Source organism: Chaetodon trifascialis, chromosome 7 (genome assembly GCF_039877785.1).
Source record: "Chaetodon trifascialis isolate fChaTrf1 chromosome 7, fChaTrf1.hap1, whole genome shotgun sequence".
Lineage (NCBI taxonomy): Eukaryota > Metazoa > Chordata > Actinopteri > Chaetodontiformes > Chaetodontidae > Chaetodon > Chaetodon trifascialis.
Genome location: NC_092062.1, coordinates 24,736,121 through 24,880,299, shown reverse-complemented (window position 1 = coordinate 24,880,299; position 144,179 = coordinate 24,736,121). Strand labels below are relative to the sequence as shown.

Genomic DNA, 144,179 nt, shown 5'->3' with positions numbered 1-144,179 from the left:
TGCAATACTTGTGGATGCAGCTCTGTCTACACGCCATCATTTATTTTTTAGCACACAACTGCCCGTGAGCTGCTTTAATCAAAACATGATTTACTCTGTCGTGACACCTGATTTGTGTTGAAAAGGAGATTGTACAGCAGAGGAAGTCGCTCTGTTGTTTGGGAAGCGTGTGAAACAACTGGGGAAATGTAGCCTCTTGTCATATAAAGATTGCTGCATCAAGTAATGAGATTTGGATGCTTTTTCAAATGCACAGCCCAACATGAAGCCTGTACATTCCTCAGCTTATTTCATTTGCTTTCACTTCACCCCTGTCCCATTCGCTCTTCCTATTAACTAACTTCCTCTGCCTCCCCTCTCCACCCTGCCACCTTCCCTCGCCTCCCCACACCCCCTTGTTCAATCTCTGCACTGTCAGTTTGTGGCTCTCGCTTCTCCTTCAGTCATTGATCACGGTGGCAATAGCGCAGTGTTTGCCGGTCTGGAAATGTGTGTCTCGGCGGGGAGGGAAAGGAGATCAAACACTTTAATTACCGCAGGCTTGTAGGTGGTGCCAGCTACAGGCAGCAGTCATGTAACAAGGACAGGTAGAAGAGAAACGCCCCGACAAACACGGATGCATCAAAGCAAAAACCTCCTTAATCCTGATGCACTCGCTCTTACACTTCCACACATACATGAAGCAATATCATAAATACCTCGCCGTACACACACTCATGCATCCCGCTGACATGGATGGGACCTGAATGTATATGACGGGTAGTAAAAAAACACAACTCTGCTGCACATACAATATTTATGGGAGAGCAAATCAGTCACTCTTGTGTGCAAACACCACAAATGCATTAGTATACATAAACAGTCAAACCCAGCATGTGCACAGTCCATGCATACATATAGTATATCTTCATAAATCATATTTCCCCTGCATATCAGAAAGTCAGGGCGCTCAGTCAATCTTTCACTAAAAATCGTGTGCGACCTAAAAAGGTACTGTCTCTCAGCCTTTATTGCTCCACTGATTCATTTGTGGGACCTGCACTGATCCTGCAGAGAACTACATGGAAAGGAGGAAAAGGCTGACACAGACTAGCTCTGTGATTGATGCCCTGTCTCACTTGTCCCTGTGCTGATTCAGTGCTTCGGGCATTGTGGGAACCAGCTCTCTACTTCGCTAGTTTTCATTTCTACCTGGTAGTGCCTTGTGGTCCATGAGGGTCCAACTGCAGCGCCTCAGACTCCCTCGTCAGACCTCCTTCCTCAGGCCCTTCTTGTGCAGGTATCATCACCCACCTTCGGTCTGGGGATGCACTGCAGTACTTCAGACCTCACTGCTTGGTTGCTTGTAGCTGTTTAAATCACAAACAGAGCACGTACCTGTCCCCCCCCAAAGCCTTTAATTTCACTTTAATCAATTTTAAAGGCATACTCATCTGTGTTTAATATCTATGGTAAACAATTACCTGAGTTAAATTGTGCTCAGCAGCATTCACCTGCCAAAACACTCTTATGATGTGGGAAACAAACCGTAGCCTCAAGGCTTTTATCAGTCAGTCTGAAAGTGATCCATATTGAGCTAGTTCACCTGTACAATATTGTAAAATTCCTCACAAGATGCTAGCTGCTCTGCTAACCCATACTGTTCCCTCCACAAGCAAGCGCATGCTCCTCTTTGGCGACACTGTTCACTTTAACTGTTTAATTCACACCATGTTAAGACCAGACAAATCTATGCTGAACATTCAATTCAAGGGCTCTGTTTTCACCAGCTGCTGTATGTGAGTAACCACCAGTTACCGCATTCAATGGATGCTTTCGACGAGAAGTCACCAGTTAACACAATCACAATTTAAACTTTAACGCCTGCTTTTCAGGATCACCGCTGCATTCAGAAAGGAGGGGCAAACTTTTAAATGAGGACTTTTATTTACATCGAATATGAGTGAATATCCCGAGGTGAAAAAAACATGCTTAAATTCTGCTTTTTGAAGAATGTACTAATTACACTTTGTGCTACTTTTGTAGCCTTCAAGTACACTTAAGTGCACTCAAGTAGTCATTTTGTTCCACTTGAATAATACTTGAGTATACTTGGAGTGTAAACAATTGCTAAATTGGCACAACTTTTTACACACTTTAAGTATAATTAAGTCCACCAGTGAAAATCAGGATTCATGAGCGTTCAAAACACGCTTGTAGTACAATTGTATTACATCACCAATGTGTTGGAAATGTCCTTAAAATTAAATGAAAGTACTCTTTGATTAAGCATGCTAATTATGTATTAGAAAAGGACTTGAAAAGAAGCATACTTTTCATAAGTACACTTAATTACCATCAAAAGTATTTGTAATTAGCAAACTACCTTTTGGGATGCAGGTCTGGATTACTTATTTCTTGCCTCAGATTTGATCAGAAACAGATTTCAGTGGCCTGCTGAGGTGAGACATGTGAAAGCAGGTGTAGCCTGCCTCATGCTTAAACCCCATTGGCTCACAAAACTAGGGGGCTCGGGAGGGGGGAGTTGGAGCCTTCTCTTCCTGTCACTCTGGACCACACAAGGGTCAAAGGGAGGTCAAGAGGAAGGCTTATGATGCTGCTAAAGATCGAGGAATTCATGTGGAATAGTTGTCAAAACTTGTGAATGTAGTAATTGTGAGGGAGAGGTGGGAAAATGAGAGATTTTCAGAGTATAACAGATAGGATCAAAGAACAGGTAAATCATAAAAAGGCAATTACTTTAACATTAACACAAAGAGAGCGAGATAAAGTATAAGCATTCTAATTACACCGGCGACACAATGCCTTTTGCTGGTGGGACTCTGTTATAATTGTTCAGGTCGCTTTGTTTGTGGGCTTCTGGCTTAATGAGCAAATTATCTCAATGCTGAATTTTGGTTTAGTTGGAGAGATGAAGTGTTTTCATTTTTCCTTGGGAAAAAAGAAGTGAGTGGCCAAATGTAATCAAGGAGACCAATTCTGTCTTATTGTTTGCAAGCGTAATTTATATTTTCATTGAGATCCTCCGCGAGGGGTGCCGTCCCTCAAAGGCTGCGATGAAATAGAAGAGATAATTAAAGAGATATGTGAAATAATACAGGTAAAGGGATGATTGCATTCTCCCAGTGTTTCATCATTTCTTACCCCGCACAGCGTTATTTTTTATCAGCTTAAATGTACTGTTTCTACCAGTCCCACAGGGACTGCCAAAAACATATCAGCTTTATGGGTGTTTGGCCTGTCTTGCACCACAGAAATGGATTTTGCTTTTCATTAAGAGGTGAGGTCTTTGATATGGTGGATCAATTTTTCAGAAGTGTTTTTCTTTGATAAACAAGGGCCTTTTCCTCGCCGGGTGAGCACAGGCAGAGGCTTGGACCGAACCCAGCGCAGGTTGGAACGGGAGCAGTCAAAGAAATTATGGAGAAAGCAGAGAGAGAGGAGGGAGATGGAGTGGGTGGGTGGGGGCTGGGTCCTGGAGAGGAACAGATGAAGATGGAGGCAGCAGCAATGAAGAGTAGAGAATAAATATTTATGTCCTGTAATGTTTCTGCATGACAGATTCTATATTATATTTGAATGTGGTGCTACACCTCGACCATGAGAAATGTGTTGGCAATGAATTGCACCCCGCACCAATAAAGCACATTGGGGGATTTGGGCAGAAAGAGGAAGGGTAAACCGAGGGAGGGCTTGTGCAGGAAAGAAAGGAGGAAGAGAGATGAGAGATGAGACAGGGAGGAACAGAGGGAAAGGGAAAGAAAGGAGCTGATATGAAAGGAGGAGCAGAGGGAGGAGATACAAACAAAGCACCGACACACAGAAATTGACATCACAGGTACGGCAAATGGGACAGCGTACATCAACCAGATCGAGATAGTGTACACAGGGAGAGACGGCGAAAGAATGAAAGAGAGAGATTTGTGGCCTGCGGAGTGAAGGGCATGAAATGAATAGAGCCAGGGGGCCCACTGGAGTGTGTCCTAGGGATATGTGCGACTGGGTCAGGGAGAGGAGTGGGCTGCGGGAACAAGGATGGTTGTGGGCAGGGTCTATAGAGCCAGCTGAAGGAAAAGAGGAGAGATGGATAAGGCCCATTAACTCAGCGATAGCAGCTAACCAGGATCACCCAGGGAGGGGCGACAATTCGGATCTACGCCGACGGATAGAGGAAGGAGGATGTTTAAGTCATAATCTGCAAAATCCTCAATTCTTCAGATTTATGTGCTGTCATTTTTGGTGATTAGCTGTACTGTACTTACATCAGTTTAAAGAGCTGATCTGTAATTTCTTTTCACTATAATTTATTTACATAGCTGAGGTTTGATCTATATATATAGATATAGATATAGATATAGATATAGATATAGATATATCGTCATTGAAAGGAGGTCTGTTTGAGTTTTGTGTTCCTTTATGCTTTGAGAAAATTCTCCAATGTCTCAAGCTGAATAAAGCCGCCTCTAAAAAACAATTGGCTGAGCAGAAATCCACCAAATTAAACGATCTTCACACCCTGACACCCCCGTCGGCAAGAGGGCAACGCTTGTCTGTGCCTTCCAGAACCGTTACAAGTCGCTGTTAAACAATAAATCTGTTTTATGATTTGCTTTGATTCAGAAACAAAAATGAACTGGCTGGGTTCAAAGAGTGCTCATAAGCACACGGGGACTGTGGTTTGTGTAAAAACAACTACTTTGTTAAGGTGAGGGGAGCTTCGTCGTCATAATTACACCAATGAACACATAGTTAAAGTTCAGGGACAGTCAGAATCGTGTCCTGTCATTTTGAAATATGGGAAACAGGCTTTCCCTACATAGACATTGCCTCTAAAATAACCCCATCTCACTTCCTCCTTTGCTAATTAGTACGGCCTTTGAGGGCTTTGTCGCTTTGACGCAAACATATGTTGCCTTAGGAAAAGGACCCATGCTGTCATCCTATTTGGGAGGAGAGTCTTAAAAAATGCATCACAAAGCCGAATGGAAGGCTGTTTATCTTAGCTCAGGAAAAAATTTGTGAGATGCGTGTTTTCACAGGACACAGACAAAATACTTCATGCAAAGAGCATCAGAAAACAAATCTCAATTTCAGCCGTAGAGGCTTGTTGTTTTTGCATTAAAGACCTGCTCCAATCTTGTGTTTTCCATTTTGCTAATGAGGTGTCCCTTTCCTTACGATCACAGATTGCTCTTTTAAACAGTGTGGCCATTGCTGGTTTTTAAACTGCAATTTCTTTTAATTAAGTCTGACTTTCTGCGTGGGCGCCTGTTTTATTTGCGTGTTCTTCTATTCATTCGATACAGCTCCAGCTGCTACAGCACATCACGTGAAAGCGTTCGTTGCCTGGTTATAGGTTGAATCACTGATGTGTGAGACAAATTGGCTGTAAAGAGTTGGTCAAAACATGTTCATTTGCAATAAAATCATCAGATTGTTATTTCAAATTCTTGACTAATTCCTAGCATTAATGTTTAAAGCACAGACAAAAAAGGAATAGTCATTCACTGCAGAGTACAGCAGTACAAAAACACAACAGATACAACTTACACATGTTCCAAACTGAGTTATTATTAGGATAAAGAACGCATAACGAGAGAAATTGAAATCTATAACAGGGACAGATCGAAAGAGGCAAAAAATCCTTTTCACATCGGACTAATTTTACTCCGGGTCACAAGTGATTTGTAATAATTGCGGCGCTCCATGGTGGTTTGAATCCGCAGGGAATCCGCTGCATTTACTGTGTCAGTCTTCCACATCTCATGAAAAACGGAGACGGCCAGCTGTGGAATCAATGGAGGAGGGCTTTGATCACCAGGGACTTCAGGTTTTGCTTCGCTGAATCAGGCTATAGCAAACAGCAAAATCCAGAAAATCCTAAAATATCCAAATCAGGAGGTATTCCAGTTAAAGGTCTGTCAGACTCTCTGTAATGTGAAACTGTATGTTTTAACACAACACTAACTACGCAGACAATCTGCAACATCTGCAGCCACTTCAGTCCCTTTCAGCTCACTGTTTTGGTTTGCTGCTCCACATTGTTGAGTCACTCCGGCCTCGCCGACCCCCGCATATTAAATCGTGGGCAGCCGCTCGCAGCTCTCATGCACACACAAGCTGACTGTCGGCTTCCTGCCCAGCGTGAAATGGTGGAGAGCCAGAGTATCTGAGTGGCTGGTGGACGCAGTCGAACATCCAGGAAGCCAGAGAGCCACATGTTTTTTCTCAAGAGCTGGCCGACAAAATTGTGGGGAAAGTGCCAGTGAATACTGGACTTCGTTCAACAGGTGGTGGGAAGAGAAAGAGAGCTCTAAGTGAATGTCTGTGTTGCTCTGTTTCTCCTTGACATGTAAGTAATGTTTGTTTGCTAACACATAAGCCCTGTGATAGACTTGTTGCTGTTGGAGATTCAGCTTCAATTGAACAAATCTGAACAAAACAGAGATTGGAAAATAGCTCACACATGTAGCCCATGAGCAAACCTTCCTTTCGAATGTTTCTCAGTCTATGTGTGATATAGGGCAAGTCTTATTTTGGTCCAAGTCTTTGCCGCTGATGTCCATATTGCAGCCCTGGACTATATGCACATGAGTGTGCCCATGCACTTTAATGCCATACAGCGCTGAGAGGAGGCACTGATGTGTGACAGAATTGCCTGACGGATGGCGATGTGCTAGCAGGCCGTATCAATGGAAGTGTCTTCCTTGCTTCCCCTAAATGCACTCAGACAGATACAAAGACGGAGGCTGCCGACTGAATCCCTGAAATGGACAGCCCTGGGACGCCGAGTGAAAGTCAAACAGGTTAGTGCAGAGTAGTTAGGGGCTGGAGCTCTTGTCTGCCCGGCCCGCTAATGGAGAGTCGAGCAGGTGAGTGCTGCAGTGGTGCAGAGACTGGCACACGCCAAGCTAGAGAGGTGAGACTGGCTCAGTAGACCCCCTGCCTTCGGTGTCATCTGTCACCATAGTGAAGTATGCACATGCTGGTGTATGCATGTTTGTGAGTGTCTATGTAAGTGCTCAGCGGGGTCAGGAGAGAGAGGAAGATGGGGGAGAAGGAAGCCAGCAGGGTAGAGGGCAGAAAACTGGCAGAGACTAAACAGGGAGACATGTTGCTCACAGTATTCAGGAACTGGAATAATTGATGCTTCCAAACAGGTGAGTAGAATTCAAGAAGAGTTTAAATTTCAAGTGAACAGTCATGTGAAAAGCTGCTGATCGATATCCAGCGTTTGCACGTAGATCATGCTTTTTGTCTGTCAGTGTGTCTTCAATTATTCATATCACGCTGCAGGAAAACATGCGAAGAAAACAGAGAATTAGGATTTAAATTTCCACTCTGCTGCCCACTGTGGCCCTGAACTGCCGTGTGACGTCAGAGTCCATCTTCCCCAACCCGCCCTCTCCTCCTTCACTCTCTAAGAAGCACTTTACAAAATTTGTAGTGATTGCAGAGAGTGGAATAAACATTAAAGCAGCTATAATCAATACTTTTCTAATAACAATGGATTAAATGACTGCGTGATGTGAAAGCGAGTGCTGGTATTGACAGAGCCACAATGAATTTTCCCTCAGCTCAGTGGAGCCTTACAATGTCTTTCAGCTCATTGTTTTGGTTTTTCAGACCATAATTTTACTCCTGTGGTTCGATCTGCCCGCTCAGGGTGTTGTTTCCAGGCTGCTGGTTCCAGTGAAAAAGCTCTAAAACCACTGCATGCTAGCTCTCCAGCAACAAACAGCAGACAGACAGAGTTTGCAACTACTTCTTTATCAATTAAAGAGCCAAATGTATCCCTCTGGACGTGGTGGAGACCAAAAACAGAGCCACAATTACAGTGAATTGGGCTTGAGTTCAGAATATCAACTCAAAAAATGCTGTTGTTGTGTTCCCATCTTGTTTCAGCTTCGCCCAAATGGCCAAATAAATCAGTTATTGTGGGTTTCAAAACTGGGTCAAGTTTGGGTTTTATGGTTGAACAATGTGTGTAGAGAGTGTGTAGACAGTGTTAAGTTAGCTCACACCTCACATGTCCAGTAAGGATATGCATTAGTAATTTGTTCTCACCCATTTGGCTGCAACACCTTCACCCACTCGATGTTCACAAGGTTACCAGTCTGACAAAGGCCAGCGCCACAAAATCTTCATTATTCTGTCATCAGCAAAAGCTTCCCTTTCAGGAGGTGAAATAAAGCCAGCGAGCATAAAGAAAAAGTGCATTCAGCAGAGCAGAAGCATCAAGGAATCACACACTCGAGCACAGAGGTACTAGCTTTTATCATTCAAGGAACGCAAGTGATTTTCCTTTTTATTTGTCCGTTCCCTTTTTGATGACAAGCTGCAAAGCTCGGTCCTTACATGACACAGTCTTTTTCAGCCCATAACACCTTATAACCCCCTCTTGAGTTTCAATTTATTATCCAATGGCAGAATGAATAGAAGTTGAGAGACTTACAACCTATCATGCTCCCTTTCTTCCTTTTGTAATCAAGGTAAAAAGGAGACAGCTCAGCAGTGAGGTACTGAAACCAATCCCAGCTCAAAGTCAGAGCAACATGCAATGGAGCATTAATATATTTATCATGGCATCTGTATTATGGCTGTATTTATACCAGAGCTTATATAGGTGGACTCCAGAGTGAAAAGCTTTTTCCACTAGAACCCACATTCTAATTAATTTAGCAACTTAATTTTCCCCTAATTCCCAATTAACCTCAAATGCATCAAAACAGAAAGTAACCATCTTTATTTTTGAGTTAAAAAATGTGTTCGGACTAATGAGTCACTTCTCAAACGCGTTATGTAACTGTTCTGGGAGTTTGGTCAATCAGAGATGCTGTTAAAACTCAGCTTTGTAAAGACCTTTCTTCACCTCCATCACTGCACTCTGAAACATTTTGTTCCAACTACAGAGTCTTCTGCGTCTGCCTATTTGTCTTTTTTCAGATAGCTCCTCTTTTGCCACAAGGCACATTGTGTCATCGCAGAGAGCAGGTATTGCAGACAGGGTGTGACGTTTAGGTGAGAATGCACAATGGCCTTGCAGGTCACTTTTATCCATTATCAAGCTGAGATCAAGGCGAAATATTCTGCACAGGTGTTAATATGTGTCACCTGCGTTGTCACTGTTGAGCTTTAGTCAAATCTCCCGAGCTTAAGATAAATCAGTCTGCCAATAGCCAGATGAGCTGATCGCTTATTCCAAAATTACTTGCTCTGCTTTCCACCTTCCCCTGAGCTCTCCTGTTGTGCTTTGAAATTATCTCTCTGGATTTGATATGCTGCTTTCAGAGATAATCTAACAACATAGCAAATTTAAATTGCTTTTGCTTGGGACTCGTGGCACTGGTCACTAATCATAAATCCACTTTCTGGGTAACTGAAAGTCAAACTGGAATTATTTCTCTATTAACACAATGACATTAAAATCGTCGCTAAGAAATCAGAATATTAATTGTTTTTGTTTTTGTTTGGTTTAGATAGACGGAGAGTTAACCAGCTGGAGGCTCAACGCTGTTACTCTGTGCTGTGATTCAAATCGGTGTGTAACATATGAAGACCTGAACATGCAGGACCACTTCCTGATGTGAGCTTTGACAGTCCGGTCATTTGCTGTCACCACATCTGGATAAATGAAAGAGGAACAACGCTAACTAAATACCCTCCTCTGCATTGGAGTGTGCAGGAGCTAATCTAGTGTCTAGTGGTAACCAGCGCTAACATGAGCAAGCTAAGCTAACTAGCCTCCACGTTGCAAGTGCAAACTAGTTTAGCTTGTGAGCCTCCATTTACCAAGTGGAATACAGACTGAGCAGCGTGACAGGTCCTCTGAAACGTTATGTTTTATAAAGGGACGGATGTCTTCAATGGTTAAATCACCAACATTATGTGGGCTTGTTGAAAAAGTGAATTAAAGAGATCAGTCTGTGGAGGCTAAACAGTCAGTAGCGCACCATGAAAGTTAACAGCGTGTCTCAAAACTGGCGTGACATATGATTTACAGCCAAATAAATATATATATAAAAATTGAACACTGGATCACCCACCATCTATCTCTGAGAGACTGAGGCTGCACACTCTGCATGAAAAGAAGAAATGCCAGGGAGCTGGGCTTAACAAAGAAATGCATCCCACTTGGATGGAAGACCAGCAGTGCATCTTGAAGCTAAGCTTTTGGAAGCAGCCGCCCAGAAGTGGCGCCTGAAGCTAGAATTATACGGCTCCACTCTGACAGTCAATCTTAACTGTGTTGAAATGGGCACTTGGCTTCCTTAAGCAGACTCTGCATCCGACACCTGCTGCAGTCTTGGGTTACAGGTGCATGTTGTCCCTTCAGGGTATTATTTAGCAGCTCAGACCATCTTCCAGGAGCAAGGGCCTGGGAGAGACAGGCATGAAGCAAATGGATGTCAGGAGTTATCAGATGGACTGTAGGCAGCGGAGGACACGGTACATGTCATTTGATATGCAGTACGGTTCTTGGGAGCTAATAATTAGATATTTCAAAAAACATTTTTCAATAACTCAACAGTGCTGCCACTCTTATTTTAATGATGAGCAATTCACTTCAGTGCATCCTGAAAGTGTATATAAGCATTTCAGCATTGAGATTTTTGTCACAATGCAATCAGCATAGCACTCTGATGAACTCAATACCTTCAAAAGAACACGTCTAACTGCAGAACCTTCAGCAAAATTCTTTCAAGGCAGCTTTTTCATTGCCTGCCATCACTTTGAGGAGCTTTTCACAGCAAGCGTTAAGTGCTTGGGACTGAACATGAGGGCCATCATTCACTGACGCCCTCTGCCAGAGCCACTTTTCACCGTACTCTTTAGGGTACCGTGTCAAATTCTAAGCAGTGTTTTTAGAGTGTCAAGGCCCTGCGTCGCGTTGCTTCAAAGACAAAGGCCCAGAGAAGTCCTGGAGAAGTCAGATTCTCCGCTATTATTCAGTCACTCAGAAGACAGTGCTGCGAAGCGTTTCTGCTGTGGCAGGAGTTTTCTGAAAGCACCAGGGGGGGAAAAAGAGGACACAGAACAAGATCAGTGAGCAGCCTCTACTTTCCCGGGGAGGAGTTTTCCAAAGGTCACAGTGCCCATTCACACACCAATTTACATTGATCAGCACTCTCCACACTTGTTTATGCACCAGGAGTTTTGCCCAGAAACTCCGCCATAAATCAACCACGGACTGAGTCCAACATCAAGAAAAATCTAAAAGCCCTTTTTCATATGAACGCAGCGCCAACAATAGCTGCGGCAGAAGCTTTTTCCTGACCTATCTCTTTGTGCTGTTTGGTTTTCCCTCCCCAAGTTTAGTTTGCATTTGATGTAGATCAAAGCGCAGCACATTTCACAAAGAATCAGGCTGTGAATCCCAGCGGTCACTTGAAAGCACTGACAAAATAAATAAATAAATAAAGAGGGAAGATAAATTCTACTTGACATGTATTCAGTCAGTCTGTTTCAATGTTGCGGAGCTATTTGTCTAATTAATATATCAATGTTCGCCAGTTTAGTTGGGGTAAAGTGAATAATTACTGTAATGACTCAATCAAGTTTCACCCTCTGTTCTGCTTGGGGAGGCACCTCTGTGTCTTTTTTTTTTTTTCTTTTCAACCTCTGCATACCCTCACTAGTTTTCTCCGGATGATGGATATTAGACTTTCATGTGTACCACAGTCAGCTGAATACATACATAGCACACAAGCCCATGAATATGGAAATTGTGCAAAGCAGGTGGTGAATGACAACAACAAAGTTAGACTTTTCCTGCTATATGTAGCAAAAAAACCGCAGGGAACTTAATGCCAGATACTATATTAAAAAACAGGCCTGACTATATTTTCTTATTGTCAGCACACCAATAAGCCACACTGTTGCACTGGGTGATGTGTTCATTACCACAGTAATTGCTGCTGCTGCTGCTGCTGCTGCTGCTCTAAACACGACTGAACTGAACATGTATTGTAGGTGAAGATAGTCCCCAACAGATGCACTTGTTTCAATGAGGTAACGTCTTCTAACAAGTATCTGCAGCCATGCTACACACTGTAATTAGTCACAATGGTGTTTGAGCTAAGTGCTATTATCAACATGCTAACATGCTCACAGTGACAATGTTAATTAACGCCGATGCTTAGCAGATATAATCCACCATCTTAGTTCAGCATTTGCTAATTAGCAGTGAACACAAAGTACAGCACAGACTGATGGGAATGTCTTTCATTTTTCAGGTATTTGGTCATAAACACATAGAAAAATCTTGACCTAATTATGCTGCTGGATGAAAAGTCAGTGTTTCACCACATTTATTAAATTCATTTTGTAGGAAAATGAATGGCTGTACTCGATTTCATGGCAATTAAATGACACTTGACTCCAAACCACATCATGGGGACATCAGAAGAAGCGAACCATCCATTCGTCATTCGTTTTTTTTTTAATTAAACTATATATTTGAGACCAATTTTTAGAGATTTACACATTCGTTAAAAATGAATGGGCTTTGGGCTGAGTGACACAGACAGGATAGGGAAGTTGGACCTTCATGAGATTTGTTGGCAATAAGAAAAATCTAATGATAACACCACCATAATCCTTTTTTTTCTTCTTTTTTTCAAAGATTTCATCACGAAAAACATTGTTTACAGAGAAGGTGGCCTTTTTCTCTGAACAGGCGGCACACTGCCGTGATCCTGATACCAAAAAGGATTATTCTTAAAGGTGATGCGAGATTGCAAATGCCTGATTCACACCAAGTTTCAAACCAGTTTGCCTCAAAAATGTCATTGAACTACGTTATAACAGCTGCCGTCAGAACTCAACATGAGGACGCATCCAGTCTCAGCATCCATATTTGCTCCAAACTGTGCCGCATCATTTGAGTAATGAGTCCACAACTTAAAAAGGACAATCTAAAACTTAGAAATCTGATTAAATATGATCAATGTGTATCGAGCAGAGAGATACCGAGGGAGGTCAAAACAGATGGAAGAAAAAGGCTGGAGGGACTGAGAGAAAGATGATATCAGCTGTGTGATTGAGATGCAGAGCAACAGGGACAGACAAGTTGAGAAGCTGGGTGATGTGTCATTGATTGGCACGCTGATAGAGCCAGGACAGATTCCACATCAGCACTGAGGACTTCGATTCAAAGCGTATTGACAAATGTTCCCTCGTGCTTGAGAAGGGGAGGATGTGTTTAATTAATGAGCAAAACAAGGGGTGTATGTTAAGAGGATTAAGCAGGGGCAGGGCAGAGGCGATGGGCAAAAATGTGACTCTTTTACACAAACTGTGGAGGAGCTTGGTGGTGTCTACAATCAATACATTAATTACGGAAGTGTGTGATTATCACACAGAGATGTTGATGACAGTCCAACATTGATTAATGATTTTACCGGGAATCAGTCCAAGCGTCAAGCAAATGCGCCAGAGCCGTGACGTTAACAGCGTAGCGTATCCGGTGTACGGCTCTTTAAACGTGTACTGATGGGCCATGTTAAACGGGTTGAGAGACAGCCAGCGCTGTGAATGGCAGCTCCATAAACAATCAGACATTTAATTGTACATTCCATTCCACTTAGCAACCCGGTTGTCTGAAAATAATCAATTATTAAAGACGGCGCGTCACGTCTCCGGAGTGCAGAATCTGTTTTTGGATAAATTTAATGCGCTGTAGACTTATCGCCATCATGTTGAACCCCTTAATACTTCAAGTGTGCACGAAAATGATTGCATTTCTGAAGCTCCCTCTCTGTATCTCACTTCGCCTCTCAATTCCATCTTTTATTTTCCCCTCTTCCTTTCTCTCCAGGCTTTACAAACACAGCAGAAACCTGAGAAAATACAACATGGCACAGATTGATTATAGGTCTCTGCTAATACATCGAAGAGCGCCGCAATGTAAGGATGTTGCTGAGCGTTGAGGGGAAATGGGTAAATCTGGCAGTATATGCTTGGCTGATTGCACTGCACAAACAGCTGACTGTAGCTTTTGTGAAAATCTGAATTAAATAATGAAACATTTTTTGAATTTACAAACTGATGGGAAGTTTATATGTGGCGATGTGTGGATGTGCTTTTCTGCATATGTCTGGCTGTCAGTCCAAATGGTGCTTATCAAGTCTCTTTCATTTTTCCATCAATCAGGCATCCAACGCTGCAGTGCTTCTTCAGGGGGGAAATGTTTCCAAGCAACCGCTGCAACAGCTTACTGGGAGACAACTATCAAAGAGACAGAATGAAATCACAACTCATTCATGTGCGGGGCCATTTAGTTGCTTCTAACAGAGTTTGAGGGTTAACTTGAAGGCATCGATAGCTGCCCTCCCTCGTGCTTGTATGGTTGTTTGTTATACAGTGAAGCAACACTGAATTTAACGGCACAAAACAAGTGAGTGCATGTTTAGTGTGCCTTTGTAGTGCTACAAGCCTGATTCATCATTCAGTGGAAGTTTTCAGATTGGAGCGTGCTCCAGTGGCAGAAACCACCTCTTTGGTTGGATTAAACCGAGCCAGGAGACATTTTGTTTAAATTTACTACTTTAATACTTCAGACAAGTATTTGCGGTCCGAAAGACGGAGATTTTCGGTAAGCCATGAACAGAAGTCAAAATGGTACTTGAGCAACTTGTCCTTCTCCTTTGAAACTGGCTGCATGTGCTGCTAAGAACTTGGCAGGGCGATAGATTCATCCTTTCTCTTCGCTCATGCATCTTTTATTCTGACATTCAAGGATTTTTTTTCCAATATTTTTGCAGCCCTGTTTACTGCATTTCATCTAAAACATTCGCTGCAACACATGTAGGGGCTCAGTCTCCTGATAGTCAGTCTAATCTGTACTTACACTTAAGATGTCCAGCTAACTTTCCATTATAGATAGCAATTAGATTAAGCTTTACTCCATTAGCTGAGTTAAATCTTTCATTTGGAGATAGCAATTCTAAAGTTTCTATTTTCGTTTTTACTCAGGCTGTTGATAGAGTTGATATTTCCTCTTACATATTCTGAGATTTGGCTGGATTGGTTCTGTAGTTCCAACCCTTTGACCAGACAAAGAACAAAGAAAGAAACACCAGATTACACCAGATCCAGTAATTGTTTTGTTTTTTTTCATCTCCAACGCCAACGTTGCCTTCTACAATACCTGCACGTGGCTATGATTAAGGTCAGAGAAAGATGGCACTCATGATAAATAAAATATGGTACAAGTTAGCAACTGAAATGTTTGGTTAAGGTTAAGGAAGAATCATGATTACGATTGATAAAAAGGTTACTTGCAGCTCTGTATTGCGACGCAAGCTCTTGTCTCCTGCATAGACAGCCGTGCACCACGTCAGTACACCACACCAACCTCCACACTTTTACTTTCCGCCTTGCTACATCACAGGATGTTAACTGTGAGATGTGTAATCACACAACATGGATGTAAGCACGAGGGACTCTGGGCTGGTTGAATGGTTTTAGAACCCAATATTAATTACTTTTCAGTCTCAATGGCCAAAATATATCTTGTCCTATATATCCATGAAAGATCGCAGCAGGAACAGGTGCAGGGACACACTCACACAAACACCCAGCTACATGCAACACAGGGGCAAACTGGACGCTGGTTAGAAATACGCATACAGGTTGCAGGTTGTGTTGTTTCAGCCACTATTTCACTCTAGCTGTAGAAAATTGAATGTGAAAGATTTGCTGGCTCTGTGATGTTCTGCTGTTATTGCTGCAAATGCGAGCTCAATTATATCCAGAATGATTCATTTCCAGCGTGGAAGTTATACGGAGGAAGCCAGTGTCACCAAATAATCAATTATACGACATGTCATGTTCTTTAATAAAAGTCAGGCTATTTGGATGTTTCTCAAAAAGAAAACAAAAAAACATGTTGCTCTAGGTGGCTTCTAAAAAGGTTGTTTTGGAACAAGTGGTCGAGGATATAGTCATCGTAGCTTCACAGCTGTTTCTTTTGTTTGTAACCGTTTTATGGGATGAAATGTCTTTGGGCCTCAGAGCATCACATGACTTGCGTGTGCACCTTGCGAATTCGCCCACTCTGCTGAAATGACCACAGTTCAGCTCTGCCCCCGGGGCTACACTTCTTTGGCTCTGCCCCCTCGACGAATGGGAATATTCTGCTGCCAGAGCAGCTCTGTCTCTGTTTGTATAGCTGAAATTACAATCTGCAGTATATGAGGGCCTTCTGTACACATGTTCATGAAGCGGTGAGAGCTAATAAACATTGCTGCTACCTTCTACAAACACATGTGGTTTAGAGATGTAATTACAGCACTGCGGGCGATAAAGTGCAGAGTATTCAAATATTTACCTTTATGATCGATGTGATTTCTGAACAATCTGTAGGTAAGAAATTGAAATGCTGGAGTGTATCAGCATATCTTGACACAACCATTCTGATTGATTGGTAATCTGCACAGTACTGTACATCGGCGCTGTGGTGATAATACGCTGCTTGCTGCCAACATAATATCTTATGCATGGCACCGATTCTGCAGCACAGAATGCTTAGCAATGCCAGCCACATCCAATCAAGACATTGTTCCACACCTCTGCGGAGGTTACCGAGTGAGAGGACAGAGCAAAGGAGGCCCATTTGTAATGAGTCACAGTGGGATGCAGAGCGGGATAGATAGAGACGGAGATAGAGGAGAAAAAGAGCAAGATAGGACTGGATGAGGTGGCGAGAGAGGATTTCAGGATTGTGTCAACGATAAGAGATGGCGAAATCAATCCGGGACGAAATGAGAAAGATTGATTTGGGAGTGAAACAAATAAAATTGTGACAAGGGCAGGTATAGGAGGAAGGAGGGAACGGGAAGGAGGGAAAAATGGAAAGATGACAGAGATATCACTTATAGGTGACTGGAAGTGACAGACTGTCAGATTTGTAAGAGAGCACTAAAGCTGCGCTGTATGTGCAGTCATTTAATGTGTCGGTCGGGGATATCACACTAAAGCTTTATCCAAAGTTTATTTTTCCTTCCTCTTATGATTTTTTCCCATTTAAGTTTAGCTGAAGTTGATTTTATCTGCTTTAGTCGAGCTCATATTTTGAAATCAGAAGCACTGCCATCACTTATTAAATCATTGTTTAATTATTTAGAAGTGTTTTATAAGTGTTTTTTCACTCATCTGTCTGTTTCCTTTCTTACTTACCAACTCATAGTAAGATTATCTGTCCCCAGTGGTCGTTCGGATGAATGAGAAAGTCCACAGAAGAAGCAGCCGCAGCATCCACTCGCCTCCTCTTGGCACAGCTGCTGGACTGTGTGGGCTGCTTCATTTTTGTATTCTTTGACATGGTGGGTCCTTGTTTGATTTTTAATTTCCCCAACTGTAGGAACCTTGGCTAGGCAATTAATAGAATCACTCAGAAGATCCCAGATGGCTAAGCAGTTTATATTTAGTAGTTAATATTGTATTATAATTGAATATATCTGGTGACTTATTAAATATTCTGAATATTAAAAAGGTATGCACATATATTTCTGTAAAACAAGTCCTGATTTATATTTAAGGTCCCACCACCACCACACTTTCTGATCTCAGTTGATCGTCGCACTCTCAGACATGAGTGCATTTGTGCATCAGCTAATTTCATTATTGCAAACGCTGGTACTGAGTGTCAGTGTGTCCGTCTGCCTCCCTGGCCCTTGCTCTCTCTCTCCTTCACTCATCTATTTGCTCTCTTTTTACACCTCAGGCAAAAAGCGAGGTTGCTATCCTCATTAACCTCCCTGCCTCTCCGCAGCTCACCTCAGGCCAGCCCCACCTTAAGCTGCACTCATTACTGCTGAATCAAGCTGGGGAGACGGAAATTGAAGCCGGGAAGCAGAGAGAGTAAGATGGGGATAGAGGAGCGGGCGGCTGTGGAGGGAAGACCGTCGTAATGGGTGACAGAGAGGGAAATAAAAAGAGGAGGGAGGCAGCAAATGGAAACAAAAAAAAAAAAAAATCAAAGGAAGGCAGAGAAAAGGAGTGGTTCACTTTAGTGTGGTTAAATGAAAAAAGGACAAAAGAGACAGACGACATGGGCAGAGAATCCATTAGGGAACATCGGGAGTGGCTAAGATGATGTGTGAGCCAGTCATAAGCAGACACGCTCAGAGCTTCAAACTATGGCACTTGGCATGGTTATCCGTGATAGATATCTACCTTCAGATACCAGTTATTCATCAATGCCACATTTCTGTTGGCTGTGAGACTACCAATTCAGGCTGCGTTTCACGGCCTCTCCCATCTTTTCTAAGGATTCTGACTGGACTGATCCCAATGAAACTGCTTTTGTGGACCCTTCTGCTGGTGCTGCCTCGTGGCTGAGTTCAATAATCCTTACAAATGTATCACTGATTAATGAGTTGCTGCTTAAAGTGCAACAGTTATGGATACAAATGGATGCAAAACTACTCTTGATGATAATGAAGCACACCATTTTTTTCTTTCTACCACTGAAAAGTTTTTTTTGCTGCCCATTTGTTGCAAGATCTGTGGGATATGTGGATGATTAATGGCATAAGGAATGCTCTTGAAGTACTATCATTAAGAATTTTTTAATTAGTAGGGGATGGTTTGCGGAGTGAGACGCAGCACTTATTCCCGGACTGAGGGAAAATGCCAGAGCTCAGCAGCAAAGGCCTCCTCACGGCCAGAAGGCAACCAGCGGACGCTAACTAAGGCACTGATGTGACATGAAACAAGGCCGACCGATCCGACATCGGTCTGCGCTAATAAAATAATTATACTGATGTTTTTTCCTGCGTGCGTCATTGTACTTTACCCGCCCATGTCAGCGACTTGCATCCAGAGAGCCAGAGTGCTGCAGTGAGGGAAACATTTGACGGAGTGGCGAATTAAAATGAACGGAAAATGGTCGTTGCATGCATTTTGAAAGCCATAAAACAGAGAGAGATGGGGAGAGGGAGAGTTAGGCAGCAGACATGATTAAATTCCATCATCTTTTACAGCTCGGCTCGTGGCTTTGATCTGGCTTCAAGGCCGCACTCTCTGACGCGCTCAGGCTCCATTCGCTTCTTAAAAGGTGACTCTCTCTGTGCTGTGTTTCATCATTCATTTACGATCCATCATTCTGCACCTATGGGGAAACACATCCTTGCGTGTATGCCCGCGTACTCCCACCTGCACTTACCCACGCACTCATCCTTTGGTTAAAGCAATTAGCAGCCTTGACCAAGATGGAGTACAGCGTCTACATTTTGACCCTCAAAGGGAAAGACCTTCAGCTTTGTTTTTATATTTTCACTTTTTCTTCTCTTCTCTTTTTTCCCTTTTCTTCCACTTCTCTTCATTTCTCCCATCTCTTGGCAGGCTCTCTTTGTCATCTCCTCTTCAGATTCAGATGCAGTTCTTCAATTTCAAGGTACTTTACAAGCGTGGCGTGTTGCAGCAGCAGCAATCAGCGGTGAAAACAATTGTGTGCTTAAAGTGGATGTAACAACATCAACTTGTGAGGCGATAACAGCAAGAGCGGTATCAGCGGTGGAAATGAGCCAAATTAATAGGTTATGGTTAATAAATCAATTTTCCTGAATTAGAAATGTGAGGCCTGTTCCTTTCCGACTTTCATTCTCTCAGTTTGGAAAGTTTACCGAGGATGAAAACCAATTAAATTACAACAAGTGGAGCTTTAATGTCAATTGGCCCCTTTCGTTTTCTTCTGACCTACCACTCCTTTCTTTTTCCTTCTCATCTTCTTCATGTCAATCAAACATCATAACCCCCATCCCCCTACCCCTTTTTCCCACTGATCCAACTCTCAATCTCCATCCATAATCCCCCTACATAAATCTCCCATCCAATTCTCCTCTCCTCCCATCTGTAGCTCCATTTCTCTGGGAGCAGGGGAGCTCATGTCACAGTTTCCTCTCCAGCTTCTCCTTTTATTTCTCTCCTTGTTCCATCTCTTCCTCTCTTGTGTATCCTTGCTTTTCTGCTTCCTTGTACCTCTTGGCGTACCGTAACTCAGAGGACTTTGCCTTCGAGACCAAAGGCTCCCGCCGTCCCTCTCCCCTTCAATCCTTCTCTGTGGGGTTCTCCGAGGGACAGTGATTACAACTGAGCGACTGCCGCCTCTGCCATGCCAATTAATGTGGGGGGCTTAAAAACAGAGCAAGGGGAAAGAGGGAAAAAGTGCTCGTGCCCGCATCTCCATACATTACCATACTAAACAGGCTGGTGGGGTGTCTCAGTCCAACTGGTAGCTTTACAGCAGACACTTCAGGGACAGGTTCCCCCAGCCAGACGCACTCCAAGTCAGACATGTTTGCATAAACGGCCCCGCTCTTCAAACAAGCTCGGCGAGGTGTCCTTCTATGTTTGTCCTTACAGTCAAGGTACCAGCATCTGACAGTATAGTACTAGTGTGCTTTATACTCTATTAATTGGGTGTGAAATTACTGTCATTTCAGCACAGGCACTCAAGGTGTCTCTGACTGCAGGTGATAAGTACATAGGCTCAGGCCCCCCGCTGCACATTAAGCATAAGCCTACACAGACGAACGTACGCTACAATGCATCTGGAGTTTTAAATAACTTGCTGTAAAGTATGGTTAATGTACAGTCCATCACACTAACCTCTCTGATGAGTGATGATGCACTCTGTGGCGCTGCGGTCAGTCAATCACACTCTAGCCTGCATCACGACCCCATCATACATCAGACAACCCTGATTTCACCTCAGGGAAGCCAAAGGGATTAAATAATCATTCTGTTTTGCTATAACTTCACCATGACAGCGTCGTAAAGGCCTGTTAGCTCAGTACGAGAAGGGCTGCGAGACAATGGTCACTCACTTCGCGAAGTCATGAATAAGACAGATAATGAGAGTTTAACATTTTCGTAGAAATTGTTGAATTGTAAGCCAAACGTTCCAATAACTGGTTGCTGCATCGGTAAGAAGGGAGGAAATTAAAGACTGAAGGGTAAAAACTGAAAATCTACAAAAGGTCAGAGCTCTGAGATGACTACTCTAATTAGTGTTGCCTCCGAAGAAGATGAGGTCCTTCCTCTTCACAAAAAAAGGCTCCTGCTCTTCTGTGAGTATAGGGCCTGGGAGAAGCTGTGAAAAAGCTCTGAGCTGAGTTTTCTCTGGCTCATCATGCAATATATTATTGTACTATTTTCTTTAAAGAGACTTAAAAAGCTGTCCTGTCCGTTGCATAACATCCTCTTTCAACATTTCCCCCTGCACAAAGCCACGCTGGCATTACTTTGCCTTCAGCTAACATTTGAAATTACTGAACAAGCATACACACACTAATTTCTAACCTTAAACGTGTTTCCTGTGGATTCACCTTTACTTCCTATCTTTGCCTTTTTTCCTTCTTTTTAAGTGCTTTTTCCTCTCTTTCTCTGTTTGCCCATTCCACTCTTCCTCCTGCCTGAAATGAGGGTCCACTATCAGTCTCCGTAAGTCGTCTTTTAGAGAGTCTCTGCGGGCCGTCCAACGCTCCGGGAGCTCTCAAGTCCAGCTCATCGCTCATATTAATGCTGCACATTGATGCAGGACTAATATGATCATTCATGTTCTTGGCAGCACTGCCCTCAGGGACGAAATCAGACACTGAGACAATAATGCTTTTAGATTAAAAAAAATAATAAAAATGTAATTAATACATGAAATCGATGAAAATTTGAAAACATTGCACCGGACCTAACAGCCAAGATGACTCTACGCTGAGCTGTCAGACGATATGAAGAGATAATAACTGGCTCTAGTCCATGCCTGCTTATTTGGCTTCACTTTGACATATGAGAAAGTGGTGACCTGTTATCTTCATAAACCTTGCTTTTGCTATCCACCCATCAGCACGGTTTAAGCACAGAAATGAAAGTGTTTTCAGCAGACGCTCAGAGTAACTAGAAGAGTGCATTCAGTTGAGTGCAGATCTCCGCCAGATGTGTGGTGATACGTGGGTGAAGCAGCTGCTGATCACTTATGACCACTGATGGCCGGTTAAGAGTTGCGAGGGGTCAGCAGTCAATGGCAGAATAAAACAGAGCAGTCAATAAAATATAAAATCAGAAACGTTCGTCCGGCAGTGTGTGAGATTAGCTGTAGACAGATACACACACACATACAGGGACACACACATAACCAAATGCATGATCCCCTCCAGGTTTACGCCTGGTGGAGAGAGCAGTGTGTGCGTACACGTGAGCATATCTACAGTTAAAACTGTCTAAATGAGTTTTTTGCCTTCGATCACAGTGCGAAACGCAGCGGTATCTCCTTTCGCTGATGCATGCCAGTCTTTTTCCAAAATGAAGAATGATTCAAGAAGAATTTATGTCACCATTTTGGCAGGTGTTTCTACTTACATTGAATAACTTGGAACAAGAGAGAACAAGCAAAGTGCAACTTGTGACAGGTCTATAAATAATATCTATGTGTGCGCAGAAATCCAGCTGAATGACTGATTGCAATCATGAAAACATTAATGAAGCTGCATATACAGTATGCCTTGTTTGGATCAGAGTTTTTAGTGTCACGCAGAGGAAATGTTTCTATGCTAATGCCGAGGCTGTACAATAACAATCCTGCAGCATTTCAGTGCAACTACTGTATGTCCAAACGAAGAGGAGGAGGAGGAGGACATGCTGATTAGAGGAACAGCGTACCATACTGTGCAAGGCTTAATTGTTTTGTACAAACAACAGCATATATTTAAGGGTGTATAAGCCATGTTGAATTGGGATTTCCCTCAGGCCAAAGACTTGAGCTATATTCAATTAATTGTACATTGTCGTTCTCGCTGTTTGTGCAGGCAACTTGGCTGATCTATCTATCTCTGTCACATCATCTGCAGTATCCATAAATCATAAATCATTAATTTTGCATCAGTTAGCTAAAAATCAGAAAGTAGCATTCACAAATAACGGCCTAATGAGCCTGTGGTTAACATTATAAACAAGACTGGCTCCTGATTCATTCCACTGTGTCAAATTTAATTAATGGTGAATAATAAGTATTTACAAACAAATCACACACTGTAAGTAACTAATGCTGGGCTTTGATTAGCTGACTCATAAATCAGTTCTGGGTTTTCTTAGTGCTTGCCCATTCATCTTTCTCCATCTTTCATCTGAGACAGACATGCAGTCAGTTAATCCCCAACTGTACTTATTGTAATTCAGTCCGAAAACCATAAATCAGCATGCAGCACTTTGTTACTTATGCACTCAGCAGTAATAAAGCATTAATTGGTTATTCAGGGAATAAAGAAACGAGAGTATCAGTCAAAAATGGAACAATACGTCAGCTAATATGGAAATAATAATCTCCGGCCTACAGTAAACAGTGTGAAAAATAAACAAATAAATAAAATACACAGTCAATGGGCACTGCGTGAGCTGTATGTTGTTTCTGACCAAGGAGGTCCGCTGATATGATGCAATATGAGTGTAATGAACTGTCAAATGTTCAGGAAGCATGCATCAAGTTTGGTTTTCGGGGAGTTTCACAGCTTCCTGTCTTGTAGCCGGCGTCTCAGACACTTAGCTCTCATGCAAGATGATTAGCTCACCGTGTGAATGGCCTTTTAAAGAAGATGAGATCTTCACTAAAGGCAACTTCCTCTCGCACTTTTAGCACCAGGCTCTGCACAGAGACTAACGTGTTTATAAATGGCTCATTAGTACTTGTGCATAAATATAAAATGTCTTATGTCGCCTGCCAACATGTCAGCAGCGTGAGTCAGATGGCGTTCTTCCTGCAGTGCTGTTACAATCTGCACCCAGTCCACCCAGACCACCCTCAGCCAACTTATATGCATGTATGCATGCATGCTTCTCCTCATCTGGCCTGACAATACGCGTTTTCAGCAATTGAGTAACATCTGCTCATCAGCAACACAATGTTCTCTTTACTCCAAAAACCCCGCGCGCCGGAGTCCATATGGCTCCACCTGCCCGTCACTCGCCCCCTCCCACCTCTGTCCCTGTAGTTATCATGCCTGCCTGTCCCCCTGTGGACTGTTTTCTCTGAGTACTGCAGCAACACCGTCCTGGCTATAAATCACATTGCATTATCGCCGCGCCGCGCTTCGCCTAGCGCTCTGCCCGCCCAGTGCGCGCCTGCGATTGGCCGGTGAGGCTCCTTGGCCGGCCTCTCCGAGCGGGACATCGGTGCAATCGTAAATCCCGCCTCCTTCCTTGGGGCCGGTGATTGGGAAAGGGGCTCTCCTTGAACTGTCAATCATGCTCTTTCTTGTGCGCCTCGCATTCAGTGCTGCTCCCTGCGACGCGCTGAGTGCGGAGCGAAGAGACGCGCTGCATACCAACAGAGGCATACGGGACCAGGCTAATTAAGGCTCAAGTGGCGACTTGCAACTGGTCAGGACGCACAGACTCCATCCTGTTCTCTGGCAGAAAAACATTTATGTCAAGTCATTGGACAGTTTGAATTTTACCTTTTCTTCCCATGCATTTCCTAAAACATCTTCTCTTTCCTTGAAGGCATTGAGAGCCAAACTAAGTGTCTGGGATATTTGTTTTTTTTTTTTTGTTTTTTTTTCCTCTGCTCTGATATTTTTCGGGTTGATTCTTTTACACGGGAGAAGACAAACAGCCCTCTCCGTCTCTCTCTACGACATCAAAAGGAAAAGTCAAGTGGACAAGACTGATGTTTTCGTCCAGTCACATGTAGAAGCGTCGGACTATTTCTGCTGATATTCATCTCTGGGCCGTTTTTTACACACACAGGTTCCCCGCAACGGTACCTTACTGGAGGAATACGGAGGCATTTTGGCTACAAAAACAAGCAGAAATCAATCAGAACTCCATCATGGGCTGCCCCCTCTTGTGGAACGCGTTCGCTGGGTTGATCCTGGTTCTGCTGTCGAAAGGTAAGTTCTTACGAGCTACTTTGGCGGTGTGCTGACGGTTCCGTGCTGCTGCGCCTCTACGTTTCTTCGCCTTTCATTTTCTGAAAACGGCTGTGGAGGTGAATACTAATGACGGGGGGGTGGGGGTGGTGGTGGTGGTGGTGGGGGGTGTACCTGCCTGCGAATCACGCGTGTCTGCCGTGCCACTGCGCTCCGGCTCTTCCATTTGCTCACGCAGAGATGTATTTAAATGTAGAGAGAGACATGCTGTGTGTGTGTGTGTGTGTGTGTGTGTGCGTGCGCGTCGACGTGCGTGGGCGCGTGCGTGTGAGCGCAGCGCCAGGTTCATCTCCAAGCCAACCTCGTGGTTCAGTGTAAGCAACGAGTGGTGCATGTTAAGATGCTTACTATGAAAAAAGCAAACACCCATCCCAGTTTTCTGTGAACATTCCTTTACGTGACATGAATGGCCTGGTATCCCACGCACATGACGCACCACCAGTGCGGGGGGAGGGGGTGGCTGTGCTGGTGGTGGTGGTGGTGGTGGTGGTGGTGGGGGGGGGTGTAACATAAGTGGTAAAGCAATGCAGAGAGACTCCGGAGAGAAAGACAGTGTTTTGTTCTCTGTCTTCAAACCCAAGGTCGAGAGAGACAAAGAGAAATAAATGGTGAAGGATGGACAATCGGGGCAGCTGAGGGGGTCAAACGTGCAGTGGGTAGTCGAGCATATATTTCTTCTTTTATCACAGGCTTGAAACATCTTCTCCATGGCTCAACAGACCAGCACACTTCATTCATCTGCTCTGCACATCCTGCAGTTAAAATCTTTCACAGGGCTTAGATAACTCGCGCTACCAGAGGATTCAGGTGCCACATTACCCTGCTTCATTATGAATAACACAAACAGTGCTGTTATGTTGTTGCTGTCCGCGGGGAACGCTAACCAGGGGATACTTAAAATCCTCTTTCATTTTTCAACATCCGTTAATATTCTCCCCATGCTATGGGATGTCCCATCATATATTAGTTGTGCAAGGCATTCTCACCATGTACTCTAATCTCCCCCTGCCCGTCGAACATGAACACACACACACACAAATACACACACCTGGCTCAATTAGTCCTGCCTTCATCCTGTGGGAAATCAGTATATAAATAAATTACTCCGGCCCTTAATAACAATAATTGATGTGTCAGTGCAATAAGATGTGAGGTTAACAACCTGCAGATGCAGACGGGCTATAGCCTCCTGCTCCTGAGCTCCTTGTGGGCAGGAGAGCCCAGCTGGTCATGGTTGGCTTGCCACAGCAAGCCCCTTCTCCACACCAGGCAGAGAGCAGACGGACAGCCCTGCAGGACGCACACAGCACACAAACACAACGGGCTCAGCACCACACAAACCAACCCTACAGCCACACTGAGTCTCATCTCACCTTTCAGCCCTGTGAATTTGTGACCTGTGGGGTTTTTGGGGATGTGAAGGTGTGGCCAATCATGTCAGAGGAATGATTGGATATTGATGTGAGCTGTGCACATTGCAGCACATGTGAAGCAGACTCATCTCGGAGAGGGATCCCGCCTGCTGCTCTGAGTTGCTGTAGGTCCACAACACGTCCGTCTTTTAGGGTAGAAAGCATGCATTATAAAGGAAGAACATGACTGTTAAAGAGGCACTGTCCGCTGCGTGATAAATCATGCAGCAGTGGAATAATCCTTTTTATCTGTGCCCCTTAGAGTCGGGCCAGTGTGGATGCTTAAATGCTTCACCACCACTGTAAAGCAGATTGTGTGTGAGTTATTATTGCTAGGTTAATGATGTATAAGACAAATTCCTGAATGACTGTTCATAATTTTATTCATCTGAAGATATTTCTTGCTCCTGACAGAAATTATCACTCATTTAGCCAGCTCACATTATGCACGACAAATATTTATTAGGAGAGAGTGCTATTTTATCTTTCCTACCCTCAGAAACAGATAGTAAAATGTGTTTCAGACCTGTACAATGGCCTGCCAACCAGGTTGAAAAGGGCCTTTTTCTATGCTGCAAAACACAATTAGGCGATTCAAAGCTTTCCTACTGGCTTGGCATGTGAATGCACAAGCCACTCCATGGGTGTGATGGCCAGCTCCTGGCATGCCATCATGCTGTTCCTTACCTCAGTTATTCTCCCTTTTCTTCACTTAAAATGTCTGAGAACCATAACTCTAGAAAGGTGGATGGCCAAGCGCCCACTCATACATACAGTAAAATATCAGCATATTTCTGGCACACAAGCAGTCTGCAATTAATCAAAACCTGTTTCATCTATGAGACCAGACACTGTGAGGCTTTGCTGATTTCCCGATGATGAAACATTAAGCCTGCGAATGTATCCACACACACACACACACACACACGCACACGCGCACACCTCCACACGAAATTAAACAATTTACCCTCCGCTCAAAGGATTTCTGTTATGACAGAAACCTGCAAGATCTGATAATGAGAATAATGCCGTCATTGATTCAGTGAAAAGCGAAGATGACAAGAGAAATTGCCTCTGCTTACGGTGGTACATTAGGTCACAGCAGAGGACGTTAAGGTTATATATCAAAGGATATTATTTTAATTTTATATTCAGATGTTTAAGAAACAGATCTCAGCCTCGCTGGTATTCATTAATGCAATTATTGCAGGAAATCTCACTTTCACAGGGTGCACTCTGTACTGTATGCCTTACATATATGTCAGCAGTGCTCAAAGAGCCAAACAGATGGGTCTTCCCTCCAATGTGCACTGCTGTGATGGAGGTTCTGGTAAGAGGAAGTGCACAGGGCAGAAACACAGGTGAAAACAGGCAGGGTTGCTTTGTAGTCCACCCTCCTTCTTGTCTCAGCAACATATGGGGGCCAAGTGGGGTCAATGCACATTGCACATGTTAGCACGTAGCCACCCTTCATCCCTGCCCCCTCACACACACACACACACACACACACACACACACACACACACACACACACACACACACACACACACACACACACACACATGCACGCACACGCACACGCTTGACTGGATCGCCAGTCTTGGCTTGGACATGAAGAGAAGGGAGATGCCAGCATCAACAGATGCCTTGCGCTCCTATTCTGGAGGGGCCTCTGCTTTTTCTCCCTCCCTTTGAAATCCATGGTGTCTGTGTGCTGTTGTTCTCCATGTTTGGCTTAGAAATGCTCTGCCATTTTGGCAGGTTTTATTTATCTGCAAGTGTTGGAGTGAGAGGTCCTGGATTTGGTCTCAAGAGCCTCAGGGACATGGGTTGGAGGTTTAACCAGCCTGGAGTGGGTCTGAGGTCTGAATGTTTCCCCCTTAGGTTTCGCTTCGCTATCTCTCTCACTGCTCTGTGGTGGCCTGTGATGCTGTGAATCCAGCATCTTCCGCTGAATCTATTCCTCACACCTAGTGCAGTCAAGAAAGTGCTTTAAGAACCATCTTGTCTCCAGCTGTGTTTTGACCTAGGACTGGCAGTGACAGGCACTGTGATGGAAAACACATAGGTGAGTTTGATGTTGTATAGAAACTTGATTCATCTTAATGGTTAAGAGTTGATATTCAAGTCTGATAAAGCCAGAACGTTTGGAGAATAAAGTACGGTGGACTGGAGAATGTTTGTGAGATGTGTTTTATTCAGGGTTCAAGTCCAGGAGGTGCACAACCCTTCTGTGTTTTTGCTGGTTGATTCTACTACTACTACTAATACTAATACAAATAATAATAATAATAATAATAATAATATTTTCCACAGCGGTTCAAATTGCTGTGAGCTGGAAAGACCCAGAAACACGAAATTAAAAAAATAAATGGAAATGATGTCCAAGTTCCTCCAAAGATGAGCCCAATCAGCCAGATGGTGGCGCAGTAATTAAGGCCCAAAAATTCACTTTTGGAAAGGCCACTCCCCTCAACCCACCTCACAAATTCAGCTCAATGTGCTCCACAAAAAACCTCTAGGACCATAAATGTCCACCATGTTGAATTTTTTTAAAGTCACTGATATGAGTAGAACTTGTTGGCTTTTTGCTGTATCAACATTAAATTGTGTATACAGCATCAGGGGGTCGAGATAGGCATTTCTACTATAAATGAGGAAGATCGGTTGAACGGCATCAAACAAAAAAGTTTGCGAGGAGCGGCGCTTATCAGGAAAATGAACCCAGTCATCGTAAATATTGGTACGTATCTTCAGGCTGAGATTGGAAATGGGCCTACTGAAGCATTTAGAGCCCGACCCATAGGGGGCGCCACACAAAACAAAAGTGCGTGCCTCAAAACCCAGGGGACAGAATTTCACCAATGTAATTGGACATGCTCTCGGGTCAGTGTTAGTCAAAATCTGAAGTCACATTGATGACTGTAACTAGGCGCGGACTATCCAAATTTGCTCTCAACTCAAGGTGCCTTTAAGCAATCCTGATTACACTCACCGGAGATGTCGCACGCTAGCTCCCGAACATGCCCACTGAGTTTCATTCAAATCCAATGAAGGGGGGGGGGGCAAATCTGAGTGTGCACTTATTGAAACGCTGCAGGCTTTGTGGCGATGAAACAAGTGTGTTATGTTGGTCCCGCTCCGCGATTAAACAAAATGAAACTAGCCGACGTGACGTTGCTCGTCTTTGTGAGCCTGAAAGCCGCTCGTCGCTCGCAGCTGTAATTTTGGCCCAGTGAACTGTTTCCTGCTGTTGAGCGTCAAAGGGCCTGAACTCAGAATTGACGCTTGCGGCCATATTTCTAATTGATTTTGATATATTCCACTGTTGATGTGCGTTAGGAAGTGCTGTTACGGTAAAGGCATCAGAAAGTGAGAATCATCATTTTTAATCTTAAAGCAGCAGAAGCAATATTGAAAAAAGTCAAATACCTCCCACTGATGATTTAGGATAATAACTTTTGTAATGAAACAGCTTTTGTACCAAGACTTTATCCCTCTGAATACACTGCAAAGAATCATGTCTTACCCAGCAACCACTGACAGCATTTTTATTGGATTTCAAGGTGTTAAGGATCCACATCAAGGACTGTAAAATACATCCGGTTCAGTCCAGTTTTATTGTCTCACATGGGAAATTTGGCTTTGCAGAATGGCAAAAGCACACACACCAAAGCAGACTCATTCATCAGCATAATATGATTTTTAAGGATGAACACATAATACCCATAAAAACTGTCAGAAAACAGTCAGTCAAAATAAAATTGTAAACATAAATGAGAACAAGCAAGAGCAGAAGAAATTAAAAAAAAAAAAGGAAAACAAGAAGACAGGAGGACAATAAAACAGCGACTCTCTTTGGCAGCTGCAATGCTTGTGAATTAAGCGATCTTATTGCACACACTAAAATGAAATGTTCGAATCTATAGCACATGGCTCTGGGGAGTCCTTACCTCCGCCCTGAAGAAGGCAACTCAAATGCTGTATTTAAGGGGTGGCAGGTATCAGTGACCAGAACAGAACAGAGAGGAATGTTGAGTCGTAGTCATTATCAGGTTTTGCAGCATTTCCAATTACAGGCCAGACAGAGATGAATAACCCCTGAGCTGGTGACCCCGCGACCTGCCAGGCTGAAGCTGAACTCTGCATCTCGTAGTGTTGGCTGCAATCTGGCCAGAGCGCTGACTGAGAGGTCACTGGTTCAATCCCAGTGAGGATGGTTAGTCACAGTGTTGCTGTGGACGATCGGCAGATACAGCACCACCTCGCTGCCCTTGAGATTTTTCCTGTCGGTTTTGATAAACACTTCATTGGGCCTCACATATTGGTTCGGGGGGTTGGCAATTACACATAGTGTCAGTGTCATAAATAATGATTACAGCGAGGCTTGTTTGCAATTATAATTACAGTTATAATATATGGAGTTCAGTGTAATGGAAAGGAACCAGGACCGCTCTCAGCTCGGGACAGGTAGTTATACAGTGTTTAATTACTGTAGTAATTCGCTTCGTTACAACCTCCCCTCGTCCTCCCCGTGTCCCAGTCCCAGCTTAAAGACCTGCGTCGGTCCGGGTGTGAATATGAATATTAGCTGTGGGTTCTCACTGTAACAAATGAAAGAGGGCTATGTTTTATTTAGTGCAGTGGAAGGATCATTCAAGAGGGAGCAGAGTGGCTGTAGAAGCAGGAATAAGTGGTGGCTCGTGTATGCACATCAACCACTGCCCACGCACGCACACACACACACACACTCTCACAGAGAAATAAACGTATGCATGCATACACTGTGGAATAGCTCCTTTGCTTGGGCCACTGGGAAGATGAATTTCAACAATTCCCCCGCTAAAGGTGTGAACGGTAAATCAATAGAAAGCCAATGGAGCCCAGCCCATTAGGGAGACCAGGGCAGGGGACATCTTATATTTTGTATATATGTATGTGTGTGTGTGTGTGTGTGTGTGTGTGTGTGTGTGTGTGTGTGTGTGTGTGTGTGTGTGTGTGTGTGTGGTCATGTATTACTCATGTTGTGGGGACATAAATCTCCTCTTGTGGAGACAAACCACAAGTTCCCGTGATGTAAATCATTACATTACATAGACTGGGGTTAAGGTTAGGGTAAGGCAAGTAGTGCTTGTGGTTATGGTCTCCAAGAAATGAGTCTAGGTCTAAGTCTATGCAATGTCTCCACATCTCCGTGATGAAATACTAACATGCGCGCGTGTGCGTGTAGATATAGATACATGCATATACATCAGCGTGGGTATTAATAACTCTCATTGATCTCTGTTCAGTAGCGTTCATATGGAGAAAATCGAATAAGTCTCAGCGCAGTGCACATTTCTTCTCTTTGGTTTTCAAGGCTTCAGTCCACGCTGCAGATTGAGCTGTCTGCAGGGAGAAAGAGGGAGCGAGAAAAAGAGATGTTTTCTTGTTTGGTGATGTGCAGATGTTACACATTTAAGAGGAATGAATACTGTTAGAGGGGGAGGGAGAGCACTGTGTGATTTTCTTCTCTCTATTCCTCTTCCTTCTAGTCTTTTTTGTGCCAGGGAGTTAGCATCATTGGAAACACAATTCAGATTAGTGCGGGCGGATTGTCCTAGGGGAGCCGGGAGGGACGAGGGTCCCGCTTCTCTCCCTGTCCTCATTACCAAAAGACAAGGAGCTCGCCGGCAAATCAATGGAAAAGGCTTAGGCACTAATGCAGGCCATGCCTGGTGATGGGACTTAGCTTTGTGTGTGTGATTTTTTGTGTCTCAGTGTGTTCATGTGTTTATGTGTTTGATCCTTCCTTTGTGTGTGTGTGTGTGTGTGTGTGTGTGTGTGTTTGTGTGTGTGTGTGTGTGTGTGTGTGTGTGTGTGTGTGTGTGTGTTTAATCATTTTGTGCTGCAACAGAATGCCGGAGAAAAACATTAGTTTCAAACGACTGCTGAATCGCTCGCCGTCGGAGTAACCTCAAAACTCCCGGTTAACTGCGCTGGTATTTACCACGGGGACATACGATAGCGTGGAAGCCTTTTAATTATGCTGAGATAACGTCAGATTCATCAGTGAATCCATTTTGTCCAACGCTAACACTGTTACCATTGTAATTATAATTGCTCGGGGCATTGTTGCCATGACTACTACTACTTCAATAGCCTGCAGTTGTGTACAACTTCCTTTACTCTGACAAAAAAAAAAAGAAAAAGATGAACAGCACCTTGGTGTCTCCTGTCAACAACCCCCTGCAGCGGATGCTGCCATCAAAATATGCCGAACAATCCACCTGTCTCACGGCTCAATCTGTGCCGCGTCTGTCCTTGCTGGAGCTGATGCCGCTGTTGCTCTCACATTTGCCTTCATCCCGCACTCACGCCTTTTGTTTTGTTTACACAGGTAAAACTACCAGGTGCAACAAATGCTAAATAATGGTTTCATGTTGTGGATTTTCAGCCCCTCTGCCGCCTCTGACATCTCAAGGTGCTGGAGGTGTTTCTGGGTCTGTGCAGAGGGGAAGGGAGGGCAAGAGGGAAGAGAGGGAAATAAATAAAACTGAGGAAAACAGATCAATAAATATTTCAGCAGCTGCTCCCTTCACAGACTTCTCCCGAAGCCATAAGAGGTGGAGAGAGAGCTGGAGAGAGGGAGGGATGGATAAAGTGCAGGAAAGAGAGAGAGGACAGGGGTAATTGTGTTCCAGACTCTCATTCACAGTGAGCGAGAGAGATGGAGGGTGAAAGAGAGAGACAGAGAATGGGGATAATTGTGTCCCAGACTTTAATAGACAGAGAGAGAGAAGGCGTGAGCGAGAGGTGGAGGAGCGACACAGGGTGCGCTAATGAGCACCACATACCAACATTGTCTCCTACGGGAACAAAAAAAGGCATACGAGAGTCTGGGTCCCCGGACTTTGGCACTACATAATAGCAACTGTAAGAATCTCTCTCGTCCTGACTTTCACATAATTCTAATTCCTGTCAGGAGTTAGAGACAGACCGTGTGGGTGTGTAGTTTGTGCAGAGAGCAGTTCTAAATGATAATGAGCTGGTCAGCAGCTGAGACGGCTAACGTGTTGCCGTGAATCAAGTCCGGCCGGTGTCGATGCCACCCCTCTCCAGTCATTAGCGGGTGTGTTCGCACGTTGGCATGAAATTTGCACCCACAGAAAACACCCTACATGCAGCGTGTGTGGTGCGGTAGCATGTATATTTAAAGCAGAGAGTGAGAAGCGGCGTGGGGTTGGGGGTGGGGGGAGACGGAGGGGAGCCTATGAGGGTGGACAGGCTGGAGAGATGGAGGAGTTATGAAAAAATGATTGAAGGAGTGCTGCTGGGAGGAAGCAAGGGAAGAGAGACAGATGGTACGAGGGAAGAGGGGGAGGAGGTATTCAAAGACCCGCAACAGGCAGTGATCGAGATGGATTGATTTCGCAGGCAGATGATTAGGTGGAATAAAAAACATGGCAGGTTTATCCTGCCAATGAAGACTGTGTTTGGGTGATATTGCTATGAGTGGGAGTAGTAAAATTGTTTCAGGGTCACTTGTTTTCTGATACTGCAGCATTAAGGAGCTGGTGCTAATGTGATCTGCCACTGGTTAGGGAGTTATTCCAGTGAGGCAGCACACCTCTAATAAGACGCTCATGCAGTGTGCCCACATCATAATAAGTGGTTTGGAGCTTGTCAAGAATCAACAGGTCATATAAAATATTATACTTAGACACTCTTTTAAATTGCCAGTATAAACAGCAATCAGATACTAACGTTACATGTTTCGGTTGCTGTTTGAAAAGCTGCATAATTAGGAAAACAAACCACGCCAATGCCTGGTGGTAGTCAGTGCTTGACGTCGTCGCTGCCCTGCACTCAGAGCTTATGCTGTGATTTAGAGATACGCCGCAACTCTCCTGTGGTTTCAGGCTGCCACGTGGCTCCAGCTCCAGCTGTGAAGGCACCGGCGGGATTTTCTTGTAATAAAGTGTCCATATTAGCACGACATCTTGACAGTAAGACTCAGTTAAGGAGAATTTCACTCCGGATTTGTCTGTGACAGCCCGTAGATGGACTCCAGTGTCTTGAGACATTTGGATTCTGCACGTGCTCTGGGTGTTGGACAATTAAAAACTGCCTCGCACATTTTGAGGCGTAAGATCACAGGAATATTTTTTTGAACAAAATATCATATTTGTGGTGCTCTTGTGGTAATTGGGATGTTAGGTGAGATTTCATCAAACATTTGTACCGCAATAGACCATTAATTGGGTTTGGGAGAAGACGCTGCCGTGTTATTGTATTATGATATTTCACTAATTAGATGTGTGGTTGGATAACGCTAAAAGCCTGTGCTGCTCTTCCCAGTGTTGTAAAGCCGTGAGTGAAATTCCATTAGTGCTTGGACCTGCATGAAGGCGGTTGTGCGCTCAGTATACGACTCACACATTATTTAAGACATTTCCAGGGAAAGGGCTTACATTGTGCTTCAACCACATTTCAGTCCGTTCTTCGCTGAGGGATGTGGGTGAATGTCTAATCTGTTGTGTAATCTCATTCCTGGGGTGCCAGAGTGATTTTCAAATGCTGATCAAATATATATATATTTTTTGTACTCATTTCAAGGCTTTAAAGACACATGTCAATTAATTTTTTCTTTCCTCGTGTGTTAGAGCGGCGCTGAACATGAAGGAATATGGCCAAATTGTACTCATTAAAATGCATGTAATTCCTGAGATACAAGTCAAATTTCCAATTAAAATTCCTCTTCACTCTGTCCTCGTTGAGCTGCTGTTTACTCCCAGATGCCGCAGTTGTGCACCACTAAAGCAAATGTATCAATAAAAATGATTGCCAGAGCCCAATAATCCATGGGCGTTCTGCGTTAATGCCATGTTTGATATACTGATCAAATATGAAGAGTTCATTTGCAAAAGCAGATAAAAGCCATTCTTAAAACGAATAAACCGAAACCACTCTGACTGATATTCCCTTGAGTGCACAAAAAAAATAAAAGATGATTTTTAGGGGAATGAATCAAAACGGAGATACCTGTTTTTTGCAAATGAACTCTTCATATAGTGCTGGAAGCGTCAGAAAGGTTTAGCACATAAAAACACAAACATCTGAGCAAATCTCTTCTGTAGAAATGGCTCTGCGAGACCGTTTTGTCACAGCGGCAAACATCACACTCTCTCCCCATCACGGGAGTACCGACTGTATCGATGTGACCTTTCTCTGGCCAGCAGACCTCCAGTTCCATTAAGAAATAATGAAGGTGTCAGAAAAGGGCAATTAGCTGCTTAATGTTGGGCAACAGTACTCTAATACAACATATTTTTGCTGACAAGTCAATATCTATACCTGACAACAACTGCTGTGCTTGGAGACAGGGGAAGAGTTATTGGAACGGTTGACATTATAGAAATGAATGTGTTGATTTGGGTTCCACTCAGCCTGTTTCACCTCCCCCCTTTATGCATTTCGGCTGCATGCAAAAAAAAAAAAAAAATCTGCCTTCACTATAAAATGAAAAATCGAGTCATAGACTGAGCGATGATGTGATGAGAGGCCACCAATACAAAATGAAATGGGGGAAGGTTCAAGATAAAAATGTTGGAGTTCTGCAAAACAGCAAAAGCAGAATCCGTATCAGGGTGACGCCAGAGCAGGACCCACAATATCCAAGATTTAGATCAGATCATATCTGAACCACAGAAGAGAAACTACCCAATTCAACACTTGTTATTAAGCTTCATGTTGCCCTATTTATCATGAATATCTGCTTTATCAAACCTGCAGTTACCTTTGTCTGTTATTTCGGGTTTGACAGCTGTAATCAGAATTGATCTGTATACTGCGGGGAGGCAGCTAAATCAGACATGACGAATGTGGGGCAGACAGTGCAGGTGTTTTCTCAATCAGACCGACGTGATTGATCCTCTCTTGAATCCATCATGATCAAGCCTTATTGACATTGGGCTTCTATTAAGATTTTTTTCGTTTTCGGGGAGAGAGGAGAGAAAGATAGCAGCTGGTCGACTAGAGTGCGGAAAGTTGCAGCAACAGAAAAAAAAAAAGCATTTCAGTTCAGCCCTACAGAGCATTTATGAATCCAAATGATGGAAGGAATTCTGCTGGTGCTATTGATTTTCCTTTAATTAGATTTTTTACCAGACTGGTTTTGCGTGGTGAATTAATGTGAAGAGTTTTGATGGCTGGAGAAGACCTCGCTCAAGGTTCAGACAGTTACAGCAGTGATGTCATACGTGTAATGGATTGCACTTGATTAAAACATGTTTTTGTCTCCGAAAATTGGACAGAGGAGCTGAGTATGACGCGCTTTAGCAAATATGGTTGATATCATGCACTGAATAAGAAACTTTTCAGCCAAAGCTTGCCATTTAATGCCTCATTTCTGCTCCCTTCATCACAGCGAGGCTTTTATTCTCAAGTATATAGATGTCCATTGTCAGCATTTTGACAGTGCAGTTTGATGTAGCGCACTGATTTTTTTCCTTAAAGCAGGCACTTCTAAATGAGCAAAGATTCTCTTTTATACAAGTATGCTGCACAGGCTGAAAGGAAAGATGGCACAACACAACTTGTCAAGCCATATAGACTGAATGGCTTTGAAATACTGTGTCTTTGAAACGGCAACATTTCAATTCAGAGGACAGCAATTACACAGTCAAAAATGGAAGTGGATGGAATTGCATTACAGTAGCGCTGCATTATTATAATGTAAAACGCAGCCAGTTTGTGTTCCATAAGTTATGCTTTGGTGCTCAGCCCTGGGGACCCCTGGCCCTCCGACTGTGCCCACTCACCCGTTGCTACTTCCTGCTCTCGGCTCACACTTAAAGACACAAGCGCACAACCTAAGGCCATCTGTCTGCTTTTTCTGGGGCAACTTGGTGCCTACAGGGTTATGGATATAATGTGATAAAAAAGTAGCATCAGAGTTGTCAACCTTCTGTGCCTGCCCTGATTAAGTGGGGAACTCCACAACTTGTAATAAAAGCTGTGCCTCCCCTGCTGTGGTGCCCCCGTAATACACTCCCTTTGCAGCAAGTTTAATGGGAAAGTGTGGAGATGTTAATAACTTGCTTTGTGCCGTACTTCTGCAAGGATGACAATATCCAACAGCCTATTGAAATGGTATATCACAGCAGATGCTGGCGAATATGCTCTCCATGATGATCATGAGAAATGTGGCTGTTAGTATCACAAGAATGTTAAATATGTATATATATATGTCCAATATGGGCTGCACGGTGGCGCAGCAGGTAGTGCGCGTGCCTCACAGCAAGAAGGTTGCCGGTTCGATCCCCGGGTCAGGCGGGGCCTTTCTGTGTGAAGTTTGCATGTTACTAACATGTGTGGGTTCTCTCCGGGTACTCCGGCTTCCTCCCACAGACCAAAAACATGCTCATTAGGTTAATTGATGACTCTAAATTGTCCGTAGGTGTGAGTGTGAGTGTGAGTGTGAATGTTTGTTTGTCATTACATGTGGCCCTGCAATCGGCTGGCGACCGGCCCAGGGTGTACCCCGCCTCTCGCCCATTGTAGCTGGGATAGGCTCCAGCCCCCCGCAACCCCGAAAGGGATAGGTGGTATAGATAATGGATGGATGGATGGATATATCCAATATCTATATATGTCTTAATAAGGAAAATGCATGTGATACAATGAAGCTGAATGTGTTTCAGAGGAGATGCATTGTCCGCAGGACCAAAAAGGAAGTTAAAAGTGCGGACGATAGAAAAAGAACAGATTGTATTACAAAAAATATCTGTCATTTCACATTAGTAAAGCAGTGCAGAATATTCTCTCCGACGACTGTAACCCTGGACCATGCATTACAAACCGCTGACGTCAGGGTGACACTGAATGGATCCTGGTGAACTGATGAATCCTCTTTGAAAGAAGGTCAAGAGGAGGCAGCGCAGTAATGGCTCCTGCATGTAAGGAAGGGGTAGGTGAGGAGAATGCTGCATTTCAGGAGTTAATTGGCTGGCCTGGAAAGGGTAAGGCCACTCCTGGGATGGGCCGTGCTCTGCACAAAGGATGGATGAGCCAGATAGAGTTGGTGTGCAAGACAGAAGCACACCATATGGAGGGCTGTGTCTCGCTGTGGTTGGTTGTTTTATTTATTAGCTCTGCCAGGTTGGTTGCCACATTCATTTCATGCCTGTGTTACTCCACCTGCATCTTCAGTTGAAGCTGCTGATTTTAAGTAGCTCCATAATCGGGGGACACTCGCTTCCCTCCAAGCTGCAGAAAAAAAAAAATAACGCAATAGCAATGTGGTGTGCATTGTAATAACATGTGATTAATGATATGTTACATTTTTCCGCACCAGCGTTAAACTTTTGATCTTGTGCACCCACTTGCCTTTTGATCTCTGATATATTCCCTTTTAGATCCTGCGTTGTATCATTGAATACAGATGCACTTTGATATAGCCATAAAATCGTGATTTGAGCAGCAGAGGATGTCACAACATAACTAAACATGACAAATCAGCTCAGCAGTGCTGCACTGACTAATATTACATCATGTTCCCTGGCATGTTAGCTTTATTGCCATTACTCACCAGTGTTCCTTGCAGTTACTCATCGTAATGTCTATCACCTCTGAGTCACTGATGGATCGAAGGAGAATTTGTGAGAGTGAAGATAAAAATATTTTAGCACTAAATATATTGAGTATGACAGCGCTCCATTTCCAAGATAAAACAAAGAAAACATCCAGGTGTTGAATTAGAGCTGAATACAAATCAGACTCACATCTGGTGTAACACATTCTCAGAAAACTGGGTCAATGCAAACTCCCTGGCCAGAAAGGCGACTTGTTTGTTAACTGCTAGCGACAAAAAACGAAATAAAAGTGAAAGGTGGCGTGCAGTCTAGTGGCTCGATATAGTCGTGGAGTAAAGCGAGGAGTCTGACCTCTCGGCCAATCAGTGGGGTTTCAGTTCGGAGGCGAGAGGAGGCTCTCAGCTGCAAGCTTCTGCTCTCGTATTGAAAACAAACCCTGAACAAAGAAATAAACCCGACGGCAAGCATCCATAAAATAAGTCATGGCGTAAGATTTGAGACAGACATTAAATCTGGATCCAAACTCTGTTGTTTCTCCATTGCAGGTTCCCATAAATAAGGAAAACTACAACAAGTGTGTCTGAGAACTGAATCCCCTCTTGGCTTCTTTCTGTGTCTGGAACAGGATGACCTACCTGTCCAAAAGATTGTCTGAGTCCATGATCCAGGTGCTCAACCCCAGTCTCGTCTCATGGTCCGTCAAAACCCACTAGGGAAACGGCTCCCCCCTCTCCTTTTTCCTCTTATTCCTTCTCCCATATCAAACAGACAGCCACTACTAAAAGATTCATGCGTGTGGACTTTGGGTCATTAAAGAATGATCCACAGTAAAGCTGTTTTTCACCCTCATAATGAAATCCAATATTCATGAAATGGATTTTCCTCTCTGCTCTCCCACTCACTCCGGCCACAGATGTGTGTTTGCTGGTGTATTTAGCCTGTGTTTGCTCAGCCTTGTTAGGCTAGCACGGGTTAATGGTATCCTAAAGGCGCATTTACAGGCCACCCAGTTAATTACACAGGGTTGACGGATGACCTTGCCATACATTACCTGTGTAAAGCAACCCATAGTTAGAGCATATCTGGGTTTTTCTAAGATTGGGGTCAGAGTAAAGACCAGTTAATCAAAGCTTTGTTTACGTAAGTGCAGGGCTCACTATACCGAGCTTCCACTTAGAAGCAGCAAGACAACATAATCAGATTGGTACATGTGTATCCTACACTATGCAAATTTTGACATTAAATAACACAAAAGAATTTTCAGACCTCATCAGTCTGTTTCTGATCCTGCTTATCCATGTGCACATTTTCAATTTTGTGCTGCTGCAAACATTGTGGATGTGGTGGTTAATAATTAATAATAGTAATACAACTTTTTCACGCAGCATAGTTAATACAAAAAGAGAAAAAGTACAGATTTGAAAAGTCAGTGCATGACAAAACAACCTCAGACTGCGGGTGAGGTAAACTATAACAAATAAAAGTTGTGGGCGAAGTGCGCATGTGGGCGCTCTGATGGTTTATTACTTGCCATTTTGAAATCAGTATATCGTGTAGGAAAGATAATTGTTTATTAAACAGGTGAAATGTGAAATTAATCAGAAGTCTTTGGAGCTACAGGCAGTTTTTTTTAGTAGTAAAGTAGTAGTGGTGGAGGTGTCTGCCCTGAGCAGCAGCCAGATAAAACCTCCCGTGGAGCCCCGACACCAGCGACGGTGGTGGTGGCTGATGAATTGATGAAGCTGATGAATCTGCGAAGACTGGGCGGTGATTGGGAGGTGGAGGGGCGTGCATAAGAGCAGCATGAATGTGCTAAAGCAGAGAGAGAGATTCATATTTAAAAAGACAATGAAGGCATGCTATTGGATAGAAGTGACCAGCTGATGAGAACAGCTGATAACGGACAGCAAGGAAATTATGAGGAGTGAATGCTACACTGCAGGCCGAAGCTTGCAAAGGAATAGTCTTCCTCACTGGACTTTCCCTGGAGCTGCATTTCTTCACGTCCTGTTGTTTTGCCTGTTTTGTTTCGGCACCCTGAGCTGTCACATGATTACCTGCAGGTCCTATTTGAAAACTCAATTATTTCACAAGTTAACTTCTGAAATGTGTTTCTATCCAAACAAACCTTATCTTAATACAACACCACTTTCATTCCCACCCAGTTCATTCCCACAGTATCAGATATCGCTGCTTTGTCATCCCAGCAGATGCACAAAACCTTCCTGCCTTGCTAGCTCACCGTTAATGTTGTAAAATGCTTGTCTGGTTAGGTGTAGCAGCAAAACTACAACTACAAAGGGAGAAAGTCGTGTTTGTTCGACCCGTCTATCAAGCCCACCTTCCTCCATTTGTGGACTTTCTTGCTCTTTATGCGACGTCACCTCGCTCTGAGCATCTAATATTTAGTTTGTTGAGTTAGTTGAAAGCGTGGCGTGCCTCACACAGACGCTGAAGGATACCTTGTGCGTCTGCAGTTGACGCCCTGGGAATGAAACCAGACCGTATATACATTATAATTTGATTTCACACATGTATGCAGATCATTAATCATACAGTACGACTCAAATGTTAACAGACACAAGTTCCTCCCGACTCACAACACTTGATATCCTCAGTGGAGACAACACAATTCAATAATAACCCTCCTGGATTTAACCACTAGATGGCATTAAGTTAAAATTTCTTTTTCTTTTTTTTTGTTTCTTGTGCTCAGCATATGCAGAAAGAACTGTTTAATAAATGTGAAATTATTTATCTCTATTGATTTCCATTTTCCTGTTCTTTCACACGTGTGCCGGCCTTTGTGGATGCTGGTTGCCTCAGCCTCCGGCTAGATGGTGGACAGCTCATCAGTATGGATGACAGGAGCTGAGGTGGGACCCTTACCGACTGAGGGGAAAGAGGGTGGACAAGCTTAAAAGCTTGAAGTTAATTAAATTAAAGATAATTCGCTTCTGTAGGTATAAAATGGCCATGTAGCTCTGATTTAATTTTTAGGGCTAGCAGTCATACTAGATTTAAAATAAAAGCAAGTGAGTGACACCAGTGTTGATACCCCAGGGCAGTATTGGTGGTTGAATATTCATGAAGTCATATGGGGGGGATTGTGTTCAAAAATGCAAAAAACCAAAGGGAATTACGTGATGCAAAACAGCCTTCCTGCTTTACTGAATGACGGCGGAATATCTGGAATCTCTGTGATTAAAATTGTGCCAACAAAATACCACTATCATCACTGGCATCAGTAGCAATTTTAATCAAGTCATCTTTTTTTTGTCATATCATCAAGACATTATGCCACGTTTGATCCTCACCACCTTCATTATGATAACCACCAACACTGTTATCATCAACACTGATAATCAGCCGAATCTTTCCTCCCCATCTTCTCACTGTTATCTCCATCTTTATCGCTGCTGCTAATTCCCAGCGTCGCACTCGGCTCTCTGTGGCACAATTGTGTTTTGTTGTCACAGCGAGTCACTGTGTGTGTGTGTGTGTGTGTGTGTGTGTGTGCGTGTGTGTGTGTGTGTGTGTGTGTGTGTGTTTTTAACGACAATTACATACTCCGCTGAAGCAAAGGAGGTAATCCTTTCTCTCACTGTCTTTGATTATATTTCATTCCATTCATTCTTCAACCCACCACCCACCAGCCCAACCTGGCATCTCCCCTCCACCCACCCACCCTCCTCTGAAATACGCATCCACCTCCAAATGTGGACATCTGTCCCGACCCCTTTTTGCTCGTTTCTCGGTTTCTCTTGTGAAGTCTGTTTCGCTCTGCCTTTAGGTGTCCCTCTCTCAACCCATCTGCTCCCCATTTCTTTTTCATTCACTTTGCACCATCTTTTCATTGTCATGTGCTGGACCTCTGTTGCACTTCCCCTCTCGCTGTGTCGTAAACTGTGAGATTGCTGTGCAGCACCAGGCGTAGCGCTCTGCATGGAGCAGTTTGGGGTGTGTGTGTGACAGCGGAACGAGCGCTCACACTGGAGGGGATAGGGTTTGTATGCGCGTGCACGTGATTGCACACGTTTGTATGTGCGTGTATGCAGCCGCCATGCACATGTGTAGATGCGCAGGTTTTGTTAACCAGGTCTGTTCTCAGTCTGAATCAAAGTGAACCCAGAATGCTTCAAGAAGGACTGATATCAGGAGAGCTGTGGCTGTGCTTTCATGTATGTGTGTGTGTGCAGCATGCGTTCGTAGCTGCACCGGCACGTGTGTGCGTGTGTGTTTTTGAGTCAAGAGAAGTGCGGATCCCGTCTGTGATGCCGGAGGCTTTGAGCGCAGAAGGAGGCAGGGTTAAAAGGTCGACACAGGGTAAGCGCTGCTCCCCCTATAAAGCATGAGTCACCACAGGAAGTGGAAGCCAGCGGAGGGTCCAGTTCTGTGTGCACCCCACACCCCCTGAGGGGACCTCCACCCACAGGGACAAACACCTCGTTATCTCCTTCATCGTTATCTCTGTTACTGTTGTCCACACCTCCGTTGCTGTCACTGCAAGGGAGAATAAAGTCATCACACCCACACACACACACACACACTCACACACTCACGGTAGCGGGAAGGGGAGCGCTTGCTCCATTAACAAGCGCTTTCTAATTGGCTCTGAGCACTGACAGACAGCTGAACAAGAACAAGAGCTTTCTATAAATACAGTCTAACAGGCTTGCTTCGCCCCAACGTGAAGTGTACTGTGAGGAACACACACCTGTCTTCACACACATGCACACACACAAAGCACAAGTTAGACAAACAAGTGAATAAATCAGAGCCTGAATGAATCGAGAGATCTGGATATGTATCCCCCCCCCCTTTTCTTTTGCCTCATCCACTGCTGCCTTCTGCTTGATCTTCCAGCCTGAAAAGGAAAAGAGAAATTGAATTAAAAAGTACTTTTGATATCTCTTCCTTGCTGCAGATAAATAAAATGATCAGACTCTGTCAACAGGATGACTTCCGCCCCTGTTTCACCCTCCTCCTTCCATCTCGTTGCCCCCTCCTCCTTTCCCACCCCTCTCCTCTGATTGGAATCTGGAAACCCATTTGCTGTCTTGCTCTCAGACCCAACTCAGGCCGTGTCAGGTAGTCTGCGCACGTCCCCCTTGGTGCTTCTCCCCTCGTCCTCCCCCCTCTCGCCTCCCTTCCCTTTTTTCTCTCTTATTGCTCTCTCCTTTCGTCTTTATCCCCCCACCGTCTGCTGCAGGCTCTGTGGAGAATTTGCCCAAATTACCTGTCATACTGGCAGCTACGTGTAAATAAGCCCGGAAAGTGTGTCGCTTTCTCAGTGTCCCCCGTCCCTCCTTCCCCTCCTCTCTCTCCCCCTTCCTCCCCCCACCTTGACGCTATCTCATCTCACTTCAAACCGCCCTTCCCTTTCTTTTCATTCCATCGCATCTCTCCCCCATTTTTTCTTCTCGCCCTCAACCTCAATCTCCCCTCGCTGTTTATACCTACTTCTCTCTTTCTCCGTCTCCGCTCTCTCAGTTTGCCAACAAAGTCTTTGTGATTCTTTCTAGTGAGGAAAATGAGTTTGTTACTGACTCCGTGGGAGATGTAGCATGCAGAGAAACAGGACATTGACTACCGTCATTTAGCCTCGGGGCTTAGTGAATTAGAAATTACAGCCTTTGGTCCACTGTCCTGCTAGCTCCAAACAGCTTTGGGTGGTGGAGGTTGGGGGGCAGGGTGGAGGTGGAACATGCAACACATGTTCTCCTCAAACAGCAGGCACATGCATCGACACAATACTTCATGTATATGTACTTCATGCAGCAAATCCTAATCGTCCTATTGACTCTGCTTTGATATTCTGGAGGTGTAATGTTTAATGGTTGCTGTTTAGGCATTTCTGCAGGTTGTTAGTCAAGGTGGGTGGAGGTGGTGGTGGTGTGCGAGTGAGGTCGGGGCCAAGCTTTCAGTTCAATTTCTGCTTCAGAAGGTGTAATCATCTCTCACCCAGGGGTTACAGGTGCAAAGACTGTGATTTGGAGGGAGGGGAGTGGAGGAAAAACCTGGAAGAGGATGTTGTAGCGAAGTGGAAAGAGTGATAAGGAGGACATGGAGAGAGGGAGCTCTTAAACCTTGTCCAGGTGACAGAGCCAGACTCTCAATCAAGAGCCACCTTGTAAGATTTATCTAACACCCCCCCCCCCCGCCCCAATTTCCAAGCCACCAAGCCAATAGAGACATGTCATCCTGGTAAATGAAGAGTGTTCTGGGTTACCTCTGGGCTTTTTAAGGAGCCTGTCCGGAGCAAACACTCCCACTACCTGTCCGAAATCACGGACAGCTGCTTTGAAAAGCTGGGCTCCTTCATTCATCAAAATGCAGTGTCAATTTCACGTCTTCAAACCGATTCAGTCCAGGCCAACAGAGCTGGAAATCACCAGGGTTTGCCTACACAAATCCAGGGAACCACCTCCTCCTCTGAAATTCAGCACTTTTTCTTTTGTTCTTATCCGAAAGTCCAAAAGTCCACTTTCAATTATCATTCGGTCTGGAAGTTCATGCTGTGCCTCTCTTTGTGATCAGATAATTTATACATTTGTTCTACTTTTAAACCTTTTGTGGGGACTATGAGTGTGAGGCACAGGCAAAGGTTTGCAGAGATGATAGCACCTGTTAGCTAAAGAGGGCTCAATCATGAGCAGTCACGCATCGCGTCACCGTGATCACACAAAGTGGAAAAGAGGGCAAGATATGCACACTGGGCCCAAGCTGCACTGGTGGAGCACTGTAGCTCTCCTAATTGGAGATGGCCTGCAGCCCTGGTAAAATATACAGTATACAGAGAAGAAGCGGGGAGATAAAAACATGGGCAGGTAGATCAAGACCTCAGAGCATCTTCTTCATGCATATGTTTCTCTGAGGGGATGCAACACAGAGCTTCTGCACAAACATACAGATGCAAAAGCACATACACATACATATCCTTCCACAAACCCATGCTAATCCATGAGCAGTAATGTAATATATGCATAGCAGTCCCCTGCGGTGTGGCACATCCATGAGGAAAGAAAGCTAAGAGAGAAATTCCTCCTTCCAGTGAATCTTATTAGCATACCTGTTGGAACAGCGCACCCCAGGGCCTTTTTTCACGTGTGCAGTTTTCTCAGACATAGAGGAGGAAGGAGATAGAGGTGGGTGAGCATGTGCGGAGGTACACTGAAAGAAAACAACAGGTGCCGTTCCCCCGCCGGACCATCTCTTAGTTGTGCAGCTTTCTCTCTGAACTTAAAAGTCAACAGTGGATCTGAAAGGCAACACGGGGTTGCGGGGATGTGGATTCCAGCCCGCTGCACCTCCAGATTCACACACACACTGATTGCATATAATAGTGTGTTGCAGGCAGTGTCTTCAGATTTTTCCTTTGGGGCTATCCTCTGTTCACATTAGTCCAGTAACTCTGCCAGTCAGTCAGCCAGGCAGGCAGGCAGGCTGGGCGGAGAAGCAGCGGAGAGGACGTTAGAAACTGCGACAACAAACTGAGCTAGACGCCTTTGATCAGGGCAGCTTTGTGACTCCACACAGCCCTATTTACTCCAGTCTCACTGACGCACAGCTGCCCTATTGTCACAAAGCACGGAGAGGCCTCAGGACTCTCTTCCTCACCTCCTCTATGGCCCACTGTTAGTTTGACAAGCTGAAGCCAGGCTTGATTTCTCCCACGGCTAGCGTGCCAAAGAATATCTACAAAACAAAAGCCCAAATAAACATTCACAATTAAAAAGCGTTCATGAAAACGTAGGAGCCAGAGAGAGAAAAATATTCTATCAGCATATTGTGCACCATTACGGTGCACAAATAAGGAAACATGCTTTTGCTAATGAGCTCAGGATAAAATTCCCCACCATGCCATGTTGGCTTTTCATGGCTTGATTTCACATCCATTTATCCGCCCCCTCACAGCAAATGGGCTTGAGAATTTATGCTTTTCTACAACAGTGGTGCTATCAAAGCGGAAAGCTGCCTTTGGATGGGAGAAGAGATAATAAAAGGGGTGTACGACGGGATCAATACCACAGCACTCGCTTGTGTTCAGCCAACAGCATAAAGGTGTAACAGAGATTGAAACGCTTGAGCCAGATGGCAAGAAGACGTGCTCTTGGAAAAAAAAAAAGTTTTGCGGGTTTAATTTTGTTTCCATTTCCTGAAAGAGTAATTCAGGAGCACACAGCCAGGACATCCTTGGCTTTTTTGAAATGACGCTGCATTATGTCTACGCTCTGCTGCCGTTTGGTTGAATATCTCCTCTCTTTTTTTCCTCTTTTGATCTTTTTGTTTGTTTGTTTGTTGGTTTTCTTTTCACTCCTGTACGCAGGACACAGACACCAAGGCGGAGCTGGATCACATACAGCTTTGGCTCTCCAAAGCTGATTGAATTCCTAAGCCCATTTCCCTTCAGAAAGGGAATAAGAGGAAGCAAAAATGATGCATCTCCCCGGCGCTCCAAGACTATCTTCTGCCTTTTCATTCTCCTCCCAGTCTAACTGTGTAACAAAATCCCAAACTGAGATTGAATGATATGACCTTCTTATTCAGTTAAGATAAGCAGGAGTCTTTTTTTTTTCAGCTGTGAGAGTAAAAACAAAACTTTCACTTGATTTCTTCTGAAAAGCTAATTTTCTTTTCAAAAAGGACGAGCTGAGAGAGGGCAGGGTTTTTGAGTTATTGATTTCTGCATGTTTCCTTGAAGCGAAAGCTTTGCTGCTGTACAAATGAGCAGATAATGGTATCCCCGTGATGCATTTTGATTGGATTACTCCAGTATGCAGGAAGATGCCTGCACAATGTTTTGGCAGTGAGAACAGAGTAAGTGGGCATGCTCAGACCGGGATTGATTTGGCAGCCCGCGTCACTGGAGCGCTGGTTGCTCACCAGTGTTTCCCTGGCCGCCAAATTATCCTGAAAACCCAAGCAAATTAAGAGCTCGACTGAGTGTTTGTGCAGCACTGTCCAACAAATGTGTCATCTATGGCGACTTGTGGTGGAATTCGCGGAGAAATCGTAGCTGCAGTCGGGTACAACATTTAATGATGGAGAATCTGTTGCTGGAAGTACATCTGGAAGGGCTGTTAGTCATGCTTCTGTTTTTTCTCTTCATACAAATGACACATAAGGGCAGTTCTATTTGATGTGATCCCCCAGGCGGATTAGCGCTGCAGCTCAGTGGCAGACCGAAGCCTGTCCACTGTTCCTTTGCTGCTAAGAGGGGTCGTGGACATGCCACAGAGAACGGCCGGGCATGTCGACTCCCCGACATTTTATTATGAACAAAACTTAGTGGGTGAAAAAATAAAGAGAATGGAGAATGGGACGAAAGAAAGAAAGACAGAGGGAGAATAATAGGAGCGTTTGTTGCAATGGAGACGAGAAGTCACGGCAGTGTCAAGGGAGAACTCTTTGCTGATGATGGAAACACTGAAGAGTATTGTTAGCCTTGGTGGAGAGTCGTGCAAATGAGAGTAAGGGGGGAAAGGAGGATTGGGGGATAATGATGTGGTCAGGGTTGAAAAGACAGCCTCACGCTGTACAGTGAGGATGAGAAAAAATCAGAGAGGGAGACGGAGAAAAGGTGAGATACAGATACAGAAGCAGGCTCGGCTCATGTATTATTGCTGACCATATTGATTGAGCTGGGGAGGCAGAAAAAAGAAAGCTACTGACTGTCTTGAAACCAAGTACTGATGGATGGAAGGATGACAACCGTGTTATACAGATGAATGAAGCGTTCATTCTCCTCTGCGAACAGCATCCGAGAGCCGAGTGAGCGTCGGGAGCAGCGTATATAGTTAATCCTAACTTTGTAAATGACGCCCCTTCATAGGTTTACATAAGGGAGTCGTTGTTATCCCTCTAGGTTAGATTCAGATGATCTACTAACAAAATGATTGTCATCAACGCTCCCAGGGAAGGCAAACTGCATGTTTACCATCGCTGATTGTTTTTTGAATGACTAATACAGGCAAATACAAAATGGTTGTTGTTGTCTGTACCACTTTCTGCCCACAGGCTACAACCTCTCACAGAGGCAATTAGAAATCAAGTGTAGACGTAGACATGCGAACAGAGGGAGTTGCACGTCTGGCTCCTTCTCCCCTCCCGGGGGGGAACCGCTGTCTGTGACCTTGAGCAAGGTACGCAATTTTCAGTCAGTGAGCATGTGACAAGTGCAGCAATTGCGTTGAACAGAGAGTCTTATTAACGCGGGAGTCATCTCATCAAGCTGACATGCAGATAATAATATGGCTGAAATGGGAGAAAGACAAAATGTTTGGGAAGGAAAGCTTTCGGCTCAGCACGTCTGTCTGCGGACGAGCTCTCGCCCTTGGCCCCGGCCGCGGTTCAGCGCCTGCTTGTGTGGATTCCCTGTGATTGTGTGCGTGCTGGCAACGCGCCCGCCGATCGCTCGTGTTTGTGCGCGCGCCTGCGTGAGTCTGCGCGTGAGTGATCTGTGGCTAGAGCCATCCCTCAGGTGTCTGATATCTGATCGCCTGGATTGATCGGCCCAAGGAGAGCGTGACATTCAGCTCGTACTATCATGCCGCAAGCTCACCCAATAAGGCTGTGGAGCAACGGCGGTAGAGCCCTTTGTTACAGAAAGTTAATTAGGCCTGCTCGAACCACACAAGTGAAAAAAAAAGAGAGAGAGAGAAAAGACGGGGTAGATACTTTCAGTCGCGTTGATTTCCCAGCAGTGGGTGACTGTACGATGGAGCTTCCACAGCTATGATGGTGGGTGGGGGTGGGAGGGCGGGTTTCCCTCTTTCTGCTGTAAGGCGAGTCCCGGGGGATGCCAGCTCCATCTTCAGATGAGACGCAGAGGCTTTTAGTGGGGCTCCAGGCAGCACAGGTGCTGCCCCTGCATGCATTGATCTCTCCGTGCTTTCACTATAGGGAATGTCAACCGTGACAATGGAATACACCCAGGCATGGCCATAAGACATGGTGCATTGTAGCCACATACAAACGTGGAGGCTGCGCATTGAACATAGGCTACAGCACTGCTGTCGATACATCTTCACGTCAAATGAATACTGGCTGAAACGCTGACTTTACGAATGGAATTTAATAATCAAAGATAATGCACAGAACTCCTTTACCCTCCTGAATGCATCACAGCTCTTCCCAGGTCTCTGTACTGGGATTTTAGGGTGAGATTTTGCTTTACATTTTTATGGTTTTGGAGTAAAATGCATCCTTTTCACTGGCTTCACTATATAATACGTCTAACAAGGTTCAGACAGTTAATGTTCTCCTCTGCCCCTGTTTGCATTAAGCACTCTTAAGCAGACCAATATCCATCTTACATCCTGAACGGCTTTCTCTTAATTTATCTGTTTCCATTGTTTTAATTAATTTGTTTCCATCATTTGATTTTTATATACAGCTTTTACTTTATGTTGTATTTCAGCACAAGAAGAGCTCCAGACTGACTTTCCATGAGCAGCACTGGTGCACCCCTTAAATTAACATGCAATGCAATACATTCATATATTTTTTTCATCTTAACTGTATTACTGATAAATGCTTTGGTAATAAATTTACAGGAAAAACAATGTGCTGTTCCATTTTAAAGGGAAAATGTCACAATGCACTACTTTAAGAGAAAGTCAATATCCATGACTTTTTGATAGCAGGTACGAGTTGGGTCATAAAAAACATCAATTAATAAGTTTAAATTGTATTTAAATGCTGTTAAAACATATTTTGTCTCACTATGTATGTATTAGTCCATTATTAGTCCTTCACATGATGTTTATTTCTGCTGCAAAGTTGGGCATTTTATTATGGGGGTCTCTGGGGATTGACTCGCTTTTGAAGGCAGCCTCAAGTGGTCATTCAAGGGACTGCAGTTTTTGGTGCTTGGCTTCATTTTTCAGCTCTGGAGATTACTGCTTGGGTGACACTTGTGGGCCATTCGTACAGCAGGATGTGTCATTTGGTTATAAAACAGATCTGGCAAATAGAGCTTGCTCCAATAATGGAGATATGTCAGAGTATTCATTTAATAACGTTGAAATGTGCTGTTGCATTCTGGAGCCCCATTGAGCCATGTGCTGACTGTATGTGTTGCATTTGATATGTACTCATCCCGTCCTTACAAGGCAGCTCTGGTTCTGTGTCGTGACATGATGTGATTTCTTCCTTTATGTGAAGATGGATCATGCCCAAGCCCCTGATTCAGTGAATGGTCTTTTCTTATGTGGTCCGCAGGGCTGCTTTCTCACAACAGAGCGCGGGAACACCATGGCAGCTATCTCCCATTCAGTCAAACTGTTTTATTCTTCCTCTATAAGATCCCTCTGACAAAGGTCTCTTAGTAACTGCCAAATGGGAAAAGCTCCCCCTCTGTATCACCAAGAGGACCTATGCTCACATAACTTGACATGATAGATAATCGTCCTATGGAAAGGTTTTTTATCAAGAGTTTAATTCTATTAAAGGGGAATTAATAGTATGAGTTATCGTCAGCTCCAGAGTGGTGCCAGAAGTCGCAGTGGATCCCCCTGGATCTAGATCAAGAGCCCTTCTATTGGAGGATCCCACAAGACATCATTAACATTATCTTGGCTAACTGGCTGGAGGGACATAGTCTCTCTCTAATTCCTCCGCAACATCCTGAGTAATCCCCAGTCACGAAACCCTCTTTAAAATGTGCAACCAAAGAGCGGTCATTACCGACTAAATGAGGGAACTCAAGGTTAGTAAAGGCAGACAAAGGATTTCATAGATAATTGATGACACATTATTCGGTTTTTGTTTCTGCATGGATCCAATGTGTTCTCATGGTGCCAGAAACATTAATATTTTTCTCACTGGCGTTGCCTTGATCCGGCCCATCTCTGCTGACATCGTAGTCCACATTGTGCATTTGGTCTGGCCAGCAGCCACGGTCATCAGTGGCGGTTATGCCCGTCTTTGATCATCAGCTGGGCGGGCAGAGCCTCACACTTCACAGCACCTGGTTGCCTCACGCCCCCGCATACTGTACACCTACCTGTCTTTCCCTGCAGTCTGCTGTGTCCTTCCAAACTCCTTTAGCTGCTGCTGCACCCCAGATGTCCACCACGGCAAACAGGACAGAGGAGGGGAGTGGTTTTTGAAAAAAAAAAAAACTTTTGTCTAGTCATAGAGGCGCATGCTGCAAGACTTGATCAGATTCAACACGACAGCCCCTTGTGCCTCATTAAAATTATTTCAACATACAAGAAAGTCTGCTTCCTGTTAAAATAACGTCAGAAGTATGCACAATCGGCATTCTGTGTAATTCTGATTAGTGGCTCTAAGAATGAACCACAGAAGCAGCAGGTTGAGAATGAGCTGAATAACTTTGCGGTGAGGCAGACTGTCTGTGACACTATTGAACATGTGGCCTCAGAGGCTGCCCAGCTGATGTAATTGCATATGCTTTAGTCACTACTTGTTTAGCTCCCAAAGATCAAAGGCCATAACCGGAATTTTCTTAATGTGTATGTATTTTCTGAGGTCAGGGTGTCCTCTTCTCGCCAGTTGTTTCATGCAGGGCACCTACTAAACCTTTCATAATTTGCTAATGTAGCGCTTTGGTTCTGAGGTCAGCTGTAATAACACATTTCTCTGAACATTTAGCCGTATCCGAGGTTTTTCTCAGACAGCACTTTTAATGTTCCATTCCAATTTGTTATTGGTAAACACTGTGAAATTGCATGAGTCAACAGCTTCACTGTGGACCTGATTTGCATGAGTTTGCCTTTTGAAACAACATCCTCCCTCTTAAAGTATGTTTTAGTCTGCACCATCTGGTCCTTAGTTCAGCGCTGCATCGAGCACTGAATAGTCATTCTCCCACCAAGAAAGGAAGGTTTCAATTTTCTTCTCACTTTGGGCGTCTGTAGCATTGAGTGTCAAAAACCAGAGTAAATTACATGATGCAGGACTGTATATCATCTGCTGTGCTGAATAAATGCTAATGACTACTTTGTGGATGGACTAACATCTGTCTTCCCTGTAGATCTCTGATTCGTCTCTTTCAGTCATTGCTGTGAAGAGTGTTTATTTTTCTCATCCTAAAATGCCAAACTTTACAGGCCATAAAATTCAAAAAAGCAGTGGCAGTGAACGTATCTAATGTGTATTTTTATCACGCCTTTGAAAATGGGTGGCTGCCAAGTGGAGGGATAATAAGATGTGGAACGTGCGGGTGAATTTTAAAACAATTCCAATTTTGCCCTCCGTTTCCATTATCATAATCTTCAAAGATGCTTGTCTTGTTCATTTTGCTCATGACCCTGGCAAGTAAGTCATTGAATTTCCTGAAATAACTGCAAATAAGAGAGCCATCATTAAGATCCCCAGTGTGTAGGAGTGATAGGACAGCAGAGACTTAGGATATGAAAGGACATCCAGTTGATGGCTTTGCAAATGATCTGAACTCCACTCATGACATGAATGCAAATCTGTCAAGTTTTCCTCTTCCTTCTGCAGTGCTGACTGACCCCCATAATTAGATGAGTGCTGAGAGATGTTCTCTCAGCTTGTGAAAGTGTGAAGAGAGTGGAGTGTTTTTAGACACGGTTTAAAGGTTGTAATACACAGGGCAACTGATAGGTAACGTTGTAGCTGAGTCGACTCAGCACAGGTGTTCTGATCTCATTGGAATACTTTCAGAGGAAATATTTTACTTCTATTTTTGTATATTTTTTGGCCTGGTTTTTACTCTTTGATGCTTCTTGCCAGAGCTGTTTTGCCTGAAAAATGGGCTTGGGTAGGAATGGCTTAATGTTTGAAATTTTTCTATGTCAGTGCCAACAGTACCTGAGTTTTAGTGCCAACACTGAAACAACACTTTCAATGCCTTAAACTGAGGTTTTACTCCAAAGTCCTTTTGTTGAACAGTATATGGCAACCTTTACAAAGCATCAGCGTTTGACATCATCATTGGCGCAGGAGACCACAGGAGAACTTTTTTGACAGAGTTTTTGGCATGTCAGCTTTCATTTGATCAAAGAAATGAGTAAGAAAGGCTAAGAATTGATCCTAACTTTCAATACTTGATAGTTTTCAAATCTCTGAAACCTCTGAGCTTTGGTACAGAGTCCTAGACGACCACAGTCTTTTTGTGAAGGGTAAGAGTTCTGGTAGGGGCAGAGCTGAATCACAAGCAAAGCTCAGAAACAAAGCAGGTAGAGGTTAGAATGAGGTATGCTGGGTCAGTGTTCAGAAAACAGGTCAGCAACGGGCAGACAGTCAGCGAGGTTCAAGCAAATCCCGAAAGAGATGCAGGCAAACAAGCAAAGGCAACTGTGGCATAACTGGAAAACCAGCAGAGGACTGGTGTTTGTGGGCAGGTATATGCACAGAGTGAGGTTGATGAGAGACAGGTGTGGCTCTTGACGATGGAATGAGAAGCAGGTGTGCAGGTGGGAGTGGAGATCACATGACTGGGAAAGGCTGAGAGTGTATGGTGGACAGGTGGGGAATAGCAAGGACTAGAGGTGTACACAGAAGTCATGGTTTGGTTCACGTCCCATTTATGGAGTCCCATTCAATACAGTGAGGAACAAATGCATCAGGACAGTATCACCAACGACCTCTTGCTGGGAACTGAGGTTGCATTTTTCCCACTTTGATATATAATTTTAATTAAAAAAAGGGGAACATTTGAATCATTCCTATTATTAACAATGATATGATAATAATAAAGCCTATTTGTATAGCAGTAATCAAAACCAGTGTTACAGAGTGCTTTACAAGACCACATAAACACAGCAATAAAATGTACAGTAATGTATGGATGAACAGGCCAGCAACAGGAGGAATAAAACGTAAACCATGAATAAAACACCAAGGATAAAATGCAGAAAAGATGGCATTAAAATAGAGAAGTAAGGACTTAAGTGCAAGGTAAGAATAGAGCACAGTGTAACTCAAAAGATTAAACAGAAATCCTTCTTCCAAAGTAATTTAAAAGAAGATACTGATGTAGAAAGCTGGAGTTCCTCCGGCAGGTTGTACTACAACCGAGGAGCCCCGACAGCGAACGATCGGCCCCTTTCAGTCTTTAAGCTTGAGCTGTGTGAACACTTTCCCTTACGTGAAACGGTCACAATGGGCTGTAAAACTGAAAAGCAACTCATGCTATTGAATTGAAAATACAAAATGAATATGAGTGTTTCATTTACTTCCACCTTCACTACATTTGAGCATTAGAAGCATCCAGACATTGACAGGATGTGTTGCACATCCACAACTTCCCCCATACCTCACCAGGAACCTGAATTATTCCCTAATTATTCCCCAACAACGCAGCCTCTGCCTTTCCTGTGCCTTTTCCCATGTGCTCACCATACTGTGACAGACTGACACTGCAATCAGCTTGTTGTTCTAACCTCAGCACATGTTGCTAACAGCGTACAGTTAAATGTAAACTCGTGCTCGTGAACTTTGGTTCCACATTACATGCATCTATCTACATACTGTGTTGTCTGTGTGCAGCTGTGTGTACCAGACAGTGAGCCCATACCGTGACAGTTTCGCACAAATACACAAACCGTTGCAGCTAGCAGGAACTGAAAAGTTCTATTAATAAAGGAGCCTGAAAGAAGTGTGGAGGTCCGAAGCTTAAGGGAGGGACAGAGAGACAGGCTGAATCCAAATGTCCACCCTCCGGACTGAGCCCTCGCAGGCTTTGGTCACACATACCGTGACAAATTCACCGTCATCACATCAAGTCTGTGAGGGTGCTGAACCACAGGGGGATAAAATGTGCCACGAGACGGGATGCAAGACCTCATGATGAATTGAAATTCCTAACCCTGTGACTCATTTCAAAGCATCTCTCTCCACAACTTATGCATTTGCAGGGTCTCCTGCTGCATACAGTAGCTATGACAGAAATGCTCTGAATGCACAGCGAAATGCTCCCTTTGCTAAACTCTGCTAATAATATATTCACGTTAAACTGAGGATCTTCACACCACAGATGGTTGAAAACCAAACTTTGCATGTCTAATTTTTCTGATTAGGATACAACAAACAAATCCAAATTATTCAGCGTCTGCATATTCTTGGTGTGCATCATCAAACCTCTCATCAGTGAACTTACAACATAATAAAAAAAGAAGAAGATGTTTCTAAAAATAAAATGGCATGTCTACATATTATTATTATTATTCTTCATTTTATTTTTACTTTGTCACACTCATATTTCTGTGCATTATGGGTAACTTTCTGGGCGAAGTTGGGTAAACTCTGCAACCCAAGCGCTCCACAGAAAGTCCACTTTAGGCCTCTTATGGACTTAAAGAATTGTGGATTTGGACAGCCCTCAGCACTTGCGGACTTCCCGGGAACGCACCAGTTAAGTCTGCGAGTGCAGTTAAGTCAGGACGTTTGGATTCAGTCAACAGACATCTTGTCCTCATGACAATAGACCATGTGAATTTCCTCTCCTGCGAAGTCGGCATGAGTCTAAACTTTTTTAAAATGCCAGAGTTCAGCGTCGAGCTAGTGGCAACACAGAGTACAGAACACAATATCTAACTAGTTTTGCCTTTCAGATCATTATGAGGGGATCATTTGGAAAGGATCATTTCAGAGCATCAGATCATCAAGGGGAACTGGCCAATGAAGCAAACCAAAGCCGCTCCACTCGGAAACAAATTAACGATAATACTCGATTCTGTTTCATTGTGCTCTGTCTAACTTGCTGATTGTGTTGTCATATTCCAGAGGCAGGACCTTAGATGAATGGGATGGTGTGCAACTTTTTGTCTTAATGTTGACTCATTAGATTCAATTATTTTCAATAATATATTTAGAGAATGTTATCAGTAAAGTAAATATTGAGATAAAGCAAGATAATATCAACCTCTGCAGCAGCTCTCCAGTGGGAATTCGATTATGGTAATTGCATTGTTCACTTTTAGCTACATTATTCAATAGTTTATTCAGAATTCAACATGTCTGTCCGCATTTTTGCACAGTATACATACTGTACATTTGCAGGCTATCACTCATTATCCCTCTACCTTGCTATTTACATGTTGCATAAGCATCAAGACTGCAGAACTGTGTTTCTGTTTTTGAAGATAGGGGATCTTTGGCAGGCCTGGGGCCTTCAATGCACAGTTTTACGAGCTTCCACCGAACACACAGAGCCCCAAGGTGAGTGGGAGCATCCGTACTTGACCTACTTAGCTGAACTTTCCTTGTTCTCTGCTGCGCTTGCCAACATTTCTCTTCCCTTCACAGCATATCATCAGAATTTATTCCAATGTATTCTTTACATCATTATGTCTGAATGTTTCTGGTGTTTTAAAGATGTGGTAATATGCTTTAATGTAATGCAGCACAAAATGACTGTGTGTGTAGCTCTTCAGTCTCATAATTAATTGACAACAAACACTGAAATATTGCCAGATTTCATTGTCCTATGAATAAATAAGCGGCTGTAAAACACGTTAGACTATGGCGGCAAAAAGCTTAATTCTTGAGCCAAACAAACGAGATGGAGATCAGTGATCTATCATCTGTTGGGTAAATTATACTTTTGGGTCTCTGCTCTAATTAGCTAACGCACTAGTCTCTATTTTGAGAATCAGCTTTATTACTTTTTGTCAGTTGTAGGCCACCAAACGCTGTGACAGAAACGTGTTTATTTATATTTTTACAACATTTCCAGATGCATTAAACAGAATATATATATATATATATGAAATATGCATTTGTAGATATTGTTGTGGAGTTGAATTAGTTGTCTTTCATTAGCGAAAATGGGTGCACACATTACGTAACAGCGTGATACACACAAATCCTCTGTTTATTTCTTTGATCTTACTTAAAACTTTCTCATGCTACATCGCACTAATGAAGTCTCAATGTATGCCATCTGCAGCTGAAACAATGTCACGTATTTATGCATAGTGGAGTTTGTCCTGTAGTTTCCCCCCGCCACTGTTCATGTCCTTGTTCTGTAGAACATGCAGAGAGACAAAGAGCTGGTGAGGAGATGAATCACTGACACACATGAGCAGTATTATTAAATAATGTGTCCTTACATCAGTGTCACCGTGACAAACTCCAGCCCAGCTTTGAAAGAGTGCGTAAAAAATGATACTATTTCTAATTATTAATCTGATAGAAGTACTTGCTGTTGCTGTAACCCTGAGGTGAGGGCTACAGGGGCGATGAGGGCCGTATAAAAAAGCTCAACTGTGCTGGGAATCAAATCCTGCGCTTACCCTCAAGGTTCTTTGCGGTAAGACTTGGTGCATAGCAGTTTGGGATTAAGGGACACAGCTGGGGACAAAGAAAACTGAGTTGGCTTTGATTTGCTGTGTTATATACATACCAAGCACAGTTCTACCTGGCACTGCAGAAAACTAAAAGCGGTGGGAAGAAAAATGCAATGCAGCACTTTGATCCATTTTCAGGTGTGTCGCGGCCACATGGCGCTCCTGTGATATAAATTGCTGTAGAGGTACAGTAAATAAATAAAAAAACAAAGTTGCTAGACCACATTTGAGGTTATAGGATTGTAATTTAACTCAATATTCACACAGAGGACAAGGTAACAAGCATAAAATCCCCTACACCTGGCTGTGGCGCGTGTCCAACTGGCTGTCGGCGGCGTGCAGCCGACAGCAGCAGGCCAGGGGACTAAAGCGACATGCCACATGCTTTTTTTTCCCTGCTGGTGCTGCTCCCATTGAAACTTATTGTTTTATTCTGTCACTTATCCGCTTCATGGCTGCCTTAATCTAATGCAATTTAAGCCACTTACATTTTTCATACAGTGCACATTAGCAAGTTAGTACTGCCTGAGTGGGTCAGGTTAAGGACCTTCCTGAAGGGCATTGTCACTGTTACACACTCCCTCATCTCTGGACTTATCCGCTGTCTTATACACTTTGTTTTAGTCTCTCCTAACCCCCTCCCCCCGAGTGTGGAGTGGATGCAAGGACTACTTCATGCTGGGGATCCTCAATAGGTGGCTCAAAACCCATTTGCAGGCTTGAATGGCCTGATTCTCGTCCAAAATACTGCCTTTTGTTTTCATGTCTTTTTTTTCCTCCTTTATTGACCGGACAGTATATCACACTGCATGAGAGGAAAGGCCCAGAGTGAGGTGGTACTGGAAATAAAAACAAACATAAATCTCTCAGTGGCTACCTAAGCCGGAGCATAATGCTATCTAGTAAATGACAGAGCCGGGCTTAACATTAACATCACATATACAGTAGCCGGCCGGACGGAGATAATGAATTGTGAGGTGCCTTTATTTGTGTGTGTTTATGAGCGTGTTCAGCCCTGATGAGCACGTTCAACCTTGTACAGAGACCCTCCCCTTACTCCTTCATGCAGCTTGTTAACTTACAGGGTGGCAGTCCAAGACCAGACCTTGCTTTAGTGTTCACGACTGCATGATAGTTATGTTTGACTTATGGAGCTGTGCGTGTGGAGTAAGCAGCCCAGGTGAGATAAATCTATAAGGGGCAGGGCGTGGAATCAAAAACAGATGTTAGCTGGCCTTTTAAACATCATCAAATGAATATTATAGTGTGTCTATTCATCCTGGTCGGGTTTTATGGTGTAGCACTTCATCACTCTTTTGCTCTCCCATCCTCCTCCTCCTCCATCCCATTGGTCTATCACACCATCACGGGGGTTGTCAGAGATGGAGGAGAGTATTCTGGCTATAGAAACTCACATCGATCCGCTCGCCCGCAGTCTACACCCAAACCTGCTGACTCCTGGCAGAAAATAGCGGGAGACCAAAAAAAAAAAGTCAACCCTCAGCTCTTTTTGTCCCTCTCCACCCCTCCGTGATCACAGCCATCAACAATCCAGGTCACTCCTTCACTCTTTGGTCCCTCTTCTTTCCTCGCCATCATACCTGTTGTTTTCCAGCTCACCCTTTTCTCTCCGGACGACACTTCCCTTATATCAGATGTGACTTTCGCCTGTGTTTGCTCCCCTGTTCAGCTTTTTTTTTATTTATCCCAGGATCCAATTTTCCAATTCCCCTCCCCATCTCTCATATTTCTACCTCCCTCCCCATCTATCTTTCACCCTCTCCTCTTTGCATCTGCTCCTTTCTGCACGTCTATTGCTTCTTGTACACACACAAACACACATACATCCACCCCCCCACCCCACCCACCCCCGCTGTTTGCAGCCCATATTGGAGGCTCAGTCATAGGGGATTAGCCACAGACTTGATCAGAGTCTCTGTGGTTGCCAAGGTTGAATCTGTGGCATTAAGATTTACACAAGACACTTAATAACACACATGTTGGGGTCTTGAGCCTGATGTCTGTATTTCATCTTTATGGGGCAGGCTGGACTGCTCATTGTGTGCCTGTCTTCAAATGAGTCTGTCCTTTTTTTCCTGCAATGCGAGGCCTGCACATCACACGCCATTTCTGCAACACCAATGAAATATTTCAACCTGAATAAGTCTCGTCATGTGCCAATTACCTGATCCCATCTTCTTTCATTACCCGATGCCCTCCAGGTGTCACATCATTCAAGTCAGTCGGCACAAGTTACAAAAATACTCAAGTTCATAAAATCAGTTAATATGCTCACTACAAAAGAGACATCTGTCATTAGGGGGAAAAAAAAGACCTCCCCTTATATATTTGTTAAAACAAATCAAGGGCTTTTTGAAGACACCTTAACACATTGTGCCCTTTATATTTAGGAGATATTTAATAATAGGTTTCAGATAATTATTTGCTCATTCAAAATGGATAACACTTTGGAATAGGACTCTTCAAATATTAACCGATTAAGGATTTCAAAGGGAAAGCGCAAAATTTCCTTTTCATGAAAGATACAGAGGGAGCCAACCTACTGCTGTGCACACTGTGTGCACATGTGCCCTCTGCATAGCTAACATATTATTAGGAAAGGTGTGGTATATGCATTTCTGAAAGGATTTACTAATTTGGCTGATTAATGGCAATATACTTCATTTTTCAGGAATCAGTAATTGTATTGGATTTTGTAACAGGATTCTCAGTGACCCTGATGATGGCTGCCCTTGCCTTTTTTGAGCATTAATATAGAGGCCCTTTGATTTGATCTACTGCATATTCAGTGTCCACTAAACAAGGCGGGAGCACATTATACATTCAGTTTTCCATCATGAAGTCCTAATTTATAGAGCCTTTTCATCAAAGCCTGTGCCAAGCTGCAAGATTAATGGGTGTCGTGTCTTCTGATGTAGATTGATACTGGACGACAGGAGAATCAGTAACAATTCAGCTCGCGTCTGTTTACAGTTTGGTATGCAGCCACGCTATTACGATGCAGCGGCTGCCAATGAGTTGACAGTCAGAAGGCTAAGAGCTTCCCTTCTCCCTACTGTGATAAGACAGATCTGATCCGCTCCTTTGCTTGGCTGATGTCAGCAGTATCATTAGAATAAATGAATCACCATATTGCACTGTCTCTGCTTCTTCGCTTCATGCATACAAGAGGAGGCGTCTATTGGCAGAAACCTGTGTACACTGTCTGTTATTTTGTTTTTCATTTACTGACCTCTGCGCAAGAACACATGCATTTGAGCTCTCCAAATGAAGTAAAAAAAAATCCCTGTTTATTTACACAAATGAGTGTCCGTGTTCCTCGTTAGGCCTCCAAACGAGGTCTTAATTAGTTAATTGGCTTATTACGCCCATTGCTCCCAGGGCAGCCGGTGTGGGTTGGCTGTCATTCACTGGAGGCCTCCACAAACATTAAAAGAGGGGGAGTTGTCCGGACCAATGACAGACACGGAGGGGAGGGAACAGGCAGAAGCGCCGTGAGAAAAATGTGGCGATCGCTGGTTGATTTAATAAAGTGTGGCAGTTCAGTGGCTCGCCATTCCAGAGTGGGACAATCGCAATCTCTCAGCCTGCCCTCGATCTCGCAGCAGAACAGTGGGTGAGGGGTGACTTTCAATTAGCAGAATGAGCCTAATTAATCAGTGAGGAGGTGATCTGTAATGGGAACCAGCAGCATCGCCCCCTCATCACCGAGACGGGGTGAGAGGTTTTGCTGCTTCTGTCGCCGTGTCGCGGTGACCTTCACTGCTGCAGATGGGGACCCGCAGAGTGTACACATGACAGCCCAGAATCACCATCACCCTCATTACCCAGCAATATGCTAGAAATTTCTTTCGTTGTCCTACATACTGTATTGCAAGTGACCTGCGCATGATGGTGTTGTCAACTACACAGTTTGGAGCATGGAGGAACATTTCCGTTGCATCCTCTGCGTTTGAATAGATTCATCAAATTTGTGCATTACATTTATCACAGTGTAACCCCTCTCCCCTGAAAAATTCACATACTCCTGAGAGAGAAAACATAATTTTAATCGGTGCAAGCTGTGGAATATTTTCCTTGTTGCTGCACTTGCTCATATAACTGGCCCAGCGGAGAGCTGCAAACATTTCTGATTGAAGGAGATTTACGTTGATTGACGGAGACTCCTGGAGCGGTGACTGGGAAGGACTCAAGAAGACTCTCAGAGCAGGAGAGTTTATTAAAAAATCTTAGAGGTTATATTTCAGGTTAAGCCCAACATTTTTTTTTTTTTATAATCCAAAGAAGCTGACTTAAAAATGATGAAGGCCAAAGGATCGCCAGGCATGTTTGGCTCGGCAGACCTGTCAGGGTGTCAAGATTGCCCTCGTCAGAAAAACAACTGGTCGTTTATTAAAATAGCTACATGTCTTCTCCTAACCTTAACCCAGCAGTGCAGTGGTTAGATTTAACACTAATAATCCCAATTGGGGTTATACATAACCGCAGCTCAATAACGTGGCTGGCACTTCACAGAATTCACATACGGCATGAGAAGCTTTTGCAAAATGTCATGAGGTTTTTTAATTCAACTTATTTTGTTGTGGGTATGAGCATATGTCAAATATGAGGGAAGAACTCACTGAAAAGTTTTATTCCAAAATCGACCATCGATTCTCAAACATAGTCTGATGCAAGGTTTGTCTGCTTTTTGATGATGTAATGGGCCTCAGTGGTAAAAAATGATTTATTTATCCATTATTCCATCATTTATTTTTCCTTCTAGGCCCTGCGCTGCAAGCTGTGACGTAATAGACTAATTACCCCGATGAGTGTATTCGCATGTTTGCGTGTTCGTACAGTGCAGAGGCATGTTGGAATGAACATGACAGCGTAGAAGAGTTTGCACATGAGTAAATGTATGTGGTCGGCTTGTTTGGTGTGCGTGTTTGCTCATATGCATGAGGTGTGTACTTGAGTTAGTGGAAATGGCGTGGGTGTTGATGGTGCATTCATATTGGCAGTGGACTCCCTCTTAAGGCTAAAATGTTTGCACTTGACTAAAAGCAGAACACCCACACACGCCCAGGCTTTTCATAACTAGCTGGCTGTTATACAAGTTGAATGCTGATGCTAGCAGCACCATGGGATCTGTCCTTTTCTTTCTCTTTCTGCTTCTCTCTCTCTCCGTGGTGATAACAGCATCATAGTAGGTCTCTTCAGAAGCAAAGTTTCACAAATGGTGTTACAAGGGCACAAATTATCGTCAAATCCATTTGCTTTCTATTCATCACCGTAGCATTGTGTTTTGTTTAATTGACTGTGAACCTGCTGGTGTGCATCCAGCTCATGTTCGGCAGACGCCAGGCCTTACAAATGAGTCTGGGGGGAAAAAAGAACCGACAACAAATTAGCCAATTCGCATGCATGTCAGGGTGCTGCATTTAGGGTGACGGTGGAATGATGGACAGCAGAAAAAGAACAACAGAAAAACATCCACTACTGCGAGATGATCTAATGGCAGCAGCATTTCTTCCTCACCGTCACCCAGGATCATTGCGGGGTGCGTCTGCTCCTCTTCCCCACGTTCTGCTCAGCAGCTCTCGCGCTCATTTCTGCCCAGACTTCTAATTACGGAGGTACATGCTCATAAAAATGGGCTTCTCTCTTTTTTTTTTTTTTGTCCTGCTGCATTTTAAATTATGTTCTTGCGCTAAAAGAGGTGAACACTTGTGACATTGAAATTCATTTGCAAGACTATGAGGGGAAGCTGAAGAGACAATGAGTGGGAAAGCTAGTGGAAAAGAACACATCGTATGAGCCTCTGCAGATATTTATGATTTCTTCACTTGACTTGACTGTAGCCCCCAGTGAAAGTCGGGGAACCCAAGAGTCTCTGTCTATCTCTGAAAAGGCAACCAGTGACGTGGAGTGGCAAGGAGGTCACAGATCACTGGGTTTAATTGTCCCTGATGGGCGGCACCCGGGGAAACACTGGGACTGCTTTACTTGACTTGGACAATATGTGCTTTGTGGTGTGTGTCAGTGTGTTTGTGCGCATGTGTGTGTGTGTGTGAGGAGGACAGTAAGATAGAGAGAGAGGAGGAAAAAAAAGCGCGGAAAGTGAGTGGCGTTTTCCTCCTACTTGCTTTCTGTTTTAACTCTCATCCCATCAAGTGTCCCATCACGTTAACATCACTTTGTCACTCCCTCTGCAACACAACTCCAGGGCCTGTTTCATTAGCTGCTATTTTCAGCTGCAGCCCTTGTTGTCTTCCTTAAATTATACTTAGTTATGAGTTATGAGCCCGCCGACTTCAAGAATCCTGTCAGGATTTCAGTCTCATTTGACCCTTTCCCCAGAAGGTGGTTTGTGGAGCGCAATCGTGCGTCGGCTCAGGCTTGCCGGCTGTCGCTCATGTTGACAGTTTTTTTTTTTTATATATATCCTCACACTGAGCGGCAGGCCACCGTGCATTTTTATGCCTCAATCAAATGGAAATGAGAGTTGATATACCCATCTGAATGACATTAAAAAGTTTACAAGTGTGACTTGACCCGGCACTAAAAGCCAGCTCAGGACCTCTTTTGACAGTGACGAACACAACCTCGGCACTCATGTTTTCAGGAAGCGGTATAAGTGGCCCTGGCTGTTCAGATAATTAGCAAATCAAGTGGTTTCTCTATATAAGTCACTAAGCCCAACACGCTCGCCTCATAGCAATCTGATACTGACAGGCATGCATTTAATAACTATAATTAGCAATATCCCCTTTTTCCTCATTCTGACAAGAGTTCATATTTACACAGAAAGGATTGTTGTGGAAAGATTTATGTCCAAGCTAATGTATTTCTTTGCAGCACAGGAAATCCCCATTATCCATACAACTACGGCGGAGCTTATCAGAGCAACGCTGTGTTGTTCGTTTTCTTACAAATTGGCTAATAATTACACACAAGTGGTAATTATCCACTGCAATAGTCACCAATATCATAGTATCAATAACTTTGATTCATGTTCACTGACTTAATGAAACACATGTCTGTGCTCGGCTCTTTTACTGTAAAAAATTAATCCAATGAAACGATTTCTCACAATGCGCGTCCTCGGAAAATGTGTTGTTGCTAATTTGTTGATTAATTTGTAAACTTTTTACAATCCAGCTTAAATGAGGTTATGAATTATTTTGATACGGTTCCCAAGTTGAACCAAAAAACACCTTTGCCTGTTATTTCATAAGGAAGGATACTACTCAAATGTTCGTTACATTTTGTACACAATCTTATATTTGAGCCATTTTGCAGGCTAGATTAATTAAAACTCTAAAATAGACAGTAAGTCATTAAATTTCATTTGTTGATACAGCTGGATAGGATTCTACTGAGGACAACTATATCCAAGTATTTTTTTCCGCAGAGCAATTCACCACCTGGCATCAAAGTCTCCTCCAATATCAGCGCCTCCCGCATCAGCCCAGGCTGTGCCAAAAACTCATTAGAACTTCCACCGAGCAGAAATGAGTGTCGCGGGACAAAGGGAATGGGGAGTAAGCGATACAATTGACTTTCAAAGATTTGAGCAAGTAGAGCCCACACATCGATACAGAACCAGAATTTTTATCACATGTGGAATTGGATCAGTCACTTTGGATTGGAGAAGCAATTCACAAGGGCAGAGCGTTTGGATGGTGGTGGGGGTTTAGCGGACCGATCGGCCGGGAAACAGGTAGCCTCAGAGGCAGGGAGCATCACCAAACTCCAGCTTTGATGGATGAGCCTTAGACCCAGGCTAATGCTAACTTCTGGCAACAGGGCATCGCCTGTCCCCAGCCATATTTAACTGCAAGGAGAAAACAAGGGTACAAAAAGCGTTAAAGAAAGGAATCACGATGAAACACACCAGCATGCTTACATATCTAAATCCGAGCCTGCAGTTCATCGGTGTTGCCTGTCCGGTGCATGTGTGATAAGTCAGCTCTGCCCTGCATGGCTTTGGTAACACGCTTGAATGGACTAATTAAAGGGATCACTATAAATCATCTCTGTGGATGCCTGGCGGATCAGCCCCATCCAACATTCTGACCTTTGGCCTTTGCCAGCCAACTCTACTCACTACACCGGCCCGCTGACTGGTCCTCTACATTCAGGCTAACAAGCTATTAGACCATCCAGATGGTTACGGTGGCTGGGGGAACAGGCTTAAAACAAGGCTGGTCCATTGTCTGCTGCAACTCTGTGTGTGGCAAAAAGTCTGAAGCCATTTTGTCTCCCCGGAAGCCGTCTCAAGCTCATGGTTGCGGGCTGATATGAAATGAAAAAAGACAATTCCATGTGATTTTCCTTGAAGTCATTTCACAAGCACTTATAATCTCTTTAGAGAGAAGAAGAAGAAAGCTACTGCTGCTGCTCCTTTTGTTTCCCCTCTTCTCCATCAGAAGCATTCTGGAAAGGAAGCAAACTGGAACAAAGAGACAACAGGGACCAACACAGAAAAATAAATCTGCTGATTTAATCAGGTTGCTATGCCTGTCTCTCACCAAGTGGGCTTTATCCCTGCCTCCAAGACAGGAGGGAGCTCCGACAGCGACAACCAGCATCTCACTGATCTTGTGTAACGAAGAGAAGAGATAATGTCACTTCTCTGGGGAGCATGCAAGTTCAGGTACTGTTTAATTATCGGCTCATTAGGACATGTCTTCAGTTCTTAAAAAACTGAATGAAACAGCCAGTGTGAGTTATTATCCAAATGACCAGTTGAATTTGGTAATTAAGGCGGAGGTGGAGAGGAAATAAGCAAGCTAGTTTCACTCTCAGGAGGCAGTCCGACCACACCTGGTGCTGTCTAACCTTCTCCTATGAGATGCTGGAGCCCACGGAGCCTCAACATGCTCCCGCAGCTGCAGGCCCAGTAGGAGATCCCGGCACTAGAGGACCAATTTAGAGCCAAGTTGGACGATTGAATGATGGAAATAAGACTGGCTGAGCATATGAAACACATAATTTCTCGCCAGTCCTACTCACTGATCTCATCATGAAATCCTGCAGGAGAGAAACTGGGTCTCAATGTGCTATGCAAGCATTCCAACAGTGCCTTGATGTAAATACGTGTTGGGTAACAAGGAGGAGGAACACAACAGAGCCAAACAGGAGGCAGGTTTTTCAGCCTCCGGGGAAATCACAGCTCCAAGCATCGTCCACCCTCCGACAGAGAGAGGCCCTCAGATTCATAAACAAGGCCGGGGTATTTAGGCGGAAAAGGAAAGCAGGGGGCTTTGATTTAATCTTCGTCAATGTCAGACACTTTGTGACAGCTGATGGGGAGATATACAGTGGACTGTGTACCATTTAACCCACATGACACACTCCCTGATTCACAGTAGCTGTCTGACAGACACGCTGCCTCAACCGGTTGAGCTGACTGACATAGTGACTCACAGCAACACAAAGTCTCATTACAGGTAGGGGAGGAGAGGAGACCCCTGAGGCTTTTCCTGGAGCCTCCCACCCTTCTTGCACTTCTGGAGGCGTAGGCCATGATGCTAAGGGGCCAACAGAGGAGGTTGTGTGTAAAGATCGCTCTTCTCTGGTCGAGAGGCGAATGGATCACAATGAAAGAGTGAGTGAACGGCGACATCATCAATGGAGGCAACAAGCGGCAGTCTCTCCAGACATGAGGGGGTGTGTTTGTCTTTTTCAGATCAATAGCCCCTACAATGATGCCCTGAAAGACAATTTATGAGGCATAAAGGACAGGCACATTGGTTCAGCTCCAAGTGCCCACCCCGAACCCATGAGATTCCTCTGTCTGATTCTCTTTTATTCTGTTTTTTACCCTTTCCCACACTTTCACCTCCAGTTTCCCCTCATTATCATTTGGCTTGCACTCTCTTTGCTTATCTACTGATTTGGCAGTCATATTGTCTAACCACTCCTCTGTCTTCTACTGCTGTTTTTATGTTTTTTGTTGTCTTCATCTGTTGCTCTTTATCTTCCTCTCTCCATCCTTTGTCTCTCCACATCTCTGTCACCATCCTTCCCTCTTTTATTAACTCCTCCTCTCTTTCAGCTTTGTCTCTGTCCCCCTCTCTCTCTCTCTCTCTCTCTCTCTCTCTCTCTCTCTCTGTGCCACTGTGCCAGCTGTGTGATGAGCCAGGGGCTGATAAGCGGTGGTCAGCCTCTCTCCAGATGGCAGCCTGAGCAGCAGCTGCCTGGGGGGTGGGAGGGTGGGTGGTGATGAGTGGGGGAAGACGAGAGAGGGGTTGTCGAGGAGGAAGATGGGGAGCGCGGGGATGATTACAGTTCTCTTGCATTTCCAGGTGAAAATGGGCACACACTAAAGAAAATCAATTGTCGGCAGCATGCTATGGTCCGCCTGCTGAGCCGCTCTGCGACATACACACACACAGGCAGTCTCTGCTGTGTGGTTTCCGCTCTGTCGCCGGAGGTGCTGTGTCGATGGTTCAGCTTTGTGGAGTCGTCGCTGGAGAACACCGCCTCTGGTTCTGGAAGTGGCATGCATGCCTTCCCATGTGACATCCCTCTGCCATGGCAGCCTGGAGAAAGGAGCCTCAATGGGGGATCGCCTCCATATGGGGATGAGGCAGTGATCTAAGTGTGAGCAACGCCATTTGTTCAGGTTAAGCGGACTTGTTATGCAACCGCATGAATTTGTCGAAGGATGTCTGGAACAAAAAACATATCCTCCCACAACATTTGCTTCGATGTGAGTCACTGATGTGCCATCATACCCTGGTACGTGATGTAACCCTAATTCCTTTCATCTGCAAAGCTGGATATAAAATCAGTGGCCTTTTGTTCTAGCCAATGTGCTCGGTCACGGTCCTGGCTTGTTTCTATGGGAATTCACAGTGTGGGTCTGAGTCAGGGGCCGTTGCACAGGAAGAACACTTAAAACAGTCAATAGTTTTAGTAGTTCCAGCCAAGCCAAAGTGGAATTCCTCACATGACCAACTTCTGCAATCGACATTCTCATAAATCTTTCAAATAAAAGTGAAATTCAATACAAACTCTGGTGTATGCTGTGTCTCTTTCGGCCACCACATGGAAAACAGACACACACACTGTACATCTGACACATACCGACTGACGTGCATGTTCACCTCACTTTCTGTGTTGATCTCAGAATGTTTAAACCATTTCCTCCTATTCCTCCCCTCTCCTGAGCCCCCCCACCCCCTTAAATTTGGAACCAAACCGGGGCTAAACTCTCTCAGCAGCGCCTCCGTCCACTTCAAACAAGGCCTGTTTTCTTAGAGCTGTCGGTGGGAAAAGCCAGCGCCAATAGAGGGTCTCCAAGGGACTTGTATGAGAGGCATACAAGAGGAAAAAGGGATGGGATAGTCAGATTCGAAAGAGGAGGATTGGGAGAGAAAGGAGTGAGGAGAGACACCCCCTGTGCATTACAATGAGGAGACCATTCAATTAGCATCGCTTTATGGCCCCTGATGTTGATTACCTCAGACAGGCCAGCAAGTCCCATCCTTTTACTGATTAAAACCAAGAGGAGCACAGCAACCAGACACTTGGAGGGATTGGTCAGACAGTGGAGGCTTTCTAATTTCTCTTCCATAAGCAAGGAGAAACAAGGTCAATGAATTCCTGGAAACAAAGCCCACTTGTGTGTGTGTCATTTTCACCACCAGGTAATTGGATGTAAATGGGACACAAGCTGGAAAAAGCAGTCACAAGGTGTCTTTTTTGAAATGGTCTTTTTAGGTATGTTTCACATGATTCACGTCCGACAAGGAAAGTGGCGGTTGACACGCGATTAATTACACTCAGAAATGTCATTACCTCCTACGGGGGCTAATGACGGCCGGCTTCCAGAGGGGATCTGTGCTGATTGCTGAATGTGTCAACAGTGACAGTCTTTGAAGATGGTCTGGGTCCACATGCGTCATGGCAGATGATTCTCACACAGCTTGTTGCTCCGTGACTCCAGTTCATCAAAGCAACAGTCATCTCATTTACCCTTTAAATGGACCATCTTCCTGTTAATGCTGTCACCACTACCCAGTCTCCCAAACCACAGCAGGTATTTGTCACTGTACTGCCATTCCCCCTGTGTATAAACAGCGACATGATAATTGATCCCGTTGTACTTTTTTCTGCAGGAAAAACACTGTCAGAGCCAATAAGAGCTGTAGATATGTGAGCGTTAGAAAAGCTAGATCCCTGTTGTCTAGTTCAGAGTTTTGCGCCATCAGTTAGGAGGCATCCAGCGCCAGCAGGTAAATCAGGAAGACATGCAATGCGGCCAAATGTCCTCTGCGTACCTAAAAATATTCAGCATTTGTTTGAGTTCTCACCTGCTTTCATGTTTGTCCCACCATGTTTTCATGGCATCACTCAAGGTGACAGTGTCATCAAATGTCGAGGAGCGTAATTGTGGGCACCAGAAAATAAACGCTGACAATACTGCCGCAAAGGCCACTTGCAGCAAAGTCTGTGTCTTGTCTGCCTGCTAAAAAGAAGCGTGACAGACAGTTTTGACATCCAATATGGGGGATGAGGTGAGAAGAAGTGGGTGGGAGAGAAGGCGAGGAGCGGAGTGAGGAGGCAGAACAAGCATGTGGTGTTTTTAATCACAGTTTTGCCAGTGCCACCGCCTGCATGTCAGTGATGTTGGTGCTTATTTAATAATTCATCCCAAAGCCATTGACCCACTCAATTAAAATCCCCCACGATTCAGTCTTACATTTTCCCTTTTCTCCAAGAAAGTAAGTAGAGAAGACAAATAAATATTGCAATTTCAATATTCAAACAGTTGCGGGGAGGGATAAACAAGTGGAGGGAATTGGTAAATATGATTGCCTCGGTAATTAAAGAAAGAAGGCGAGAAAGGAGTGGAAGAAAGGGAAAGGGGAATGGACGGGAGGATGTGTTAGTCATATCTGAAACGCTTTTGCGACAAGATTACATAAAGAAAAATAGAAGCGGATTACAGAGGAGCGAGAGGGGGGAGGAGGAGAAACGGGAGAAGTAGGAGGAGGCAGGAATTGGATGAGGTCTCGGAGGCCCCGAGGTGTAGATTTAGGCCGCCATGACCTCACCGCTGAAGCCCAGCAGATGAGGTGTGTTTGTGTGTATGTGCAGATATTTTTGTGCACAGATTTGTGTGGGTGTAGTGAAGAGTGTGTGGATGCGTGTGGAACAAAGAGCGAATAAGGGTGAAATATAAGGCAAATATACATAGAATGCTTAAGCTGGTGGTTCTGTCTGATGTACGGTATAAATACACAGTAGGCAAGAGCTGCTGTATGTGTGTAAGTGTGTGTGTGTACATGTGTGTGTTTCTGTGTGCAAAGGTTTGATTGAGTGTGTTTTTTTTTTCCAGAATGAGGATACCCATCAACCTCTCCATTGAGTCCCTCATGGCCTTTGCTGCCACAGCTTTGATGGGGGGCATATGCCTGCGCTTGTGTGTGCACCTCTGTGTGTGTTTGCATGTGCATTTTGTGTGTGTTTATAAGCATTGTGTGTGTGTGTGTGTGTGTGTGTGTGTGTGTGTGTGTGTGCCTGCGGGTGCTCTATGGTTCACTGCTCCTCTGAGCCCGATTCAGTCAAAAGCATGGGCAGCGATGGAAAGTGAACAGCGTGTGGACGTTCGCTAAGGTGGAGGGAGGGTGAAGAGGTGTGTTTCGCGGGGCGTCCGAGGGTGGAGAGTGTCTGTTTGTATGTGGTGTGGCGGCTGGCAGCTGGAGGTGACGCTGGCAGCAGTGCAATGATGGCGGAACGGGGAGGAGGGGACGGGGAGCCGGCGAGCAAGCGATGAACTAGATCAATGACACGGCAGGCGCGGCTAGAACAAAGTGCTCCAGCCCTGTGTGTTGATGTGATGGAAATTGCATCTTCAAGGAAACGTGCTTGATGAGATTGTGGGATCAATAGAGGACGGGGGCTGCCAGGCTCCTGAGCGGCTGGAGAGGCGAGGGAGGCCGAGGCTGGGCCTGAATGAGAATGGGGGCGCAGACCAAGACTCCATAACCTTCCTCTGATGGTCTAATACAATATGTCACCTCAGTCACCAGAGGGGCTGAGCCAGAGAAGTGGGGGGAAGGGGCTTGCCAACAGTAAAGGCTGTTAAGGTCTTTGTAATCCAGAAGAAAATTGAACAGATTCAGTTCCACCACAGCAATCTTGGGATTGGCTGAGAGACTTTAAACGGACTGCATAATGAGACTGCCATGCATGCAGCAAATGTAAGTGATGTCACCAATCAAGCATCCTGTCTCATTTACATTAATGATATACATTAATGGGCCGGAAATTGGATCAGTAGCACACATTCGCATGTCCATAAATGTGCATGACCACGCAGACATGCAGAGCATGCAAAGAAGGATGATGGACAGTTAAGGTTTGACTTTCGAGTGTACATTGAAACATAATTAAAAAGCGCAAACTGTTTCTCTTCCCCTCCGTCTTTCTCTTTCTCTCTCTCTCTCAAACACACACACAAACACAACATTCAGCATCCTTTCTCGGCAAGTGCCTGATTACTCACTCATTCATAAGGTCTCTATCAGACAAACACACACATGGACACACTCACGCACACATACAAAACACTCATCCAAGTCGAGCAATGCGGCAGAGATCCCCCCCCGTCCTCCCCTCCTATACAAGGCTGTTTCTATGGCAACAGGCTCCAGTTTCTGGCACTGAAAAGTGGAAACTTACAGGAAGTATGAGCGGCCTCTGGGGGGCGGGCAGGGGGATGGTTGTAGGACTGGCTTGGCGGTCATGGAAGGGAGGGGTGTTAAAGAGTTGGGGTTCAAGAGGGAAGGGGGGAAGGGGGAAGTTTCGGGAATGGAGATGCCTGCGAGTTCAATGTACAGCCTCAACAGTGGCCAATTATTCTCATTTCCTTTCCTTCAAGCCTTAAATTCTATCTCTCTTGTGTTGTCTGCTTAGCTGGATTGCTGGCTGGCGCCCCTCATTCAGCTTAACCAGTTTGTTTAAATTCATCAAGGGGACCTGATTGACATTAGAGGGTCTGCTGCCAAAATTTATTGCCATGCAAATGGGATGAAGGCTTTGTGGCTCAGCCTCAAGGCCCTGACATGTAGGTCAAGGGTGCTTGGATACAGACGGCTTGTTGCTCATTTCTTCCAGTGTTTTCTGTCCTTCAGTCCCATTGAAATTCCTCAACAAGTCCTTTTCCCTCCTGCCTCTGGGTTTATAGAATTATTCTGCTCGCTTTTGAGCTGGTTTCATGGAAGATTTATCGATGTCTCACCTATAATCCTGACAGTGGAGTGACCAAGGCTATGTAAGTGCTCGAGAATCCTTCAGTCTGGAATTATAACCCTAAGCATGGAAAAACATATTACAAATGCAGCACCATGCAACTGCAGCTTGATTATCTGCCGCAAGAAAAGTTTTTTTTTCTTTCCCTGAATATGAGTGTCTGTTTGTGTTGTGGAGAATTTGCCCGAAGGGGACAGGCTGATAGCTTGGCAGTAGTACCGGCGAACAAACTGGAGGCCATTCTCACACCTAACTTAGTGCAATATTAATGCCTCTCTTCATCGCCATCCACTCCTCTCCCTTCACCTCACTTCCTCTCTGTGGAGATTCGCAATGTGACTGCGACAAACATCTAAGCTTTTCCATGTCTGTGATTTCATTGCTCTTGGTTGCTTTGCCTTACGTTCACAGTGTCTCTTTCTTTCACCTTCCTGTCTTTTTGTTCCTTTTCCCGCCCATTTTCATCTTACCCTTACTTCTATTGTGGTGTCGTTCTTTCTCCGGCTCTCTTTCAGCCCACACGTCAAGATGGCTGTGATTGACGTATCCAAGTGCAATCCCATGGCAGACACATGACTTTCAAAAATGCAGTTTTTACATTAAAGCAAGACGCACACATATGTTAAAAGACTTTTCATTCACAGAATTTCCCTCCCACTTGATCCCGATGGGCTTACAGGGTTGCACACTTATCATTCAGTTCGCAAGGGGAAGTGTGGAGTGCGTAGGTGTGAAGTGACGATATTTATGAAGGTTGAACTCAAACATTGCGCTTGCAACAAAGGTAGACATTTGGGATACTTGACAGTGCTTCTCACAGACAGTTTATGTAAGCATTGCAGATTGAGCAAGGACTGCTGAGACATGTGGCCAGGGTTAGGAGGGAGGAATGTTTTTTTCATCATGGACTTACACTTCAATCTTCATCACACAGTAAGCTCTGCTACAGCACTCCAATTCCTCAGCCCTTCTGGGAGAAGGAAAGAGATCTCGACAACCTTCCTGCCTTTCCCGTGGAAAACTATCAAAGCAGTCCTGCGCTATTTAGAGTTATCATTCGGACAGGAAAGATTGGAGTGAATTGTACTTGGACATACAATTTTTGCAACTGCATCAGGCGCCCCCGTTGTCTGAGCCCCCCTGAATGGAAAGAGATGTCTTGCTCTCAGTGGACCGGTATTTGGAGTGAGTTAGCTGGAATCTGACTGACTAACTTGAAATTCTGTGATCGACTCCAAAACTTTGAAGATGCCTCTGACCGGCTTGTGTAAATGAGTTTTTCTTATTTTTCCTCCACTGCATTCAGTTCCTAATCCTCCCATGAGTCAGTGTTTTGCTTTCCCTCTATGTTCCTTTGGCTTGTTTCCCTCCCTATGTTTCATCTCCACACTCCCTCTTACACTTTTTCTTTCTCTCCAGCTCCATGTCTCCCTTGTTTACCTTTGTTCTCCCTTGATTGGACTTACACAAGCCCAATTCTTCTGACCCCTGGTACCCTGCCCTGCCTCCAGCCTTTCCACAGGAATGAACAAATCTGATGATCAATTCTCTCTCTCCTTTGCAGCACACTGACACACTCACACATGCGCCAAACTGCCACAGAGCGCAGAAATCGGCTCAGCGTCGCTGCCTGCCAACCAATTACCACACCACATCACCAACCCTGCCACCTGTCCCCACACCCCACCTGAGTGCCTCAGCGCCTCAATCTATTCACGTCCACTTCCTTCTTCCATTATGTTCCACACAAGAGGGACGACGAGTCTGCTTTTATCACCTTTAATTACTCATTGTACCAAAGTTCTCCCCCCTACAGGGCTAGTACCCTATATTGTCTCACACCTCCACCTACTCCATCATTCCTCCAACAACAGTTTACCCTTCTCCAACCGATTGGCAGTAATCACCTGAGTTTCTCTGTTTCCCACCAAGTTGTTTGCTGATGTTTTTCATTTCTTTCCTCCACTCCCGAGCCTGTCTAACCCAAGTCCCTGATGAGCAAGGTTCCTCGTCCTATAGCTGTTTTACACTCAGCTCTAATTAAAGGCTCTCTGATATGAACACCCATTTTCTACTATTCTGAATCCTCTTCCCTGAGTGTGCATCAGCCATGTAGTGTGATCTCATTAAATACGTGTTACATAATGAATGCCTACCGCTTGCTAATGGGTATCTCTGTCATTTAGTCATGTCTTCTTAATGTTGTACTACACAAGACCAATATTTCCCACATTCGTGAAAAGACTTGAGTTGCATTTTTTATTTTTTTTTTCAGCTCAGCTGTTTGCACACTGAGCCGAACTTATTTTTCTTCTTTGTACGTATGGCTTAAAAAGCTGGGAGGTTTGGTGAACTGATTTGTAGACTGTGGTAGCTCTTTTCCACAGGTTTGTCTAGACAGACCCAATCAATCCTGAGCTTTCCTACAAATAGTCTTCCCCTCCATTTCAGCACTTCATCACATAAGAGATATTTTAGTATGGGGACCCAGCTGCTTTTCGAGCTTCTCCACCGCGGTGTGGGCGTGGTAGCAATGGAAAATTGAATGCCCAACTGAAGCTGTTGTGGCTGGAGCTTTCAGCTGGGTGCCTCCAGTCCTTTGCCTTGTTTATTGCCTAATTTGTTTGGCCTAGTGTAGTTGGTTTAGACATGCCACTCTGCTAACAGGCACTGTGAGCCACAAGGTCAGTGGTTAACAGCTCCTGTGCACTATCCTGCTGCCTCCTGAAATACACATTTTTCAATTGAAAGGTATATTAAAAGCTTGAGGAGACCCATGGGCTTGGAGGTTAAAGGCTGTGTCAGCCAGTTAGAGTTGTTTACATTTGAGCTAGCCTTGAGGAGAGCAGGCAGGTTTCACGCTGTTCTACGGGAGGATTGCACCAACTCCAATCAGAGCTCCAAGAAAAAGACAGAAGACGCATAACAAGTGCTGTGTTTGGAGTTATTATACTCCTGTCCAAACAGCCTGCTGACAAGCCTCAGACCCATTTGACAAGCCTTTGTCCAGACTGTAGTCAAAAGCAGCCATGTTGAACAAGGCTTAGCCTCTCTGTACAGGTGTCAGCTTGTGTTAACAGCAGAACACTTATTTGTCCCATTCATCTCTGGTGTTTTTGACCTCTTATCCTCTTTCTGAGCAGCCAGCATCCTCCCTCTGACTCTTCACCTCAATTTGCTGCTTCACATCCACAAGGCCCAGGCTTCAAAGTTCTTGCAACTGGTGTCTCTGTCTCCCCCCCCTGTTTCAGAAGTTGCTTTTGAAGTAAAAGTTCAGTCTGGAACATTTCACGACCAACTTATTTTCCAGCGGTTTCCTTGATTTTCTATTGATTCCCATCTGCCTTGGTCGGGTGGAAAAGGAGAAGAAAAAGCGAGAAAGAAGAAAGACAGGGAGGATGGTGGTGGATCGATGTTAGCTTGACCTCCCATGGGGGGATGGGTCGGATGCATTTCGGATGAAAGTCGTTAACCATTTCTTGTTTTCCAGCCTGAGCTAAAGGAACAAAATAACGATAATGATTTGGTTTCCATTTAATTCGGAAAGCTACCTCAACATTCAGATTTCCATGTAATCTTCAGCAGTCTTCCCTTATTTTCAACTTGCAAATGCTGTGACCATGAGATGGTGGTTTTTATTGGAAATCGTTAAAGGACATCAATTTGTGAGCTCAAGGCCAACTTCGGAAATGATAAAGGCAAATATCTGTATCCAAAGTAAGCATTGAAGATGTACTGCACTGCATTACTAAATCTTCCCCTGCAGCTATTTCTCTACTTTTATTGTCTCTCTGAGCCTGGTGTCATATGCTTGACACACACTGAGCAGAAATAGTAAGCGTTCCCATTGTTTTTCTATATGATGCCAATGTGGGAAAAGGGTGATGTGGAGACCTAGAGCTGTACAAATCAAAATCCCACATGCTTTCCCTTAAAAACACAATCAAATTGACATGCTGTTCATGCCCATGTAATCAGGCAAGCCAGTCATTAATTATGGTAGTGTAGTAGACCTCAAAACCTCAATCCACAAATGGCACAGCTGCATGCAGCAGTCTCCTCTGTGTACCCTGTATCTCCATGCTGTATTCCTAAAGCGACTCCATACAGCACTCCCTCACCAGTCATCCTCCATGGCTTTGGCCAAGCGTGCAAATGGCAAATGGACAGCGGGCGCCCCGGCAGCCCTCTCAGCCCATGTCTTATTCATGAGCAGGGGTCGGCGCGATGCCCCTCGTCACACACCATGTCAGAAACACACTCTGCCCTCTGCACCAGAGCCTCTTACCACATTCCCCCTTCCAAACCTCTTCCTACCCATTAAAACCCCCATGACATTTTCACTTCATGTGCCGCTGTGCTCCGACCTGCCTAGCAAGGAAAGTGATAATAGTAATAGCCAGCTGTAATGGCAAGAAACACTCATCTGAAATGTAATCCAATGCAACATCCAGCGTGCAGCTCGTCACCGCTCCTCTATAAGTCTCACAGATGCGGCGTGAATATCATAATGTGATTACTGGTGGTGTTTTCTTATATTGCAGTGCATCACTGAGGAGAATGCGATGTTGTGGTCAGGCTTGGGGCCAGAATGCAGGCTGCCCATCCCACCAAGCATCTCATAAAGAGCAGAGAGTGGAGCAAAGCGAGGGGGAGTTGAGGGGTTTAGATGATTACATGGCTCTATGGTTTTGTGAAGATGGGTCTAGCTTCCTGGGTAACTATGACATCAGCAGTCTGACATTCAGAATGAAATGTCTACTGTGCAGCACCAGCTCTGCGAAGCCATTCCAGTCAATAACGTAATAAAGTTGTATTGAGCACCAGGCGTTGCTTAAAGGTCGGGTCATCTTTGGTGGCCAAGCAAAGGTGTTGGCTGTAAAGAGGCTGGTAGCATTACCAACAATAATGTCTGTGTTACAGGGGACTACAGCACTAATTGTATTCATTTTCAGAGTCCAAGAAGATTTGCAAAGATCTGACTCACTTTGACCTGATGTTAAAGCAACAATATTGACAACAGGTTTCCCCCTTGAGACTTTCTTCTCTTAGACACCAGGCTGAGATGAGCAGGGACAAGCCCAGTTGAAGAATTTCACCTTTATAGCGGCTTCATCTTTTTTAGGATCTGGCAGCTTCATTGAGACTCCACTGATCGATTAAATTTTAACAAGATGCCAGTGATGGGCTCTCCGCAGGGTTTAAACAGCCAATCCATCATGGCCATGGCGCTCCTCCTTTCACCTTCTACTCAGCTCTATCCCTTCCGCCTAACTGGTTTTGTGAAGCGAAAATTATCTCTTGATTAAAATTTAATTAAAAGCCATTTAACTTTTTTCCCTCCTCCTTCATTGCTCTTAACAGAAACAACTTTCCCCTCCGGGTGGGGAGCATCTCACTTTGGTGGCCGAGAAACCACTCAACACTCCCTGGGATGCCGATTATTTCTCAGCTTCTTTTATTGCACCTATAGATCAGTGCAATTAACGTCCAAAAAGGGGATCATAAAAATGTTTTTTCCCTCGCAATGGTAAACAAAACCTCTCTGGGGGTCTAAATGGAGATCTATTGCCACACCAACTATTTACGATTATTTATCCTGTTGCTAACCCACCTCAGGATCAAAGTTAAGTCCATGGAAGCAGAATCAACTCTAATCCACTTATCTCATTGATTCATCCAGCTCTGACCCCTCTCGCTCTGACTCTGTCCTGCCTGGAGATCATATCTTGGGCTCTCTCCAATGCTTGGCCTTAGTAACATGCAGTGACAAGGGTCAGGATACAGAGCAAAACTGGGGTTGCGGCAAGGATCCCATCCTCTCAATTAGCCTCCTCCTGAGTCTGCCGGGCCCTTGGGGGCTCTGGATTTAATTAAGTAATTGAATAGATCATTCCCACTTGGCTTGCTCATGCCACGCTAGCTCCCCCTGTGGAAGGTAGTGGTATTAGCATGTTTGTGTTTGCATGTATGTGTGTCCTGTGTGCTACATCTATCTTTCAGTCCCCTTTAACCACCTTGGTGCCACACAAACACGACATTTTGTGTTTTTGTGCTTATGTGTCAGTGTGCCTTTGTGTGCTTGTGTGTGTGTATGTGTGTCTCCGTGTGTGTGTGTGTGTGTGTGTGGTCATCCTCCGGCTGTGCTGCTGCTCCTTAATGACCCGTGCAGTGCCTGGGAGCTGAGGGTGTCACAGCGTCGTGACTAACAGTCTGGGCAGATTGGCTTTTGCCAAAACCACGGCCCCAGCCAAGCCCCCATCCTCGTAACACTCCCAGCACACACACACACACACACACACACACACACACATTGCTGTGTCTTGTGCTGCTTATGGATTCCTCTAAATGTGTTTATGTTGCTATGGATGGCTGCCTTAAGACGTTATGAATTTATGTGTCTGCAGGGTAGAGATGTGTGTGAGTGCAGCAAACCTGTGTGTGTTGACTGCATCTATACGGAAAGATTGATTGTGCAGTTCTGAAATACTGCAACAGGAATGAACATGTATGTGTATGGCATCGCAAAAAGCTAAACCAGGGTTACATTAACCTGCAAGGGGCCCCGGGGGACACATGTGCTACTGAGCCCCCCATTATGTCCTCCCATTTAATATGCATCCCATTGCCTTTAAGTACCTGAGTGTAGTACAAAAACAAAAACATACAAATTTATTCATGTTTACAAGCAGTCGCAGAAGAACTACTCAGATCTAGTACTTCAAATAAAAGTAGAAACTCTAATTATGCAGTATGGCCTATTTCAGATTGATACATTGTTTTTTATTCTTCTAACTACTGATGTAACAATGTGTGCATCACTCAAACGCTGGAGCTGCTACGCTTTGAGGTCATTTTAATTCTTTTATATACCGCTGGACAATTTGCAGATTTCCCCAGGGATCAATATCTTATCTTAATCTTTAATAATGAATCATAGTTTATTTGTTGATTATATGTTGTATTATTGATCTGAATCTGCAAACTTCATAGTAATTAAAGTTTTAAAGTTAAATTTCTGGATTTAAAAATAATAAAAGACTGAAATGTAGGAGCTCCCTTATGGCCGTTTTATTTCAATTGCGCATATTCACAATTAAATTTATATGCAGGTTATACACAGAGTAACTGCCTCACGGTGAACTGGAGGTCTTCAGGGCCGTTGAGGTCTTCTGGACTCCAGCCCAGTTGGCCACTTTGCCTGGTTGGTAATCCAGACTTACATCTGTAAGTGGCAACATTTGTATACAAGAACGGGCCGGCCAGCCTGGAGTGATAGCGTATGTGTGTGTGCATGTGTGTGTATGTGTGTGTGTGTGTGTGTGTGTGTGCATATTACATCTCTCTGTGTGTAGGTGCATGTGCATGTTTTTTCTGACTACATGCTTTTGTGTCGGTGTGTATGTCTGTGCATACGCATACTGGGCAGGTGAGTGATGAGCACTGCAGCGCTCTGGTGCAAGAGCTTGTGGTTAGAAATCACAGGAGGACCGAAATGACTTGATTTGCCCTGTGCCTCATATAGATGCACCCCCCCTTCACAACACACACACACACACACACACACACACACACACACACACACACACACACACACACACACACATCTCTTGCAGATATAAAGAAAGAGCGAGAAAGAGAGAGAGAGAGAGGTGAAGGAAAGAGAGAACCCTCACATCCTTTTAACTGGGTCTCATAAATCACAGACAGCAGCATGGCAGGATTATGTTGTCAAGTAAAAAATGAGTGTGTGCGTGTGTGTGCGCATGTGGGTGTGTGTGCATGTGTGTGCGTCCCCGTATGTATCTAATGTGGTGCTGCCTACAGTCGGACAGGTGGCGAGGCATTGACACAGCATTGTTCAGTCGTTGTTTGTTGGAGAAGGGATACGTAAAGCCACCTCACACGGCAGAGACAGCTGAGCAACCTGAAAAGGCTCATCTGAAAAACTGAACAGGTGGATGAGAAGCTGAAACAGAGATGTAAAGGTTTCACAGCGAGGCAGAGGAGGGCACAGAGTGTGTTTGCGTATGTATGAGAGAGACTGAGAGTGTGAGAAAAGAATTAGGATGGTTCAGTAGATTCATCAAGAGAGAGAATGAAGAAAAATGCTAGAAAAATGCATTTTGATAGCATGGGGGAAGCGAGGTGGGAGTATATTTAGAGATGGAGGAGAAAAGATGGAACGAATGAGAGAGAGAGAGACGGAGGGGAGAGAGTCCATCATAGATCTGTAGTTGCAGGCTTCAATCAATTATTAACGCCATGCAGATTAGCAGCCGTGCCGACAAACGATGCAATGATGGCTGTCAGTTTCCCCCGCACCGCCGCCTACCTCAGGGAATGATGGAGAATGAGAAAACGACAGAGGGAGAGACAGAGAAGGGAAGAGCAGTGAGATGAATTGAAGAAAAAAAGTTGGAGAAAACTTGTCTTGTGGTTTGTTTATTCCTCTGGGAGAGGGATTGACGAAAGGACAAGGACTGTATGAGCAAGTGAGGAGTGTGATGCTTTAATCAGAGCAGGAGAACAAAAGAAAAATCATCTGCTTTCATGATCGGATAAAGAAGAGTTTCGTTAAGGGTTGAACAAAGATTTCCTGAGGCCATAGAGGCTGGTCAACTGGTTAGAAACCATTTTTTTAAATAGAGGTCGTTACATCTTTAATGTCAGTGTTTGTTTTCCATTTGGAGCAATGTTGCAAATGAGTGAGTACCACTGCCTTTTGTGCAGTTGCAACTTGGATAATTGATTAATTGTTGAACTCATTTATCAGGAAAATCTCTGCTTTCAGCCTCTCTAGTGTGAGGGTTTGCTGCTCTGCTTTGTCTGAAAATTACTTTAAAGTGAATGTTGGTTGGGCCAAACAAGCATGTTGAAGACCTTGGGCTGTGGAAAAGTGTGATTTTCATCTATTTTCTGACATTTTACAGACTAAATTATTATTCTTTTGATTAAAAATGACAGATTGATCAATAATGAAAATAGTCTTTTTAAATTAGAATTAGGTTAAATTAGAAATGATTTCTTTGTCATTTAATTGACGAGATTAGCCAAAAAGACACGTTTGTCTTGTAAATCTCAGAAGTCAAATCAGTGCACAACTAAAACCATTTTAAAGCCCATTTGTTTTCTTTGAGCTGCTCTTTCATGCTTTCATTTCGTTGGTTATGCACTCCTTGCTCTTATTTTATTGTCTTCTGTCTCTTATCTCCTTCTCCTTTCACATGATGTATCACCATCATGATATGAAATGACATATAATTTGATAGAAGATTGTGTCCACGTCGCCCACTGCTTACTTTCTTTGAAATGGTGATTAAAAGGAGCAGCACAATAAATGCTCTGTTTTCCTAAAAGGTGTGCAAAAACATGCCAGACTGTTGTTTATAAAATAAATTAAATCCATTATTATATAAGGTTTTTGTTCGTGTTTCAGCATGAAACCCAGCCATTACACCTCCAAAAAAGGTGTGATTTTAAATGGAGTGCAACAGCCACACAGAAAATCGTGTAACACCAGGGAGAACAGATATAACTTCAAGTCAACATCAATAGTCTGTGTTGTTTCTCTGAACATCCAGAAAACCCCTGAGTCCAGCATTTTCCCCCTCCCTTTTTCATCACAAGTACTTTGTCTAAAATGTCAAGAGTAGAAAAACACAGCAAGGTGATGTTGCCTACGTTCCCAAAAAGTTTGGGAGTAGACAGAGGACTTGAACTCCTGACCTCTGCGTGGGAGAACAGCTTTCACCTGGGGCACTGAAAGCAGCCATTGTCAAGGGAGATGATGATGATGATGACGAGGCAGTTTGTTTGCAGAGGGGATAGAGACATGAGAAAGGGGGAGAAACGGGAGGAGGAAAGGTTTGGGGCGGTTTGGGGTTGCTTGGCCTTAAATGTATAATGGTACATCTCTCATAGGCACCACGGCTGGGGCGAGTTAGCACAATTTGCCAATACACCCAATGGTACTATGCATAGCTCCCTATAGAGGTTAGCATAGAATAATGTAGAGGAGTACCATTTGAGCTTGTTAAATGTCCCAGAATTCATAAATCATTCAGTGTTACCTCAGGATGTGCTAACCATATATGGGCGACCACACAAGATACACCAGAGTATGCACTGTCCTCTCTCTGATGTCCCTGTATTTACAGTATTGTCTGTGTTTACAATAAGATGTTAGATCTGACGGCTGGGCAAAGGTAACCAAACTGCTCACGTGGTGATTTCACCTGAGCTCAGAACAGCAGCTGGGACTGTGTCATCTAGCATTTTTTTGGTTTATTAGGAATCACTCTTGCAGCTTTGGCCCGTTTTCCTACCAGAAATAATAACATTGTACGCAGGTTAAGTTACCTGCATACACTCACTTCACTTTTACCTCCAAATAATGTGGTAAGATTGGCAACTCCCATCTCTTTTAATGTTCTTTTCCCTGTGTGGAGTTTGCATGTTCTCCCCGTGTTCACCTGGGGTATCCTCCATAAAATGTACCCCCACTAAAAACATGCAAGAAGATCACCACCTGACCAGTGGTGACGAAGGAGAACTGGGTCCCCGGGCGCCGTTGTCGGCTGGCAGCCCACCGCTCCTGGTCTGTCGGAGGAACGACATTCCAGGATGAGATAAATGCAGAGAAATAATTTCACTTGCATGCCGTGTACAGTTCCCTCCCTGTAACTCTGTGTGCTGTGATAAATAAAGTTGACTTCTTCTTCTTCTTCTTCTTCTTAAAATGTGGCAATGTCTACTTGCAGACCCTCGCAACATGACCTGAGTTAACACCAAAGATTTTTCCTTCTCAGTCTAATTTATCTGTACGAATTTTTAGTGCCCTAAAAAGGTGAAATCATCCAGTATTGAAACACAAGACAACAACAAATACATAATTTTGTCCATCGAAAATATGTTTTTTATCCAGTAAATCATCATGTGACTCCCCAGGTTAATCCTGTGACCCCTTGGAGTGGTACGACCCGTATGTTGACAGCCTCTGGCTAACCTTGGCTGATAGATTAAACCTTCATGTCTTGCCCCTTCTAACTTAGTTACATGTTCCCAGTTGTTACAGTACAGTACATGTACAATACTATCATGGATGACGGAGATTAAACCAGAGACAAAACCACAGTAATAAAAATGAATTCCAAAAAACCTTGGATGTTTTTTCACTGAATAAATAATTGTTCCAAATATTTCCTCCTCTGCCACCTTATGCACACCTCCATTAGTGGTGTCTACTCCCGCTTTTAGATGCCTTTTTAGGCTTTCCAAGATACCAAGGGCAGAATTAATTAAGCATTGAATCATGCAAGGTGTGAGAATTGGAAAAAATAGATAAGGGTGGGGTGCTGGCTGAGAAGATGGGGGGAAAAAACACAACTCTGATGCTGTTTTCCTTGCCTGAAGGCAAGGTTTCGAGCTTGCCAGAAAGAAACAAGGATTTGCAATTAACCAGAGTCACAGAGGGAAAAAAGAGAAAGAGAAGAGAATGGGTGGTGACAGAGTGGTGGAGAAAAGAGCAACATGGGGAAATACATTAAAGAAAGCAGATGTGTTCAGTGGCTGAAGTGTGTGTGTGTGTGTCAGTGTCTCCATGCAACATGTGAGGGAGTGAGGTTTAGGTGAGGGTTTCTACTGTACACTCCCTTTAAAAGAGGTGATGGCAGACGGTCTATCACTGCAGCACTGGCTTCCTTTCTCCCTCTCTTTGTTAAGCCACCAGCGGCTGCCTGCTGCACCATCTGTGGCTGCAAAGTGCCCAAAATTCATTAGTGGAAGAGAGGCAAGGGAGATGAGGAGCAGGAATCCACCAGGAGAGAGACACACAGGGAGAGAAAGAGTGAGGGAGTCAGGGAGGGAAGAGCGACGACCGAGAGGGCCGGAGTAGACGGAGCAGCAGACGCTGACTTTTGAAGCTTTTTAATGAAACATCTCTCTCAAAAGCATGCGGAAGAGTAGTAACCAGAGAGAAAGAGCATGAGGAAAGAGACGGACCGAGAGCGTGAAAATTGAGTCAAGAAGGCTGAGAAAACGAGAAAAGGGAAAGATGATGCAGAGCAAAAGAGAAAAACGGGAAAGAACAGAGTGGAGCAAATGGAGAAAGGAGGCAGAGGGGAAGTGACTACACAGAGAGACAAGCACGGAGAGAGGGGAGATGATGAGGAAGAGGAGGAGGAGGAGGACTAACGGGGGGCCTCTGTGTGGCAGCAAGATGTTCTTTGTGCCTGTCAGAGTCTGACTAAAGATCAGGATTTGTGTGACACATCTGTACTAAATCTCTACGACAATCTGTCTGTCGCTGTCTTTATCTGGGAGCTGTGTCTCTCACTCTCTTTCCTCACTTTATCCTTAAAAAATATATATATATATCTATTATCTAGCTCCGGTTTGTTTCTGACTTCTGTTTTAAATTACTTCACGGCATCTCTGCTTTATTTGACATAATCTGCAGTGATAGGTGACAGGAAGCGTAGGAGAGCAGATTAAACGCAGCAAAGGTCCTGAACCCCAAAACTCAATGGGCAGATGGATTCATCCTGCCCATCTAACAGGATATCTTTTGCTTCCCTCTTACAGCCATTATTGCATTAGTGACCCCTCAGATTTCTATTATCTTTGCCCTCTTTCCTGCACTTCATTGCATTTCCTTCTCTCCTCCTCTCTCACTTTCTCAGCATTCCCCGATGGCACTTCCTCCCGCTCCACCTCCCCCTCTGTCACCTCCTCAACCTCCCGCCTTCCTTCATCCCCCCCAACCAGCTCTTACACTGTCATCTATCTGCAGCACTGACTCATGATTCCCACGAGGGCTGCAAGGTGACAGGGATCATACAGCTTTGTGGAACTTGTATGCTCAGATAAGCTGCCGAATTAGAAGGTGGAGAAGATCAGCTGTGGCGTTGCAGGGGAGAGGAGATGAGCTGGGAGGTGAGAAGATAAGAAAGTGGCGAGGTGTGGAGAGGAGAGGGGGAAAGGGTGATGAAAGTAGGTGGCAAAAGGAGAGAAAAAAGGAGACAGGGTAGATTGGAGAAGGGAGGATGAGAGAATTTGGGAGAAAGGAGCTGGCCCCTCATTTCAGAGGATGTAGACAAAAGCCGGCTCTTCATTGCTACCCAGCAATCCTTGATTCTGTGGGTCGAAATCTGAAGTCACGCACAGGAGGAGCTAGCTGGCTAATTAGGCTAACTGTGAATTCTACCCATCACCTCACTGGTTCCAAGACATCTGGCCAGAGGACTGCAGCTGTAAATTAGCCAGCTGGCTAACAATGGCACATTTATAGAAATGTTGATTGATGTGCATTGTCCTTACAAATCAATCAGTCAATCAAATGAAACATATAATAGCTCAATGAATTGATAGAATACACAGTCAGCAGCAGACCTTTCACGAATGATTTGTTAAAAACAAGAATCTGTTTAAAGAAGTCTACACCTGATGAACATATCTGTGTTGCCATGCTAAAAGACAGAGGCTAAGCTACATGCATAAAGTCAGCATCCTGAAGAAACAGCAGTGTTTTTGTACCACAGTGCAGAAATAGTCTGAGCATCATAAATGCGATAAGTAAAAATGAATCAGACAAAAGCCTCTTTGGCTGCTTAGCTTACTCACTTCTTCATATTTCCAAACGGTGTGGTTTCACTTTTAATGTGACAGGAGAAAGACTTTTAGTATGAGGACTGATGCGTTTGGCCAATGTAAAGCTATCTTGGGTAACACTGACATGGAGATTTGTTGATTTTTAACAGGGGGGTGGCCCAATGGGAGGGTTAGGATTACCCAGACTCCCATGCGTCTGGGGGTGTTTTTGCAACACAGACGCTACTGAACGATCATAGAAATATTATATAATAAATATTACAGGAACACTACAGTCAGCAGTTCCAAACATGAGCTGTGTACTCTATAGAAAACAGCGTAGACTGTCACGCACACAAAGACTGAAAGAACCAACCGAATAATTATAGAGACCTACATAGAGAGAAAAGGGAGAAAACAGAGTAGAAAAAGCATCCAAATTAATTTCTATTCTGACAATGTGTCCAGCTCAGTGCATTAAGGGCTTAAACTGAGAAAAACTCTGCCTGATAAAAGTACAGAGGAGAACTGCTGCAGGAGGTAAAGCATTAAACTGGAGGTGTGAGGTCAGGAACAAGCCACTGCTTTGACTCTTCTCCCTTTTTTCATTCCGTTTTCCCATCAGCTTCTTTTCTTATCGTGCTGTTTTTTCACTCGCTCAGATAATGAGCCTAATGTAGGCGATGTGACATCACGCAAGTTGGTAAAAATCATTTTGGCTTCACTGCAACATTTTTTGTGGCGAATATTCAGCGTTAGGGTTAGGGACTAGCCTAAGATACCAATGTTTCTCACTGACGGTAGCCTCGACAGAACAAAATGCAAAGCAGGTTTATGAACTGTTCTGTTTCAAGGACACAAGTAATATTTTCTCAATCCGACGTCTCACTGTCTTGCTCTAACAGCGCAGTTCTAGGAACCGCCAGCTCTAATAAAAGTAGATGAGGAAGATTGCGACAAAGTGGGTACACCAAAAAAAAAAAGAAAAACGTCAGCGCCACAAAATAACTTCTGGAACATATTGAACCTCACGGATTGATGATAAGTTATATAACAGTATAAAAGAATCCGAGGGTGGATTTTTCCTTGAAACTATTCAACTAATCATCGCCATCATCTTTGTCTTTGCTCGAAAAGTTTTCTCACAATCAGGCTCTGAATGTACTGAGTCAGGCACATCTTGCTGGAGGTTAACTTACATCTCAGGGGGTTGATTTTAATCCTTTACTCCAGACTGTTGTGGAAATGTAGGGAATAAACATCTGGATAATGCTTTGTCGGGTCATTTGCAGATGGAGTCGGTGCAGATGCAGTACGGAGCGAGTAAAGATAATGAGACAGCTTTTAAAGAGGTTAGAAAGGATGTGTTAAAAAGCGATCTCGCTGTGACACATTCACTTGTTCACTTGCTGAATAGTAATAATGATTGACATGTAAATTAAAGAAGCTGTCTGATAGTCTTTAGTGTGTTTTAGGCTAAACTGAGACTATAAAAAAATGGTTTTGCTACATTAGCATGCAGCTTAAAAGGAGGATACTTCCATTTCCACTGCATAAAGTTTTAGATCTGTAGTATTTTTGGAGGAAATATTCCTTTCAACGTAGAATAAGCGTTCACTTGAGCAAGATTCATTGCCCTGCACACACATTTTTACTCAGTCTTTGACATTTGTAGTACATCCTGTGCATGTTTTATTATTAATATTTCAATTAATGTCTCAGGAAGAGGCTACGTTTTGATGACCCTTTGTTCCGTAGTGTATTGCATGCAGTGTAAGAAATTAGAAAAATAGATTATTCTGCAGGGTTTTTTTTATTGCTGTGCTCATCCACGGTTATGACCGGTGACAAACCAAGTGAGAATACGTGTGTATAGGTATATGTAATACCTGCTATTCTATTTAGAGGTGGGTGTATTCATATGCATAAGGGATGTCTGCAGTCTTTGCATGCTTGTGTGTGCTTGTGGCACAGTAGTAAAATTGTTTTTGCAGCTCATGCACACATGAGGGAGAGGGGAGCCAGAGATCATTTTCAGTGCTCCACATGAAGGAGCATTAATCCAATTCAAACAGCTCCAAGGAGACGGCCCTCTAATAACTTATGGTGACTTAGGAATTTGTTTATGTTCGTAACAGTGCACTGAAAGATTAATAACCTCCACAGTCGGAGTTATACAAGAAAATGCAAGAAAACACAATAAGAAAACACACAGGAAACGGATGTGCAGAGATAAATGAAAGGAAAATTAGCCAGTGGCATTGTATTTAATTATATATTACTCTGTCACAGCTTTAGTTACGCCCCTGAGTTCCTCATATTCTTCGATAGCCTCCGGCGTTGGTAAAACAGCTTCATCTATACCATGAGCCAGCAGATTCATCAGTGGCTCAGTCCACTAGGGCTGACATAAACGCACAGTTTAGCTTTGCCTCAAGTAACTGGTTGCATGCTTGTTTCCTCCTCAAACAGACTATGACACATTAATTCACCTTCACCTCTCTTCTCATCTCTCTTTTCTTGAATCTCTGTATTTTTTTCAGTGTGTCATACACGAGACTCCTCTCAGCTCTGCTCAGTTGCAAAGATTAAATAGGCTCTCTATCGATTGCTCTTTTCTAATGCACCGGCCTCTCCAAAGAAATACCAAAAGCATGTCATCACCCAGGCTGAAAGAAGGGGCAGGAGGATGAAAAAGAAAGGAGACTTGGGTCCAAAGATGGGTATATTTTTAACTTAATCTTTGCTCCAAAAACTGAAGAGAGCAACCAGGGAGCATGTGAGCAAGACTATCAGGCTGTTGAGGGAATGGGTCGGGGCTTTATTGCAATCGAGCAGCGGCAGCACGCCGGTGGCGCCAAAAGCTACCCAGGATGTCATCCGGCTTCCATCTGGTGAGATACAGGGATGCAGAGAGAAAAGAGAGAGGGGCTCCAAGATTTGTTGAAGGACAGTACAACCTAGCCTCAAGAAGCAGGTAGCTCACAAAGGAAAGTGACGTCAACCAAACCTTCTCCAACAGGGCCCGAGCTTGTGGTGGCGGTTTGACTGTCTGCCACAAGCTCTCCGGCACAGCTGTAGCCAAACACAACTGGCACGGCGGCTATGTGCGCAGGAGCTAGCGATGCCGAGTCACAGCAGTGGAGCAACAATGGCAAGAGCTGCTGCGATTCAGAATGCAAATGAAGCCCATCCACAGCTGTAAGGATGGCTGTGGGCACAGCCAGGCAGAATCCAACTGCACACAAACAGACGGAAGTATGCAAACACATGCGCGAAAACACACTTAACACACACACACACACACACACAGAAACACACAAACACGCACGCAGCAAACGGATTTACACAAGCTTGCGAATACACATACGCACATTCATTCTCTCACACACACACCGACACACACTCTCAGATGCTTACTTCATTTCTGTACTTGCCAGCATCTTAGTGCACTGCACCATGCCTCACTCCTCCCCCCCACCCCTTCTCCCTTTCCATCCCTCAGGAGCTCCCTCCTAAGCAGGTGTTAGCTGGTTTCTGTTCCCTCAGGTAGTTCTGTTTTGTTCTTCGCAGCAAGTACTGGTGCCGTGAATTATCCTGACAGCACCTTACTCCTGGGCTCTGGCCCTCACCTTCTCCCTCCTCCTGCCTGCGATTCCTCTCCCTCCCTGCCTGGATCTCCTCCTTTCATCCTCTCTCTTTTACCACCCCCTGTGGTGCGAGTAGCAAGACCCCCGGACAAGCAGCCTAGTGGTTTCTTTACAACAGCCCGCTCACATATAAACAAACACGCATGCATGTGGGCCAGTCCATTGCACTCTTTTAATAATGTTCACTCGAACACACACTCCAGGATGTAAACACGCGTGAATTCATTGACACACGCATGCTTAGATGTAACCCAGGTGCGCTTGAAAGCACCACATTCCAGCAGTCCTTTCATTTATTTGTGCATTCATTTAGATTGAGTGTGTTGATGTGAAAATGCTGCTGTTCGCCTGTAGCCAAAATGTTGTTCCCCCTTGTTTTGCTGTTTACAAAAGGCACAGACAAAGAATGACTTATTTTAGATTGCTCATTACTATGGCGGCTTCAGACAGCGGCTAATTGCCCTCCATTCAGTCATCACAATTAGCTGGTCTTATTACTCTGTTTGAGTATATTACATGTTTTGCATTTTTCCAGAGAAACATGTCATTATCAGTATGAAATGAATGGTGGTGGTGGGGGGGGGGATTAATAAGCTAAGTCAGTGATGGTGCCGTAAAGGCTTATGCATGCAAAAAAAATTGAAACAAAAGGAGAATAAGATCTTTTATTCAGCTCCACATCGACTTGAGATTTTGTTAGGAATTCACTGAATGGAAGTTGCATGATTTCAGCTCTTTCGGAATAAGTTAATGTTCAGATTAACGACGCTGCAAGTAATTCTCAAGCCCTCGTCAAACTCATGAAAAACTCATTAATCCTACTTTTCAAGTGTGTCATAAATGACCATTGGCAGCTCGTATTGCCTGGTCATCCATTTCACACACACATACTGCCCAACACTGTGACTTTTTGACGCCTCATTCTTTTTGACTCCACTTTACAGCCAATGGTCCTATCGAAAATAACTGCTCCCATGCTATTACACTCCTTTGTCTCCTGTCACTATCGCCTGGTAATTGCTGTTTTTATTGTAGCCTCTTAGAGGCTCAAGTGTAAACTATAGGGTAAGCTTCACCACTGTGCTGAAAGCTTAACCGCATGGCTGGAAATATTCAGTCTCACAGCATCTGACAGAGCCCCAAACAGTAAAAATATGAAACACAGTAACATATTCATGGTTTTATTACATAGCTGTATAATATATACATATAAGGATGTGTAAGAATTCAATATCATGATTTACAGACCTCAAGTTGAATGACCTCTTAGTGATATGATCGTGTTGTATATCATTTTACATGACTGTGTTGTCCAAATCAATGATGCCAAGCAAATCCTCATTAAGTGTTTTTACATATGCGTCTGATGTAATGCGAAACACTGGAACACAGTGAATTGTATTTCACATTAATGTGTGATTTTGTGAGAGAGTCCTCCCATGAAAAATGACAGCATTAGCTCAATAAATGCCTAAAACAAGCGTCCGTTCCAATAACACTGCCCTCTAGTGGCCGTAGAAATGATGACTCTTGTCCGTCAGGTGCAAAGAGGGTCAGGTGACGCTGTGGAGTTTGCTGTTTACTCCCAGTGATTTTGTTTGCAGAGCTGTCAGATGAGAGAACTGCTTCATTTGTATAACAGTGATTTGTAAAAGCTTTTAAAGGTACTGACAAATGATGGTGTCCAGCATCCATCCATTACAAATGCTGTAACTTTTCATTTAATTTGCAGGATCTTGCATTAGCCATATGTTATTACATATATTGATAACAAAAATACGGTACCCTATGGAGGTTTTCCACCACTGCTGACAATATGGAGCAGTGTTTTGAAGAGCAGGTCCCTGTTGTGTTTATCTTGTGGTTTTCTATATGCACACATGGACCCAATGCACATTCCTGCAAATGGTTTGACACTATTCAACAGCCAGTGACTAAGGCAGCAACAGGAGTACAGCAGATGACACGTACACACGTAAACAATTCAGGCTTCGAAACATAAAAAGTCTTTGCAAATGTTCTCTGAGGAAGAAAATTAAATCAGTGAATTTGTTAGACCTCAAGGATACACACGACACATTACACTGCGTGTAAACATAATTTTGCATGTAAACATTTTTGTTTTTCAAGAGAACTTACTTACGGAGGGCCTTTAATATGATGCAGATTTTTAGCATAATGTCCAGTTTCTCAGAGGAAATATTTGCACGTCCAGCTATCTCAGGTGTGTGTGCAGGTGCGTTGCAAAGTGTCACTTCAGTCTTGAGAAAAGAGCATCCTCTGCACACTGCCCTTGCTCATCATTACAATGTATTGATCATATTAACATTTGTTCATCAGGAGCTCCAGCGGGACTGAAGCGTGAGTTTGATCAATAAATTGTGATGCTGAGCAAGAGCAGAATTCAGGATCTTGTTTTTTCACTAATATTTTGTTAATATTTCAGCTTATCCATTTTTGTACCTTTACTATAAGCTTTTACTGTGATAAAATACTACAATGTGGATTCACAACTCCGATTTGCTCAGTGCCAGTGAAGGCACCATACTGCTGGTAGATGACATATTCACTTCCTTTTTGTTGCTTATGAAGTGTGTTATTGTGAGGGCATAGAGCTACTTGGGGTGAATCAGTATTTAAAGCTTCACTTTTAAAGCAGTGACAGCACTTGCCCGCAAGTCTGTCAAATTACCAGTGCACAGGGTGTATTTAGGGGAGTCTACAGGGCCTTGTGTAAGGCGGGCGTGTGTGTGTACTCACTGGGAGAGGAAGTAACAGTTTAACTACTGTATTGATTTCAACAGTGCTAAGGGGTTTAGGCGCTGGTCCAAGGAAAATGGGGGGTAAAAGAAAGCAGAGTGGGGCTCGTCCCTGGTTTTAGCACGCTCGGCTTTTCTCCTGCTCGCAATTCAATGGTAAAGGTCTGTGGCTGCCCATTGAAGTTGTACAACTGCTGCATTGAGTACTGTATGGCTCTGTGCACTCTGCAGTGCTCTATTGATTGATGTGTGAAGAGGGATTAGTGAGTGGGAGGGTGGGAAGGAGGGAGAGGAAGAGATGCTGGAGGGGAGGGAGGGATGGGCAGAGCGACCAGAGGCAGAACTGTGGATGCAGCATGTGTACAATAAAAGGGGGCAGATGTCACATCTCTGGTAGACACCCGAGGGTGATGCCCTGCTTTTCTGTAAATGTTGATGGTTTTGGCATGCCTCTGAGATCAAGCCGTGTTATATGTGTGTCAGAATAGTTGTAATAAGGGGTAAGACCGGCTAAATATATGACCTTGAATGACGAGCAGCTACGAGCGATCCAACCAATCCTCTTGATGCCTCCGAACGAGCTCACCAGAGCAGCTAATGTCGATATAAGCTGCCGTCATGTAAACACTCATTTCAGTCATTCCACCACATTCCTCAACAGGAAAAAAAAAAACATCTTTGGTCTGAGAGAGGGGGAAAACGACATTACCAGACAGACTCAAAACAATTCATCCACCGTGACTTCTCTGACATTTCTTAGATTTCCTGTCAAGTGGAATCCCGCTGACATCCATTTTGCTTCACCAGCAATTGTGAGAAGCAGGCGACCTGCGTATCCATCTTGTTGTGCTGTACGAGCGAGGCGTCCAGGTGGTTTCTGGCTCCTTGTCCAATCTCTCACCCTGCTCTCCTGTTGCTCTGTCCCTGACAGGTGGTGCTGAGGGTGGGAGGAGGTCGGGAGGAGTTGGGGATTTCATCGATAGGAAGGGCTGAGTGAGTAGTGGAGGGAAGGAGAGGAGGGGAAGGGGGAGCAGGGCAGGAAGATGGGGCTTCAGCGAGGTGGACATGAGGTTGGATTTGGGCCGTTCAGAGTAAATGGGATCAGACGAGGAAGAGAAAGGGATATCTGTGCCGGTTAATGTTTAATCCCCCACCCCCAACCCCTTGTCTCCTGCCTGAGGCACCCCGCATCTGATAATCCTCCGGCTGCCTCTCTTCATCATCAAGGTGTCGGAGGGAAGTGCCTCTGTAAATATTTAATTGGCTGCAGCATGCCGGTGTTAATTATGCGGGTGTGTCTTTCCTCTGCTTTGCTCTCTGCCCCAGCATAACTGACTGTGTCCTCACACTATTCTCTCCTCTTCATATTGACGCCACTCCATCGCTCCTTCTTTTACTCCTGCTATTAGCGCCAGTGCTGTTGTTATAATCACCAAATACGACTGCTAGTATTTTGCCGCTGCCCCTGCACAACATCCTGTAATTACATATTGCAGAACAACTTTTCTGCCTTCTCAATGACTTTTCTCTCCAGGACCTCACCTAACCCTGGCTATCTATCTTCCCCTCCCCCTTCCAACCTTGTGCTATGCCTCTCTCCTTCTCCTTTCAATTTCCAAACCACGGCAGCCTCCGTTAAAACGGATTATTGTTATGGCTTTCATTATAGCCTCTGCTGTTATCCGTCCTCACGCCAATCACGCTTTCAGAAGTAGCTTTCCCTCCTCTCTGTGTTTATTTGATCGTCAAGGGCAATGTGAAATAGATGAACAGTACAAAGACAGCCTTGCAAGGAATACGCAGGCTAAAGTTGTACAGCTCAATAGAGCTCTAGTCACAAGTGTCTGCCAGTAGCAAGTGCAATTACAAACAGGCGCATGTAAAAGTCAAGAGAATACAAATCACATAATAGATGTCTCGTGAGTACTGAGCAAGCAGCCTCGCAACGCTTTTACAGACAAAAGACACAATGCACAAGAGCACAGAGACAAAAGCACTGGACCGCGAGTGGAGGGACTTATATGAATGTCTACCTATGGGCCAGCAATAGATAAACTGTTATCCGCAGATGAGCTAAACAGATTTGTGATTTCGCACGGTGTATTACAGCTGAAAAGACCCGCTCTTTCAGTGAATTGATGGTCTACAAGCCCTGTGCTTTCCTGTCTGTAATCCTGCAGGCATGTCCATAAATTTTTATTCTCCTAAAAATGTCATTGACCTGAGGCTCAATGCTGCGCACAGACAAAGGCTCCTGTGGAGGAGGGGGGGGTTATTTGGACAGCATGCAAGTGTGTGGGTGTGAATGCATGCATGGTATGGAGATGGGGGTTCCGTTTTCATGCCAAAACAGCAGGTCAGAGCAAGGTCGACAGATACCAGTAGCCAGGACAGACTGTATCTGCTGCAGACAATAGCGAGCAGGGTAATTCAATATGCTGGTGTCCACTCCACCAGGGGCCTCTGCAGTGTTCACCACCAGCAGAGCTCTACATGATTATTTATCATTTCTCTATTCATGCTCAGCTCAGTCGTGTTTTATATAGACTCAGGGTTTGTCTCTCTCATCAACATATTCATTTTAGTAATGCACTGAAGCAGGCCAGACAAAAGCTCTCTGTTTGGGACTCGCATTGCTCGTGTGTGTCTGCATTTAGAGTCTGATGGGTAGCCCGTGGTTTAAGCTTCCCTGTTGGCAAGCATCCTCCTTTCTAGAGTGTCAGTGGGCAAGACTCCTGAGTCGTCCTGGTGGGTGCAGTTCTTCAGTCTGCATGCTGGGCCCCAGGAGGGGAGCAGAGAAAAAGCAGAATTTGAGATGGGGATCAATAAAAACGAAAGTAGCCCAGAAATTGAAAGCGATGGCTGAAGATTCTGCTTTGGCCATGCAACAGCACACTGCTGGTTGCGCTCCGGACTCATTATTGTCCTGTTTGATCACGTCTGTTGTTTTTGGCTGGCGACATTTGAATTAATTGCCTGAAAGGGATAAATAATGTGGATTACATCAAAGGGTGGGAGACACATGCTGTCATTCAGATGATGTTTACATTTTACACCCAACACTCCCACTCCTCCATTAATGAGATGCAGCAGATGTGCGCTTAATATGCCTTTAACTGTAGAAGCCCATGGATTAACCATTTACCTGCATGTATTTTATGTTATTTGATTGTTTTGGTCATTTTCACAACAGAATATGAATTCTCAAAACCAAACTCTGGCCTCAAAATCTCATCTAGTATGAAAACAGCTGTATCAGATTAAGTAATTGAACATATGTTCATCATTGAATTTGAATCCATGAAGCGCTCGTTATCAGACGATGCTGTCAAACAATAACAGATTCTCATCAAACAGCAGCAAAGCTCCAGGATGGCACTAAATATCTAAAATATCTCAGCAGCTCTTGCATGAATTGCCATGAAATCTTAGTGCTGGTTCGAGGCATACAGACAGTCAACATTCCTGAGAGTTTGGGTTGTATACATTGCAGGTCTGCGTGAGGTTTCTGATATTATCTCGGTGCCAAAACAAAGTAGTCCAGCTGTCAAGTAAATAGGGTGACTGCTTGCCGTGCTTTGCTTGCAAGGTGAAATAAAGGGAACTGAAGCCTTCTGTCTTAGGACTGAGGTGGTCTCATGTATAGATGTTTATCCCGTCCTGTCCTGCACAAGCTGTTGATTTTCACTTTAAGTGAACCCGCACCAAGGTCAGAGCAATACTTTGACTGGAAACTGAGCCTTCAGAGTGAGCAACAGAGGTCAGAAAGAGTTACAAAGCAGTGTCTATGTGCATAAATCAAGCAGAGATGCTCGGTGTGCATTTTGGCATCGTGTGCCTGATGAAGTCACGTTTGCGTTTTCCACGAGGAAGCTGAAGTGAGTCTTTGTCGTGTTTGTCGTCACAGTGAGGTCCAACAAACCTTCATCTCTGCTGGTTTGGCTCATCGATGACTGTGTTTGCGTATGCGTGCGTAAACCTGCGTCTGTGATTGATCCTGTGAGTCAGCGTGTGAGGGGAAGTGTGGGCTGAACGTGTTGACCTGGTTATCATGTTGTGCGGCGCCTGGGAGTGGAGGCAGGGTGATACAGGTTTTAGAATGCGACGTGCCAATCGAGCTGTGAAAATGGGAATTGAGGAGGGAAATGGGAATAGCTCCCCGCTGGTTTGTAACCTTTGCAATGTTGTTTGGAGTGTTCAGCATACGCATTCATCATTCATTCAATCAAAATGTGTGCGTGGCGTGTGTGTCCCTGTGGTTACATTATGTGATAGGGAACGTCTTTTCTCTACGTGCGTGTCTGTAATTGTGTATGTGGGGTAGTGTGTATTTATGACAGCATGTCACACCCGTCTCCAAGCCCCAAGCCCTGGAACTGAATTGAATTAACCTAAATAAAGTCTAGTGTGTAGAGTATAGAGCACTTGAAAGGGAACAGCTGAGGGCTTGAGCTGAGGACTGTCTGAGTCTAAGACAGGATGCATGAGCACAGCGATGCTATGCAACATTACTCTGGGGTAAAAACTGCAGATAAACGAAAGCTTGTGACAGTTTTTGAACATTGGACACAATGGCTAATGTGCTACGCCCCTCCTCCAAGGCTTTCAGAGAGAGGGAGATGGAGCCGGTTCTGGGATCCTTGGCCGGCCTAGATAGCGCAGCAGCAGTGGCAGCAGCAACACCCATTAATGCGATTACAGCTTTTAGCGGGAGATTTTCAGGGCCAGTTTTCTTTTGAGGCGTCATTAGTTTGTCCTCTTTTCTTGTTCTCCACCGGTGTGTCAGAAAACAAACGTACACATTCACAGCCATGAGCAACAGACAGCTAGACACTGTAACTGCTTGTATACGCAGCCGTGAGCAACACATGCAGTGGTGCACGAATGCAATAATACACACATTAATATATGAATACATAAGCATGAAAAAAGCCTATATTTATGGCATATCCACATAGAGACCCCACTCCATATTCACAAAAGAGAAAAAATATAATTAGTCTTTATTTAAAGGATGATAAATTATTATTTAGTGTAGTTGGCGGTTTTCAGGACTTTCTGCTATGCAGTTTGAAAATCTTTTGATTAGCTATCCATGATGTTCATTATAATTCTGAAGCCTCTCTCATTATTCTTTGTAATCAAACAATGATTCCAGAAAGACTCTCCTTTAATTTAAAACCCACACATCCTGGCACACGTCCTGTCCATTAAGAGGTGCACTGCTGTCATTTCGGGTCTCATCTCTTAGCGGATTCCCATTCGGCTTGCTTAACATGTCTTTGACTTTTTGCGGCGATTTAACAAACCTTGGGGTGCTTCTTAGCTCCTCGCTGCAGCAGCTTCGTTTCATAAAGTCACCATTTATTAAACCTCAAGGCTAGACCGCAGCACAAGCTGAGATATTGAGGTCATCTTGCAGGCAGAGGGAGAAAGAGATTGTCAGAGATAGAGGGAGGACACAAGCTGAGGTATCTGGTGTCATGCTATGATTTGGAAGGGTTTAGATGGACAGAGCCAGGTGTCTTAGTGGGGAGCGGTCTGCCTCAGTGGGCAGTATCACTGCCGGCATATAAGGTCTTTGGTTATCTTTGTTTGTGGACCAAGCAAGTTCACAAAAACATTTTTTTTCCTCACCTGAGTGTCTCAAACACATCTCACAGATGCAAAGTTCATAGTTCCTCTTCAACTAATGGCTCTCAGGATGTGTGTCTGTTCGTCTGTGTGTTTGTGCTTTTGGAAGCATGTGCCTCTGTTCTCCAAGAATGTGTGTGCGTGCGCACGTGTGTGAGTGTGTGTATTGGTAGGCAGGATGAGCATCCCTTCTGTTACCGTTGCTGTCCCTTCATTTCACGCTCCGGCAGCTCCGCGTGAATCCTCTTCCCTTGGCTCATTATCAGTGCTGTTCAATGAACGCGCACCCCACCAGAATGCAGGGTAAAACCAAATCATTATTCAAGTATGGGGGTCAGTGCAGACATTGTGACTCTTTTGTTTGCTATATTTATGACTTTCCCCTCAGAAATAAGGATGCAGGATGCAGAGCACATCCCTGACCAACCTTATTTGGTGAGGTGGTCGATCGTCGAGCACCTGACCTGAGATTGATGAACACCAGCGGAGCGTCTGGTACCATTACTGAATGCTCATTGGTCCCTTCTCTCATTTTTCTTGGCAGGGTCCAGTGTGCGCGGAGCAGAATTCGGACACCTGCCGGACAACATTACAGTGCTGGAAGGAGAAAGCGTCACTTTGAGGTAACTCTTGAACCTACACCTGCACCTACTAATTACATGAAAAACATGTTTGTCTTTCCCCCACCTGCCATGCTGCTTTAATTGCCAATTCTATGTCACGTAACTTCAATTACGCTTCCCACATTGTGCCATATTTTGCAGCTATCCTATACCTCATTGAATTATAATAGCTGTCAGATCTCGTTTGTGTCATCCCATCGCTCTGCAGTCACCTTCTCCTTTAACTTTGATGTGAAAATGATGATGCACGGGTCAGTTTGGTGGGCGGACCTCCTCTGCGTCCAACTAAATAACTGTGAGTGATAAAAGTAGAAATCATAGCTTTTACCAACGAAGCAGAAAAAATGCCAACTTGCTTTTTTCCCTTTGTGTGGATGCGGTCTGGCTTGGCTGTATAAGCTCAGCAGGGCAAAAAAAAAAAAAAAAAACACTCAAGTCAACATTATTTTCATCACCTTTAAGCCCACACCTCTCCAGATCTCTGAACAAAATCCTCTTTCAGTCCCCTTTTTCCCTTGAAAGAAGAGTGGGCCTTCAACTGAAATCAAATATGTTATTCTGAAGCCAAGTACTCTTCTGTCAATATTTGTTAACATCAACAAGTCTCTGTCAAAGTTGGAAATCAAAGCACCATGTTGTTGATCTATAATGTCATCACGACAGCCTGAAGCTGTTCTGTAAACCTGGAAACTGAAGGGGGGAAAACCTGCACTTTCAATGTCACCTTAAATATCTGCAGTGTGGTATCAGGATCGCTGTGCAGTAGTGTTACGTTACATGCATGTCTTTCTTATTTCTGGAGGTAAACAGTGGTGCCAGCTCCCATGATTTGGAGGTGCATAAACTTTTTCATGTTGCTGATAAACCCTTTCACTTCTTTAAAGCAGCAGATTCTCCAACCTTTATGACGCTTGACTGTGTCATCGCTGTTTTTGGATCAGTATTATTCCCTCTGAGTTTGTTCTATTTGAATGGGAGGCCCAAAGAGGGAACAATGTCCAGTAACGTGCAAGAAAAAACACAAAGATTAGATCAAAATCTAAAAAAATTAAACCATCTGAACAATCTCACCACCCCTCAGGTTTGTGCTACAACTCCTCGGGGCCCCAACCCCAGCTTTAAACTGCAGTGCTCGGTTGGGTTTCAGAGCACAGAACTGCCTTTATTGCCTCATCAGTAGAGACGTGATGGCATATTTTGTAATGAAATGTGTGTGTAAGTTAAGTCTGCACACGATGGCCAATAGCTGACAAACAAAAGACTAAAGAGCTTTATAAATAAACTCCTTTTTCATGTAAAATCACTTTTGCCCAAGTGGCACAAATACTTGTGTTATGCTTGAGACAAGTCTGTTGTGTTGGCTTTGATGCGGGCCATTAAGAAGAGGCACATTTGATGCTATTATGGTGCTCATTTCCTCCGGGCTTGCAGTCCTGTAGCAACATCATCAGTGCAGAAGTGATTAATTTTAAAAATAGATTAATAGAGCGTTTGTACACAGATAATGAATTTTATGGTGGGATTTCATTTCTATATTGTCTCTTCATTTAAATCCAGCAGACACAAACCAAATCTTAATGAAAATAATTGCTTTCTTCTTCTTTTCCTTTATGTCTTAAGCTGTTATTGGTTTGGCTTTGAGGTCATGTGTCAACCTGAGCATCAGTTTAGTGTCTTGTAGCTGATTTGTTAAAGCTTTCCAAGCTTACCTGCACTGTATAATGCATTGCAGTGTCACTGCCACTGACTTGGCAGGTGATCTAAGGTCTACCTCAACAGTGATATTTATCTGGGCCGTATCAATTAAACATGAGGACTACAGAGGCATGTCCTCACAGTGAGTTGAAGCTGGGTAAGGACATCTAGTGGCCAAGCCAAGAACTGAAGTCACACCTTGGGGCCATGACTCCTCTTTTGAAGCATGCCGCATCTTTTTGGAACATTTGTGATTTACTGTGATTTAATGACCACAACTTTACATTATTTTACTTTCCCCTATCTGCTCCTATTTCCACATATTTTTCCATTTATTGCCATCAACTTTAATCCTGAGTTTACAGTCAGTTTTAGGTGAGCAGCCAGTTGCCGTGCCTCTGGACTGGATTTGTATGTATCTTGGACTGCATTCATTTACGTACACAAAACAAAGTAAGCCGTGAAGAGAATAATCCTAAATGACCGTCTGTCATGCAATGCTTTGTTCCCAAGTCGTTGACTTCTCTACGACTGATTTCAGACGTAGCTTTTTTAGAATTTGACCCATTTTGTTGCACCTGCGTAATAGGAGTGATGCATAATCATTTGTACTGTGCTACAGACAGGTGACAAACAGCGGTGTACTGAGAGGGGGGGAGGGAGGGGTGGGTGTCGCTTGTTTGTGATTGGCCAGTGAGCCCAGTCACGCATGCAGCACGCTCTCGTGCACAACCTGAACGGCACACAGGGGTAAGGAGAGGCTGGGTCGAACAGCCAGTAAAAACTTTGATGGTCCACCGGCTCACCGATGCGGTAGCCCGCCGGGATTTGTCCCAGTATGCCAGATGGCCAGTACACCACACAAATGAAAAACCTGAATAAATCAGTGTAGAGACAGACAGATGTAGATGTTTGATTAGTCTGCAATGATGTGACTCATATGTTACTACCATTGCAGTCACTGTATTTCTACCCAGCTGAACTTGTATGGGAGATTTTGGTCCGACGTGTGTTAAACAGCACTCACCATCAGGATCAAAAGACCAAAAAAGGGACTATTTTTTGGCACAATGGCAAATATACTTCAAGAGATTTGTGCAACTCAAAGTTGTTTTTTCCATTGATATGTCACCCATTTCTATACCTGCACCAGTGATAAAGCACCTCAAGCATAACCTAACCCAAGCTAACCATTACTCACCCTAACAGGCCTCTCACCTGTTGATCCCTTCCTGTCCTCTCACAGATGTCGGATCGACGAGGAGGTGACCCACAAGGCCTGGCTGAACCGCTCTAACATCCTCTTCACTGGGACAGACAAGTGGTCGCTGGACAAGCGCGTGACGCTGGCCAACAGTAACAACAGTGACTTCTCCATCCACATCGACAAGGTGCAAGTAACTGACGAGGGGCCCTACACCTGCACCTTTCAGGCCAATAACAAGCCCCGCATCGCCCACGTCTACCTCATTGTTCAAGGTAAGAAGATGGGTTGAGACAGAGTAGAAATCAGCTTTAAATAACTCTAAGGTGTTTACTGTATCCAGTGTAAGTGCTGGCTCATTTCCCCAATACACCCAGAATCTGCAGATTTGATTGCCACTGCGGATGCAAAAGAAATATGTGTGCATCCATGGTACTCTAAGCAGCTTTGGATAAAAACATCTGCTAAATGGCCTAATTACGCATTTCGTCATTCATCCAAATGTAGTGCTGTCTATTAGGTGAGATTGAGGTTTGACATCAGGGGAAGCGATTAAGATTTTCTGTGGTTACTTTCCAAAGTTGCTTTTCTGTTAAGTCATTCTTAAATGGATGCTTAAGTTTCTGATTGGCAGCTAAGTAGTTCATGTTTTTTATGATGTTTGAGCTTTTAAGGTTGGTGTTTATGGTGATCAAAATGTGATTACTTGATTATGTCTTGTACGCTCAGTGTGCCCATGCGTGCATGTGTCTTGTAAAGCAAGGTGCAGGTGACAGATAACCAGGGAGTCTGTCGCAATAAGAAGGCGTCCAAGCCCATTTGTCATTTCCATGTGGCCAGTTGGGTTACTTGTCTTAATAAACAGAAAGTTAGGCAGATCAGATGGATGGGGATGCGTGTGGAGGAGATGAGGTACACAAGGGGGCTGTCCGAGCTGGCTGACTAAATAACTGACAGTGCAGGACCACGACTGGGGCTCAGTCATCAAGTCAGTAGCTAAGTGAGTGAGAGCCTGACTGATCCTGAGTGACACGATGAATTGGCTCAGGACTGCCCAGAGGATGGATCTCAGACCTTTCCCCCCCTGCATGTGTTAATTTTTATGCATATTTTGGACTGTGTACAGTGCAGATTGCAGTTACTCACCAGCAGCAGGGTGAAACAGAAAACTTTTAACAGGATATATTCAGTACATTCTGCTGGAACGAGAACACAAGGCCTGGCTCTCAGCTCACAGGTGGCAGAGACAATGTTAGCCGCTTACAAACAGAGTTTTCACATCGCACCGCAGCCAAACAAACGCTCTTGTCTGCAGGGTCCAAAGCTTGGCACAGATGACCATATATACCTAATTCCAAGTTGCCTGCAATTTCAGCCGTAGCTTGATATCACACAAAATAATTACACCCTCAAGTCAGTGCATCAAGCAGGAGCAGCTTCACCGACGCTCCAATCTGTGCTTTATCGCTGCAAGTATTCAACTCCAGCAAGATAGAAAAAAAATAGGATCCTCAGTAGATGTTCTCACAAAAAAGCAATCTTGGGGCCAAGTTCATTAAAAACAATGATAATGGGCCATTTAAATTCAAGGGCCATCTTGTTATCAAACTGACTGCTTGCATAGTCCTCTAACACTTTGTGAGTTTGGGGTAAAAACGACATTCAACGGTGGTCCTTCACTTCTAAACTAGAAGTGAAAATTCTGACTGCCACCTCTGTAAATGTCCTTTCTTAAAGATCAAATTAGATTAGATGTCAGGAGAAGGAGATTTTAATGCCCATTTGCAGCCATTTAGAATTCAGTGCATTTTAAGTAGACGGTCAAGCATATTGTTGCACAGTTGAGTAAGCACTCAGGCACAGATCATTAATCAACTGATTGCCTGTCTGTCTTAGGTGCAGGGATTTGAATCCGATATTAAACACCTTAATAATAGTCCGTAAGGCCGTACCTTATCAATAATTTATGAAATGAAAGGGGATTTTTTTGAGGTCATATTTTAATAGCGTGATCTTGTTTTTCAGTGCCGGCCAGAATCGTCAACATCTCCAAAAACGTGTCGGTGAACGAAGGAGAGAATGTAAACCTCTACTGTCTGGCAGTGGGTCGGCCTGAGCCCACCGTCACCTGGAAAGACCAGAAATGTAAGCTACCCCCTCTTGTTTGCTTGTTTTCAGATCCGGAGATGTTGTGTTCACAGCTTTACCTTTAGCTCCCCGTCTTCACGTTCATCCCAAGCCCTGTTCTGCCTACCCCCCCCCCCCCCCCCGCCCCCCCGTCCATCCTAAAGGCTTATCAGCATTCAGCTCATGTCCACGTCTTTATCCCCCGTTCCTGTGTCATCATTCTTAAACCCAGCTGTTTAGTCTGTCCCCATCTTAAATTCACAGTCCCGTATTTTCCCCATGTCCCAATGTTTTGTCCCAAATAACCACACATTATACATAATTATCCCCAGCGCGCCACCTGTAATCATCAGCATCTGTCTTCATCCACCCTGTCAACCAGCATCACGATGCCAGCTGATGCTAACAGCCACTTTTGGCATTAAATCAGCTATTTTTAGCTTCCGTCGGTGTGTTGAATCAGAACTAGTTCAGGGTGGTCAGGATGCACAGCTTGATAGATGAAGTCAAATACATGATTCAATCAGCGCAGCATTTATTTCCTATCTGTTCCCATTTTTGTCACCACTAATGTCCGAAGTCAGGCAAATAACCATTGCGTGGCCTCTGGAGATTGTACGGTTTTAGGTTTTATTAGAACTGTAATGGTAGTGCTGTGTCATCTGTTTGGCACATAAAGAAAATTGCTATGCTCTGAATATACCACGGTGCTATGACTCAGAATTCCTAAGTGTATTTTACTCTGGTAATTGTTGGCATTTAAGCAAAAATGCTTGTCTATTTTGACTTGTGCAGTGTTGTAATACAAGGTTTGTTGTTCCTGTGAGTTTGGAATGAATAGACATGCAAGCCGTTTTATTTTCAGAGACAGGTTATCGTATTATCTTCACTGTGTGACAGGGTGCTTTGGAGGATGATGGGACTGTACTGTGATCCGCTTTTTGTTGTTGTCATTGTCTTTATTGATTGGGATGAATTGCTTGCATACCTCAGGAGCTCTGTGACCTCTTTAATGACATATGAACACAGGATTGTGTTTGTTGTGCGTGTCAAGGGCGCGTGTGTGTGCCAAAAACTTCCAACATGTCTCAGATTGATGTTTTGAATATGGCAAATGAGATTCATTGAGACTTCTAACAGATCAAGGATTATTACTGCATGCTTTTCACTGTTTTGAAAGTCAAATAATAGACTCTCTCTGAGGCTGGCATCGCATCAGTGTCACCAAAGTCATGGTTTAAGCATTTTCACACAATAGCATTGGCTGTGTTGTAGCTTGACTACAGCAGCAGTAAAGCAAGCGACCAAATACTGCACAGAGACAGCAGTAATAAATAGGTCAGTGAGAACAGCTTCCAACATTATGTAATTTATACTGTTAGGCCAATAAATGCACAACCTACAGTATACTGTGCTGCTGTGCTTACAGACAGCGTTGCTTGCTCTGAGGTTTGTTCCTCCTTGTTTCTCCTTTGTATGTCCCTGGGTTAGCTTGCTGCGCATGCAGTGTCCTTCTCTGCACAGTTAGTGTTTGTGAACCTGCACAGCGCAGTACCTCGGGCAGGGACAGGCAGGAGAGGAGAAAAGGAAAGCAGGCACGGATGCACACCTGCAGCAAACACACACATACAACCTTAGATCACAAACTCCGTGCAGTTGTCCTCACTTGCAAGCCTACAGCATTTCTCCTCTGTCAGCAGTAATCCTCCCTCTCTAACCGCCCCCACCATCTCACACAGCCTCCCACTCCCTCCTCTAGCTCTCTCCCCCCAAAACCCCTCAGCTTGTAGAGAGAGAGAGAGATAGGGGCCGCATTGCTATTCCGTGGGAGTCTCTGCAACCGAGCCATCAGTTGCAGGAGACCAGGGGCAGTGGAGGAAGGGGGAGTGGACGAGCCCAAAGAAACAGCAAGAAGCTGCCAGCCATCTGTCCCCATTACTCAGAGACTGCATAGAGAAACTGCAAGGAGGAGGGTGGGTGGTGAGGAGAACAGTGCACATGGAGGTTGGGTGGAAAATGTGCGTGCGTCAGGAGCTGGTTGGATAGGAGGAGGTGCACCGCTTCTGAGGTGAGACAAAGGGCTGCGAAAAGTCTTCGACCCCTTGCAGCTTGTCCTCATAGCTCCCAGAGTCCTCACTCACAGATAGTGATGCTGCTTTGCACTGCTGTCTGCAGACGCCGCCTCCTTCATCTTCACCAAAGCAAAGATACAATCTGTCGCACCCATTCAGTCCGTTGACCCACTCGGAGACATACAGGCATTCTGTCTCAGTCAGTGAAATACAGCAGAGCATCAGAGCCTTATCATTTGACATCCCATCCGTTAAAACACACAGGCGTAGCATGAATGAATGGATGATTGTGGTTCTCAGGAGGAGGGGAAGCAGGAACGTGCTTTTCACTAAGAAGCCTGCATACGTGTGGAAGTGAATGATTCTTGAGATTGGTTAAATAATTTGGGAGGTGTGATGTTACTGGTATGTGTTGTGTGGATCCAAAAGTTCGACTCGACAACAGAACAGGTCGGGTTGAAAAGGGAGGGCAGAGGTTGGACACAGGTGAGCAGTCAGCAGAGGAAAACAAACTCAAAAAGCAGACAGGTAGAAAAAAAAAATAGAAAATATGAGCAGGAACGAGCAGAAGCTGGACCACCACAGCAGCATGGATAATCTGGCAGTGTTTGTGTGTGGGTGTATAAGTGGGGTTGATGAGGGACAGGTGTGGCTGGATGAGAGAATGAATAGCAGGTGTGCAGGTTGGGTGTGGAAATCAGATGATTGGAAAAGGCAGGAAAGTCTGAAGGGATCCGGTCAACAGGTGGACGGAGAAACAGTGCTGCCAGAGAGCGCTGACAAGTTTATTTCTCAGCTGTGAAATGTCCTGCTCAGCACGCAGTTCTTCATTAAACAAATGTGAGGGCTCCTTAAGCAGAATGTCTTAAGGATTAAGGCTAAGAATATTCTACATTTTCGTTCCCTTCAAAAGAACAAAACCAACAGTCCAACGTCTGTCTCACCAGCTTTCCTGCCCTTTGGCTCCAAGTCCATGTGTCCAAACTGAAGACATTAATTTTGACAAACTGCTCCTGAATATAGAGCTAAATCATTTCCTGTAGTGTTTAGCAAACATTACTCAAACAGGAGTAATGGTACTGTGGGAACATGCCACCCAGTGCGTGTTGTATTAATATGTGGACAATAATGGAGCTCTGTGGCACAGAGGATTAAGATTTATCAGGCTTTAGAAGGATCCACTCATTGTTTTTTCATATCAGGTATCAGCCAGCATTGGTCTTGCAGAAACAAAGGAAATATATCTGAAGAAAGGATGTGGGGTAACCTGCTTGGATAGAGAGTCGTTTGCGGCGTGTGTGGAGCGTAAGGGCACGGTGGCCTTCCTGGTTTTTCTACTGTAGCTTCATTTAGCTCAACTAACACACATTTCAACCCTTTCCTCTTCCAAATGACAGGTTTTGCAGCCTGTCAGCCTGTCCATTCTTCTGTTTTAACCCGACATCAGACCCATCTGCCTTGATGGTAGTTTTTGTAATGGAAATGGATAAGAGGGGCTGAGAAATCAAGTGCCCCGATGATCTAGTCTGGCTCAAAGTGCCGCCAGGAAAATAGAGTGCGGTTTCACCGTAGGGTAGGCCAGAACCCCTGATCCCCCTCCTCCTCTTATTCATACACCCCCCTCTCCTCTCAGGTGCAATCCAACTATCTCTGGTGGTCAGGAGTCAGGCTCCTTCAAAAGCCATAAGTGGTTGATGGAGCTGTATTTTACAGGCCATTGTAGGAGTGCCAGGGGCCGGTTCCAGTCAGATATGATCTCCCACCAAAGTGGAGAGAGGCATGCGATGCCAGTCCAGAGATCTCAAGGGATGAAGAGGGAGGGGAAGAAAGGCAGAGCGAGAAGGCCGCTTTGCACTGTCATATTACATCACACATAGGTGCTGCCTGGGGATGAAAAGTCCATGAAAGAACCACCACACATCAAATACCCAACATGACTTATCTCCGTTTCCCTCTTTATGTTGCTGTTTCTCTCTTCTTCCTCTATCTTTATATCTGTGTATCTCTTTCAGTCTCTTGCTCGCAAATTACCACTCTATCTGTAATGCGCTCTCTAGTGCTCAGTTGCTCTCATTTTTTATTTTCTTTGTCCTTTTTATTTCTTGGAAGTCATCTGTAACAGCCTTGTGTGTAATTTCTCCAGCGCTGGTTGTCTGAGTCGATCTTTTTCTCCCCCTTTTCCCCTCCGTGCCTTCACAGCTTCCCTCCCTCTGGCAAAGTTGGGTGCTCTGCCTGCCTGACAGAGATGTCACACGAGAGCTATATTTATTAGACTAATGGAATGAGTGAATGGTATTGCACCCACCCCGCCCCATCACCCGGCGCCTGCCCACACTCGCTCGGGTGGCACAAGCAGCCATCACCGCGCCTGTCGCTCGCTGCTCAGCCTCTGCCGCAGCAGCTGCAAATAATCGTCTCCAGCTCAGTAGCCGCACTAATAATCCTCCAGTATAATCTTCAATTAGAACCGCCGCGCTAATCTCTGACAGGAATAATCATGGCGTTTAGTGTCTTTTTTGTATGTGTGTGTGTGTTTGTGCCGGTGTTGCTCACAAACGTGCTGAGGCGCCGCTTGCGTGTTTGCGAGGGGAAGTAAAGGTCCACTGATTGATAGTGGTTGTGGGTATGTTTGGGGGGGGGGGGCGGGGGGAGGACTTTGCAAGGGAAAAGTGAGCTGCAATTTAAGAGCTGGATTTCCTTGTTAGTGGTGAGATTATATATTATGTCGTGTTCCACTGTCTGACTTCTTTAATGGGGTAAAGGGGAAGGAAAAAAAGGGGCCTAATGGTTTTGGATGCTGTGAGACAGCTGGCTGCTAAGACTCGCAGGGAGGAGGAGGAGGGTGCACTCTCACTCTCATTCTTCTTCTTCTTCTCTCTCTGCCACCGTCGATCCAATAACAACGCCGACACCCATTCCCTCACATGAAGGAGCAATAACTTGTAGCCCATCCCTTCGACTCTCCCCTCCGAAGAGATTCTGTGGCTGTTTGTCGCCTGCGGAAACACAGTGAAAAGCGCGAGACTAGACTAATTTGGTTTTGGGGGCACCTGGGAGTTTGTCAACATCAAATAACAGCCAAATATTCTTCTCACTACGTAATGTAGTGAACAAGCCGTCGCCCCCTGGTGTATCCGCTGCTTGGAAGGAAAGCGTACAATTTCCCCTGACACTATAAAAGTAATGGTGTCACTGCTGTCAAATCATGTTTATTTACTTTGCATCAATACAAACATTATTTTACTGAATAAACCAGCTTGAGGCCCTCAGTTTGGGTAATGAGAATGAGTTTTTCTTGATTATAGATATGTCATCAGAGCTCAACATCGCCTTTTTTGTGGATTTGTATTCTTATTAGCAAATTTTAATCAAGAATAAGCTAAATATATGTCAGCGTTTGAGAAGTTTCCCAGAATCCTCTCTTAATATGCATCTTGTTATATATGTGCATCCATCTCTCCCACGCTCTTAAATCATCGCTGTGACATGTCCACCTGCAGCTGAATCCCACATCAGTAGTTCTTTGCATTTGATATGTATAGAGTGACCTTTGACCTCTCCCTTATGTGAATAGATGGGTTGGTGAGTGAGGGGGAGTTCCTGGACATCACAGAGATTAAGAGGCAGCAGGCCGAGGACTATGAATGCATCACCAACAACGGAGTGGCTCCGCCCGACCAGCGCAAGGTCAAAGTCACCGTCAACTGTGAGTATCGCTCTCTGCGCCGCACAGCAGCCCAGAGGTGATAATTCAACTCGCACTGGACCTCCCATGTTCAGCACACTGGTGTATTAATGATATATATGTAAATACTGTAGATGCATTATTATGTATGAATTCATACATCTTAATTTTGCCTTCTCCGGGGGTGTTTCAACCTTGTTTGCAACCCCGGGCTGACCCGACTTGACTCCAATGCAGGCGTATATTAATTGCTGAATTCCCGCCTTCTGTTTGTTCACGCTCTCCTCCCTCGTTTTCTCTGACAGATCCCCCCATGATCACAGATATGAAGAACATGCCAGCACATTTGGGCAAGACAGCCATCTTGCGCTGTGAAGCCATGGCGGTCCCACCAGCTGCCTTTGAGTGGTACAGAGACGACCACAGGTGAGACCACTCGGAGAGTTCAACGCTCATTTTTTTGTTTTAAAAATGCTCTGCAGAGAGAAGTAATACAAAAACACTGGCCTTGCATTTAAGCGCTGATGTGGAAAACCAAGCTTTTGAAACAATGGCGTTGGCCTGCTCAGACGCAGTTGGCGGCTGCAGCGCTGAGGGGAAGAAGACAACTTTCCACAGTCAACACACTCATTTTAAATGTCAGTAAAGCCGATCACATGCTGTAGGTGTCAGCATTAACCGGCATTTTTGATGGCTGTGACATTTATTGTTCAGCGTCTCAGTGCAGCACAGGAATAACAGGGCTGCTGGTTAACATGTAGCATTTATGAGCCTCAGACAAATCACCGTTTTATACCAATCAGTTGTCTGAGTAATGAGAACAGTTAAATTGCGAGTTCAGAAACATTAAAACACAGTATACAGTAGGTGATCCCAGAGAAGAGGAGGCAACAGGACAGATTTCACCGGCTTAACAGCAGCTGTATCTGCCCCTCTTCTCAGATAATTTGTTGTTTGCCAACCAAAAGAGGGTGAAAAAGAGATTATTGTTTTGGCATTTCGACGTGGACAGATATATTTTTAAAAAATGATCTCACAAAGCTTCTCACTTTCACACATGAACACCACTTTCAGATTCAGCCGGCATACTTCGGACAACGTCTTGGCCGCCGTCCATTCGCCTAACCTCTGACACCAGCATTGGTCTGAGATAATCATGTATGTTTTTGCCGTCTCTGGAGAAATATTAGCTTGTTGGAAACCTATTTGCTCTCTATTACCTACACATAATCTGTCCTTCCAAGTTTGTAAAAGGTCCCAGAGAGCATAGAAGAGTGAGGGTGATTTGGCATCAGGCAAAGCAAGACGCAGAAGTACTTAGACAAGCTTTTGCCAGCCAGATAGAGCTGTTAATAGAGTATAATGGGCCCCAGCAGGAGGTCTCTGTTATTTATGGACTGTTAGATTTCACTATTAGTACAAGGTGAGACAGAAACGATGTGTGGAGGGGGACTATGTTGCTCGTCTCTGGAGAGACGGAGAAAAAAAGCCTCTTAGCTGGGATGAGTCACTAGGTGTGATGTTATGTTGTGTTATCTCTCCTTTTCTGTCACACTCTTTTTCTCTTTTTCTTCCTGCTTCCTTCCTTCGCTTTTCCTCCCGCACCACCACCACCACCACCACCCAGGCCGGTAGAGAGTGACAACACCCTGAGGATCAAAAACGAGAAGACGCGCTCGCTGTTGCTGTTCACCAATGTGACAGAGAAACACTTTGGAAACTACACCTGCTTCGCCTCGAACCGTCTGGGGGCTTCCAACGCCAGCATGCTGCTGTTTCGTAAGTTATCGCACAGAACTAGATGCAGGTGCACGCACACAGTGACAAACCCAAGCTTTGACGAACACGAAAGCACGCTCACGTTTATCCCGATCGCCTATCAGTCGGGGTGTAAGAATATGAGCAGACGTGACACACTTCCACAAGACGACACATGCGTCGACACACCGGTTTTCCCCCTCCGCCCCGTCTCGTTTTCTGCTCTGCGCAAAGCACAGCCTTTCCTCAGCCCTCTCCTCCCTCCTTCTCCCCATTTTCGTTATTCTCCGCCCCATTAAAGCTTTGCTTGCCTATATTACCGTCCCTCTCTCTCCCTCTCACTGGTTCACGCTCTCACCCTCCATCTCTCGTTCGTACACATCCCTGCACGCACACACACAGGCTGTCGCTCCGCTCCGTCCCGTTACGCGAGAAGTTGTCATTTCACTCCAAGCCCAATTCACATTAACTGTCCCCAATGAGCGATTTCCTACCCTTCCATTTCCCGCCACCCTCCCTCCTCCCCTTTAGTGCATTCGGCATTACCATCTTAAGTGAGTCCTTCATCTATCCCCTTTCTTCTTTCATTCCTTTACCCATTATCTCGGCCAGTCTCCCTTCAATGACTCACTCCCCCGTCAGACGCATACATCTTCCTGCTCTCTTTTTCCAACACCGCTGCCTCTTCTGTCAGCCTATCTCTCCATCATCTGTCCTTCTGCCTCCTCTTTCCCTCCTAATCTCCTCCTGCCATCATTAGAACACAACAAACCCTTTTTTGTTCTGGACCAGGCACCGAAAATCGGACCATAATCGGATACTTTTGTGGCATTTCCATTGATAGGCTGTCCCTCACTGTCATTGCCTCCCATGACTTTGTTTCCCTGCTTTTGGACCTCTTTGTTCACCATTTTAAAGGTGCTACATGGAGCATTTTAATATCAACAACCCACTATCACATCAAAATTGGCACATTATCGCAATTACCCTGAAGCAATGAGGGTAATTACTGAGACCATTGGCAGCCTGTGCTAGATTCCACTCCACTCTGTCACACTGTAAGGCACCAGGTTAGGTTTTGGAAATCTACTAGACTGCCTAATGGTGCAAAAGAGGAAAATAGAGGGTATATAAGGGTTTCTTTCAATTGTCCAAATCATGGTGTAATTTAGTGCCCCAAATACAATATTCTTGGTGTTATATTGAATAATCTCCATCTTTTTTTTGCTTTCTTGAGAACAGTTCTCTGGTTATCACTGCAACATCTAACAGCTTTGTTAAACTTGAGATTAACCAAGTTAACATACTGAATTACATAATTTCAAAGACTTGGAAGTTTCACCTTGTCAAACGGGTTTAACTTTATTAATGGGTCCTGATTAGCCTTCCTGGGGTCGCCATTAACACAGCAGCAGAAATAACTGCGTCCTATACCCTTGACTTCCATTGATTTCAGTTTGGCCTCCACAGTTAGCTAGAATAGTCGTTTGTGCAGCTCGCACACATTATACAGAAATAAGAGTGACCCTGACAGCTCTGTTCTGTACAGTCTGAAGTTTTTTAACAATATTTTTCAGCAGCACTTGACCAAATCACAAGGCGGTAGTTCAGGTGTGACAAAACTGCAGAACATTTCTTTGAGATATGGTGCCATTTCTTTTCTATGGTGGCCAGCGAGGGCAAACACGCTCAAAACATTTCCTTCAGGAGAAATGTGCTGCCGCTTCAGACGTGATGCCAATTCAAAAACTCATAAAAAATAAATCTAAAACAAATACAAAAGCAAAGCAAAAACATGCTGCAAATGAGCAAAAGAGTTTGTGTGTGTTAGACTTTGTATTGTTTCTGTATTTGCAGTGTTTGTAATGTATTTGTGTCGGCATTCTGCAGCGTGTCTTTTCATTTGCAGCACGCTTCCAGTGTTGTATTTGTTTTGGACTTTCATATGTGTTTTTGAACTGCCATCGTTTCTGAAGCTGCAGCGTGTTTCGTGCCCTCGCAGCGCCTTTGCCATTGTCAGCCATTTTAGTTTTAGTGACCCGCTCAACTGAAATCCACTCGCTAAACCTACTTTCAGGTGTTCTAGTTCTTGGGTGCTTGCATTGTTCATGCAGGCTCACTGGCTTAGTTTGACAAGTCAAACTCAGCCCTGAAGGTCCGTAACTCATTTCATGGCTTTGTAACTTTGATGTTGTTAACATGTTACTGCATGAAGAACTTCAGCAGACTTTTTTTTTTTTTTTTTAACATGTTTTTATTTTGACTTGTCAAAATAATTGTAACCCATTTAGGTTCTCTAGTTCCAGGGTGCACGTGGGTTTGTTAGCATGACTTCCTGGCACATCTAAATGGAACAGAGCCCTGCTGGTTAGTGTTAGTGGTTTCACTTGGGTTTGATGAGTCAAAATAGGAAGGTAAATAACACATACTAATGACTTTCACATGAGTCTCAGCCTTCCATATTTGTCCATTTTAAGAGCGCAGTGATCTGAAATGGGGCCGTTTTCATCATAGAAAAGGGAAATGAGGCAAAGCTGTTGGAATATAGGAAATGTGGTTCAAATTTAGAAAAACGCTGCATGACTATTGTAAAACACAGACGATGTCTTGTTTACAGTGATTAAGCCAAGGTTTCAGAATTAATTTGGTTAATTAATTGTAATAAGTTTTGAAATGTATACAAGCGGTCACAGAGATCCCTTACTTCCAGCAGTGTTCATAGCTTTCTGCATGTATTTAATTGTTCATCCCCCCCCCCCCCCATTCTGTTTTCTTGCAGGACCGGGGGCCATACAGGGACGAGGGACCACTTTACATGCAGGGATGGGCGTCGGCGCATGTCTTTGGGTTTCCCTCTCCGCTTTTCTTCTCCTGAAGGTGTAAAGATGGAGCTCCACCTGGAATTGTCCCCGGACGTCCCTGAAAGCCCCGCCCTCCCCCTCCCTGTCTCTCTTCCCCTCTACGGAAAGGAAGAAGGAAATGAAATTCTTTAATTACGAACCCATCACTGTGAACAAAAAGAATATGCATTTATCCAGGAGCCATTGAGTCACTGCATAAAACACACAACCACGTCACTCCCCTTCCAAAACCTCAGCACCCCTCAATTCAATGTGGAGGTCAAATCATTGTCATTATCTCCTCCTCACACACACAGTCTGTCTCTCTCTCTCTTTTTATGTCCCAGATTGCAGATTCGTCTGACTTGGTACTTCCCTCCTCACCTTGTTTTCCCCTCATTATTACCACTCGGCTGATGTTGATAGAGAGTGTATATCAATGATTATTGTGTCGGTGATCAATGAGAAAATAGATAATCTAACAACTGGACGATCATTTATGTAATATACTACATAGACTAATGACTCACCTACAGTGTTTGCCTTATGGAAATGATACATAAAATCACAATATTATGGTGGATATTTATGGAAATTATAGTTATAATGTGGTACTGGCGGTCATGTGACCTTTTGAAAATTGTCCCATTGGTGGCCATGTGAAGTGTCACCCTTTGATCACACACACACACACACACACACACCTACACACACACATGTATGGATTTTTGATTTTAACTGTGTAGCAGTGAAGCTGCTATGAATGATGTCAAAATGTATAAAAAAAAAAGGGTGGGTGGTGATGGCGTCGGTCTTAACTACCCCTTTATGTAATCTGGGGGGTTTATACCAAGGTTTCGCATGTAGACACCCTCACTACCCAAACCTTTTTAGCCCCTTGCCCCCCGCTCCGGCCCCTCTGTTCAACGTGCTCTGTCTAGTCGCCCTTTGCATCGCTATAGTGTTCTCTGCTCCGTGTCACCCCCCCGCCCCTCCCTCCGTCTTCCTCCCCAGTGTAAATATATGCAGTTCAGAGGCCACACTGGCGACTTCAAGTCACCTGGCGCCAGACGACACCTCCCATCAGCCTCGACGACGCTCCAGTTTCCCAAAGCAGCAAGAGACTGTCAAGTGACAACAATTATCTTCTGTTTCGAAGCTGCAGCTCCATCCTCTTTGTCGCTTGTTGATAGCATGTACCGGTTAGAGATGTTCCTGTCGTGAGTCCATACTCCCCACACTCCCTCCCCTCCCTCCCTGCACTGTGTCTGTTTTACTCTGCAAGGTTACCTGCTTTTACTTTTTTGGTGTTAATAATAGTACAGATGATGATGATGTTAATAAGTATTTGAATAACTATGAATAGTAATTCCATGTGAGAAAAAAAAAAATGAACAAAATCTGATGGTCATGAGCCGTGCGTGGGAAAAATAATTTTTGTACTTTATTCTGAGAAGTCACACACATTGAACGACTACAGTGGAAAAAAAAAAACGGACAAAAAAAAAGATGTAAAGTTTTCGAAGTGATGTGCTCTATTTTGCCATGACAAGCTTTTTAAAAACGCATTTGAAACAGTCTGAGGGATTATTTCATCCGAGTCCAGAAGCAGTGAATGATGATGTAATTTATAATTTGTAACAGTTTATGTATCGAACTCTTTTTTCTCATGCTGTTAACCGCATCACATACACATTTACAGCATATTTGTCCACTTATCATAGTGTGTCTCTCTCCGACCAGCTAGATTAATGATTTGGATCCATGTCAGTCTCTGGTCGTGGCCGTAAGTCGGTTCTTGTTCAGCCAGACCGCAGGGAGATAAAGATGTAATTAGCCATTACCTGTGGTTTGCTAAGTGAAAGAGCCTGGGCTCCACCTGTCCCTCCTGCCAGCCAGTGATGGCCCCCATAAATCAAGCTCAATCCTGCCACTGACAGGAATCCTCTTCAAGGACAGCCTCGCCTTGGTGCACCAGTCCTCCCTCCAATGTGTACCTGTGACATGCAGGCATGGGCACTACAAAACCCCCATGGCACAATTATCCATCCAGTTCCCCTGTACAGCACAAACAGTGGGAGGTAAGCCCATATTTCAATACGGTGGCACTCATTTCTCCGCTGAAACACTGTTCCACTCACATGCAGCGACTATATGCAAATTTGCCATAACGAGCCTGCACGGAGAGATGAGTTTTCTCCGGCTGAACCCTGACTACTGCGACCTTAAAGGGGAATAACTCAGTACTGAATCGAGTGTCTGAATGTGTTTTGTTTGATTTTGTTTCAAACCAGCAATAACCCCTAACTCTACTGTGCAAGAGGTATCAGATATGGTTAAAGCTGTGGTGTAATATCTGAAAAATTTCCATTAACAAGGTATATCAAATAAGTCTGTTGTTGTACTTTTACTGTGTACAGTACTATGAAATGATTGTGAAGCTCTGTTTAAATGGCCCTTAATCTAAAACTCTACATGTTGTACTCAAAAAGTCTTGCCCTCTGCGGTGGAGTCGGGTTATCTGTGTGACCAGACACACTCTTTGTGCATGCATCTTGTTGCTCCAAAAATACTGTCGGATTCCATTTCAAGCACAAGAGCAGGTCATTTGGTCAGCGCTTCTTTTCTCGGTCTCAATCCCTTTTTCATCCTCTCAGCATCTCCATCTTTCATGCTGTTGCTTTCTGTTTCTCACTCATACTGTACACTGTTCCATGTCAGCGTCCCACTGGGTTTGTCAGTGGCATATAACATCTGTATGTACATAATCTGTCCTTGATGAAGAAAAAGAACAAAAAAAAAAAACAGAAGAAAACATCAAAAAAAAGAAAAAACATGGACAAAAAAATAACACACTGTCATGTTTCTCGATGTGGGTTTGAAAAAAAGCACGTCAATGTTCGTGTGTGGGTGGATTTTGAAAAAAAAAAAAAAAACAAGCAAACATTGTATGTTGTGTTCAGGTTTATGGGGAAAAGGGGTCCAGATGGAGGGGAACTCAGGCAATATGACTTGAAATCACAGAGTGGTGATTGACAAAATGTGGACATTTGTACAAACAAACGGCAAAAAGAACATGTTTTTATGAGTCGTGATGGATGTAAATGAGTCACACTTCTGGTGCGAGAGTGGAGGACTGGAGAGGGAGTGGGCAAGGAGGCAGCAGATCCCCCGGGTGCACAATTGGAGGGTAGATGAGGATGCTGTTGAGAGAGCACCCGGTCCGACGGGCCTGTGGGAGGATACCCTGACAATGCAAATCCAAAAGCTGAGAGCCAGAGGGAGATGGGATGACACTAACCAGACAGTGAACTCTCCATTTAGGGAGGAAGACAGACAGGCGCTCATATTGCATTTCCAAACTTCGGCGCTCCCAGGGGAAGGTGTACCACACACTATTTATGGTTGCACTATGTAATATGAATAGCATTAACATAGCCTTGATCATAAACACAGTCTGGCCTACTTCAAGTGTATAAATAACACCCCAACTGGGGTTCAATGAGTTTACAGTGATATAAACAAGACGTTTGCTCGGCCCCTAATTACAGTCGGCGCACCCTGATGAGAAAGTGTTGATTGGCTCCTGCAGCTGAAGGTTATGATGATCTGTTTACAGAATTTTTGTTAATAAGGTGCCATGAAGTTCACGTTTAGAGCTGACAAAGCCAGCACATAGTTTACAGTACAAAGCATTGTATTGCACATTAATAGCTGTACTTTTTGTTGGTTTCGTTCTTGTTTATGGTGAGATTTAATTAGTGGCTTTACACAGGCGATAGCAGGAAAAGGAGGTGAATTTATTTACTTGTAAATGCACTTTTTTAAATTCTCATTAACATATCAGTGCAGTGTTGTGATATGGACTTTAGGATTAGGGTTTGTAAAACACTTTGAATGCATTTAACAGTTTCGGAGCACTGTGCCTTTGCTGAGAGGAGTCAGGTAATGAAGCTCTGGAGTTTGTAAGGACGGATACTGCACGCCGCTCCTGAGATGATGCAGTGATGGATTAAAATAATTATGGTGCTTTAATGGAACGACTGTAGAAGAGCAAAACAAGTGTACAGTCAGCCCAGAGAAGGTTTGAATGTACTGCTTTCTTCACTCTATACGTGGCAGGCTCAGGCTGTAGTCTTTCCTGCAGCACCCTCCCGACATAGAACAGATCCCGGACAGACTTTCAATTCAGAATGCAATGGTTAATCAATACATTCGACTGAATGGCTTTGGAATAGAGCAATTGCTCCCCGGCTTGCCTTACCAGGTCCCCAGAAGCTGAATTGATCAAGTGTCTATAGACCAGCCTTAGAACAGAGAGCATAATTCATCATGCCTGATACAAGACACCCCTAATTGCGCATCGATTTTAAGCCCCTCTCTGAAACTATTTGGGCAAGCTGTAATGTCAGCTCAGTAAAGTATGTGTTCAGAGCTACGGTCCAGATCCAGCGAATGAAGAATTAATCACTTGTTTTTCTTTCCAAGTCAGTCCAGGTTGGTATTTGTTGTTTGTTTAGCTGCGAAATATAGTGTTGACCATACATGCTCCCTGGGTGCACAATTTGGCGGCTGCTGTAACGTTTTATTAGTAATGATTATATTTTATTAGTAATGACAGAGATGTAACCTGCATCATTTTGCAGTTGCCAACGTCAGCAGCTCTTGACACTGTGTATCTACAGACGTATGTCTGGGTGTAAAACACTCAAACATAAGGTATGAGTGTGCAATACAATATTATATGAAATTATATGTAACAGATTAAAATTTAATAGCGTGAGACGCAGATGTTGCAGCCATAGAGTCAGTATACCAAAAGAATACGCAACGCAGAGTGACAATTATATATGAATGATTATCATTGTCCTAAATCCCCTGCTCACGTCCTTTACAGCAAAGCACGCCTAATTCCCATATATTATCCTAATTATCCATTGTTTACCAACTATCTACAGGCTCATTCGGTTCTCTTGGGCAAAGTCAATGTTGCAAGTCTATTAAGGCCCAATACTTTCCCATTACCACAGCTAATGAGTGCATTAGTATACAGCATGCTGGACAGGATTGTGACAAGGAAAGTCTCCATAACAGTGAGCACGAGCACGCTTCAGGTGTTTGAAATGGCATAAAATGTTAATTAAACAGTCACCTGACAGTTGCCAGGTGCACTGTATGTGTAGGTCTAGATCAAGACTAGAGTTCATGAATTACTGTAGATAGATAGATAGATAGATAGATAGATAGATAGATAGATAGATAGATAGATAGATAGATAGATAGATAGATAGATAGATAGATAGATAGATAGATAGATAGATAGATAGATAGATAGATAGATAGATAGATAGTGCTGTGTTTCGTGTTAGCAATTAGCTGAAAGTAGTTAAATAGATTCCTTATGCATATCACTCAGTTCAGGTTTTGTGTTTATATTTAAAACCTCAGCTTGCAGCGAAGACGTTGGGCACAGAGTCGCCAGCCTCGCCCTCTCCCTCACTGCGACCACAGATGGCGTCTTGTCAATCACTCACCTCTCTAAGAGATGGAGCGTCTGGCTAATTAACAGCGCACTGCACTCCACCAGTTGAGCAACAGCAACGGACCAGGCAACACAATGGAGGCATCTCGCCCACCACGTCTCCCCTAGTCATTAAGTCGCCCACCTCACATCTTCAACATAGAAAGAGTCCCATTACTTGGCCTCTCTGAATCACCAGCCCACGCCTGGCGTTTTCCTTGTCAATCAACCAAGGGGTAAATATTGGTTGTGGTGTTGAGAACTGACAGGAGAAACTTGGATTTCTTTCACAAGCGACAGCACCAACTGGTGTTTTTGTGCTGATTTATATAGCAGTTATGAGACGGCTGGGGTGAAGTCACCGATGTAGGATACAAGTGTCTTATTACCATGTACGGTGCGCTGGAGGCTGGGATGCATGACAGGATGCATGATAGGGGGCTGGTCATGTGCTGTGTGACTCAAGAGGGCAATAAGAGCGAACAGGCTGCAGGAACCGTCACTGTGGAGTAATGGAAAGTGTCTCATTTGGAAACTAATAACACGTTTTACCAGGCGAGAACCCACCGTGTATAATTGAGGGAATGAGTTGGCTTAGGTTAGTGTCCAATGTGGAACCCATCTCTCTCTCTCTCTCTCTCTCGTCTTCTTCTTTCTCTCTTGCTCTTCCCCCCTCCCCCCTCTACACACACACACACTCACACACACACACACACACACTCACACCACTAGTTTCCTTCATTCTCCCTGTCCTCAGTTTCTTTTCGTGTGGAGAAAACCTTCAAAAAATTCTGCCCTCCCTCCCCTCAACACCCCAGGTTTGCCCACTCTGCCACTGCTGATGTAAATGGTGTGTTTGCATGTGCGTGTATGCGAGTGTGTGTACCTGTCTGCAAGCGTGTTTTGAGCTCCGCAGTGATCATTCAAGGGGCTTCACTTCTAGCATCCAACAGTATGTGTGCATGTGTGTGTGTTGCCTGAGCTGCACAGGGCAGGCGTGTTTGGGCCATTCAGAACACAGACGTGAATTACAGGCAATTCAGATTTCTCGAGATCTAATCAATGTAAACACACGAGACAGAAAAAAAAAAGGACCGACACATTCGTCTCCCACCCTGACCGAAGCTCAGTGCTGTGAAGCGATGATTGTACTTCTTTTTGATTTGTTGCTGAACTTGTCTTCTCTGACTTTCACTTCGAGGTGTGTCTTTTTTCTTTTTCTTTTTTTTTTTTTTTTTCAAAATCCATTAAGTGGAGTTAAAAATCATATCAAGTGGAGGGAGACAAAAAAATAAAAATCAGTTTTGTTTTTAACAGAAGTCACTGTGTGTGGTTTGTTGCTGGGAGCGGGGCCTCTCTCGCTCTCTGTTGGCCCCTGTGGTTGGAAAGCAGGCGAGTGGCTTCAGCTTGCTTTTTGCTTCCTGCTGAGTAAAGACATTGTCGCTTTTGTTGTGTTTGCAGGTTTGTCTCAGAGGGTTTTTTTGTCATTAAAATGTTGATGAGATGCTGTCAGAATAAATGGCTCATATCAAATCACTTGCCAACAAATGATATCAGCGTTATTAGTGGGTGGTAACTTCAGAATAGAGATGATCTGCAGTCATTACCGATCATTTCTATGAAAAAATAGCCATTTTTAACTAGTTTGTCAGGGTTCATTTTGATTCATTTCTAGCTGTGTTGCAACTAGAAATTAGAGTCCTCGTGCACAACAGGAAGCTCCCGTCGACCTCCTCTTGTCAATGACTAACATCTGTGTCTCCTCATCGTCAGCTTCAACACAGCTTCACAAAAACAAAACGATAATGGATTTTGCTTTGCGATAACAGAACTTCATTCTATGTGTTTAAATCTGTCCAGGAGGATGAAAGACAAAGGCAAGTTTATTTGTATAGCACAATTCATACACCAGGCAATTCAAAGTGCTTTACAGAAGCATGAAAATACATTAAAATCATAAATAGAAAATACATTTCAAAGAAAGAAAGAAATTAGAAGAGAATAGAAAAATAAAAATAAAATACATTTAAAGGAAAATTAAAAACAGAAGCCAGTAAAAGACAATAATTTAGCATTTAGAGCAATTAAAATCATTGAGCAGATATATTTACATTAACTAAAAACTTTTCAACCCTGATTTAAATGAGCTGACAGTTGGTGCAGACTTCAGGTGTGCAGGGAGAATGTTCCACAGGTGAGGAGCGTAATAACTGAAAGCTGCTTCACTTTGTTTGCTTCTGATTCAGGGAACACACAACAGACCTGTCCCTGATGACCTGAGAGCTCTGGATACTTCATATGGGGTTAATAAATCTAGAATATATTTTGGTCCTAGACCATTTCATGCTTTGTGGACCAAAAGTAAGATTTTAAAGTCTATTCTTTGACTCAAAGGAAGCCAGTGTAGTGATCTGAGGACTGGTGTGATATGGTCGTGATTAAGGACTCGTGCAGCAGCATTTTGGATCAGCTGTAGCTGCCTAATTGTTTTTTTGTTTAGGCCAGTAAAGACTCCATTGCAATAGTCCAACCTACTGAAAATGAATGCATGAAGTTTTTCCATGTCTTTTTTGGACAAACATCCCTTAATTCTGGTTATATTTTCCAGGTGGTAGTAGACTGATTTGGTAATCAGCTTTAAATGGTTGTTAAAATTCAGGTCAGAATCAATAATTACACCAAGATTTCTGGCTTTATCTGTTCTTGTCAGTGAGATGGAGTTAAGGTGAGCACTGGATGAATTTATTAAGTCTAGATAGGAAAAGCATCTACTCCAATTTGTGTGAAATAACATAAATAAATCAAATAATATGAATAAACTGTGCTGCAAGAACCCCAAAATAAGGAAATGGGGAGTAACAGTCTCAGACACTTTAAAGACACGTTAGACTTTGGGTTCAATAACAATAGACTTCGCATTAGCCAGTGCAGGTGCTCTAAATGTCTCACATAAGGCTGCTGTTGACACTGACCTTTACAGATACTGCGACCAGAAAATGAAGAAGTATGGCCATTTCATGGGACAATGTGAAGCTGAGAAGCAAAAGGCTGTCGTAACGTAATGATCACTTCACCAAGCTCTGACATTTTGGGCTCCCGTATGTGCGGCAAATCTTTGTCGAAAAAACAAAACTTACTTCATTTAAAGTTGGGTCACATCTGCTGCTTTTAAAGCTCCTTAATTAATTAAAAGTAGTGATTACGTAATGCCCCCTAAAGTCATTGCGATGGAAGTGTTTTACAGAGAGTAGTTTTCAATTAGATTAGATTCATTTCTTAAGTATTATGCAATCATTTCCAATCGAAATACAGATCTTGCAAATCATCAACTCTTGGTTTAAAGAGCCGACCTGTAGCGCGATGGCAGCAGCACTCGCTTACTGTTGCACTGCGGTTTCTGTCAGCGTGCAGACGCAGGGCCTGTTTGTTTGCTGAGACACTGACATATGTAGTTTCTTCACGCCAACAGTCTCTGAGATTCGAGTTTCTGTTGAAGAATGACCTATTAATCAACCATCACCTGTAACCATAGAGTGCAACAAAGAAAAGAAGCTGACACCATCACATTTTAAAGCACAGCGAGCGTCAGATTTAAGAGTGCCTGAGAAATTATTTCACCACTCAAGCTTGGAGTGGGGAACAACAGCAGCATGGACAAACTGCCTCAACTCGGTTTGCTTCTTTTGTTTGCTGGCCAACTACCAGGTCAGTCTGAATACAAGTCAGTCCTGTTAAGCTTGTATTCGCCTCCATTTCTGAGAGAGTAACCATTTCAAATACCTGATATGTCATTTTAGAATGAATCAATATATTTTCCTATATATATCTGCACTATAAGTCATTATTAATCCGTGCTTTCCGGGATGAAAAAAAGGTTTAATTAGCACTGAAGCATCATTTCTTCTCCTTCTTTTAATGCTGAAGGTAAAGAGATGCAACCTGCTTGTGGACCATAATTTGTTGTGTTTGCTGCTCTTTATCATCTGCACTTCAATTGTGCACGACTGAGTGTTTTGCTTATCTTATCTGCAGTATTTCATCATCGCACTTAATAATCACTCCATCACACTTAGTCAGACACACAGCAACTCCAATCAAACAGATATTTCAAAGCTTTTGAGATCTTTTGTACTCCAGTGTGTCTGAATTAGTGTTTGCAGAGTTTTTAAAAACAACATTTGTTGTGTGGTGAAGTTAATCACACTGGGGGTCATTCAATACATGTTTGCTGCATTGTAAAATTATACTAAATTGATTTCCAATTTTGTACTTCTGGCTGTTTGAGTTTTCTGTCTGATCGTCCCTGTCTGACAAACCTTGCTCCCAGCTGTCACTCGGGCATACTAAGCACACGTTTAAAGTATTTGTAGTTGATCCGCAGGTCTGCTCGGCACTTTTTAAAAGTTACTTGTATGACACATTGTATTAATGGCTCTGTCTTTAGCCCTGACAGCGACCCCGGAGGGACTGAGGGTAAGACAGTACCCTCCCTCTCTCTATGTGATGCGGGGTGAAACGGCAACCCTGTCCTGTCATTTCAAAGCTGAATCCCTGAAGTATGGGGTTCAGTGGTTCAAAATGAAGTCGGAAAAGCAGCTCATCCCAAAGTCATCCAGGCAGAACTTTGAGGAGAAGAATCAAACCTCGTCCCTGGTGATCACTGAGGTAGCACCGGAGGATTCTGGGTGGTATTACTGCGAGGTGAACGTCCTGCACAGAGACCCAGAGTGGGGCAACGGCACCGAGCTGGTGGTCTTGGGTAAGAGACAAATTGCTTGTTTCAGAAATTCATGCTTGGGTGATTCTGCCATGCTTGTAATTATGTCTCATTTGTATCTTTTGTGCACCAGAGCCACAGCATTTAGTGTGAGGCAGCTCGATACAAGCGCCGGTGTGGACCATGCATCACTATAAAAGAAAGGGCCAGGACCAATCTATAAAAATTCAAGTCATGTGAAATTCCCTCAGAGTTCATCTTTTTGCCTGAACAGTTTCATGACAGATCTAGAAATAATCACCCCGGCACCATGCACAGTGCCTTGTATCGATCTTGCCTGGGGAATTGAAACTCACCAGAAAACAAGGCAGGGAGGGATGGCCAAATTATTATGTGGAAATCCTTCATGCGGAAGAAAAGCTTCCTTCTGATTTTCTCAGGATGCAAAGTTGCTTTCGCCATATAACAACCGATATTGCATGTTTTTACCTGTTTGGTTTTTTTTTCCCACATTTGATTCTCTTTTTTTTATACCATTTTAATTATTTTGCTGAAAATAATGTTTTATTTATTTGCTGCTTTTGATTGCACGATAATTCAGACAAGTAATTTAGAAAAAGATGCTTCAGTTAGGCAGTTTTGTTGTTTTTGTGCACCATACGTACTTTGATTTGTCTATTTTTATGCTTTTTAATAACATTCCTCTTAATTTGTCTTTGTTTTTAAGTAAATGATTTCATTATGATTCATATTACGACCACTATTTCTTTTATATTTTCCATGGTCTGTATGGTTGTTTGCTGCACAATGACGCAGTTAACCAGCCTGACTTGTCTAATCTTTTGTGTTTACTTTGTTTCTGACTCTTTTTCCACTGCTAGCACCACCTTCTGCTCCCAAAATTTACCTCCAGATTCCCCCAGACCCACAGACTGGTCAGTGGGCTCTCCTCTGTCTCACCGGGGGATTCCACCCCCACGAGCTAACCATCACCTGGGCGTACCAGGGCACAGCGGCCGATATCGATCACCTGTCAGTCACCAATTGCACCCTTCCTGCAATCAACCCTCATGGTAACCTCTCCGAACACCCAGCTGACGGAGCCCTGCTGTCCTCAGATTGGTTGCTGAACTCCATCCCTCCAAGCCAGCCAAAGTGTTTCCAGGTGATGGACAACCACAGCAAGGATGTGTATCTCTTCAGTGTGTTCGCACTCCCACTGAAACAGTCTTTGCAAACGGGAATCACTTTCACATGTGGGGTGCAGGACCACCCCGCCATGAGCACAGCTCTGACTGCTTCCTTCACCTGGGGTAAATAAACACCAGGATTCAATTCCTTTTCCAAACATTACGATTTTATAGAAATTTGTCTCGGAGGCACTCGAGCCACTGGTTGTGAAATTATTTTTGAAAATTCCCATTTGAAGGTTTGCTTTTAATCATATTCTAAATGTTCCTCATCATGAAAAATGGACTTAATACTATGCCCGACAGTTTTAATTATTTAACTTTGCTGCTGAGAAATCATGTTTTTTCTTCAGTCAGTTTGGTATGACAGATGGCTCTAAATATTATGATACCCACTGTTTGCTTTGCAGAAGGAGCCTCTCAGAGGTATAAATCACTGCAGTAATAAATGTGCAGCACGTGCAACTTGGAAAAAAAAACAAAACACTGCACACAGTCGGTGAATTCATCTAACGCTGACCCAGAATCAGAAAGTGCACTGATTCAAACTGCTGAATGCATTTCAGGTTTCTACAAACAGTGACCTTTCGCTTCACTCTGCTGAAAGACTGCTTGGAAGTTCTCTCTAAACCTGCAGTAACAGATTTTTTGGCTACTTTGGGGCAGTGCAAACAAGCTGTAAACACAACGCTGACATACTGCCACCTTACAAGTTGATAGCAGCAGTTCATGATTTATACACCCAGCAGTTATGGAGCTACATTAGCATTGAGTTATTGTTGTGTTTTGGGTCACCTGACAAATGGAAGTCCAATAATTGTTCTCCCTGTAGCTCTGCTATGGTCTCCACCAAGGCCCGAGGGAAATATCTTCACCTATAGTCATTAACGTTGCCGTATTTCTTGAAATGTATGCAACTCTTTATGTATATATGGATAATTTCTTTAAATAACATTTTTAATCACAAATTATTGCTGCATTAATGACCATGGCTGATACACAGGAGATGGTGTAGAAACTGGTCAAATACAGTCTGTAACGCATGGACAGATAGTTGTTTTTTTAGCTGAAAGCAGCTGCATGCTGTGTCGGATAAATGAAACCCGCAGAGTTTTTGAAAATTCTGTTTGGGTTCATCCTTACAAGCAGCCCCTCTCGCATTACACATACTCACATTTGGCTCATTACTGACATAAAAATGTTGATAAAAGCAGCAAGTTTTTATGTGCACGGGCTTGCACATTTGACTTCTCATCAAACAACCTAATATTTTCTAATGCAGTGGCTCAACTCTCGCACTGATGATTCAACCAGCAGATTTTCTTTTCTAAGCTTTGGAAGCGCACCAACCCCAATTCACCTAACCTTGCCTACGAAGAAAACTCCGGACACTTAAAACAACTTAGTTCCTCCTTGCAAGCCTAAAAGAAACTTCTCTCCAAATATTACCATCTGTGCTGACACCGAGTTCAGGGACGACAGGGCCTCGCATACCACTAGCCTCTTGCTCAGTGTTTGCCCTACTTGACTGTTAATGTGGGTCAGACATCGATCATTCCAAGGCAACAGATTGCCTGCAATACTGCATACTTGAACAAATTAATGATTTTCCCCAATCAATGTTTAAACACCTCTCCTCCCAGGGAGGAGGCGGACGTCCATCCACCAAAGCCAGTTCAACCTTCCTGATTTAATTCTGTCGTGCTCAATAACGTGATAAGTCAGTGCTAATCAGTGTTTGCCTAATTTTTTCCAGATGCTTCCCCTAACGAGCTGATTGTGCACTTGAATATTCTCAAGATGTGTTTCCTCTCTGCAATGACAGTCGTGTTTTTATTGGAAGGTGAGTGAGTAAACCTCTTTGAATTAGAGGAAGCTGTAAAAAAAAAAAAAAAAAAGGATATTTAATTTATGTGATCTTTGACTCTGCAGCAGTCAAACATTTCCGCCTGCAGGGAAAATGATGTCGGCCATGTGAGTACAATATTCTCCTCTGCCTTTGACAAACACATCATGTACACACGCACATGCACAGGGCTGTTTATCTTATTGCCTTATCCTTGTAACCTATCACACATTGTTAGGAAAAAGTCAACACTGACGCAACAACCAATTATTGTCTTCCAGGAAATACAAAATGAAATAGGAGAGAAAACAAAAAAAGGACCGGCGGGTGTTCGGTGTGGCTCAGAAGACCAACCTTTGACAAACAACATCATGTAAATCCAGACCGTCATTGCTGAAAAATGAGAATTCACTCTGACTTAACAGTTGATTCTGCGTTATGAGTAAATGTAAACTCCCTCTTTCATGCTTGCTGTTACATTTCTGCCATTTTTAAACCTCTTGCTCTACATTCTGCTTGGCTTTCACCTACCGCGTATCCTCTGAACACTGATGCACTGCCGATTTCTTTCTGCACATCAAAGCTGTTTATCTCTGTAACTCTTTATCGCTGTGGCGTGCTGACTAGCGTGTTTTTGGATTTGCTCATTGTGTCGACGGCTGGTAGTCCGCACATCTTAGTCATTCACTCAGGTCCGTGTGTCAGAGTGAATGCTTCATGCATGATCCACCTGTCAAACAGACACAGTGATCATCTCAACCTCCGCAGAGGCCTAATCCTCACAAAACAGGATTACCGTTGATGCCAGTGCTCGCCTGTGTGATAGCTTTGCCTCTGTGTGCAGTGTGTGGGCTGAGATCTTGATTCACGTGTCGGAGGAAGTGCATTTTAAATTTAGGCCTGCCCACACGGCAGAGGGTGCCAAGTGCTGCCAGTAATAATGACCATTAAATTTAGAGCAAGATGATGAATCTACAGTATAACCAGATTAGTGATGTCAAAAAACGCCTTTTTATCTGCTCAATAAACTTCCTATTGCTCACACTTAATCCTTATTTTGATTTTAAACAATTTTTATGAATGCCATTAAATATATACAGAAATGTGGTATAAATTTGGCATGATCTGGTGATCACAATCAAATTCTTGTAACACATTCGTCACTCTCTCTCTCTCTCTCTCTCTCTCTCTCTCTCTCTCAAAAACAAATTGGTCCTCATTTCTCCGCTTTCACGCACACACAAACACACGCAATCACCTACTATCTGAATGCTGCCCATACAAAGCAATCTTTTAGTCATAAATGACGTAAATGTATTATTATGGGATTTGTTTATTAGGGTCATTCTCTTTACTTCCTCATGCTCAGATGTGTGTGGACACACGCACACACACACACACTTCATATTTTGCTTGTGTGCGATTCAAAATCTACTGTGAAATTGAGCCATTCTTCACAAGGCAATGTTTTTTACACTCTTTTGTATATAATGTGCAAAGCCTCTACAGCTGATTGTATTTAGTATGTTTTTATTGTCTAATTATTCTACTTGTTCTTTTTTCTACCTCCTTCTTATTTTCATTCTTGCTGTCATGAAGTGAATTTCCCCAGCGTGGGATCAATAAAGTCTTATCTTATGTTATTTTATCAAACAAAATCACCTTTTACCAGACCCTTACAAATTCAATTCAATTAATCACACATTATGTAAATTACATGTTTATATGATTTGTGTATGAAAACATTGTTTCTGTTTTTTGTCTTCTATAATTACAACCCCTGTCATACAGCTTCCCCACATGTATTACATATATTCATACATGTATGCTACATTAGTACCAGGTGCAGTATGTGTAAGTAAATGCTTTTAATGAGATGAAATGAATAAAAAATGGTGCAAACTAAAATCTGCATGAGAACGTATAGCGTGTGAAAAATACACAGCTGCATGTTGACGTGAAAGCAACTGTATGCTCGCTGCATATTGTGTTTTTATAAGGTGCACAAAACCAAACACAAAGTCATTTTCAACACACTTGAACATAATTTCACATCTCACACGTCACATTTCAGTTTGTTTTTTAATCACAATATGTGACAACAAATGCTGTTACAAGCATACGACATATCCTGTCAAAGCTGGTGGGAAATCTTTATCTTTTATTGGTTCGCGGTGACGTCTGAAGCCGTCGCTTGGATATTTATTATTTCTCCCTCGCAGAAATTCACAATACGAGCACCTGTATTAATGGAGATCATATTAAATCCTTATTAACTTTTTTAATTTGCATGTGACAGTTCAAGGCACCCCGTCTCTTTGTCTTCACACATTACACCGCATAAAAACTGCGGTCTGCTCAGACGTGCAGAGGTTTTACTATCTTGCCTCGTTTCCAAATAGGAAGTCCATCAGACAGTCAAACAGAGACACGTTTCCTACATGTGTAAAAACACAAGCATGTCATTAATTTCCTGCTTCCAGAGATGAAGAAATAAGTTAGTCAAAGCAGCTGCTCACAGCTTCCTTTCAGTCAGCTTAGATAGCATTGATCTCCCCTTGTTTGTGTTCCTTATCTTTTGCTGTCTTGTTAATTCCCCGCAAGGCCCAGAACAGGCGACAGGACATGCACCTGTTTAGGCGACTCTTAACCCCTTCCATCACGCTACGCACAGTCCCTCTAACAGCAGGGGAGGAGAGGTAGAAAATCAGAGGGTCTAGACAAGCATTGAAGGTGCTGCACAGCAGGGCCTTGTCTCTCCAGTCAGGACTTTTCCACGTGATAAAACCAACGATGTGCGAGACGTTATAGGGGCCGAAACAGAAGCCGAACACCAGCAGCGTTCCCAAAGCCATGCCAATGGCCCGCAGGCGTCGGCGTCGGCCAATGTGATGCAGCTTGGACAGAATCCTAATGAAGTTGATGTAGCAGAAACTGCAAATCAGGAAAGGGATGCAGAAAAGCACCACGCAGAGCTCCAGACGCACAGGCAGGAGGACTTTCAGCTGAGCCTGGGTGAAATTCTCATAACATACCTCCTCTTTGTCACCAGTGGCAGAGCTGGCTGAAGCGTTGTGGCCTAAGGTGGCATTCACTGAGTTTTCAGAGTTAATGAAGGGCATAATGAACACAATGCTCAGATTGATGAAGGAGAAAATCCAGAAGAAGACACTGGCGGCGACAGCGTACACGGGTCGGCGTTTCAGGGAGTGCTGGATGGGATAAGCCACGCCGAGGTAGCGCTCTACGCTGACCGCAGTGAGGAAGAAGGTGCTGTTGTAGATGGTCATGTAGAAGATGAAGCCAGACAGAGGGCAGAGGGCGTAGGGCATGTCCCAGAGCATGTTGTTCATCACTTCCTGCATCTTGAAGGGCAGGAAGAGGAGAAAGAGGAGGTCAGAGATGGTCAGGTTGAGGAGCAGGATGTCAATCGGCGTGGGCTTCTGCCTCACTTTCTTGCAGAAAGTGTAGAAGGCGAGGACATTGGCGGGGAAGCCCAGCACAAAGGTGATGATGTAGACAGACAGACACAGCCCAGTGTGGCACTCCTGCATGGTGGCCTCGGTGTAACTCAGTCGCTCCGTCAGGGGTGGAGATGTGTCACATTATGTCCTTGAGTCTGGTGGGAATGAATACACCGCGGCACACTGTCAGACAGCCAGAGCCGCGGGAGACGAAGGCTTCTTATTGGGTCAGCAGCCTGGAACAAACCCGGTGAGACGGCGTGGTTTTCCTGTCCCCACCGATAAACCAACGCTCATCGTTTCCTCGAGGGCTTTGAGCTCTGCTGATAAGAGAGAATGGAAAGAGATTACCACGCTGCGCAGCACAGTATTTCGACCTAGCGTCCATCTGACACTTGGTTTAAGAGTGCACAGCTTTACTTTTTTTACATTAAATTTTAGCCTACAAGCTAAAAGACGACAGGAAGAAGCCAAAGATAAACTCTTATTCCCCCTTTCCTATATTCCCTCTTAATTTCCTTCTTTATTCCTACTTCAGACTTTATGGTGGAGCTGAATTATCTCTTAATGAGGAGCCACTGTTTTGGTCTGGCACATGGTTTTGTGTACAAACCCTAATACTGTGTTATTGCTTGCTGCATGTCATAAATACAGTACAGTGATGCTTTTATCATTAACTCCCTGCCCTCATTCTCCGTCCATGCACAAATACTGGACATGTTGTGAAACTGATGACCCTCATAAACATAATGGCTTAACTACACCAGGGGAAATGACTGTCTCAAAGCTTTAGCTGGCACAGCTTCCCAACACGCTCCCGTCATCAAAACAATGTCTGTATCTAATTCCTGCATCTTATTATAAAGGAAATGCAAAATAGACTGGAGGAAATTGGTAGAATGTAAAAGCACAGCTACAGAGAGGAAATCATTTTTTGCCTTACCCCGTATGTAATGAGCTGCATCGCATAAAAGTGAACGAGTGTGACAGAAGCTCGACTCTTATAGTGCAGCGACAAAGCGGGGGGGGAGTTTTTTGGGGGGAGTTTTTTTTTTTTACTACCCTGCAGAGGAATGTGACGAAACTAAAGAAGTGCCAGCAGCTTTAGCAACATGAAGACTTCCTCCTTGTCTGCGGTGGTGGTTTGTCAGTTCACACGTTTCCTATTTTAACACCTTTGAAAAGAACCTAGCTGGAAATAAAAAGGAATAGCTGTGGCTTACCTTGTTCCACCGCCTGTTTCTTGGCACAGCCACATGTGGTGATTGCTCAACTGTTATATTTGGTCTCCTCTTTTCAGCAGCCATTCAGCTCCTACCTGCTGCCGCCCGGCGCGTCCCCCTATTTACATGATAATCTCAACATCCAGCGCAGATAATAGAAATTATTAGCAAGGCGATACTGCTGCAATTTGTCTCCCACGCTTCCCAAATATGGTTTCTGTGGTAACAGCTGGCTGTTTTGCAACACGCGTGACGGCAAGCCCGTCTGATTGTGGGTTATTAAAGCATATTTAGTTATCCATAGCCACTGCACTTACATGGACGCCTCTTTGTTATGAGAGGCGAAGAAAAGGTATTTGACACAAAATAGATGACCTTCTGTCAAAGCAGTCCCTCCCTATCATAACATGTGAGGGCAGCAGGGCCTCTTATATGGCTGTCCAAACAGAGGCCTGTTGTTTAGACAGCCATATACTGTGCACAATCATAATAAACATGACATGTGCTTTATTCAGAGATGACCGATGAGACGTCCCTCCTCGTGCTGTACTGCTGCAGCCCACCGCAGCAGGAAAAAAACCCAGAGACGTTAGAGGTCGGCGGCATTTTTGATGTTAACGCCTCGTGTCACGACAGCCCGTGCACAGGTGAAACAGGTGAAAGTGCAGGTGGTCGTTGTTAATTTCACAAAGTGACAGGAATAAGGGTTTTGATGTAATAATGACTCAGAGGCGTACAGAACGTCCTTTTGATGTTGCTTAATGTATGTAAATCACACTGAGGCACTTTCACTTGAGCTTAGTCCTTAAACACTCGAATCTGGTGTGTGACTTTTGGATATTTTGTTACCATCTGACATAACTTCATTCAATATTAGTCCCTTTCACCATATCAGCCCTGCTTACCGCTGCTATTGATCTGATTTAAAAACCTTCTTTCAGCTTTTTCCACGCCTCTGCATCCCAGACATGCGACCAAAGAGAAAATGTGTGAGTTTCAGGCATGCGTCTGAAATCCTCACATTTGTATTCCACGCATACATTTTGGACGATCACATTGTATTAAGCAAGCTGGTGAGTTCCACCGTGACAGCAGGGATTTTCTAAGAGGCTGTTTGAGCACAAACTTTACTGTAACGCTCGGAGATATTTCATCACTGCTGGACAACCCGCTTCAGTAATTAGCCAGAGACAATTCGCCCTCTTGGCAACACATAGAGGAGCAAATCAAAAGAGAAATGTAGACAAGGTCCCATTTTGCACTTTCACATTCCATATTTAACTTTTTCTTATCTGCTAAAATGATAGCAGAGGCAGAATATTATTTTTCACATTAGTCTATTAAAGTTGTCTCCACTGACAAAGTAAAATCTTTTGCATAGGGCTGAAGTGTATGTCTAATATTAAGCATGTAAGGTTGGATCATTGAACACGTAGTTACATACTAAAGTCCTGCCAACACGAAACCCAGAGCAAATCTGTGGTTTTCTACCCTTCAGTTGTATTTTCTGTGCATTTGTGGAGGTGTTCATCAATCAAAGTGCCAAAAAGTGCAGTTCCTCAAACGGCCTCTTGAGGCTGGCTCCAAAAGCGAGTCAATCCCCATAGACCTCCACGTTAAAATGCTCAACTTTACAGCAGAAATAAACATGTTTACAGCCTGGTACAAAAAGCAGATTTGGTCTCTATAGGAAGACCAAGGAAGTGGAAGTCTGTGGGACACATGGTGGATATGGTACATAGGTAAAAATGAAAATGATTAATGTATGAAACACAGAAGTGTTATGATTCCGGAGAATCAGGGCGATTGCTGGACCAGAGGTGCGGACAATCAGCAGGAGTCAAGGAGCCGTTTAACAAAACAACGGTTTATTACTGACCAAGAAAAATACAGGAACACAAAATCAGCCCAATAAAACAAAAGATCCCTACACCATGGTGAGCGGGTAGGAGACAATGACCATAACAAGCGAAGACAAAACTAGAACCAGAACACTGACTAACAATACAAGGAAATACAAGGAAACAAGGAACAATGCTAAGCAGAACCAGAATACAATGGAACGAGATCAGGAACTAGAAATGGCTGGAAAGTCGTGGCATGAAAGCTCAGACAATCTGGCAGCGTGCCCATGCTGCCATGCTGCTTAAGATGGTCAGGCAATCAGTGGAGATAAGCCTCAGGTGCGGCGATGAGCGGCAGCACCGCCAGGCCACACCTCCACTGCAGGCAAGGAGAGAGAGAGAGAGAGAGAGAGAGAGAGAGAGAGAGAGAGAGAGAGAGAGAGAGAGAGAGAGAGCCATTAAGAAAAACAATTACAACACAACCAGAAAACTAAAATAAAACATAGACCATAACAAGAAGTGAACCAATAAACTGTAACTTGAACTTAACAGTTCTTGTCCGTGTTTTACTTTAACCTGAAATGATTGTGCGTTAACTGGAACCAAACATACTGCAAAATACTACCAAACCCGAGGATCGTATGTGTCTGCAATCACAGATGGAACTGTGGCTAAACAATAAACAGGCCTGGTTAAATTCACAGGCAATACGGCAATGATGATGAAAATGGGGGCAAATAGTTTGTTCTAATGCGCTTTGTCACAACACGGAAATATTTTTATGTCACTCACTTGTTTACATTATGTTTAGGCTTAAAGATATGCATATTTATGGGCATGGGCTCTTTGAGGGACAGCTAGCCGCTAGGTTTCAGGCTTCTTTCAGCACCCTCAGCTCCACCTCTTTGTCCATTTTTGGATTAGTTTGGTGGAGTCAGGCACCGCCAAGATGGCGGCGGCCGGAGCCGCTGCCACTGAGCTTCACAATGGCTCTTCAGAAACCTGTGGGGGCTGTCATGGGGTCTACGTCCATGTTTTACATAGTCTGTGGTCAAAGGAAAAGAACCTGGTGGGGAAATACTGCCTGCTTTACTTTTGCTAGTGTAACCATAGACAAACTAAAACCCCAATGACCTCAGTGTCCTCGGTGATATGTACAACCCTGTGGAAGAGTAATAGGTGACTCCTCCCAAGAGAGGTTTATTTATAAGTTTAATACTTATAATACTTAATTTTAGTTTAGTCTTGTCTTTTAGATTTCATGTAAGTGTGTCAGCGTAGTTTCAGATTTTCAGGTTCAGTTTTTGTTGAGGTCTGGTGTGAAGTGTCAGAAGTATGTCGTAACATATAAATACAAAACGTATTGCTAAATGCCTCTAAATCAAATATTTGCTTACATGTTCTTTGTGTGTGTGGCATGAACGGCTCCACCTTTCATTTCATTGCGCAAACTTTTGCTGCGAGTGACAAATGAATCATGGTACCTTATTTCTAAAAAAAACCCTGCAATTAATTAATGGTCATTTTTACAGTATTTTAATTCATTTTTTTAACCATTTAATATTGTTTTATCTTAGATTTAACTTATCTTAAATGGCATTGTTTTTATTTAGTTCTAGTGTTTGACATTCTTTTTCAGTGCTTCTTTTCATTTTAGTTTTACTTTTTGATTATAACTCTGTTCCCAAGAAGAACAACAGCGTTTGTATCAACAAATGCCCCAAAACATTTGTTTATATTGAACTGACAAAGCCCTCTGGCAGCTGTAATTACGGCAGGAGAAAAGGAGTAAGGGGACATGAACAACACATCACACTTAAACACCAGAGGCTGCAGATGACCATAATCATCTACGAACTTTTCACAAAGCTGTCATTATTGTAAGCATGACAATGAAGGTCCCCCATCCTAAACAAAGTCTTTATTTTAAGCCACCTGATCTTTCCTCGCACCTGAAGCCGTAGCAGTGGTAATAGTAGCAGAGCACTGCAGGAGGCTCTTGTGGCATGGCTGATTCATTCCTCCCGATGTGTTATGTTTGCGCATGAATGCGCCAACGAAACAAACAAAGATGGAGGTTCCAGGCAGGTGTTGCAGGTATGTCTGTAAAAGGGGATTTTCCCGGCAGCGTCAGACAGCTTGAGTGGTGTGAAAGCAGGTTGTGAATGGCAGCAACAAACCCACAACCTTGAGGTGCTTTTCAGAGTTTGGGACACAGGGAATGAAGTCAGACACAGCTGATGCAACAGGATGATATTTGTGAAAGAGCACACAAAATAGAGCGAGGACATGGCTCAGATGCACAGTGTTGAAGCGCAGAGAAAAGCCCGCAGAGCAGCAGTCAGTGTGGTTACTGAAGCAGCGGGAGCAGAATCATACATTATACAAGCATGGAGTGGAAAGATTTATTGGTGTGACGATGTATCAGGCCCCAAATATCAGAAACAAAATGATGCAGGTTCCTCTCTCCACAATGAAACAATCCATAAAAGCATTGACAGTTTTTCCTTCTTCAGTTTCACATTTCAGTATTTTTTTTTTCTAAAAAAAGAGAAAAAAATGGCATTTATTGCTCTCCCTGATTCCTGTTAAGTATCCCAAAGGCTAAACAGAGATGGTGGGCAATAATGCTTAATAGAGCTGCTAAGTATAAACGAATCACATTAGTGAGTATTTTAAAGGAGTGTTTTAGTGTTCTGTGGAGTCTCTGAATATTTTATCATGAATAAAATGAGCGGGAAACAGCTAACTGTTCTTGTGTTAATTAATTATAAACTCATATTACTAATTGAAAAACAGAAAAAACGGCGTAAGCCTTCGGAAGCCTGCCTGAACCCTAATATGAGCCACCGTAGCCTCCTGCAGCGCGATATTACCCAGAAAATAAACTGGCCGTCACTGTGTCCTTCTGCTTTGAGCTGGCTGGGAAAGGCCACTTTGAAGTTCAATTGACATGGATGTTATGAACAAAGTGTCAGAGTCCTTGTGTTGTTAGAGAGCACAAACACAGGCGGCGCAGGCGAGAGCTGCTCTGAATGTTGTCAACAGCCTTTTGAAGAGCAGGTATGGAGAGGAAGAGGAGGTTGTAGATGATCGAGGGGTAGAATAAGTGGACACGACTGTGCGCTTTCCTGTCTTCATTTACCGTAAATGGTGTGAATACAAATAAATTCTCCCCTCCCTGAGGTCTAATGGGAAAGAGGAAGGAACTGAAAAGCTAAAGTTTCTGTTGAGGTAACTGACAACATACGCAACACCCTACGCATCTTCTTTGTCTGAAGGAACAGACGCTGAAGCTTATTTTTTCCCATCAGTTCTGCTGCTGGACTTAAAAAACATGATCAGCCAGTGGTGGAAGACGCACTCAGATCATTTACTTAAGCAGAAGCTTCAGTATCACAATACTATCAGTCAAATATTTGATCAATATCATTTAAAAAATACTCATTCTGCAGAGAACAATGGCTTGTGTAACTCATATATTTTCATATATTACGATGCTTCAATGTGTAAACAATATTTTACTGTTGTAGCTGCTCAAGGTGGAGCTAATTTTAACTATGTTACAGTGAGGTAGTTTAATCCAGTGGTTCCCAACCTCGGGGTCGGGCCGCTCCAAAGAGCCACAACATAAATCTGAGGGGTCCTGAGATGATTAATTGGAGAGGAAAAATGCAATATTTTATTCATTTTTTCATGTTTTTGTTCTTTAGGCCTCCAACAGTTGAAACCTTCTGAGAAGTTTAGAAGGATGATCTCTATTTTGTGGCACTGATAACAAGTCAGAAACACAACAATTATGGGGCCCGGCTTAACAGGTTTATTTTGTTAGAGGTCTGAAATCAAAAAGATTGGAAATCACTGGTTTAATCTTGAGCAACATGTTGTATTTTCTAAGATCATCAAATGTTTTTTATGTAAAATCTTAATCTGAACAGGAACATTTCCAGCTGAGTTGTTGTTCAGTAGACGTACAGAGTAGGATAAATGGAAATACTCAAGTAAAGGACAAGTGCACAGTATATTTCGCTTGTCTGCTATTGCATTCAATTGATCTGAGGTCTAATGGGCTGTATCAATTACAGTATGTTGTTGACAATCATCTGAACACAAGCCACTCTATTTTCATTTAGTTGGACATGGTAGACACAGAACGCCTTGCTAGCTCATACAGCTAATTTGTCCAATTTCACAGTTTATCTGTCCAGCATCTTGCAGTGGCAGACTCAGCTGCATCTTATCAGCAAATTTGTTGTGGTCCAGAAGAGAAGAGAAGAGACTAACCATTGTCTCACACGGGCCTGTGCACAGCCACAACAGGTTAGATGCGACACACGAGGAATGATTGCCACTGAAATCCGCTTCAATCTCGCCTCTATAAGACCTCAGTGCATTTGAAATAAATAGTTAATTGTGTTACATCAAGTAGATATCTCAACAATGAAGAGATTGCGGCTCTGTGCTTCATGGACTTGAGCATCCCAGAAGCCTCCTCGCTAATCCCTCTGTTAATACCCAGAGCATGAACCTATAAGCTTCCTTATATTTGTGGCAGAGGAAAAAAAATAACAACATAATTCTCCCGTCCCGACAGAAGAGTTCAGTGGCTGCTAAGCCACCATATTGCTATTTGAAGAGTGACTTTGCTTCCAACATAGCTGGACTCATTTTATTCCCAGTGACACATTCATAAAACAAAGCTTACTATGTTGAAAAGATAATCTCGTACATTTGGCTGGCAGCCTTATCAAGTATGACCTGAGTCCAAAGAACAACTGTTCGAGGACAGAAATCTGTGAGAAAAATAGACGACAGCGCGGAAGCCACGGAGGCAAAATAGATTTTCAGCCCCTGGCTCCCCGCCCATAGCAACTAATCAGTTTTATAATGATCACATCAATTCCTTTTATAGAGCATACCAAAAGAAAACTTTCCTGTCGTCCCATTTCAAAGTGCTGTGCAGTTTACTCTCATTGCCAATATGTGAAATTAATATTTCAGCCAATGTGTGGTGCTACCCTTTTTTCTGGAAGTCTTGTAAACACAGAAATCAAGATTCACTTTCAGTGTTCAGCCCAGTCGACAGAGTAAATGTTGGCACCGTTTGTTTCTGCAAACCACGGATATGCTGAGACTTTGTTTCTTTATGCTTCAGATTAATGTTGTGCCAATATTGTGGTTAAGGCAAACAAACCACTTGGTTAGGTTAGGATTAGGGTTTAGGTCAGGGTTAGGGTTGGGGTTAGGGTTGGGTTAGGGTTAGGGTTAGGTGTTCGGGATTAGAAAAATATCATGCTATAGTTTGAAATACCTGGCTTTGTCACCACAACCACAGCTGGAAAACGTTCCCATGTCTTGTTAAAAAATAATTGGTTTTGTCACTACAAACATAGCTTGACCCGTCGACCTCCTCCCCCTGATGAAAAACTCACATACATGCACCATTAATCTGAATTTACTTTGATACCTAATGCAGAAATGTTGATATAAAACATACGAAACATAAAGAGTTAATACTGTATATCTGTGGTTTTCAGAAACGTACAACGCCAACATTGTATTCTGGCAGCTGTGATGAACTGTGATCTATGATGCATGTGCAGATTTCTCCCACCACTGGGAACTGGGCCAAGTCACACACCTATACAATGGATTCCAGTCATGGGTGTTTATTTGGTTATCTGCTGATGCTGGGAACTTACAAAGTGGTTGTAAAAGAAGAGCCGATATCAAGGCCGCTGGATGTAAGATCACAGCCACATACAGCGGTAATGTTTGAGGTTCCTAAGCAATAATGCTCTCGTGTCACCTGCCTTTGATTATGAGCCTGAAACTGATGAATATGCACAACAGGAAACAGCTTGTTGATTGTTTACAGGGCTTGTTGAACTGTGCTCTGCACTCACCCATCTATTATGTCACCTTTATTTGAAAACCGGCGTCCATTATTTGTTTGCTTTTCATTTACAGTACAATTAGATCCTTGATTAGCAATATTTTCAGTTCTGGCTTTCACACAAAAACTGTCTCAGTTAATCAGCTATGATTCAAGGCCCTGAATACAAAATGCTTTTAGTCAGTTCAGAGCCAATAAAGAGAGTTTAGTTTTCATTATTCAACAGTACAAGTGCAGAGAACGATAAATACACTAAACTGAACTGACAGAAAGCATGGATGTTGAACAACTGCTGATCCTCAGACCAGGAGCTCGGATCATGGAGATAAAAATGTCTCGAAAGATCAAAAAGCATAGTACTTAAAATGCATCTCATAATGGCAGCAAAAGAGAGTTGAATCAATGGTTTTGTCAAACAGTGGGTGATTGGTGAGATAAAAGGAGCCCCCGATCGGACCGGAGCCACGAGACAGAGGCGTCACACTCATTCTTGGAGGTCGATAAAACTTGAAAGTCACAACTCTTCTGATTAGAGTGTAAAATTGCTCAATAGATGTACAAAATACACCTCTTTAATGTGTTAGCTGTGTAATAGGAAAGAGAGCAGGGAAGCAACTAGGCTTCCGTATTGAGGTGAGATGAAATTTTAATGATCGCCATGGGGAACATTTGCTCATATTTGGGAGCGTTCAGCGGCTGATGACCTCACACCAACACTCTCCTGTTAAATAAGTAGCTCTAATGCCAACAATTTGTCGTACAGATTTCATTTCTTGCAAGAAATTACAAAAAGGTGAAAGTGGTGGAAAAAGTCTTCATTACAGATTTAGTATATAATTAGAACGAGTGAAAGGAATGTTTCCCTCGCTTTTACTGTAGCGGCTCCACCTTAAACGGTTCAATAGGTTCCAATAAGCAGAATCACAAGATGTCTTTTATTTACTCAAATGCAAGTTTGTGCATGATCAGATAAAAACAAACAGTAACACTGCATCATATCCCGTGAACCCCTTGTGTGATTGAATGCAGCGTGGGACTGGTGGAGTTCCCCGCTGACAATGCAAACTGCTTTACTTTTAGAAAGGTAATTGCAGAATTCAAAGATTTTGAGCGCCTATTGGTTTGAGCAAAAATTCGGTTTGATTTGAGTTTTTGATCATTATTAGTTTAAAGACTCTGAACCATTAAAGCTAGCCTGAATTAAATGACTAGATCAGTCATTATTAATGACTGGAGTCTTCCACAAGACAAAGTAAATATATCGCTAAGGCCATAGCAAGCTAGTCGCACAAGAATGCAGAAATGCCTGAAGGAGGTTTCACACTCAGCAGCGTATTCAGATGTCATAGCAGAGTTTTATTCTTGCAGAGTAGGAAAATAGAGTGTTCCAGTTGAACTTGCCACAACTCCACTTTCTCTTCAAATGATTTCACATCTGAAAGCAGAGAGCTGAGACGCTGGCTGGAGCTCTGGCTATGAGAGGTACTTGCTAATGTCCGCCATGGAGGCCAGATCACTCAGACACCTGCGATTTGTCTTCAGATCTGTGAATTATTCCAGACAAACTGACACTTTGGAGCAATGTTTCTTTGTCTGGTGCTAGCAGCAACAAGGTGCTCCTTCACAAACTCTCCTTCTGAAGGAGGTTTCAGCTTCTTAGCTGTCAGTTTGCTCAGCTCATGACCTGCCTGCATAACCCTGTCAGAACGTGGTCTTTTGAAAGCTGCTTGTTGGGCACCCAGAGTCTGCCAAAGACCCTTATCTTTGTCCTTTTATGCATTCGTCCTCGTTGCTCATCCAGTTTAACATGATTTGAGCTGTAATGACTATTGAGGTTAGCCTCTTTGATCACAGGTTTGTCTTTTAGTTGAAGAAAAAAAAATATTCTTTTGTCCATTTCTCTTGTTAATTGTGTAAATCTGCGTTTGTTTCTGAACAGTCATCATGATGAATTGACGATGTGTTATTACTATTATACTATTACCACTACTACTCCTACACGGCTCTCCGTAGTGACCACTTCAGATGTTTACAGTCGCACACACGTTATAATGGAGAGAAGAACTCAGCCAATTAACTTCTTGTTCTTACCCTGAGACATGGGATGTGTTGCGGTCTGTCTGCATAAATGAACGAGTTAATTAAATCGAGCACACAATTTAGCTTAAACGTGCGCATCTTGTGCGCTCGATTTAGTATAGGATTTTTTTTTCTTCGTGGCACTTTAGGGGCTTCATATTTTGCCGCCTTGAGATTTAATTTTTTTTTTTTTTTTTTTAATTCAAAAATTGCCTCACGGGCCAGATCAAACGGTCTTGCGGGCCATATACAGCCCACAGGCCAGATGTTTCCCCTCCTGCTATAGTGTCTATAAAGATTCTGGCTTTTAGGCTTCTACATTTAAGCTTTTAAAATCCTTGCCACTGCAGAATATAAAGACTAATAAAAAATAATGTATTTTATAGTGACTCAGGCTTTGAAGTGTTTTGCTTACTCAGCTTATTCTGTGAAGGCACGTTAAAGGCTGATAGGACAAACAGCACCTTTTCAGGTCAGCAAAAAACGTCGTTTCCTAAAGACCTTCAGTGTCCTTTGGAAAATATTGTCCTTATCAAAAGCTGTTCAAAAATATATGATAGTGAGCAATTTTGTATGAGTGAACCCTGCCAAAAAATGTTGTAAATGTCACCGTTAACTCCCCCCAAAGGCATGCTTAATGTGAGGTCACATGGTACAGCAGTGGCATTTTGAAGGGCACAGATATTTCAAGGCTCTCTGGGCCACATTTTGTAACATAAAGTAAAAAATAAGCAGGAACATGTTGGTACTCAAAAGGTCTGCAACCAACCTTTGTTTTCATTATTAGCTGCTTTTTCTGATTAATAATTTGGTATTAAATGCCAGAAACAATTTAAAAAGCCCATCACTGATTGGCAGAGCCTAAAGAGATGTGAATAAATGACTTAGTCTGGGAATAAACTAATTAAGAATTTCACAAAGCAATTCAATCGTCCAACAAGCAGTTCAGAAGAAGCACACTGGCAGCTTCAGGCCCCATTTAATTCACAGGTTTTCATTGGATTTTTGTTGTTATAACAAACTATAATCTGTAAAACTAAGTTACAACGGATTATAAGGCATTTGTTTGTCATGAAGAGTGAATGCATAAATAAATTAACACTTCCTTCAATCATGATGGTAAAATTAAGTGTTTATATAGAGCTTATTAATGTTAAATAGGGGGTTTGAAATAAAGTGTCACCTTCTTGTTTTGTTTTTATGTTTTTTTGAGGATTTAACTTTGTTGTCATTAACATAGATGTTTTAATCCATTGTTTTACAACCTTTACGTTCATTCAGGACTATAAC

General features: G+C 43.8%; 2 protein-coding genes across 3 annotated transcripts; one reads left to right on the top strand and one right to left on the bottom strand.

The window, feature by feature from the left end:
- Positions 1-24,240: 24,240 nt before the first annotated feature.
- On the top strand, positions 24,241-121,928 carry iglon5 (IgLON family member 5). Its single transcript, XM_070965757.1, has 8 exons — positions 24,241-24,887; positions 99,650-99,728; positions 102,670-102,902; positions 104,653-104,772; positions 110,401-110,532; positions 110,817-110,937; positions 112,139-112,290; positions 115,049-121,928. Exons 1-8 carry the CDS (start codon positions 24,827-24,829, stop codon positions 115,150-115,152), a joined length of 1,002 nt encoding a protein of 333 aa, XP_070821858.1. The 5' UTR covers positions 24,241-24,826; the 3' UTR covers positions 115,153-121,928.
- An 8,894-nt stretch (positions 121,929-130,822) lies between these two features.
- LOC139333795 (free fatty acid receptor 2-like) lies at positions 130,823-132,836 on the bottom strand. 2 transcript variants are annotated; one of them, XM_070966445.1, is made up of 2 exons: positions 132,791-132,836; positions 130,823-132,170 (listed from the first exon to the last, which is right to left on the bottom strand). In XM_070966445.1, exon 2 carries the CDS (start codon positions 131,935-131,937, stop codon positions 130,921-130,923), a length of 1,017 nt encoding a protein of 338 aa, XP_070822546.1. In that variant the 5' UTR covers positions 131,938-132,170; positions 132,791-132,836; the 3' UTR covers positions 130,823-130,920. The 2 variants fall into 2 exon arrangements, with proteins under 2 accessions (XP_070822546.1, XP_070822547.1); XM_070966446.1 differs by having other exon boundaries at positions 130,823-132,167; positions 132,791-132,831.
- Between the last annotated feature and the right edge of the window lie 11,343 nt (positions 132,837-144,179).

Bases quoted from the DNA above. Each gene is read 5' to 3' on its own strand.
- iglon5 (XM_070965757.1), top strand. From the start codon at position 24,827: ATGGGCTGCCCCCTCTTGTGGAACGCGTTCGCTGGGTTGATCCTGGTT. The intron at 102,903-104,652 runs GTAAGAAGATGG...CTTGTTTTTCAG, and splicing joins CGTCTACCTCATTGTTCAAG to TGCCGGCCAGAATCGTCAAC. The intron at 112,291-115,048 runs GTAAGTTATCGC...GTTTTCTTGCAG, and splicing joins CGCCAGCATGCTGCTGTTTC to GACCGGGGGCCATACAGGGA.
- LOC139333795 (XM_070966445.1), bottom strand. From the start codon at position 131,937: ATGCAGGAGTGCCACACTGGGCTGTGTCTGTCTGTCTACATCATCACC.